The sequence below is a fragment of the Talpa europaea genome (assembly GCF_964194135.1).
Source record: "Talpa europaea genome assembly, chromosome: 15".
NCBI lineage: Eukaryota > Metazoa > Chordata > Mammalia > Eulipotyphla > Talpidae > Talpa > Talpa europaea.
This window is the reverse complement of record NC_140083.1, coordinates 1,957,371-2,094,230: the sequence shown is the minus strand read 5'-3', so window position 1 is coordinate 2,094,230 and position 136,860 is coordinate 1,957,371. Positions and strand designations below refer to the sequence as shown.

Below are 136,860 nucleotides of genomic sequence, written 5' to 3'. Positions count from 1 at the left end.
TTAGCAAGTTCAGATCCCTTGAGTACCAACAGCCGAGCGGCACTGTGTCCACTCTGAGCTGGCCCCTGAGGTCTTTTCCAGGCCTCTCGGCCATTTCTCGTCACGGAAGAGTTGCCCGTGGGAGCACTGCTGGACTGAAGACTTGCTCTGGGCCAGGGAGAACCACCTCTGGTATCGGCAAGGCCCAGAGCAAGAGTCTGGGCCTGAAGGTTCTCCCCGCCCTCCACGCTCTAGCCAGGGGAGTCCCGGGCAAGTGGGGCAAGTCACCGCCTGAGTCTAGGAGCCCGTGCGTCGGGTGAATGATTTCCAGGCTTTTCTGCCCTGCCATTAGGGGTGCCCTGCTTGATGGGGCACCTGCATTTTGTTACATTGCCATCTTCAGTTGTGTTGTTGACTCTTGCTGGCCCTGGCCCCAGGGTTTTATATCCGCCCAGAGAAGCAGAGAGAGGAGCGAGAAGGCCAGAGAAAAAGAGAGAAAGGGTAGAGTGAAGATTGCCCGGGCTGAGAGGCCTCCTGGCCCCCCGGTCCCCCCGCCTGCCGTGTGCCTGGTTGCTGCACTACATGGAAAAGCTCAATAAAAGCCCGAGAAAGCCACCGAGGCGCCAGGACTCTCCTTGACCCGTCTGCCCGGATCATAGGTTTCTGCTCTGTGCCCTCCTAGCACTGCTCCATGCAAGCTATTCTGAAATCTGAATTTGCTCATCGTTGCGAGCACAGTAGAGGCTCCTACTGGAACAACACAGTTTGCGATCCACCCTCCCACGCCCATCTTGTCCCGAGGTAGAGGTACCAAGTTTCACACCTGCAGCCGGAGAGCAGACATGCTCAGGAGCAACAGGAATGGCCAGGGTTGCAAACATGTCTCTCGGCTGTTGCCAGCAGGTCCCACGCTTAGGACCATCACTGAGCAGCGAGAAAGTGGACGCCTGAGCTTTCTGGACACGCCACGCCACCACGCCCCGCTGTGCCCTCCTTACTGTGATGAGCTGGCCCGTCTCCTCTCCGTGCCCAGCAGTGCCCGCTGCCCATCCTCCCCCCTCCTCACAGCGGTGTCTGGGTCTCTGTGAGCCGGGCACAGCCACGGAGCATTGCGCGGGGGGAGGCAGCACCTTCTCTTTTGAGGACCTGGGTCGGGAGATGCGGGGGAATGTTGCTCTGGGGCCCCAGCAGCTAGATGAAGGCAGGGGGTGACTACAGATGCAACAAAGGGTCCCAGCTGCAGGAAGGGGCTGGTGTGGGTGCAGGGGGGCGGGGAGATGCCGCAGGGGAGGGGTCCAGGTTTCAGGGGCCGCATGACTCGTCCCCTCCCAAATTCACATATAGAAGCTGCAGCGCCCAAGTCCTGGTATCGGGAGGTGGGGCCTCTGGGAGGTGAGCTGGTTAGGTGAGGCTGTGGAGGTGGTGGGATTCGTGTCCTGATGAGAAGAGGGAGAGCAGAGGCCTCGCTCTGGGAACGAGGAGACGCCCAGAACTAGTGGGAGTCGGGCTGGGAAAGTGCTGTTGCCCAGACGCTGTGTCATGGGGTCAGCACAAAGAGCTCACCTTCCCGTGTGGCCCCCCGCCCCGCGCTGATAGGGATGCTGAGGCTCTGAGGGGTTATGTGGCATCTTCCAGGTCTGACTAGTGATGGGAGAAGCCAGCAGGCTCACGTCATCTGTGGTGTCAAGGTCAAGGCCCCAGCCACAGTGCCCACCGGAGGGGCTGAGGAGTCGGACATGGGACCCCTGCCTAGTCCTGGCTCACTCTGCCGGGGAAGGGGGCGTCAGCTGCTGCCAACATGCAGCCTCAAGAAGGGCAGTCAGTGGGAGCTGGCCTACCCCCACCCCACCCCCAGAAAGCCCCACGGTCAGGGATGCACTGAGGGACCAGCCCCTTCCCTGATCTGGGCCTCTGTCTATGTGGCCATGGTTCCCCCAGCCACTCAACGCCTGGGATGCCAGTCCCTGGAGGGAAACCCCCGGGGGCCTGCCATCCCCCAGGCAGTCAACCTTCCCTGCTCCTCACCACTCAGCAGGTGTGGATGCCATGAACTTGAGAAGCCCCGCAGGTGGGGACACTGAGGCACGGAGAGGATGTGGCCTGATTCCAAAGTCCACCGCGCACCAGGAGGGCGGGCCGTGGGGCTCTGGGCAGACGCTTCACCTGGAGCGCAGCAGGGCGGGGGGGGGGGTGAGGAGGGGTGCGGGGGGAGCACACAGGTGTTAAGGGACCTTGGGCACCTCCTCAGAACACCAGGAGCCCCCCAATTCCCATCCTGAGCTGCCCCTCCACCGGGCACCTGTTAGAATTTTCAGTGGAGCTGGTCACCTGTTCCGTCATCCGGCGAAACATTCCTACCTTTGGCCGTGGATCGAAACATTCTATTCTATTTCGAGGCAGGCACCTGCTTAAAAATGCGCTGTCCCTGCATAAACACATTCCGAGAGCCTCAAAGAACATCGAGGACCTCGGCAGGGCGCCGCCCCCTTCCCCCTGGCTTGCGGGCGGAGAGGCGCGCAGGGGCGGCTTCTGGCCACTGCCCTTCGGAGTCACCGAAGCTTCTCCGTGCGCCCCGCGGCGCCCGACCCCTGCCCGCCTCGGGTGGCTGCCCGGGCCGAGTGGCCGGCGGGGCGGGGCTGGGCGCGCCGTCACCTGGCGGGGCGCGGCCGGGCGCGGCGGGGCGGGGCGGGGCGGGGCGGGGCGGCCTCACCTGGGCCTCGGCTGCGGCCCCTCCCCGGGCCCCGGGCGCGCAGCGGACAGACGGCGGCTCCCGACCTCGGGTCCCCGCGATCCTCAGGTTCCGAGCCCGGATCCAGCCCCGCCGGCCGCCGGGATGCTGGACCCCGAGCGCGGCTGGAGCCTGTCCTTCGCGGGCTGCGGCTTCCTGGCCATCTACTATTTGGGGGTGTCCCGCTGCCTGGCCGAGCACGCCCCCCACGTCCTTCGCGACGCGCGCATGATATTCGGATCCTCCTCGGGGTCGCTGTTGTGCGCCTTGTTACTCTCCGGGGTGTCCTTTGGTAGGTCGGGGAACCGCCAGGGCTCTGCGCGGAGAGGGGCGCCCCGGGAGCTATTGGGGACACAGGGACCCCGCGAGACACACCAGGGCCACTCCCCCAGGGGCCCTCTGCCCTACTCACGGAGCTGGGGAAGGACTCTGTGGGGCACGGGAAGGGTGTGCCTGGGGGGGCACCTCTTCTGACCCTGACCAGAGCACGTCCTCAGCACCCCCTCCCTCCCCTGGACCCCCTCAGCCCTAGGTCGGGCTCTGAGAGCTGGGAGGAGGGCGCCGTGGGGGGAGGCACCAGGGAGAGCTAGGAAAGCCGTCTGTGGAGGGGCTGATTTTCCTGGGGTGAGACCTGGGGGGGTGTACTGCCTCCCCCACGCCTTCTTGGTGCAGCCTAAGGATCCGGGGCGTTTTGGGGGGAGTATGTGTCTGTAGGAGGGGATGTGTGGGTGTGGGTGGTGGGGGTGGGAAAGCTGTCTCCTCTCCGACTTTCCAGTTTTTAGGACCCTTCCTGGGAACTGGAGTAGATCCTTGGACACCCCAAACCCTCCCCTCCCCCTCAACACCCTGCTCACCTCGTCCTAATTAAACATCTGCCCATGTGAGTGCCTGCAGAGGGGAGCATGTGGGTCCGTGCCAGTGGCCCTGAGGTAGGGCTCGGCCTCCTTGGGCACTGGCAGGGCCTGGAGGAAGTGGCAGCGTGTGAGCTGCCAAAGGACACAGAAGAGACGATGAGGAGCCTTATCAGCCTTCGCTCTACCAGGGCACTGCTGCCTTGAGCACCCCCCACAGGGAGTGACTCGGTGCTGGTGGCCAGGAATCCCCTGCCGGCAGGCACTGCCCAAGGGGCCGCTGGCTGGGATCCGCGAGCTCCCCCTGTGCTGATACAGAGGTGGCGGGAGGAGAGAGGCCGCCCGCTGCCGTCTCCATCGAGGGGGAAGGGGCAAAGGGCAGGAGATGTGACCAAGGGGGGACTAGACTGGCCGCCTATCTGGCCTGTACCCCTTGGGCTTTGGCCAGCCCTGGTATCCTGAGATGACGAGCAGACACCCATGTATTCAAGGCTTAATTCGACCAGATTCGAATGCACTGGCCCCAGGACCTTGGCGAACGCCGACTCCAGTCTAGAGGAGCCTCCAACCGCCAGAGGACAGGTGCAGCCTGAGCCTGCACCGTGCAGGATGGGGTGGGGAGGGTTCGGGGGCCACCAAGTTCTTGGAAAGCAGACCTGGAAGCTTTGGCGGGAGCTGCTCCCCGCATTCCAGGAGCCCCAAATCCCCACTTTAACCTCTGTCTCACTCGAGAGCCAGCGAGAAGCGTGGCCCAGGAGCTCGACTTGGGCAGAGCGCTTGTGAGTGCTTCTAAACCAGGGATGACTTGGCAGGAGAGACTGGCAGAGCCTCCTGCCGTGTGCAATGTTGACCCCTCTGCCGGGGCTCAGCAGGGACACATGGCAGGTTACAGGTGGGTCAAGACAAGATGCTGTGTGCTTGTCCCTCGGATCTTGGGCCGGGACTGCTGTTCTTACCTGCTAGGGCGATACGAGCCAGCCAGAGCGGGCCAGGCCAGAGAGTGAGGTCAGAAGTGATGGGAATGTGCCCCCTGCCGCCAGGCAGCCTCGGACCCTGCCTTTAGAGGCTTGCGGGAAACTTACCCGGCACCCCCTCTGGGTCAGGTACCTTCCAGATTGCGACCGCTGATCTTCCCTGTCTCTCAAGTTAAAACACACAGCCCGAATCCTAGAGAGGCGGCGGGGTGAGGTGGTGCTAACGCTGTGAGTGAGTGCTGGCCTCTGCCTCTTTTGGGGAGGAGGCGGTGAGGCCCAGCCCACCTGGGCCTCCGCAGCAGCCTTGTTCCTGTGGCCCCACTCAGAGCAGCCACGCCGGGCAGAACCCACACTCGCCGCAGCTGTCACCTGCATTTCCTAGTAACCACACTGAAAACAGAAACAAGAAAGCAAAGGACAGGAGGGCCATGGCTTTCCTGCCTCCCGGGAGCACCAGAATATTATCGTTTATCCGTCGAATCCCTAAAACATGACTCACGAGCTATTTTGTTTTACATTCTTCTTGGGTTACTGAGTCTCTGAGACCCTGTGCGGCTTTTACGCACCCCGGGTCAGCTCCTTTTCAAGGGCTCGGTGGTCACGTCTGGCCTCCCGGGGTCCATTTGGGCCAAGAGAAATGGAGTGTCCTCGCAGCTGGTTTTGATCTTGCCACGAAGCTGCCCCATCTCCAGGTGGCACATTCCTGTCTGTCTCCTTCCCCCGCCCCTCCCCACCCCTCAGACCAGTCAGTGCAAATCTTCATGGAATTTGCCCTGTGGGCCCAGAGCCGGAACCTCTGCATCTTCCGCCCGTCCAGCAACCTGATGGAGTACTTGCGCGCGACCCTGCGCCAGCACCTGCCCGACAACATCCATGAGCGCCTCTCCGGAAAAGTCTACCTCTCCCTCACCCGACTGGCCGACTGGAAAAACGTGCTGGTGTCCGAATTCCAGTCCAAAGAGGAAGTCATAGATGTAAGTAGTTTGCTAGGCCGAGTGCCGTCCAGTCAGACGGGCCGCGGCATCTCGCAAAAACATAGGGAGGGCTGTTGTGGGCCACCTCCAAGATGCAGAAAGGACCCGGCTGTCCCTGGCGCTGGTTTCCTTTCTGCCCCAGAGTGCCCGAAACCCGACGTGCACGTGGTGGTCTGGGCCTTGGCTGTTCCTGGCAGTTTCAACCTCGAATAACTCCTCCCCTGGGGCCAGACTCGGCTCCCGACACCCACCCCCGGGATCCTGTCCCACCAGTGTCTCTCCTCCCGGGGGGGGGGGGGTGTGTGCCCTGTGAAGTCCCAAAGGGTGGGGACAGGTCAGTTGCCTCTGTCCAGGGACCAACACAGAGGCCACCATTCACAATAGCAAAATACTGTTAAAATTGGCTGATGCCTTGTGCGAGAGTGAACTTGAACTCTGTGTCCTTAATGCAGATCTCTGCGAGAGCAGCCTGGTGAGTGTAACCCGCAACCTCTCAGTAGCCAGAATCATCCCCCAGCTCCCGTTTCCAGAAGCTTTTTCTAGACAGCCAGCCCCTGTGCATTCCCACCTGAATCCATTCTCTCAATGAACTGGTGTCGTCTCCTGCTTAATAGGCCCCCGTCCTCTGACCGGCTGCCCCCGGACCCTGGGCGGGCATGGTCTGTGGGTCAAGGGGATTTCCAGAAGATTCTGATGAACAGCAGCAGCATTTGGGTAGCCCTGGTTGGTCCCTTCCCACTCAGTCAGCGAGTCAGCACCTCCAGGTCCCGCCTGCCTTGGTCCCGGGGAATCTGGGGGGGACGGGACAGGAAGCTGAGAGTTTTGTTGGGGCCTGAAATCAAAGTGGGCAGGCTGGCTCCTTAGCTCATGCACTGAAGCACCACTGCGCAGAGAGCACTCCCGACATCTCGTCCTGCCCCTTTGGGGACGCCTAGAATCAAAGCGCCTGCATTTCCGTGGCCTGTGCTTTTTGCCCGCTTTTGTCTTGACAGGCCTTGCTGTGTTCCACCTTCATCCCGTTCTACTGCGGCTTCATCCCGCCCTCCTTCAGAGGCGTGGTGAGTCTGCTTTCTCGGTGTGTGGCACAGCCCTGCCCGTGAGCACCTGCGCTCGGGCGCCGGGATGCCCAAGTACAGAGCCTTTCGGAGGGAGGCTCAGGACCTGGCCCCCTTCTGGGCAGCCAGGCCCACCTGCTGCAGGATGAACACCCTGGCTCTCTGCAGGGTCAGCTGCTCGCTGAGTCCACATGGGCCAGGCGGTGCCCAGTGTCCTTGCCAAAGCTTAGAGGCCCAGACATTGGCTGCCGCTTTGCAGTGGAGCTTTCTCCTTTGAGACTGAAGGCTTCAGCCCCTGCCCTGGTCTCTCCTTGTCTGACACTGGCTTTGGGCAGACGCTGCCAACATTCCTCACGGGCTCGCTCCATTCACCAAACGTGTGTTTGGGCTGATTTCTGGACCCTTCCTGGGTGGGGAGGCAGATATCAAGGTGTGTGTTCTGCAGATTCTGGACTGGACACTGGGCTCTGCACAGCCCCTGAGGGCAGCCTGAGGGCCCGGAGATGGTGCTGCCCGCCCCCCACTCCCCCCACCCACCCCCCCACTCAGGACGAATGTCTGGAGATGCTTCAGGTGGTCATGGCTGTGGGTTTGCCCCTGACATTTACAGCGTAGGGCCTGGGGGTACTGCTTAGCCCCCCATCTTGTGCAGGACAACCCCGATGTCAGCGGTGCCAGTGGGAAACACTGGCCGGGGAGGGGAGAGGCGAGACCCCAGTGTCTCAGGGTAGGAGGCGCGTGAAAGCCCCCAGCTTCACACTGTCATGGGGACATCATGCCCCGCAGGCAAGGGGCAAAGGCTGGCCACCAGCGGCCTCACTGACACCCCAGCGCAACCCCTAGTTATAGGTGAGAAAATGGAGGCCTAGGGCAAATGCCATTTTCTGAGGGCCTTCGAGGTCCCAGATCCACTGACTCACTTTTGTTTCCAAAGGCTCTCGAGATGTTGGGTCTCTTTTTCAGGTGTGGAGAGAGAGAGACAGAGGCTGACAGGTTAAGCACAAGATTCCCCAGCAGCAAGGGGGAGGGGCTGGGATCGAGCCCGTGACCCTGAGTGTCCTCTGGAGCAGAGTCCATCCCGCTGCACCCAGTGGTCCATGCGAGCCCGCCACGGGCACCCGCTGGCTCACCACAAGCTTTATGGCCTCCAGCCTCCATCTGCCTCTTTACTTTGTGCTCAGCGCACACACCGCACAACAGTACAGAGCAGCCCTGGGGGCGAGCCCAGCCTGGCCTTTGTAGACGTGCTCAGTGAGGACTTGGTGACAGCCTGATTCTGCAGCCAGGTCCTCCGCCGCGCAGCGGTCACTAGGAGAAGCCTCTGCCCATAATTTGGGAAAAACCTAAAATGCTCTCTTCCATTTTTCCCCCTTAAAAGGACTATGTGGACGGGGGACTGAGCAACAACAGCCCCTTCATGGACAGCAGAACCACCATCACCGTGTCCCCCTTCTACGGGGAGAATGACATCGGCCCCAGAAACATTTCCATGAATTTGCTGGCTATAGACTTCAACTCCCTCCACATGCACGCCTGTGTGGAGAACATCTGTTTCATGATGTGGGCGCTGTGGCCCCCCAGTCACAAGGTGAGCTGGAGGGCAAGTTCTGGGGCCGCAGCTCCTCTGTGCCTCCCTATTTGCTGGGAGGTCTACGAGGCCCTCTCTGTAGGCAGACGGGCGGGCGGGTCCCGGAGCAGGCCTCACAGGGTGGCTAGTCCCAGAGGCTCAGGCTGGTCTCTGGCCATCAGGGCGCTTAAGCCCAGAGCCCACTTCCGGGAGGGGTGTGGGGCAAAGCAGTCTGGGAGCAGCCTGGGGAGGAGGGCTTGTTTCTGTCCCCCGCTGACTCTCGGGAGCAGGTTAAGGCGCACTCTGCACCCGGCAGTCTCATCCTTCCTTGATGACCACAGCAGCAGCCTCCCGGGAGAACGTGTGTGGGGCCCTCGGAACAGTTTTTGGGGAGAACAAAGCAGAACAATGCAACATACCCGCACACATGTGTCCCCGGAGAGGGAGGTTGTGCAGGACTGTGGAGACCCGCAGGCCAAGCTCCCAGGCGCAGGGCAGGCCAACCACAATGTGGCTTCCGGGCAGGCACGCTGGGGGGCCGCGGTGACCGTCCCGGGAGAATGAGCACAGGCTCCGGGGTTTGTAAGGGCCCCTCGCCCAGGGACCACGTTGCTCGGAGAAACCAGTGAGAGTGGAGGGGACGTCCCCGGAGCCCAGGGCAGCAGGGCAGCCGACCGCCGTCCCGAGGACACAGCCCTGCCCACCCTGCGTGGCCGGCCTCGGCTCACAGCGTGACGCAGAGCTGGGGGCCCGCGGGGGTCTGTGCCATCTCAGGGGGTGTTCAAAGGGACCCACTTGGTGAGGACCCTCACCCCCACCCCGCCCCACAGTGAACCTCTTCCTTTTGCTTGCAGGTCTTGTTGGAGTTCTGTGTTCAAGGGTATCTGGACACAGTCAGGTTCTTGGAAGAGAAAGGTAGGCACGGCCCTGGGCGGACTCGCTTTGGTTGTCGGGCTGGGCACAGGGAGGGTGGATGTGACAACACCAAGTGCTTGGCAAGAGGGGAAATCTTTGCCCCATTTTACGGATGGGGAAACCAAGGCTGGGAGGTGCATCGAGGCCCAGGCTCTGCTCACGGGGGGACAGGGCTGAGATGGGGACACATGTCAGGGGACAAAGCTCTCCCTGTCCACGGAGTCACCCTCCTGCACGCTGGAGCCCCTCTATTTGCTTACCTTTTCTTTTTTCTTTTTTTAAAGATTTATTTATTTATGTATACAAGAACCGGGGTACAGGCCAGATGTGTGGGGGGTGAGAGGATCCACTAGAGACAGAGCGGGGAGCAGACCAGGCAGACTGACGGAAATACACTGCTGAGGGGAGCAGCGGGCGAGACAGGACAGGTCTGCCGCTCCACGTGGGACACTTGCCGGCCGGCGAGGATTGAACCGGCGCTGCAGAGGCTGCAGACAGCTTCACAGCGCTGCGCTCAACCGCCTGCGCCACCAGGGAGGCCCTGTTTGCTTACCTTTTCTGTTTGACCGCTTGTAAACCTTAATGAGGGAGGAAGTTAAACGGGATGTCCGGGCCAGGACCCGCGAAAAGCAATCTGGATGGTGGGTCCAGCCAGGTGCAGGGCCTGCCCATTGGCCTAGGGCACTTCTGGGGCAAGGTCCTGCCCTTGAGCTCCCCAGGCTGTGGAACTTGACACTAGACCGTATGGAACCCAGCATGGGTGTGTTTGGAGCTGTGCCTTCCAGACTAGAGGCTGGATCTCGGGTTGCTGCTTTGAGTTCACCTTTGGCCAAGACTAAGGGACAGGGTGGTTCAAGCCTGCGACTTTGGTTGGACAAGTCAGCTCCCTCTCTGGGGTCTGTGTCTGCTTCTGTCACCAGGGGGGTTTGGGTTCAGTGATGCCCAGGGATGCTTAGTCCTCTGAAGCCTGAGTGTGTGCAGCCTTGGGCTCCTTCCTATTTCGGGAACTGAGCCAGCTTTGCAGAGCCACATGGGGCTGAGATGGGGCTTGTCCTCTGGGGCAGATTCTTTGAGACATAACGAGGGAAAGTGAAGTCGCAGGGTGTGTGAAGGGCAGGATGTCTTTTGGAGGCCCAGAAAGATCGACAGATACAGCATAAGGGTGGGGCATCCCTGGGGAGTAGGGTGCAGGCAGCCAGGAGCAGCCCTGCCCTTTTTAAACTGAGAGGGACTTTCAGGAACTACCTGCTCCACCCCCATCGAGAGGGCAGGAACCCCTCACTAGTGTCAGCCTCCAAGTCCAGCAGCAGGAACAGCACCTGCTCCAGTGCCCTCACCTAAAGCTGCTCTCACTGCTCTCTTTGACTTGGGATTGAATTTCTCTCTGCACTTACTGTCTGTGTGGCTTTGGATGACTTTCTTTCTTTTTCTTTTTTTTTTTTTTTTAAAGATTGATTTATCCAAGCACTGGGTACAGTCAGAAGCGCGGGAGGGTGAGAGGATTCACCAGAGCCAGAGCGGGGAGCAGAGCAGGCAGAAGGACCGAGGCACACTGCTGAGGGGAGCAGCGGGCGGCAGGAGAGGTCTGCGCGACATGTGGGACCCCCCTCCGGTGGCCGGGGAGCAGCTGAGGATGGAACTGGCGCTGCAGAGGCTGCGGGCAGCTTCGCAACCCAGCGCTCAACCGCTGCGCCACCGGGGAGGCCCTGGATGACTTTCTTAACCTCTCTGTGCTCTGCTTCCTCAGATGGCAAGTGGGGACGAGGAGACTGGTAGCAGTGGGGTGGCAGCTAAAAGGGGTTGATTTCCTAACTCAGGGCCTGCAACTCGAGCTTAACCTGTGGTTCCCTCATGATAACTCAGTGACTTACCTCAGTAGCTAAGATAAGGATAACTCAGATCCTTATCTTTCAATGCCTTGATCCCCACCTCCACCCCCCGGTGAGCGCCCCATTCTGTTCACAGCTGATACTGGGCCCTCTGTGGCCCCCTGGCCTGGTGGATAGGGGGTGAGAGGACCCGCTGCCCTGATCCGCCTGATGAGTTTGCTTCTGTAGGCATCTGTGACAGGCCCCAGCGGAGCCTGAGCGCACCCTCAGAAGAGCTGCAGGTCCTTGTGCCCCCCCAGCCACAAGGGGTGGCTGCCCCGGAGGAGAAGCCGGAAGACGAGCTGCTGGCCTACCTGCGATGCAGCATCCAGCAGTGGGACGAGAGCTTCCTACAGATCATGTCACCCACGTTCATCCTAGGTGCCCACCGCTGGGTCGGGGGGGAGTGGGGGGCATTTTTCCCGTGACTGTTGGGGACACTGAGTGCTCCCTCCGTGGGTTGTGGAGGAGGGTGATGCTGCCACGTGGGGGAGATGGGGTGCACCTGGAAACCCCCACCCCAGTTCAGGCCCCACCCCCAGCCCAGGGGCCTTGCTCAGTCTCTTTCCCACTGGATCAGCCGGCCTGTCCAGGGCTCGCCAGGCACACCCTCAGCTCCTGGGCTCTGGCGCCCTGCAAGGCCGACCCCCCGCTCCTCCCCCGGAGTCTCTCCCGGCCACAGCTTTGGACGGTTGACCAGTGTGTGTTTTGCTATGTCACTGAGTATTTGGTTGCTGGAGGAGCACACAAACCAGCTTCCTGCTCAGGAGTTGAGGGAGACATAGAGGCATAACACCACCCCGTGGCCCCAAGCCCTGACTCCCCAAGCTCGGCATGAACCGACTGGAGGCATCATGAGGTCATTGCAGAGGGGAGCTAGAAGGGGGGGGGTTCCAGGCAGAAGGACGTGGGGTCCAGTGGAAGACACCAGGAAATGCCCACCAAGCCAGCTCTTTAGACGTCTGGAAGCCCACGTGGCTTTGCGGGCATGGGAGCTGGGAGCCTCCCCGCAGCGGCCTCAGGTGGTTCAGGGCCACATGCCCTTGCACCCTGGGGTCCCTCTCTCCGTCTGAAAGGAGCAGCCCGCAGAGCCCAGCTCGCTGCTACTCTGTGAATACCTGTGACTCAGACCGCGGGGTGGCCCTGTCTCCCAGAAGTCCCAAGCAACAGCGGGTGAGCAGGTCAGGGTCTCGCGCCTGGACGTGAACCTCCAGATCCTCTTTTCCAGCTCTGCGCCACACAATGAAAGAGACAGACGGGTACCTTGGCAAGATCTGCAACCTCCTGCCCGTGAAGGTGCTGTCCTATGCCCTGCTGTCCTGCACGCTGCTCGTGGAGTTGGCCTTCTACGTGGTCCGGAGGTGGGCGGGGAGCTCAGGCTGTTCTGGGTGCAGCAGGGGCGCTTAGGGACCTTAGGGAGCGCCCCAGAGGTGCCTTGCTTTGACCCCCGCCTGCCACTTCTTTCCTCTTTGCGCTACCAGTTTGCTGCTTCCCGCAGGTCTGCACTTTTATACCGTCCCCCCAGGCCTGCGAGAGGGACCGGGCAGAGGGGGGGTGCCTGCCTTCAGATGTGCAGTTCACTCTCTTTACACTGAGTTAGTCCAGCAGGTCCTTAGTCCATTGTTGAAAGACCAGCCCGGCCGGCAGATGGAGGGCAGTTCTGCCCTTGGGGGCTTCCCAGACTGCCCACCTACCAGAGGCATCATCGGACCCCCAGGTGGGGCCTTTCCACAGCTGGGATGGGCCCCGCAGGTGGCAGCAGCCAGGCCTGCTCCTCCCCCTGCCAGCGGGATGTGGCCACCAGGGCGTGCCCCCAGCAAGCACAGTCCTAGAAGCCCGGCTCCTTTGACCTTCACTTAAATCCCCAGAACTTTCCTGAATCAAGAGTGACCTGGCTTGGCTTTAGGGCTTTTGTGCAGACTTGTGTTCGGTGTGATGTCCCACATCCACCTTCTGGGAAGCAGCCAGGTCAGGAGGAGAAGTTACCGGGATGAAGGGTGTGGTGTGACAACCTGCCTTCGGTGCCCTTTCTGGCTGGGCTTGTCTGCAGGCCGGTGGGATGTGAGTGTATCTCGCTTTGCTCCCGCAGATTGGTGCTGTGGGTTCCCAGGATTCGCGAGGACCTCCTGTGGCTGCAGGGGGTGGCCTCCCGCGCTTACTCTCTGCTGCTGATGCGCCAGTTCCACGGTGCCAGGTAGACAACTGGGCCGCGGGGGGTGGTCGAAGGGCAACCCTCTCATCCCATCAGGCCTGGCGGCCATTCTAGGAAGTTGGCTGAGGGCCTGCGAGGTGGCGAGGAGCTGGCCCTGTGCACAGGACCCTGTCCCAGGGAGGCAGCTCAGGGCATCCACGTGCCCACGGCCCCTCCCTGCACTGGGTGCTGTAAGGCCCAGTTACCAGTGCAGAGGAGGACAGAGCTGGATGGCAAAACTGGGGGGCAGGAGGGAGTCGGATAGCAATGTCTCTCTAGAACCCGGGGAGGGTGCAGGTGTGGAGAGGCAGGGCCAGGCAGCCCTTCTCTGTGCAACCAACCACGTGCCTATTCATGCAAATTCCCATCTGACTTCAGATTTGGGGTCCCCCCACGCAGAACCCTGCATCATTAATAGGACCTGGGGATGCTGCTACTTTTTAATTTTGAATCCAGAGCAGTGCAAGAAGGTTGTCCAACCCCAGGGCTGGCTCCTGCCCTGAACGTCGTGGGCCTCGGCCCTTTCCTGTTCCCCGGGGGTGAGCCTTACCCGCTCCCTATGTTTCCCTGAGGCTTTGGGGAGCCCCTTGCTCCGTACTGGACATGTGGTGGGCCTGCAGACAGCCTCATTTGAGACTGCTGGTAGCACATGTAGAAGGGCTGTAAGTAGGGGAGCAGGGGTCTTGGTTTGAATGAAATGACCGTGCTGGCCTTGGCGGCAGCAGGCTCACCATAAAGAGGCGGCTGCCCTGGTCCTGGCCAGGAAGGGAGGGTCTGGTCCCAGCACCTGGGGGACTGAGAGGTGTCCAAAGGGCCAATAACAGGTGCCAACTGTAAGCCCTAAGCAGCCAGTTAGGACGAGGAGACCTGGAGGTGGCGGGCTGTGACCGGGTGCGCTGGCCGGTGAGCTGGTAGGTGTGGAGGAAATATATGGGGTGGGGTTAACGTGCTGTGGGTTCAGGGGGAGGTGTCCAGCTGACTGGAAGGCCTCAGGCTCAGAGGTCCAGGAGGTGATGCTGCCTAGTGCTGAGGGGCAGAGGCAGCTGTGGCTCCGGGGGGGGGGGGAGTTCTGAGGTGCCTGAGCACACGTGGGCTGTAGCATCCACATGTCCCATCAGAGAGGGCAGCAGGCTGGCCGCTGAGTCCGCTGAGTCTGTGTTTGTTTCAGGCCCAAAGCCCTGGAGAGCAGCACAGAGCCTCCCCCACACGGACCAGAAGACAGCGGGCCCCTCTGGCCTGCACACCCCGATGCCCGCCCCGAGGACTGCCCTGTAGGGACCAAAGCCGGGTCTCCCCAGGCCTCCTTGTTGGGTAGCCAAGGCTCTACTGGGGCTGGGGGTGCCCCTCCTCCGCCCCTTCTCCAGTGAAGAGTTTCTGAGGCGGGGGGTGGGGGAGCTGAGGCCTCCTTTGCCTGGAGGGACTGGGCCTTTCTAGCTCTGCGCGGCCACTGTGTCTGTGACATACTGCCCGGCCCCAGGCTGAGCTTGCCGTGTGCTGACACCAAGGCGGTCAGACTGAGCTTTTCTGAAAAGTTGGGAAGCTACGTTGGGCCAGAGGTCCGGGGAATCTGACAGTGGAGTCTCTGGGTCCCTGGCGGGTTGTCTGGGAGCGGCAGCTGGCCTGCCACGCGGAGGGTCCCTCACCGGCTCTGGCTCATGCCCTTGGGTGTCCTGGACAGAATTCCTTGGAGGACCGTGTGGCCTTGGGGGTGCGCAGGAAGAGAAAGGCGTGATTCTCCCCCCATAGGAAGCATCACAGTTCGGGAGGGGGTGATTTCTCTGAGAACAGCCCCACCACCAGCTCTGGCCGGGGCCCCGGGAGATGGCATCATCCTGTTTACCTGCTGGGACACCCTTCGGACCCACCTAGCCTAAGTGTTGGGCAGTTTTGTAAAATCTATGGGAGCCTGATTATCTGTTGAATTACATACCATGTGAACCTGTGAGAACACATCTTACAGGGCCTCCCCGGTGGCGCAGCGGTTGAGCGCTGGGTTGCGAAGCTGCCCGCAGCCTCTGCAGCGCCGGTTCGATCCCCGGCTGCTCCCCGGCCGCCGGAGGAGGGTCCCACATGGCGCGCAGACCTCTCCTGCTGCCCGCTGCTCCCCTCAGCAGTGTACTTCGTCAGTCTGCCTGTTCTGCTCCCCGCTCTGGCTCTGGTGAATTCTCTCACCCTCCCGCGCTTCTGACTGTGCCCAGTGCTTGTATAAACAAAAATAAATAAATAAAAACAAACATGCCTCTATTTAAAAAAATTAAAAAAAAAAAGGCAAACACATCTTACAAAAAATCCAATGCCAGAGACAGTCCTCCGGGGCCTCCCCGCAGGAACTTGGCCCTCCGCACAACAGAAAGTTTGGCCTCCTTTCTGGGGTGCCTTATTTCCTCTGGTTTCTGGTCTGCCTTCCCCTTTTCTCATTGTCCCCCCTTCTCTCTGTCCTCTGCTCCCCCCAGCCCTAATGGAGCCCAGCGAGCAGCAGGCCCCTACCTCTCCCACACATGGGAAGTGGCGCAAGCAAATGCAGTTGGTATGGAGGTGAAGTGTGGGCGCCTGTCTCAAAGGGAATGTGGGTTTAGGGTCAACTCCACATGAGCCCGTTCTCTTGAGAGCCTGAACCCCTAGAAGGCGGGGCTACTCCTGAAATGTGAAATATGGGGCATTGTTAGGGAGAAATGATATCCCGAGCTAATCCCATACAGGCTTTGTGGACCCCACCCCCACTCCAGACTAAAGCCATCAAGACATTGGGAAAGACAAATCCCGTCACCACCAAAGGGAGGGTGGCTGGGACCTGAGGGTGGGGTTAAGCAGCCAGGTTGGTATAAAGCCAGACACGTGGGCCTTGGGGGGCTCGCTCTGTCACTCGCCTCCTGGCTTTGTAACAGGGTGGTCCCCAGGAAAGGGGGGAGGTTCCCTGCCCCACCCAAGGGAGGGTGGAGCTGAGCAGGAAGAGGAGAAGCTGCAGAAGAGACTGAGGAAGGAAGCAGGATGGAGCCAGGAGACCTGGAGGAGGCGCATGGAGCCTAGAGACACGTGAAGAAACTGCGCTTGTCTTTTGGTCGTGGACGGGGTGACACAGATGTGGGTGAGACCCGTGGGGAGGTGACCATGGCAGCTTTTATCTTGATGTTGATTTTGCTCTTTTCCTTCCGGGCTTGTCCGGTTGTTTGTGACCCTTTTCTGTGGGTCCCCACTGGAAGGTGCCTTAGACTTGTGGCAGGTTTTGGGGCCTTGCTCTGGGCCAATCCCATATGGATGGACTTTTACCCACGAGGGGACGGGTAACTTTGGGTGCTTCATTTAGAAACTAGACTCTTTGCCTTTCCTGTATTGTTTCCTAGTTTTATTAAAAATCCTTCCCATTAGTCTCATGTGTTTTGTGTTGATGCGGCGGATGGCAGAACCCATTTAGAATAGGCAGGTTTGCGGGGCTTGGGCTGCCCCTCTCCCTGTCCTATAACAGCTTCACAGCTCCTGGCTCGCGGCCAGCTCTCAGGTGCCATTTGGGATTCCAGATCGGCGGATCGGGTAGGACGCGTTTAAAACCTTGTCTCCCACTTTTCTCCCTGAGCTGTAGTTTCCTCATTTCCCCCTCCCTTGTGAAAAAACCTTTATTAACCTTCCGCGTGCGCCTTCAGCGGAGCTTTGATAAGTCCCTTTAAGCGCGCGGGTGAGGACCCCCAGTCAGGCACCCCGTTTTGTATCGGGGCTGCTCTACAACAGGGCCAGCCCCTGGCACAGGACCCCAGTGCCCGGCCCCTTGCTGGCTCCCATGTCTGGGCAGCGGGCACCGGGCTCCTGCCAGGTAGCACCGGCCCCGCAGCGACGAGCCAGGAGGGCGGCCTGCGGCGTGAGCGCGGGGCAAACCCCGCCTGCCAGGACCGCCAAGGGGGAGACCGAGGCCCGCCCGGGCGGCTGCCCCGGACCCCCGGCCTCGCCCGCGCCCGCCGGCGCCGCCCTCCAGCCGCCGTCTCCGCGTCGGCGGCCCGCGACGCTCTGCGCTTGCGCCCTCGCCGCGCGGCCCGGCTTCCCGGCGGCCCCGTGAACATCCGGGTCACGCCCTTCTGCGACCCAATGACCGGCGGCGCCGAGAGCCAGGGGGCGGGGCGGGGCGGGGCATCATGGCCGCCCCCAGTGCGCCGCGTCCGGGGGCTTGTGGGCGGTGCGCTGACGGGCAGCGCGGCCACCGCGGACCCGCCCTCGGCCCGCGCGGACGAGGCTCGGTCGGGCTGGACAGCGCTGCGAGCGGCGGCCGGAGAGGGAGCCATGGGCACGGTGCACGCCCGGGTAAGAGGCCCCGCGACCCCGGGCTGCGTGACCTCTGGGCGGGCGCCGCGGGGAGACGCTGTCGCGGCTGCGCCCCGGCTTCCCCGGCTGCGGGGCGCGGGGCCGGCGGGGCGCGGGGGCCGCCTGCTGTGTCCCCGCGCCGGGCGCCGCGGGCCGGGTCGGGGGAGGAGGCCGCGGAGACGCGGCCGCGGGTCTCGGGGCGGGAAAGCCACGCTCGGGCGCGACTCGCGCAAGGTCACTCGGCGCGGCGGCCCGGGGGGCGGCGCGAGCCTCCCGCGGCCCGGAGCAGAGCCAGGACTTCTCCAGGACCTGCCCCCTCAGCCCGCGGCCCTGCCGGGCGTCTTCTCTCCGTAGCCGCCACCGGCTCCCGGCCCCTCACCCCGCCTGCCATGGGCACGGCCGGCAGCTGGTATCCTTTGAAGGCTTCTCCCCCAGACACCCCTAGGCAGCTTGTTTCGCCTCCTGCAGCCAAAGGCCGAAGCTCTCTCTGCTTTACTCCCCCCCAAACTGGAGGAGGTAACAGCAGCTCCTCGCCCAGCGCCTGGAGAATCCCGGGACAGTGCACGTACATTTCGGGCCGGCTGCCTGGCACTCGGCGCTCCTTGCCCGACTGCTCTCCTCTCTCGTGATCTTAACCGAAGGCCAGAGGATGCGTGTCTATCCGAGGTCACACCGTGGAACTCCGGAATGTCCTAATGTTATAGGGCAGCCCCGATACAAAACGGGGTGCCTGACTGTGGGTCCTCACCCGCGCGCTTGAAAGGACTTATCAATGCTCCACTGCAGGGACACGCGAAAGGTTAATAAAAGGTTTATTCACAAGGGAAGGGGAAATGAGGAAATGTACAGCTCTGGGAGAAAAGTGGGAGACAAGGTTTTAAATGAGTCCTACCCGATCCGCTGATCTGGAATCCCAAATGGCGCTCTGCGAGCTGGCACGAGCCAGGAGCCGTGAAGCCAGGAGGGCAGCAATAGCCAGCCCCAGGCCCACCTATTTGGTTTTTATACCCAACCTGGCTGCTTAACTCCACCCTCAGGTCCCAGCCACCCTCCCTTTCGTGGTGATGGGATTTGTCTTTCCCAATGTCCTGATGGCTTTAGTCTGAAGTGGGGGTGGAGTCCACAAGCCTGTATGGGATTAGCTCAGGACAGCCTTTCCCCCTAACACTAAGAGTCAGACTTGCTGAGTCCCAGCCCTCGGCATGACATTTTACTGCAGCGCGGGGTGTTTTAACTCGCCCTGCCCAGCAGTTTTCAGGAGTTTGCCTTCAGCCTCCAAGAGAATGCAGCAGAGAGCACAGGCAGCCTAATGTCTGGAATTGGACTGGAGTGGCTTCGCAGATCTTTCTTTCAAATGAATTGTGTTGCTGGAGTTACTGCCTGCAACTCCCTCTCCCAGACCTCCACACCCAGTCTTACCTGTCAGAACATCCCCTCATCTTTGAGCTCCTTTCAGGTCCAACCCGAACCCTCATTGGATCGTCTACCAACTACCCCTCCTGCATGCTGTTTTAGCTCTGTTTGCACATTTGTCTTACCCTTTTAGGGCCAAATTTCTAGATGTTACAATGGGACCTGCTTCAAGACCTTGACTTGCATCCTTTGTGGTAACTTAAACTTGAACTTGTTTTTTGAACAGTACGGATTCACTGGTTTATTAACTGTTTCCCAGTACTGCCGTCTGTGTGCCTGGCACTGTTGTAGATGCTAAGGACAATGCAGAAGAAACAAGTCCTTGCTTTTATTGAGCCCTTTAATTAGAGTATTGGCAAAAATGTTCCCAGTTCTTTAAATTTTGCAGTGTGTAAACTTCAGTACACAAAGCATGTTCATGAAATGTGCCAATAAGAGTTGCTATTTATTGGATCATGGTTTTGAGAACTAGAGTAAATGATTCCGCTTTTAAAATAATATACAACAAAAATGAAAGGATAACAAACAAATGATACTTTTTAGCGACTGCAAACTGGGAAGAAGCCCTCCCAGCTCTCTGACCCTACCTGAAGCCCCAAATAAAATGAACAACTTGATCTCTCCCCAAAGAGAACACAAATTACATGTTCTTTGCCCCTTCATAAATATTCCTGCATAAATATTCCACTTCTACTACTATGAGGCTCGAGCACTGCTGCATACCTGCTTGCTCAGCACTCGCCATACAGCAGGAGGCAGTAGACACCTGTAAAATGAAAGGACAAGAGAGAAAAATCACTCATCCATCCATCGCACAGGAGTTGGCATGTCGCATGTCATGTAATTGTGCCAGGGCGGGGTAGAAATGTGGGGAGGGAGCATGTGCAAAGGTCATGCGAGCATGTGCAAAGGTCATGCGAGCATGTGCGAAGGTCACGTGCTTCTCTTGTCAGAGGTGTCTGTGGGGGAGGGACTGAGTGAGCCTGATGCCAGGGATACTCCCAGGGGAACTGACATTTAAGAGAGTTTTTGAGCTACTTGGGGGTATTATTCCAGGCAGACAGAGACAACAAGGAGTGTACACGAGTTGGGGGGGGGGAGTGGGGATGGAGACTGACAGGAGAAGCAGGTGTGGGCCTGGGGAGGTCCCGCTGTGCCCCGCTGCTGCGCCAGGTTGCACCACCCCCACCCTACCCCCACCTCCGCCCAGGCACCTATGAGCGCCTCCAGAGTCTGCTAGGGTCTTTACCTTTCCGGCAATCAGTGACAGCCATGGGCCGGCACCCACAGGAGGCTGTTGGCTCTTCCAGGGAAAAGGTGGCAGTGGCCCCAGAGTCCCCGACACCGCACATAATTCAAGTGCCAGATCTGTGAGCATGGGAAGTGCTTAGCTGCAGAGAACTGGCGCAGGAAGAAGTAGCCAAGTGCTGTCAGCAGATTCCCCAGACTTGCCCATTTGTAGGTCAGCTGGTGCCACAGGAGCCCCGCCTTCCCACTCTGTCTCCAGGGGTGTCCAGGGATCCCTGGGCCAGGCAGGCCTCTGTGCCTGTGTAACGTTATGCGCATGTTACTATGTCTCCTGGAAGAGCTAGACCAGGCACAGCCCGTGGCGTCCTTGCGCGGAAGATGCCTTAATGGCTTTGAGATGCTGATTGTTCCCATGGACGGAAATGTCGGCTCTGGCCTGTGAGCACGTGCCGTCGTGCTCAGTGTGTGAACAGGACTTTCTGGACCAGAACATGTAGATCAGCCTCCAGGAAAGTCTGATTTAGCAACTAGGTTTGTCAATGTAATCATCTTAGAAGGTGCCCAGTTTTGATTTTTACAATGAGGAGACTTTCTCCAATAACAGAAAAGCCAGTTTTTCTTTTTCTTCTCCCCCCGGTAAACGTCTTTGTGGTGTGCTTTGAATTGCCTTTGTCTTCAAAAGGGCCTCAAGTGTACAGACTAGGCCAGCTGTTGTTCTCAGTTCACGACGGTCACTATAGGCTTGTGCCTGCCACGCTTGTCTTACTAGTGATACGGGAGACACTCAGTGAACGCAGTGAAAGCCACGCAGGGCTTCTCCCTCACAGCTCAGGACTTACAGTCAACAGCTCACAGCTACCTTTGCCCCCACCACGCCCGCCCCTGCCCCACTCGCCAGAGGAAACCCCGGACAGAATTCTCTGGAGCCCCACCTAAAGAGGTTTGGTTTCCAACTGCTGCAAGTTCATTTTCTGCGCTTCCTCCCCCAGAGCTTGGAGCCACTTCCCCCTAGTGGGCCTGACTTTGGAGGATTAGGAGAAGAAGCTGAATTCATTGAAGTCGAACCTGAAGCTAAACAGGAGATTCTCGAGAACAAAGATGTGAGTGCTCTGCGGGAGGCCCTGGGCGCTGCCGAGGGCAGGGCTGGCCACCAGAGGAAAGGTCTTTCTGCTTCTGGAGAAGTAGTTCTTCCTTGGTGATGATTTGTGTGGGAAGCTTAAGCAGGCACATTTTTATACTTAAGTTATTAAAAAAAAACCCACAAGTATTTCAAGGGCAAATTCAAATGAAGCCTAAGTTTCTGCTCCGTTCCTGCTCCCGGAATAAAGCCCCGGGTCTCCAGTGGAACTTTTCCTTGACTTTGGCGCTATTGAAATGAAGCAGAGGTGGAGCGAGGAGGCAGGCGCTCATTCCTTCATCCAGGGCTCAGTGTTCTGACGCTTGTCGTGGTACTTGTCACTGCCCCCCGCTGTGTTCCCCGCTGCCCCCTGGGTGCTGCCTCGTTCTCAGCCTTTAGAGCAAAAGCCCCGTTGAGGCAGGAAGGGCAGTGCTCTGTCCCTGCGTCCCCGGGTGGGTGGACAGCGACTGGCTTCCAGGTGTCTTTTTACCTGCAGTCAGAGGCGTGCTGGGTCTCGAGCAGGGCACACGGGGTCTCGAGCAGGGCACACTTGGCTAGAAATCGGGGTCACCAACAGTGCCCCTGGCCAGTGCTTGGGGAGCAGGTCGGTTCTCTGGCTGTGGAGACCTTGTCAGGCTCTCCCAGGAAGTATGGACCTGGCAGAGGGGAAGTTCGAGTGACCCATTTTTTTGAAAGGGTGCATATAGCACACAGAACAAGGTCTGGCAAGTGTGGCTCGCTCAGCTTGCCGGTGTGGGGGTCCTTGAAGACCTGCCTGATGCCTCGTCCCCGTGCCGCGCTCCGCGGTCGCTGTCCCTGTCACGTAGGTGGTCGTGCAGCATGTCCACTTCGATGGGCTGGGCAGGACGAAGGACGACATCATCATGTACGAAATCGGAGACGTTTTCAAGGCTCGGAACCTGATCGAGGCAAGTGCTCTGCGTGGTCCTCTCCCTGCCCTCCTGTAGACCCCGTGAGCCTCGCCCTCCTGGGCCCCCGAGCGCCCCTTCTCCGCTCTCCTGCCCTGAAGGGAACGTCGGCGCCCCAGGCTGATCCCCTCAGTTCTCTGGATGCCCCCCAAAATGTGTCTCTCATCCTGGAGGAGGCCAGTCCGGCACTGTCACAGAAGCAGCACCCTGCTTTGTGCCCAAGGCCCCCTCGGGGGGAGTCTCCCCGGTGACCCCCTCCTGGGACCCTGGCTCCTCTCAGCGGCCGGCACCGTCTCCTCTCCTCTGTGCCTTCCTCTGTCCTTCTGTCCTTCTGCCCCTGGACCACACGCTCAGCCAGGCTTCCTCGGGGCTGGTCCTGCTGGCTCGTCACCGTCCTCCTGTTACTCCACCTCGTGGCCGCGTTCCGCCACGCTTTCAAAAATGATTATATCTTTAAAATACTAAGATACTAGCAGGGCCCGACCCTCACCCTGGGTCGCGCGTCGGCGGGTCGCGCGTTGGTAGAGCAGGGGACGGGCCCGCGGCGCGGCTGCTCCTGCGCTCTGGCGGTGCTCGCGCGCCCTCTCAGCGTCTGGTCTCAGCGGCCTCTCCTTGGCTGTCAGCCCCGGGGCCCGTCGTGACCGGGGTGCTGTAGCTGTCACCGAGGATTCCGGGTCTCAGACTCGCGGTTCCCCGCAGGTGATGCGGAAGTCCCACGAAGCCCGAGAAAAGCTGCTTCGTCTGGGGATATTTAGACAAGTGGATGTTTTGATCGACACGTGTCAAGGTATGCCCGGGGTGGGGTGTGACTGCCCCCTCATTGCCATCCGGGACACAGAGCCCCGACAGCAGTGTCACGGGAGGCGTCTCAGGAGGTGCCTGGGGCTGTGTCAGGCTGAGGGAGAGCACCGGTAGTGGCGACTCTTGGCCCCCGGCTGTGAGAGACCTGGCGCGGGTCTGGGGGCGGGGCGGGGGGGGGCGGCGTGTGAGGAGGCCACGCATGTGTGGGACCCGCTGCATCTCCAGCTCCATTTTTCTATGAACCCAAACTCGATCTAAACAACCAAGTCTTAATAATAAAAAAAAAAAAAAAAAAAAAACATGGTGTCGTGCTTACCCTGGACCAGAGTCCGAGTAATCCAGGGCCTGGTCCTGGGCCTCTGCAAGCTTAACTGACCCCCACTCTGCACTGCCATCCTGCCATCCCCCCTTGCTTGTGAGGAGGCCGGCCCTGCACCCCAGGCCCCAGGGCCCGTGGCAGGTGATAACATAGCTAACCACCCCACTGGCACCACCCCTGGCCTAAGGAAGGACAGAAGTCACCGCCTGCTATGTGTGTGTCCCACTGGCTGCTCCTCTGGGCTCACAAGAGTCCCCCGAGTCCTGTGAACTCCACGTTTCAGGGTCACTTCAGTTGAGACCCTAACCCTTTCGGGCACCTGTCCCCAGGGGAATGGCTGCCTTGAGCAGGTAATGGACACGTGAAACGTGCTGCTGCCGCTGCCTCCTCGGGGCAGTCCCCCCTGCAGGGAGGAGATGGGGCGCCTGGTGTCCAGGAGCCTCTCCAGGGAGTGTGGGGCGCTCCTCACTGAAAACAGGCGCTTGCTTTTCGAGGGAGATGGCCCCGTGACACAAGCCCTCGGGACGCGCTCTTTGCGGGGCCTGCCATGGCTCCATGCGCCTGCCTCGGGCTGTGATACTTCTTTTCTGCTCAGGTGATGATGCGCTTCCAAATGGGTTAGATGTGACCTTCGAGGTCACGGAGCTGCGGAGACTGACGGGCAGTTACAACACCATGGTCGGGAACAACGAGGGCAGCATGGTACGCACGGCCCACCCCGGGGGCCCTCTCCATTACGGGCTGTAAAGACTGACGGTGGTTTCTTGGCTCCCATCCCTCCATCTTTATATGTAAGGTGACCCGTGGTTGCTCGTTGATCTAGAATTATTTATCGGCTGTCTTGCTTGTTTGAAAGCAATTTTAGCATCTGTAGTTAACTAGGAATGACTTGGGGGCTGTGTGTATTCAGCTCAGCCAAACTCCACACCCACAGAGTTGATTCCCCGAGTGTCACGCGGAGCACGGTCAGCCCGTCCTGGACAGTCCAGGGCACGACATGCTCCCGTCATTCCCAGGAGGAGCCGTGGGGGCCTGGTCTGTGTTACAAGTCACGCTTCCTTCCTCTGAAGACACCTGTTTCTTTCCTCCCAGGTTCTTGGCCTCAAACTGCCCAATCTCTTGGGCCGGGCAGAAAAGGTGACTTTTCAGTTTTCCTATGGAACCAAAGAAACTTCATATGGCCTCTCCTTCTTCAAACCACAGCCTGGACACTTCGAAAGAAAGTAGGAAGCCAGACAGCCCGTTGAGTACAGTGGCCTGTTTAAAGTTAAAGTAGATGGCTTGTGTGTGGGAAGGAACTTTCCAGAATCAGCTGGCGCGCCTGCGGTGTTACAACTTGCCATAGCTCCTCGTGAAGATGAGCCCCAGAAGCATAGTTTAAACCTGTTGATTTAAATGTGTACACGTTGTAACCGCTGTCTCAGCTTTTAAAGCTCTGTCCCGTTGTCTCCTAGTTTCTCTGTAAACTTATATAAAGTTACTGGACAGTTCCCTTGGAGCTCTCTGCGCGAGACGGACAGAGGCGTGTCGGCCGAGTACAGCGTGAGTAGCATTCTGCTCCTTCCTTTGTGCAGACCCACCCGAGCTTGTTGACTGGAGAGATGGAAGAGGCTGGGCCAGGAGTGCACGGGCGTGTCGGGACGGGTGCCAGACCGGCCACATGGTGGCCGCTCCCCCTCTGTGCTCGGCCTCGCCTCCTGGCTGGGCCCTCCGCTGGCTGGGCACAGGCCGCAGGGCTGGAGAGCAGCTGACATGTACACGGGCCCCTCCTGTGACCTTTGGCCGGCTCTGCCCTGCCCTGCCCTGGACTTCCCACGACCCCTGTGGCCTTCCTCAGATGTGCTCGGTGCGTAGCTTGGGAGGCCGCCGCACCGCGCCGGCCTGGCCTTCAGAGTACTGACCACCGCGTGGCTCTGGCTCTGTGTACTGCCGGCAGGCTCCGGCTGACCCCAGCGAGCCAGTTCCTGGCTTTCTGATGCACCTGTTGTTTCATTTTCCTTCCTTTCTCTGCTTGCCCTTAGTCCTCCCGCCGTCTGGGCTGCAGTGAGTGAGGCAAGCCCTTGTGACGCGGTGCTGTTCCACCCCCAGCCTGCTCTCCAGGCGGGCGGCATTGGCCTCACCTGCGTGCACTTATTAGAGGTGCCAGTCCACAAGCCCACCTGCCCTGCCAGTCGGCATGGCCGTTGGCAGGTGCCCTGTCCCGCAAATCTGCCCGAGAGCCTGCAGGAGTCCCTGCTGGGCTGGGCTCCGCAGGGTGCCGGACACGCAAGGGGCGGCACCTGCAGCTGCAGTGTGGACGGGATCGCCCACAGCCTCTGCTCTCCCCATCCTCTCGCCCCCATGGCCACCTGTCCTGGTCCGAAGGGGTAGCCCTCTGACACCTTGCTGCCCTGCTGTGGTGTGCAGAAGGGCCCGGCAGGCCTGCTCCCTCCAGCAGGTCTCAGGCCGGCGTTTGGGAGCCTTCTCTTTCTCCCCTGTGCCCCACTGTCGCCTCTTTCTAAGCCTGTTCCCAGAGCAGATTCTTAGGCGAGTGGGGCCACCCTCTCTGACCACATGGAGCGGGGAGGCGAGGCCTCGGGGTGCGGGAATGGGGGGTTGGCTCTGCAGGGGGTAGGGAGGCAGGGGGCAGCCCTGGAGGTGAGAGCGGTGAGCCTCTGGGGACAGGACCGTGTCCACAATGTGTGTCCTCAGCGCCCACACAGGCCAAGGCTCCCTCTGAGTGGGCGCCGTCTGGCCACCGCCTCGTCCTCCTGTCAGTGAACCCAGAGACAGCAGCTGTGTCTCCCAGTGGCGGTGTTCCTCTTGTTAAAAGCTGCCTGGTGAGAAAGGAGGCGAGGACGTAGGTGAGCCCTCCGCCCCGCTGCCCTTTGGGAAGTGGCTGACCTCAGGAGGCCCCCGGCGCGGGGGTGGCGGGTGAGAGGACTGCCCTCCCGGCGCTGGCAGGGGCCTCGTGGTCGTTCGATAAGTAGTTGTGTTGAGGTGGGTGCCCCAAGTTCTCGTCCTACAAACTGGATGGGGCGTCTGGGCTGTCCCCCCACCCCCTGGTGACCTTTAGTTCTCCTGCAGGTCTAAGGCTCATTGGGGGCTGCGCTGGCTTCCCGTCAGGGTTATGTCCTCAGCCCCAAAGCTGCCAGGGCACAGGCTCCCTGTTGGAGCCCAGCACGGGTGTTTCCCAGAGCACCTCAGACGGCTGCCCGGCCTGGGGGAGGCGGGGCAGGCCCCAGTGCACGGGCGTTGGGCCCCTGGCGCGGGCCGGACTTGCTCATTCATGCGCCTCCGTCCCCTCCGCGGGCGAAGCCTGGGTCACCTGGCGAGGCTTCGGATGAGGGCTCAGAAGGACCGGTGGGGGTGTCTGGTCATCTCAGGGGTCGCCCTGCACAAAGGGAAGGGAGGAAATTTGTGATGACGAGGCCGTGTAGGCCGCCCAGACACTCGCTACCACGTGCTCTGTGTCCCCCGTACCCCCCGCCTCCCCCCATAGTGACGACACGAGGCCGGGGTCAGGCCTGAGCGGGCCCTCACCTCCCGTGTGCTTCGCAGTTCCCCATCTGGAAGACCAGCCACACCGTCAAGTGGGAGGGCGTGTGGCGAGAGCTGGGCTGCCTGGCGCGGACGGCGTCCTTCGCCGTCAGGAAGGAGAGCGGGCACTCCCTGAAGTCCTCTCTCTCGGTAAGGCGGGTGCGTGCGTGTTGGCTGGGCGCTCGGCCGCCTGTGCCCCTGAACCCTGGGGGACCGTCCCCCCCGTACTGGGCAGAGGGCCAAATCACAGGCGGGGCCCTGGCCACTGCGAATCTGTGGTCGTGGCCCTTGTCGATTTTTCCTGAGTACCAGCAGCGGAGATGGGAAATGGAAATGTGGAATTTTCGCTTCCAAAACCCCTGACGGAACTGGGCATCCAGCTCCTCGGGACCAGCCGGTGCGGGGTTGGACTCCTCCCAGGGGGCGGGCCGGTTCCTTCCACCAGTTAGGGCTGCCCCGCTGCCCTCCACGGGTGGAGGAGGGAGCGAGCCCACCCGGCTGGCATGGGGGTGGGCGGGGCGCGGTGGCGTCTGTCAACGAAACACATGGGAGCACCCGCCCCACCTCCCCCAGCACGCCATGGTCATCGACTCTCGGAACTCGTCCATCTTACCCAGAAGAGGCGCTTTGCTGAAGGTGAACCAGGTGGGTTCCTGATTTTCTTTTTTAAATACCTTATTTAAAATTTGGCCCCACCAAGCCCATCACCCCTGCGTGCTCCCGGGAACTGCTCTGCGGTCACTGTTCACGTGGTGACCCCGGGCCGCCCCAGGGCAGCGGGAACGCCGCCTCTGCCCAGTGGGCCCAGTGGTTTCTGCAACGCGGAGCTGCTGCCGCCGAGGTGGCTGCTGTGTGGGCGTGAGGCAGCGCTCGGCCGTCTGTTGTAATCATCTGAGGCTTCTCCCCCACCAGGAGCTGGCGGGCTACACTGGGGGTGACGTGAGCTTCCTAAAAGAGGACTTTGAACTTCAGGTGAACAAGCAACTCGTGCTGGATACGGTGAGTATCTAGCCAGTGCTGTCACCTGTATTTTAATCCCGCGCCGTTGGAACAGTTCTAGAAATCTCAGCTCACACGAAGCCTCCGTGCTGGTCCTGACATCGAGCCAGAACAGAGTTCACTCTGGGAGAAGGGCCGTAATTCCCTTTGGAGGGCACTGCTCCTCACTCCCCGTGGGCCCACAGAGGCCCCCCCAAACTTCAACCGTCATCTCGGGGAACAAGCGGCCGGCAGGAAATGTGGCTGGAGAACAGGGCGGCCTCTGTTCCTCCAAGGCCATGCCATGAGTTCTGAGTCTGCTTCGCTCGGCTGGGTGTGTGGGGCTCCGGCGCTGCCAGGAGTCTCCCTGAAATCCAATTCGGGTTTGTCCCCCCGATTCAGGGAGTAAGTGGTCGCAGGTGGCTTGGGACGGCCCTTTGTGCCCCACTATTGCCCTTCTCGGCTCCCTCGAGACTTGGGGGTGGAGCAAGTGCTGGCAAGACCCGATGCATCTGCCTCAGGCCAGGCAGATGTGGGGGCCAGCGTGGTGAGGGCCTAGTGGGTGAGGCCTGACCGCATCGTGGTTATGGCACATGGGTGGCCCGGCCTGCAGGTGGGAGGCTGGGAGCCCGGGTCTGCTTCTGCCCGGGGAGCGCTGCCATCCTCCTCCCTTCGGCCTGCAGCACCCTCTGCCCCGCCCTGTGTGTGCTGAGGCCAAGCCTGAGGGCCTGGGTGGATTCGATGGCCCTGGGCCCTTGGCCGCCCCCATCACCCTGGCTTGTCCTGATGGGCTGGGCTTCCCGGGAGGAGCGGGCACTGCCTCACCTCTGAACGAGCCATACCCGGCGTTTTGTGCTAGTGTCGGGTGCGGGGTGTGTCTGGACTTGAAGTTGCGGTGTCAGCGGCATCACGGGGCACTGGCGCTGAGGCAGGCTCGGGGCCGTGAGCAGGTGTGTCTCCGCAGGTGTTTTCAGCGTCTCTCTGGGGCGGGATGTTGGTGCCGGTCGGCGACAAGCCCTCGAGCATCGCGGACAGGTGAGTGCGGCGGCCACGTGGCCCTCTCCGTTGCTTCATTATCGGGGGGTTCAGAGACTGTATTTAAGAAGAGATTTCAAAGCACAGAAACTGTCGTTTTTGTGCTTAAGCTAATTTCAAAATACCCAGATGCTTGATGTTTCCTGCTTATTCGAGAAGGAGCAACAAGCTTACTTTATTACATTGAAGAATTTGCATTGTTTTCTTTTGATTTTGAAAAAGCACAGCCCATAGAGATGGCAGGAAAGTAACAATAGGGAAGCACTTGAGAAGGTAAAAAGAAAAATCCGCTCTGGACTCAGCGGTCAGCATCGGAGCCGTTGGCTGCGCCTGCGGCTGGGGGCGCGGGGCTCACTGCCTGCACCTGCCCTTGCTCATACGCCGCGTCTTCAGCGTGGATTTGTGTCCTCCCTGCTTTCTGAGGAGTTTAAAGACATTCGGAATGACCTTTGCCCACATCCCGGAGCCGTGGCGCGGGGCTTGTTACAGCGACGGGCTGCTGAGAGGGCGACTGCAGTCGTTTCCCGAGAGGCTCCTAAGTGTGGGGTCACGATCTCAACGGAATGTGAGGCTCAGTCAGGCTCCTAGAGGGCTGGGCTGGAGCCACATTACCCCGCGGCCCTGTGAAGCCGCTCTGTCTGCCTGTCGCTTTGAAGTGCTGGTTGTCCCCAAGGCCGGGGAGCCCCTTCCGTAACCGCGCGCCCTTGAGATGTTGCTTAGCGTGAACCCGCTCCGTCCCCTGGGAGGCGGCGAGTGAGTGCATCTTCAGTTTCTCAACTCTGAGCCTGACGGACGCCTGGAAGTGTGCAGAGGCCGTGGGCCAGGACGCCGGGATGGCAGCGGCACCCACAGCCGCCAGGCAGGCGGGCGCAGATGCCCACTGTGAAGAAGCCCCCCACCTTGTTAGAAAGAATGAGACGGATGAGCCTAGCGAGAACCACCTCCCGGAGCATTTAGTTGACGGGGCCCGGGTGTGCGTGTGTGGGGTGTCGCACCCCGGTCTGCAGAGTCAGACACCAAGGCTGTGGCTGGGCAGGGGCGAGGGCACATCTCCCTGTCCATGCTTCCTGGGCGTCTTTGCTCTTCCCCAAGAGGAAGTGTGCGGCGGGGTTTCAAAGGATAGTAAGCCGCGCTGCCGCCTGTTTCTGCAGCTGACACTGGTGGGGCCGCGGGAAGCCTTTGGCAAGAAACCCCGACGGATTCGCAGACTTCAGTCTCCAGGTCGGCTGAGCACTGGCGTGAAGGCTTCTGTGGTCCTGCCCTGTGCCTTCGTGCCACCTCAGGCTGGGGCCGCGCGGAGCAGGGAGAGGCGGCCCGAGCTCTGTGGCCCCAGCGGGGGCTGCTTCCTGGCCGCGACGGTGCAGACTGTCCCTGGCCTTCTCGGGCCCTACGCGGGGATTCCTGCCCGGAATTGCGCTCTCCTAAACTGTCCGAGTTCCCAGACCATGGCTAGGCCTGCTGAGTAATAGTTCACGCTTCTCTTTTTGTTCAGGTGGAGTCGAAAGGGGTGTGCTACCCCAGTCCATGAGGAACGTGAGAGGCGTTCACTTTTCCGGATTGTGATTCTTTCCTTTTTTCTAACTAAGAATCATTGCAGGAAACACCGGCGCGTTTGCGGGGCCGTGACTCCATTTTGGCCTGTCTCCAGGTTCCGCGTCCTCCCCTCTGTAACGTCAGGGCCGGTCCTACAGGATCCTCACTGTGAGGCTAGGAGGTGGTCTGGAAGGGCCACGTGGGAGACCTTAGATGGCAGGGACAGCCGCGGACGGGGCAGCCGCCCTCTTTCCTGAGGCTTGTGCTGGTGCCTGCCTCTCCCCTGCGTCCCCCGGAGTTTGAAGTGTTTGCTCAGACTGTGGTAAAATTCCCTGGCTCCGTGCGTCTCCTGACCCTTCAGCACTGCTCACGTGCGGACGCCCACAAGCCAGAGCTGACGGCGCCGGCTCCCGGCTGTGACCCTCTGTGGCTCCCCACTGACGTCTGCCCTTCTCTGCAGGTTTTACCTCGGGGGACCTACGAGCGTGCGGGGGTTCAGCATGCACAGTGTCGGGCCGCAGAGTGAAGGTAGGTCTCCCGCGACGCGCGGCCTCCGCTCTCGGCTCGGCTCACGCCTGCGCTGGGGTGCCAAGGAGTGAGCCCGCCAGGCCGGCACGCCCAGCAGAGAGCCGAGGGAGCTGTAGGAAAACGAGGGCACATGTGGAAGCCACAAGCCCATGCTGTGGTCGCCTCCCTCTCGGGGCGCACACCCCGAGGCAGCAGGGTCACAGCTAGATGGCGCGAGCCGCTGACCACCGCGACGTAGGCCGGGTATTTCTCAATGGCCCAAGTTAAAGGGCGTTTCCGGTTTCTTCTCCCGTCCTCTATTTAACCGATATGTTGCGGTGGGTAGAGAATACCTTTCTGATCAGAATGTAAGAGATGATTTAAGATAAGAGAGGGCCGGGTCTGTCTTGCCTGTTTCTCTAAAACTTTATTTAGTTAAAGGACGAGGAGACGCAGCCGCCTTGGGAGGAAGCAGCCCCTCGTCCCCTGAGGTTCACCTTGGAGGGGTTTTCTTTTTGGGGCCTGTCCTGGTTACGGGCACTAAGGCACTTGAGAAATGCCAGCACTTAGGACTGCTGCCGGACAGTGGAGTGGCGCCCTCAGGCCCTGCGGATGAGCACGCTCGGCCCTTAGTCTCGCGTTTTGGCAGAAGCCACCTGGGTCCACGGGGCAGCAGACCCAGTGGAGGTGGCCCGGGAAGGCGGCGTCTCCTCCTCAGTGCTGGGCTGGCATCTGTGGGGCTACCTGCTGGGGGCATAGGCCTGCAGGAGCCAGTGCCCGTCTGGTGTGGTCTGGATGTGGGGCGTCTCGCCTGCAGGGGAGGTGGGTCTCGTCCCCGAGCACATGGGGTTCATGAGCAGCCCTGGCCTCGTTCCAAGCGTTGCAGATACAGTCACTGAGTCGTTCTTGCTGACCTGCCCCTCCCACCCCCTCCACACCCCCCATTAAAGCAAGAACAGGACAGATGGGAGGAGAAGGGAGACTGAAACGAGCCCCTACCCCACCTCCGGGCCCAAGAGGCTTGCCCGGCTCCCTGTGGGCACAGCCAGGCCTGGGTCGAGCCGGGGCGCGTGAGGCTGCACCTGACAGCCTGTTCCCCTCCTTGACAGGAGACTACCTGGGCGGAGAGGCATACTGGGCCGGTGGCCTGCACCTGTACACCCCGCTGCCCTTCCGGCCAGGCCGGGGCGGCTTCGGAGAGCTCTTCAGGACCCACTTCTTCCTCAACGCGGGCAACCTCTGCAACCTCAACTACGGTGAGAGCAGCCCAGGGCCTTGGCGCAGCCACTTCGGGTGGAAAAGCTGAGCATGGAGCGGGCAGATGCAGACCAGCGTCTTAGAACGCCTGCAGCCCCGGAAGGGCCCGAGGGACGCTTATGGCTGGATGAGCGCAGGGCCATGAGACGGGCCCTCTGAGCCGTCACGCAGGCACGCGCTCTGGGCTGGGCCTCAGGGCCCACATTGCGTGGGGTTCAGGCCCCCCCCAGACCACTCGGGCCAGAGCAGACGCACGGCAGGCACCTGGGTGGGGCGTGAGAAGAGCCATCTTCACAGCAGGCGGGCCCCGGAGTGAGGGCTGCCTGGTGTCCGGGATGGGGTGCCCTGCGAGCAGAGCAGCCCCGGATGATTCGGGGACAGTGAGCGAGGCCCCAGGCCTGTGGACTCGCCGGGGCATTCTCCTTGAGTTCCGGACCTGGCCTTCAGCGTCCCCAGAGACCACGCGGCAGGAGGAGCAGGGCTTGTCTGAGGACCTTTGGTGGGTCCTTGGGAAAGGTCTGGTCATACCCCCTCTCCTCTTCTCAGGGGAGGGCCCCAAAGCTCATCTCCGCAAGCTGGCCGAGTGCATCCGCTGGTCTTACGGCGCCGGGATCGTCCTCAGGCTGGGCAACATCGCCAGGCTGGAGCTCAACTACTGCATCCCCATGGGCGTGCAGAGCGGCGACAGGTAGGCACAGCTCCCCCCCTCCAGCCCCCTCCCCATCGCGCTCTCCGGTGGGCACCTTGTTTTGAACACGCTCATGGTTTCATGTGGGGGATATTGACTGGCTGGCAAAAGGCTGAAAAGGAGGCACAGATTTCTCCATCTAGTCGGGAGGGGAAATGGGATGTTCTGCACCCACTGTTCGTGCCCGTGGCTGCCGCGTCCAGAGAGCCTCGCGGGGCAGGCCGGGCCCCAATGGGTGACCTTGCAGGCTGGGGGCTCGGGCCTGGGGGAGAGGCTGGCTCCCCACCGCAGAGCCTGGTCCCAGCGCCTTCCCGGTGCGGGCGTCCCCCACCTTGGCCCGTCGCCGCCAGTCGCTTTACTCAGCGAGAGTTGAGTGTTCCACGGGCGGGGGTGGCAGGCCAGCACGGCTGCAGAATCAGCTCCATTTCCTACGTTACGTGGTACACGTCGTGTAGACCTTAGAAACTGGAGGCGCTGCCCCGTGGCGTGTGCCAGTCGGTGCTGTGACTGGACACAGCTGGGGCATTGCTGCAGGTGCCTGGGGGCCGGGAAGGCTGAGGCCTTCGGGTCGGGGGCCTGGGGGCCGCCTTCCGGTTTGTTGGTGGCATGTTCTGTGCCTCACATGGTGGGGCAGGTTAGCCCTTGGGGTCTCCTCCCACAAGGACCTCACCCCTCGGGGGACCCCACCTGCATAGCTGTGCCTGGTGACCTCATCCAGCCCAGGACCCCCCAAAGGCCCCGCCTCCCAGCTGCGCAGGGGTGGGGGTAGGTCCACGACCGTTGCTGGGGAACAGCCACCTGCTACGACAGAGCTCGCTTCCCGTCCTGCTCGCGGCCGCGCCTGTGGGCTCAGCGCCCCGAGCTGTCGGTTTTCCTCTCCGGCGGTCTGGCTACACCCTGTTGCCATCAACGGTGGCTGAGTCATCGCCCAGTTTCCAGCGAGAACCTGTAGCTCGTCCTCGCTGAGGAAACACCGCCGCTCTCCTCCTACCCTCCCTGCACGTGCGGCCTGGTGCTCAAGTGCCGGCCGGCTCGCGCCTCTCGGGCCCGCCAGGCCTCCTGCTTTTCCCTCTGCAGCAAAACAGCCGTGGCACCCGCCCCCTCGGGAAAGGGATGAGGTCAGGGGCTCTTGGCACCCACTGGGCTGTCTTCTGGGGGGGTGTTAACTGCAAGGACAGAAGGTGTCTCCCCCTGCTTGGTCTCCTGGTGGGACAGCCCACGAAGTTTTAATCTTTGACTTCCCCGTCTAGAACGCACGGGCTGTTTCCGTGACGATCAGCGGGTGCGTGGTGCCCGTTCAATAGAAGCCCGGGCGGCACCAGCAAATACACTATAAATACTTCTCACCGCAGAGAAAAGCAGCAGCGCCCGTGGGCTTTAGCCGCTGTTGAGTGTCCCGGGAATAGCCCTCAGCAGCGAAGATGCCCTGCTGCCCCCGGCCGGCTGGCCCTGGCACCCCCTGCCAAGTCCGGCGGCCACCTGTTCCTCAGCCTGAAAGTGGGGCGCACTCACCCAGGCGCTGGCTGGAGGGCGGGTGGGTGCAGTGCCCGGGGTGGCCACTGGGCGTCAGTGCGCGCCGAGAATCGCAGGCTGCTGAGGGCGGCTAGTCACCTTCCAGCTCCCGGCCCCTGCTCCCCCCCCACCCCCCCACCCCCGCCGGGGTGAAATTTGAAAACCATGTTTCGGAGATTCATTTCTAACGTGGCTTCTGGAGGAAGGAAGACGCTGGCTGTGCTCATAATAGCCGAGCGCGGAACGGGGCAGCCCGGTGGCCGGTGGGCGTGGCAGACGGGAGGCCGCGGCCCTCGGGGAGCACCTCGAGCGAGGGGTCCTGCTGGCGCGCTGGGGGTACCGCGCAGACCGCTGGGTTCACATCTGCCTTTTTTCAGGATCTGCGATGGCGTCCAGTTTGGAGCCGGGATACGCTTCCTGTAGCCGACAGGCGCGGTGTCCTCTGCCCCTCGGGAGAAGCTCAGGGCTCGGCAGCAGCGAGTCCCACGGTGCCACACGCTTTCTCCAAGGCCTTGGAGGGCGTCCTGGTGGGAGCCTGGCAATAAATTTTAAAGACGGACGCCCGATGCTGTGTGGGTGTGATTGTGCCCGGCGGCTCCCCCTGGGGCCCATGGGGTGGCGCCCTCCACATCGCCGGTCCTGGCCCCACCACCCTCTTCCCCCCAGACCCTGGGTCTCCATGCTGGGGCCTGAGCCCAGACACCCCAGTCCGCAGTCATGGGAGGGTGCGCCCCAGGGGGTGTTGGCCACACGGGAGACGGGGCGGGGAGGTGCATGGGGAGGAGGACCCTGCGCCGGGGCACCGAGGCAGAGGGGGATGCGTGTTCTCGAGAGCAGGAGCAAGCAGCTTGGTAAGATGCGTGTGGCTGGGCCCCAAGTGACCCCTAAGCCCCGCGGATTAAAGCAACACAAGGTCCCTGCGGAGCCTCTGGGGGTCTGTTCCCGGCCTTTTCCAACTTTCAGAAGCACCTGTGGTCCTTGCCTGGAGCCCCTCCAGTTTCCCAGGCAGGCAGCCCGCCCTTCCCACGCTGCTGGGACCCTGGAGGCGGCGCCCCCTGGGCCGCACTGGCCGAGCCCCGCCTGAGCCCCGCCTGTTGCAGAGCGAGCTGGTGGGGTCGTCCACCCGCCACACCTCAACTGCGCCTCGGGAGCCGTCTTCAGCGTATCCTTCAGTGGAAAGCTTTTTTTTTAATTAAGCCTGAAATCCTCAGAAGGTGGCACCACGTGGACGTGTCCGGGGTCACAGCGGACACCCAGCCAGGCCTCAGCTAGCGGGCGAGCTGGTCACAGAACCAGCCAGAGGGCTTGGGCCGGCACAGCCTCAGGGGATACGGGCCAGCTCAGCCTCAGAGGGCTCAGGCTGGCCTGGCTCGGGGCTGCCCTCAGCTCTTGTGCTGGTCTCCGTGGAGCGCATCCCTGGGCTGGCCGCAGCTGGACACGTCCGAGGAGGGACAGGTTGAGGGGGACAGCTGTCAGCGGATGAGCCCTGGTCAGGAGCACCGTTCTCGGCCCTCCGGGGCCTGGTCGCTCCTTTCCCTGGGCCTCTGTCCTCACTCAAAGCAGAATGCTGGGAGCAGGGGGTTCCCAGACCCTGGGCGTGCCCCCGGGGGCTCCTGCAGCTTTCTGCCCATGGGGTAAATGCTGGCAGCCCCACAGGTGGTTCTGCTGTTTTTTACTGTGAGTGCAAGGAGAGGACAGGACTCGGTTCAGCTGGGACTCGCGTCCCCGCTCCGTCCTGACCAGGCGGCACTTAATGGCGCGGGTGTCACGTGCCCCCAGAATGTTCTGTCAGGCCAGCAAGCACCGTTTGCCAAATATTCATGTTGCCGATGATCTCACGTGGCCTCCCAGTGGGCAGCTTGTTTACCACGGCCAAATGTCTGAACCCCAGGAACAATAAACCTACGGATGCACGGAGAGATGGCTCGAGAGCCCTGCGCTGTCGCGGGATGGAGGGCCCCCCAAGAGCTCTGCTTCATGTGGGCTGATCCTGAAACATACTGGAAATCAAAGCTGAGAATTCTTAAAGTATATTATTTCAAAATAACAAACTCATACTTGTTAATATAAGGAACATTTTATGAAGTGTATACCCCCCCCCAAAAAATAAAACCAGAGAAAAGAATGGCACTGATTTGCAATTTGGCAAATCTTGTAAATATCCATCTTCAGAGACAGATGGCGCCTCACAGCTGCTTCTGCGTCTGACTGGCTGCCTTGGAGCTGATGGGCGTCTGTGCTGAAACCGCCCTCGCGGGCGTGTGGCTGGAAAGAGGGGAGTGTTTAATGGCATTCAGATAACTGGGGGCTGTTCTTGGGCACGTGTCCCCGGGGGTCCCTTGTGAAAGGCTATTGTGATTTGAATCTGAAACTGGCTGTTCCCACTTGGTGACGCTCGGGCCGACGGGTGCTGGGACAACCTCGCTCCGGCCACCTGTGCGGGGACAACCTCCTCTTGGGCCACCTGTGCCGGGACAACCTCCACTCGGGCGTGGTTCTGTGACCGAGGTGTGCTGATCTCTCCAGGACTGACAAGGCCGTGCGAAATCAAAGCGCGATGGATTCATCATCCCCGTCTCGCCATAACAGCTTTCCCGTGTGGGGACGTGATGGTTTTTTGTTCTCATAACAACGTGTTGAAGCCCCAGCTAAGCTTTCATTTACAAGCAAATATTTTCAGGGGGGAAGAAATCACAAGACAGTATTTTCAAATGTTACACCATCTACGTAGACTTCAACTTGCAGAATTTGCAAATTACCGTTTTGAGCAGACAGACGTCCTTCTGTGGGCTCTGGTCGACAGCACCTCAGAGCCCGCAGGCACCAGTGGGGCGTCTGCAGTCTGCGCAGGGCCAAGCGCGAGGGGGCGGCCACGGTTTCCCCAAATTCCAGTTTGCTCTTGAAAGCCCCCGTGTTGTCACAGGCCGTCGGGAGCTCCCCTCCCTCCAGGAACTGCCTGTCGGGTCCCCAGGTCGCAGAGCTGCGTCTGTGTGTCCTTCAGCCCAAGAAGCTGGCATCCAAAGCGGGGAGCGGCCGCGTGCTGGACTCAGCCGGACATCCTCAGAGCCGGGCGTCCTGCGCAGGCGGGCCGGGGCCGGGGTGTGCCGGCGTCCCCGTCACCGCTCCCCGCACACCTGCCACCGCCGGCCAGTTTGCATCCTGAACACAGGCCTCACCCCGGGAGCCAAGTCACTGACAAACACCTGTGGGTTGTGCCACAAATTGTTATGACCTCACTGACCCCCCTGCAAGTCTCAGGGATCTTTAGGGGTCCCTGCACCATCTGAAAGCAGCTTCAGGCTGCTTCAGGCAGGGGGTCCTCCCGCGTGTGTTCTGGCAGGGCACTCGAGGCTCTGACGGCCCTGAAAGGAGTGACAAGCTGGGCACGTGAACCCCCTTTTTGCTACCAAGAAAAGGTCTCCCCCACCCTCGCTACTCTTTTCCGTGAAATGGGGCGAGTGGGCCCAGGGGTAGAGGAATTGTCCGGAGAGCGCCTGGGGCCCGGCAGGATGGTCGCCCCGCTGGGATGGAGGAGGCGGATGGGCTCTCCCTGGAGGGTCAGGCCCATCGGGGAGCAGCATCCAGGGGCACCTGGGCCTCTGCACGGGCGTCGCTGCTGCTGCAGAGAGCCCAGGGGACGTGAGCCGTGCAGGGCCAGGCTGAGGGGGCGGGCGGGTGTCCGAACACCCCTTCGGGGGGCTGGCAGGAGTCATCCTGTGCCTCCTCCTGCCAGAGTGTGGCTACCTCTGGGGCACGTTTCTGACAAGGACAGGCCCTTGCGGAGGCATCAGGCCCCCTCGGGGAACAAAGTGTGACCGTCCGGGAGACGCGGTTGTCTTGCTCGGGGAAATGAACAGTCACCGCTGTTGAAAAGAAGGTGCAGGCTGGGGCCGCCCCGCTGCACACTCCCCGCTCCCGGCCGGTGCTGTTCCCTTTTTCAGTCGGTCTCTCGGGGGGAAGCGTCTCCTCACTTATCGCTGGAGAGTTGTGCGGCCAATTTAATATTCCGACTTTGCAGGGCTGAGATAGCGGCGAGTCTGGGCGTCCGTCACGGTGAGTAGAAGGTGACCTCCCTGGATTGAGCCGGCCCCCCCAGCCGCCCCCGTCTAATTACCGTGCCCAGAAGCCGCAGCTCATCTGCATGTGATGTCCCCGCGCTGCGAGCGAGTGGGCGGCGGGCGGCGGGGGGGCGCTGGAGCATGATGAAGACTCCGGTGCAGCCTTGACGTCGCACGGGGGGGGGGGGGGGGGGGCTGGAGGAGACGGAAACGGGCTGGGATGGGCTGTCGCGGCGCCGGTGAGGGCCAGGCAGGGTGGGCGCTGGAAGTGCGGGCAGAGCCGTGAGCCCAGGCGGGACACGTGCGCGTGCGGGCGGAGCCGCCTCCAGGCTGGCCCTTCCCATCCCCTGCTGGCCCTGGGCCGGGCCCAGGCGTTTCCTGTCTGAAGCCTCTTCCTCCCAGCGCTTCCGGAGGGACAGGAAGCTGTCTCAGAGGGGACGGCGTGTGCCTGGGCGGCAGGGCCGGCCTGGGCTGCGCCTCTTGTCCTTCGCCTGTGCGCTCACTCAGCGTGCAGGGCGCTGGCCTCTGGGCGCCCAGGCTCGGCTCGTTCCTCCCCTTCAGGCCCAGGCGGGCTGTGGCTATGCCTGTCCTGGTCTAGGTGCCAGGAGACGCTTCTCGGAAGAGGGCGCCTGAGCTGAGGCCCGAGCACCAAGTGGGAGTGAGCCGGCAGGGGAGGTTTCGGGAGCCGCGCTCCAAGGAGAGGCAACAGCAGACGCAACGGCTTAGGTGGAAAGAAGCTGGGCTTTTGCAGGAACTGAGAGACGGTTGCTATATTAGAAGTTTCCAGAAACAGAGCCCAGGGGAGGTTAGATATAGGTGTAGACACAGGCGGGATTCATCACAGGAACTGGCTTGTGCAGTTATGGAGGCTGAGAAGCCCCGACCTGCAGGCAGGAGGCCGGGAGGCTCGGGGAGCGGCTGGTAGAGGCCTGAGACCCCGGGAAGCTGCCACTGCGGAGCCCGGGGTGAGGGCAGGAGGCGTTAAGATGCCCCAGCTCAGCCGCAGGGCAGGAAAGGGCAACCCTGCCTCCCTCTTCGTTCTGCTCAGGCCTGAGTGGATTCAGGGGTGAGGCCCCTTTTTGGCCAAAGCAGTCTGGGGTGCAGTGAAGGAGCAGTGGGTGCAGCTGGCATTTAGTCTGCTTTGAGGGACGCAGAGGCCCCCATGGTGTGGGTGGGCTGCGTCTCATCAGTTGAAGGCCCGAATTGCAAACAGGGTTTTCTGAGGAGGAGGAATTCTGCTCCATCGTCACGCATGGGATGGGGTCCCCTAGTCTCCAGCCTGAGACTCCAGACTCAGCCCCCGCAGTCATGGGACCTTCAAATCCCTGGGCCTCCCTGTCTCTGCCTTCTGTCTCTGTATCTAGAGACGCGCACGTGTGTGTTATTATTTCTAGTTGGTTCCCCTTGGAGCCTGCAGCTCTTGCCTGGTCCTCGGGGTGTAAGGCCTGACTGGAAAGGGGCTCCCCCTTTGCATGTCACTCTTGTCAGAGACAATTTAGCCCCACCATTTCTGGGCTTGAGTTTCCCAAAGGGGGGAAAAGCCCACCGAACTGGAGGATCCCCCCGGGCCACGTCAGCCCCTCAGCAGCCCACCCAAGGGCCGGGCTGAGGAGACGCCGCTGGTGACCGGCACCCCCTGCTGGCCGGGTGCATGCGGGGTGCGGCTGCTGGAAGGCTGTGTGGAGCTGGGGTCCCTGCCTGAGGGGGCAGGGCAGTTCCATGGGGCTCCCCTGGGTTCCTCCCACGAAGCCAGGGCCAGCCACGGGGCAGTGCCTGAAATCCGTGAAGAGGGAAATTAGGAATGACTACAGGGTGAGTTAAAGATCAGGCTTTTTCCCGCCCCCCCCCCTGGCCGGGGGGGTGCAGGGCACACACACCTGTGATTGTGGACACCTGGGCCAGGGGGCGTGGGGGGCGCTGTGTAAGTGCTCACACCTGTGCCCTGAGGCGGGGCAACGGCAGCGGCGCAGGACGGCGAGGGGCCCACTCCACGCCAGAGACAGAGCGCAGATTCGCGGGGCGCTGGGGGGCTCGGTTGCCTGCCCCCTTTAACCCCCCCAGGCCTGCTTCCCTGCCCGTGCACCTGGGTCCCTGAGGGCAGTAAAGCCTGAAAAACCCCCCGAGGGCTCCGGGACTCTGCCCAAATCGGCAGTGAGCCCGCCCTGCGCCCGCACTGGAAGCCCTGACCCAAGAGTCTAAGATACGTGATTGCTCTGGAAGGATTCCTGGGTGCTGCTTCCTCACAGCGGCCCCCCACATGACCCCCTTGGCAGGCTTGAAAACTCAAAGTGGGGCCTCCCTGGTGGCACAGGGGTTAAGTGTCAGCGCTATGAGGCTGTCCGCAGCTACTGCAGCGCTAGTTCGATGCCCAGCCAGGGAGCTGCCCACATACATGGCGCAGCAGACCCCTCCTGTCTCCCCGCGGTGCCCCTCAGCAGTGGATTTTGGTCGTCGGCCTGTTTTGCTCCCCGCTCCGGTGAATCCTCTCACCCCCCGCATCTCTGGCCTGTACCCCAGGTCCTATATGCATAAATAAACCTTCAAAGTATTTTGCAGCAAACTTGGGGGGTGAAGACAAAAGGCTCTTTACAAACCAGTGATCATGTTTTTAAAATCAACTTTCCATGCTGATAGTTTTAGACTTACAGGGAAAAAGGGAAGAGCAGACGGTGCCCACACGCCCACTCCAGGTCCCCTCCCTCGGCTTCCTCCGCTCGAGCCCTGGGTCCGGTCAGTGGGCTGCCCGGCTGCTTGTCTCAGGGGAGGCCTTGTTCCATGTAGTTCCCTCAGTGCTGGCCTCGGGCCCTGTCCCAGGACCCTGGACTGTCCCCACGTCTCCCGGGCCCCTCCCAGCTGTGAGGTCCCCCACCCCCCTCAGTCCTGAAGACCTGCGGGGACTGGCTGGGATCTTGTCCCCCGCTGGCCTGTCTGCCAGTTCTGGTGGCCAGGCTGGGACTGCGGGCCCGGGAGGCAGCCCCGAGCGAGGAGTGTCGCTTGGGGTCCCTGCTGGTTCTGACCTTGAGCGCCAGGCTGAGGTTAGCAATTTTGCTGGCAATTTTCACCAAAAATATTGCTTCCGAAGCAAAGCTTGGGTGGTGAGGGGTGTGTATCCAGCCACGTCCGCAGGGTGGGATTGGGCCAGATACTGGACGCGGACAGCTTGCCCGCTGGCGTGCAATGGGATCGCGAGCTGGAGTCCAGTGGCCAAGGTCCGTGGGGAATTGGGGGCCTCCAGGCCTGACTGCGTCCCAGCAGCTGCTGGTGCCTGTCGGAGCTGGATGGTTCTGGAAGCCAGCGTGGCAGGAGCTGGCGGCAGCTGTTTTCTTACAAGTGCCCGGCTGCTTCCTGGGAGATGCATCATGTAATTTCCCTGAAACAAATAAGGTGCAACTAGACACACCTGCGAGGGACTCAGGGTGAAGAGCACCCCGGGATGGAGCAGTTTAAATTCCAGCAGGGCTTGGAGCTGCTCTAAGTTTAAACTCCTGCTTCGAACACTGTCCTCTGGAATATTCTGGGTCAACATTTCCAAACAAGTGGTGGGGTGACTACCGTGTGAGTCAGCTGTTTCCACTTCTCCCAGAAAAACGACTCCTGTGAGCATCCGCGACAGGGACCCGAGGCCGAGAGTTGCCAGGAAGCTTTTATTGGTGTTTTTTAACTATTTAAAAAAGGGGAAAACCAAGGCCTCCCTGGTGGCACAAGGCATAAGCACAGCACTGTGAAGCGGGCCGCAGCCTCTACAGCATGAGTTGGATCCCTGGCCAGGGAGCTGCCCACACGGTGCAGCAGACCTCTCCTGTCTCCCCGCTGCTTCCCCCAGCGGTGGGTTTCAGTGGATCTGCCTGTTCTGCTCCCCGCTCTGTCTCTGGTCAATCCTCTCACCCCCCACATCTCTGGCCCGTACCCCAGTTCACGTATGCATAAATAAATCTTTAAAAAAATAAAATAAAAAAGGGAAAAGCCATCCCCGCAGGCCCCACCCGGCAGGCAGCCCCAGCGGGAGGGCAGAGCGGGGAGTCACTTCCCTCCAGTTCAGGCTCTTGGGGAGGACAAGGCTTGAATACAGACAGGTCGCCAGGAGGAAAGCACACTCAGTTACACCCCGTATGTGCTGGGGTCCAAAACTGTGATCCCCGAGACAGGTGAGTAGGGCTTGATGCCGTCCTGGGCTGGGGGAGGGGGCTGGGCCCAAAGGGCCGGAGGCCCCTCCGGGGCAGATGGGAAGCAAGTATTTCCTGGGGTGAGCCCAGGACACCCGGAAGAGGGCCCTGGAGAGAGGGGTCGGGGCACTGGCCTGCCAAGGCCCCCCCACCTCAACACCCCCTTTGTGCGCCGTTGTCTCTGCAGCAGCCCCTGTAGGGAACACGGGGCCTCATGCTCTCCTGCTTCCCAGGCTGCCACCTGCAGCTGGTCCCCTCCGGGCCTCATTCCCTGCACCTGATGCCCGGTTCCTGCAAAAGACGCTTAGAAGCGTGAGCACGCATGCCCTGCTGGGGAGCTCGGGCGCGTGGGCTGGTGAGTACGGACGCCCGGGCGCCAGAACCTGAAGGTCACTAAGAGGTGGAGAAACAGCCAGAGAGAGGGCGGGGGGGTTCTCAGGGGCCGGGGGTGCCTCCACCCCGTCTGCCTGTGTATCTGGTCCCTGCTTCAGCATTAAAGGGTCGCCAGATCCATTGAGGGCTCCAAGACGCCTTTTCCGTTCGCTGAAGCAACCATGGAGCTGCCTGCCCCGCGCCTGGTTGTCCCTGCAGCCCCTCCCACCCGCCCCCCCGGACAGGCCCCAGCTAAACCCCCCCAGGTAGCCGGGAAGAGGGGCCAAGAGGAGCGACCTGAGCCTGCGGTTTCTTAGAAACAACCAGCCGGACTGGCAGGGTCCCGGTCCCGAGGCTGCCGGATCCCGGATCTAGGCTAGAGGTGGCTTGCAGTGCTGGGGGGGCGGACAGGGACCCCAGGGACCCCACCCACCGGCAAGCTCAGCTCCAGGAGGCCAGGACAGCCGAGGGAAAGCGAAAACAGGCTCAAGTGATTCTGATGTCAAAGAAGCCTGGGGTGGGCGGAGATGTGAGTCCCCGACAGGGCGCGTGCGGGGAGGCTCAGCTGGGCGGCACCGTTGGGCTCGGAGGGCCTTGGGCGCCTGTGAGCTCCTGGGAGAGCCGTGGCGGGGGGTCCTGGGGAGACCCAGCCTGGAGGGGTGGGCAAGCTGCGGCCCGGGGAGGCCAGGGGTCAGGGCCTGAACAAAGCACCCGAGCCAGCGGCCCAAGGGACCTGTGGACTCGGGGGCGGGGCGCCCCTGCCTTCCAGAAGCCCTTGGCGCCTGTGGGCTTGGAGACGCCCCATCCTTTCCGCCTCACGTCCACGTGGACCCCGTGGCTCAGCCCGATCACATCTGCGAACACCCCATTTCCGAGTATGCTCGTTTGCAGGTGCGGGGTGCCGGAGGCTAGAGCTTCCACACTGTATTTGGGGAAACTATGCCACCCTGAACAGCTGGGTTCAGTTCAACCCACCACTGACGCCCGGGAAGGAGAGCGTGCTGGGGGGCGGGGGAGCAGGGCGGGGCGGGGGGTGCCCGGAGCTCAGCATCATCGCTCTGGGGGGAAGGGTGGGGAGCAGAGGACAGAACATTTCCTCAAGAAAGTCTCCGGAAAGAAAGGGGAAAGGCGAGGCCCCACATGGGGGTCAAGATGGGAGACCCCCCATCCTTCAGGGCCTCATCCCTGTGACAATGGCCCCTTCACTGAGCAGGGAGCTGGCCTCCCGAGGGAGACGGCTGCCCTCACAAAGGCCCCTCTGTGTCCCTCCCCCACAGCGGCCCTCAGCACCCCCACCCCACCCCACGGGGTCGCCCCCTCCCTGGACCATGCTGGGCCCTGTCAGCTGGGAGGAGGGGACCCCCCGCCCAGCACAGTTTTCAGTAAATAACAAGCTGGCAGATAAAAAATGTGCCGCAGGGGCCTCCCCGGTGGCGCAGCGGTTGAGCGCTGGGTTGCGAAGCTGCCCGTGGCCTCTGCAGCGCCGGTTCGATCCCCGGCTGCTCCCCGGCCACCGGAGGAGGGTCCCACATGGCGCGCAGACCTCTCCTGCCGCCCGCTGCTCCCCTCAGCAGCGTCCTTCGGTCCTTCTGCCTGCTCTGCTCCCCGCTCTGGCTCTGGTGAATCCTCTCACCCTCCCGTGCTTCTGACTGTGCCCAGTGCTTGTATAAATAATCTTTGGGGAAAAAAAAAATGTGCTGCAAACGCTTGTTTATTCAGTCAGCAAATATCAGGGTGCAAGCCTCTGTTTGGGGGAACAAAGGCCGGTTGGGGCGACACGTTGCCCGTCTTCTGGGTCGCACAGGCAAATCAACAGGGAGAAGGCCGTGATGGAACTGGGAGGACCGCGGGGGGTCAGGGCAGGCATGGGCTGTGGCCCCTCACCCTGGGTCCCCTCCTGCCGGCCCGGGGCCCCTGGAGTAGAGGTTGGGGGACCCCTGAGATGCCCCTCCAGGTCTCTCTCAAGGGCTGCTCTGCACCGACCCCATTTAGCTAAGTTAACCCTTAACCAATCTTCCCTGCTCTTCCCTCCCGCCAGCAGCTTGCCCGTCTGGCTTGTCCCCCGTGGGGGTCTCAACGCCCTCCTGCACCCCGCCCCGGGGAGCATTCCCAGTTTATTCAATGGCCTGTAAAGTCAGGGGTCTGATTATTTGGGTCTGAGACACGGCCTTCGTTTTCCTTGGACAGCAGGGCCGAGAGGCGTGAGGCGGGCACACGCGCCTGTCATCCCAGACACCCGGGCCCAGAGGCCGCGGGCAGGGGCGTGTCCCGAGGACGGGCGCCGGGCTGGGGAGCACCACCGGGTCATGAGGAGAGGTCAAGGGACAGAAGAAACGCCGGAGCGGAGATGGAGGCGGGAAGGGGCCGCCAGCGCCTGGCACCCCTGCCTCCCTCATGCCGGCCTCCCGGCCTGCCCACTGGCCTGCCCGTACCTGGTCCCCGCTCCGGCGTTAAAGGCCTGTCGCAGCCGTCGTGCTCCGGGACTCTTCATCCCTGGGCCCAGATCAGCCACGAACCTGCCCTGCCGGGAACCACAGCTCAGTGGGGCATTATTGTGGCTTCTGCGTCACCCCCGTCCCTTTCCAGAAACCCGCATCTTCCTACCCCAACAGAAGCTCCGTCCCCATCAGACGGCTCCCCCAGCCCCTAGCCGCCCCCTTCCACCTTCTGTCTCTGTGACTTGGCACCTGTAAGGCTTCACCTGAGTGGGCCCGCATGGGGACCGCCCCCCGGGGTCCTGCGCAGGACGCCCTCAGGCCCACCGTGCTGGGGCAGAATCCCGGGCTGTCTGTCTGCTTAGCCCACATTTTGTTTATCCATCCATCTGTCCTTGGACGTTTGGGTTGTTGCTACTGCTGGAACCTTTCACGACTCGGCACATGTTTACTGAGAGTCTCATGCGCGGGGCCTCATGCTTCCAGGGACGACTCACTCTGCATTCTTCTTTTAGCCTTCCAAATGACATTTCCTCGGAGCCAAGTGTCTCTAGTTGCAATCTGCTTGGACGGCTCTCCTGACACCCAGCGTGCCTCGCACAGACAGCCGCTGCGTGGCGCCCCCCGGCCGGCCGTGCTGCTGTCTGGGGCTTGGGCAGAGCTGGGGTTGTCTCCCAATAGTTCCCAACAATAAATATGTAAATTGAGCCGGTGATTGAATAGTCTCTTCACGCCTTGCATTTTGCTGATTTCCTGGCAAATTTGAAATTTTGACACTTCTGAGATCATTTCCCACACAGTTGAGCCTCCCATGTTAATGCTCTCCTGATTCCAGAGCGTAATTTGCTCATAGCTGCTTAGCTTTCTGATCTCTTAGGACCGGGCGACAGTGGAGGTGGAGCCCGCGTATCACGGAGCCTGTTTTCATACCGGACCGGGAGACCTGAAGGGGTGTAAGCGCGTATCACAGGGACTGGCTTTCACATGAGGATCACGCACTGCCCGTCGGAGTCTCTGCTCCATCAAAATGTATCCTAATTGGTTCTGAAATCAGTTCCTTTTGGTCTGCACAAACATTCTTTGTTATTTCTTTGTACTGACAGAGAAAGGGTGAGTTCAATCAGCTGTTGCCCCTTGATAAATCATTTGAAGATGATAAGTTGGTTTTGGTTAATATGCATGTGAAAGAAATTCAGACTAAGGTGTGAACGTCTGATAGGCTCCCTGAGAAGTACAGGTATTTTTCAAGCAACTCCTTCTCTAAAAGCTAGGGGCAAATCTTCCTAAAACCTTTTAGGGGGCTTCACTGAGTCTTCCCAAGGAGAGATGAGGAATCAATACCCTGGTGCCGACTGGTGATCATTCTTCATATAAAATATTTACAGGAACGAGGTGCATATGTAGTTTGAGTCTCCTGCTACGAACAAAGACTCAGAGGTCACCAATAAATGAAAATCTGACCTCTTGTCTCAGAGTTTGCTGATGTTTCCAGAATCTCAGCGCTGAAGGCTGTGGATCTCCGGTGGCTCGCGCTGGCCCCGGCGGTGTGGGGAGGGGCCGTCCTCAGCAGTCTGAAGGTTCCTGGCCTGTCTGGCCATCTCGTCACACCAAGCGCTGACAGTGAAGCCACAGGTCACTCTCCACCCAGATCACTGAATTGGTAAACGGATGAAGTAACACCGGTTAAAAAGTGAGCGAGGTGCAGGCTGGAAGCTACTTCCCCAAAGGGTAGTAACATTGCATGTGAAGTGGAAGCTGGGGGACATAAAGCTTTCCTCCATCACTGAATCAATTAAGTATCCCCGTCACTTCTCTCCGCACCACTCACGCACCGAAAATGCTGAGAATTTTGAAAACGAGCAACATAAGAAAATATTTCACAGCTGGTCCCCCCTCCAGCAAGTTCCCTGCCTCTCTGAGAGCGAAAGGCTGCCTTTCGCTGAGCGCAAGCGGAGGCTTCTGTCTAGCTGGGGGAGAGGAACATGCTGGAAAGCCAGCCCAGCCGCGGATAAAATGCTCTTTAAGCCCTGAGGGCCTGGGGCTGCCCGCTGGACCTGTAGCCAGGGGGTGAAACTCAAAGGCAGGCTTGGGAAGACCTGCCTGGGGGGATGACCCTGCCTGGGGGTCTCCTTTTGTTTACTGCTCCCCAAGACTCTTGGAGGGTGTGTTTGATATGCAGCAAACACAGACAACCAGCTGCAGGGGATCACCCGATGTGACCGCTCTGGACCAAGGCGCAGACCACTCAGCACCCAGAGCCTCCCGGTGCCCACACACGGGACACCACGCCCGCCCCACCGCACGCCAAGGGACTCCCTGGACCTGGGCAGAGGCTCCTGTTCCTGGACGCCAGGTCAGCGTATTCTGCACGAGGGCCGGGTCTGGCTTCTTGTCTCCACGGAACGGTGCTGACACTGGTCCGTGCTGCTGTGGCTTTGGGCCGCTCAGGAGCGCACCGACGGGTCTCCTGTCTCTTTACTCTCCAGGCTGTTGTTGGGTTTGCGCAGCTGAGGTGTCCTGACGACAGGCGCCCCCCGCCGCAGCTGGCCCCTGGATGCTCTGCTCTTCGCCCTTCATCATGCCTCAGGGAGCTGGCCCCTGTGGAAGCCACAGTTCAAAAGCAAACGGATGGTTTGCTTCGGCCCGGGCAGCTGTGTGTAATCTCATGTTCATAATTATTCTCCGGTGCGAGGCGTGTGGGGCACAGGCGCGAGCTGTACGCGGGGCGCGTGCCGAGCGGGGGAAGAGGAGCCGGGAGCTAAGACTGCGCTTCTGCTCCTCGTGACAGCCCCTTCTCTTTTTAAAATTAAATGTCGACGCTTTCCAACGTTCAGATGAATATGTGCCGCCTGTAGAGCAATGTGGACGGACGCCCCCGGCCCAGGCCTGGAGGAGGCCCCCCTTCCTCCCGGCCTGGGGAAACAGTCCTGGGCCTCCCCTTACCACTTACACGCTGGTCCACAAAATCCCGCGGCTGCGGCTAGTGTGCGCTCGCCTCGCTCCCCAGCCCCGGGGCAAACTGAGGAGGCCACAGCAGCAACACCCTCTCCCCGCCCCGGGGAAGGAAGTGTCGTTCTGCCGCGGGCCACTTCTTCGTTGGCATGCGGCCTGCTTCCATCCCAGCGCCCTCGATGAAGTCCCAGGACCCCTCCTGTCAGGCGAGGCCGGGTCAGTGCTGCCTCCGCACAGGCCCCTGGTGGGAGCTGAGGGTTCTGCTGGGGAAGGGCTGTCAGGGCCGATGCCTTCTAGAGAAATGCTCTAGAGAGAATCACGTTTTTCAAAGTAGGATGGACCTGCCTCGGCAGTGTTCAAGCCAGTAGGCGCCAAAGGAAGGTGCCAGATGGTGAGCCTCCCTTGGGAGCCCCAGTCGCTGCCGTGCAGGGTAAATAGGTAAAAAAAACCCGGCTCCCTACGCCTCCTGCCATGAGCCCCCGCAACCGGCACCTGCGGCCTTGCACGGCTCCCGCAACTGTGACACCTGGGCTCAGAGAGCCGGGGTGCTTGTGGGGAGAAGGGGAGACCTGCGGAGGGGCCAGGGGATACAGGGCAGGTCCCTCTGGATCTCTGGATGCTGGTGGGGGTAGGGCAGGGCGGGGCGGGGCAAAGGAAGGAGCCAGCCAGGGAGGTGCGGGGGTTGGGGGAAGCCGGTCACCCCTGATTCAGCAGCAGAGGCTGCAGAGAGCTACCAGAAGGCTCCCCGGTTATCTCTCCTGTGAGAACTGACACTGAACCCGCCGGCCTGGGGTGGCTGCAAACAGATGAAATAAAAAAGAGCCGAACCCGGGCTGGCTCCCGGCGCTCCTGCCCCAGGGCAGCTTCTCCATTTTTCTCCCCCAAATTTTCTTTTCCTTTTCCTGTTTCTGTGGGCCAGAGGTGCTCCCAGGGCCCGCAGCCCACTGGGGTCGCACGTCTTTCTGCATCTTCTCCCCATTGGTTAGTGACGCCCCCGTTCGGGTCACGTGTGTTAACGCCGCTGAGCCCTCCCAGACACCTGTAGGGTAAATGAAGTGATCGGGCTTTTTCCCGCCCTCCCACCACTAGGCCCGGCCCACTGTCTGCTCTACGGACGCCGGGGCCGAGGGCCGTGGGCGCGCTGCAGGCATGCTTTTCACTGTGGACACCTGGGCCGGGAGGCGGGCTCAAGGTGGTGGGGGCAGCCTGGCGAGGGGCCCACGCTGAACACCGGCTCGAGGCCAGAGAGCGCGCATGGGGGCTCATGTGCCTTCCAGGCCCCTGCCCGCCGCGCCCGCCTCCCAGCACGCCAGCCGCCCCGCCTGGGCACCTGGGGCCCTGCCCCGACATTAAAGGCCTGTGAAACCTGCCAAGGGCTCCAGGAATGCTTTCCGCCTGCCCCAAGCGACAGGAGCCTGCCCCGGGCTCGCACACAACCCCGCTGCCCCTAAGCAGCCTCCAGTTATTGTCCAGCGAGGCTTCCAGCTCCGAAAGCCCTTATTTGCCTCTTCCCGCTGTCACCGCCTCTGTCCTCCTGTCCTCGGCCCCTGCCGGCTGGCGGGTTCAGGCCTTTCCAAATCGGCCTCTGGCTGTGGGTTTTGCCTCAGTGGGTCCTCTGCGTGGGGCCGATGTGTCCCGCGCTGTCGGACCCCTTCAGTGGCTCAGGGCGAGGGTCCCGGCCTCCTCCCTTTCTCCCAAACACATGGTCCGTGCCAGCCAGTCTGCTGGGCCCGGCGAGTCCCGGTCACGTGCCCCGGGAGCCTGCCTGGCCTCAGCATCCGCTCCGACTCCCTGGCCTCTGCTGTCTCTTCCAGCCTCATGGCAGGAGGCTGCCTCAGCCTGTCTCCCCCAAGCCCTCTCCTAAGGCACCCTCTCCTCTCCCCTCTGCCCCCCGCGCTCCCGTAGGGTAAGGAAGAAGTATCAGGCTTTTCTGCCCTCCCGCCATTAGGGTTGATGATGGATCCCTGCGGTCCTGAATGATTCCTGAGGGCGCAGCTGGAGCAGGGTGGGGGGGGGGGTGTGCATAAGTGGATTCACCTGGGCTAAGGCTGCGCTTATAAGGCGGCGTCACGGGGACGCCAGCGGAAGAGCAGAGAAGCAGAGAGAAGGCGAGCGGAAGAGAAGCAGAGACCACCAGAGGAGGCCGGAGAGCCCGAAGTAAGACTTGCTGGGGGCTGGGAGCCTGCCAGCTTCCCGGCGCCCCAGCACCCCTGCCTGCCGTGTACCCGGTAAATCCCAAGAAAAGCCTGAAAAGCCAGCAAGGGCCCCAGGCCTCTCCTTACCCCGTCTGCTCGGGTCAGAGAGAACCTGCCCTGTCCCTTCCTGCCCTTACAGCTCCTGAGGCCTGTGTCCCCGGCAAGTTCTACGTTACAAACTCCCGGAGGCAGAGTGCTGTGGCCTGTGCACCCCGGGAGCGTGGTCCAGCCCCCGCGGGCCCACAGGCGTGTTTGCTGAAGGCAGCAGGAGGAGGGACGGGAGCCCCTGAGCGCCCAGGGAGTGGAAACCCACCTCACCCCGCTCTCCACCCAGACTCTGACTTTCCGTCCAGCGGGAGCCCCTCTCTGGTAGGGGGAACCCCCCCCTTAATCCCTGACCAGCGGGATAATGGTCCACACCCCGAGTCTGAGGTTCCTCCCACCCACTGTCACAGAGGCCCCTGAAATCTGCTCACCGCCCCCTGGGGAAGCAGCATCCTCACCGCCCCCTCCCTGTCCTCAGAGCTTTTGGCCCAGGTCAGTGCAGGGGACGCTCACCTGGAACCTCTCCCTCAGCTCCTAGTGAGGCCTGCCGGCCCTGAGTCCCTGCGGAGCCTGCTCCGCCATCGCTGGACCTTTCCCCTGAGTTCCCTGAACAGGAGCCGCCCCCCCAGCTCAGAGGGTCCCCAGCATTGCCTCAAACTGGAAGCCTCACAAGGGCAGGGGGTGCTTCATAGGGGCGTCCCCCCCAGGCGGGGGTCTGGGTGGACTCTCAGCCAGTGAAAGTGATGTCATTTTGGAGTTGTTGGGTTCGGGGTGCAGGGTCTAAGGACTAAGGTTTCCCCAGAGCTCCCCTTTCACCGGCACCCCGAGTTCCCAGGCGAGTTTCTCCAGGACACCTGGGCCTTCGTCGGACCCAAAAGGGCAGGTTTGTTACAAGAGGGAGAGAAGAGCGAGGGACACTTGCGTGGACACACACGGGCGGAGCGGCCGCCCTGTGGGGACAGGCGAGCGGAGGGGCCGCGCAGTTGCGGGCGGGCGGCCTTGAGGGGAGCTGCCTCTGGCGAGGGGCTCAGGGCAGAGGAGCCCGGCGGGGTCCAGCGCACGAGAGAGCTGGGGATGAGCAGCACCTGCAGGGGCACGGCTGGGCAGGGCTGCTCTCCGGGGCAGGGGTGGCCCTGTGGGGTCTCCGCGTCCAGGGAGCGGCGGCCTGTGTGTCGTTGCCTTGGCGACACCGTGTAGCTGTGGAAGGGGCCGGCTTTCCAGGCGGCCCCCCCAGGCTCCTCACCCAGGGCGGCTCCTGACCCTCCCCGCGGCCTCGGCCGCCCGCGGGTCTGTGCCGGGGCGGGCGTTGGCGCCCGCGGGTCTCGGTTCCGCAGCGGGTCGGGCCGCGCTCCACCCCCCTGGAGCGCGGGCGGGGCGAGCCGGTGTCGGGCGCGCTGCCCCCTCCCGTGTCCCGTCCTCGGCTCCCCGCGCAGGACCCGCCTGGGCGCCGGCCCCGCCCCGCCCCGCCCCGCCCCGCCGGCCCGCGGGCGCCGAGCGCAGCAGCCAGGGCTGGGCCGGGCCGGGCCGGGGCCGGCGCCTCCGCTGCCCAGAGCGCGCGGGCCGCGACCGGAGCGCGCAGGGCGCGGCCGACACTCCCGGCGGGGCCCGCGCTCCCCGCCATGTCCGCCGCGCCGCTGCGCTCGCCCCCGCGGGCCCCGGGCGCGAAGAAGGACGAGTCCCTCCTGGGCAGGCTGGGCGGCACGCTGGCGAGGAAGAAGAAGGCCCGGGAGGGTGAGTGCGCGCCCCGCGCCCCCCAGGGCTGGAGCCGCCCTGGCCCCGGGTCGCCGCGACCTTCGCGCAGGCCTGGACCTGCCGCCTCCCTGCGGCTCGCGGAGCCCGGGGGTGCCCGGACACCCAGCCGGTCGTGGCGGCGGGACTTCAAGGGCGTGTCCGAGGAGCCCCGGGCCCCCGCCGGGTCGCCAAGTGCCTAGCACAGCCGGCGCAGGTGGGGGACCCCTCGGGGAAGGCGGGGTGGGGGGGTGGGGGGGCGCGGCACCCCGGGAGCTGGGCCCTGGCAGTGCCCTGGCAGTGCCCTGGCAGTGCCCTCCAGCTCCCGCGCCTGGAGCCCTGCGCACCGAGCGGTGAAAGTTTCTGAAGTTCCTTCAAGTCCCTTCGCGCCAGCGCCGGGTTTCTGGTGGCTCGTGCGTGTTGTCGTCGTGACACTGTCCCGGGAGGAGGCGGCTGGGCTGCGTTCCAGACTTTTCCCGCGTTTGGGTCTGGGGAGAGGGAGCTGGATCTCCCAAGGGCAGGTGGAACCCCAGAATCCCCAGGTCTGGCTTGGGGGCTCCAGCTCCTTGGAAAAGGAAGATGCTTCAGGGTTTGCAGCGACTTCCTTAAGCCACAAGCCTGACTCAGCCCCAGAAAGCCCCCTGTACCCTCCAGGCTTCCTGTGCCCCCCAACGTGTGGGCCTGAGGACGAGGTTGCTTGCCCGGCCCTATTTCTCCCCAGACGTGCTGTTCCCAGGAGTGCGGGGGGCCCGGCTGCTGCAGGGCGTCTGTCCTCTCGGCACCCTGACGGGAGGGGTGCTTCTCCCAAGTGCAACGGCTCCTCGGGCCCCTCACCTTCCCGAGTCTCCCAGCAGAGGGGCCTTCCACGGAAGCAGCCACACGGCCTTGTGCTCAAGGCAGTTCAGGCCCACCTGCTAGGTGCGATGACAAGGGACAGTCCCCCGTGTGGTCCTCCCCGAGGGTCACTGCCTCACAGCCCCCGGACGCAGAGGACCAGTCACAGCCACTCCACATGTGGCCTGAGGAGCCTGTGGGGGACCCTGGGAAGAAAAGGCAGACGGGCTATTACTTTCGGGCGAGAACCTCAGTCGTGATGCATGGACAGACCGGCACCTTGAAGCAGGGGCGCAGGGGCGCCAAGGTGCTGGGGTTTGGGCTGAGGCCAGAAGGATCCAGAAAGGACGATTTCCCAGAGCAGCCAGTGAGTAGGATGCTCGCCCGCACAGTGTTTCGTGGGTGACAGGCCGGGGAACACCTGGAACTCGTGCCTCAAGGAGTAAGCGCCCCAAGTTCCTGGGCCAGGAGCCCCCCGTGGTTGCTGTCGGGACAGGCGTGCACTGGGAAGCTGAGAGCCAGCCTGGCTGCATGGTGGTGCCCAAGCATCCCGTGGCCAGGGCCCTGGAGGACCAGACAGGCAGGCAGACAGCGGGGCCGGGGGCATGGCTGTTGTTGCTCTTGTGAGCCTACCGGGTGCCGGGTTCTCGAGGTTGGGGTGCCTGGTCCACTTGGGAGTTCCCCATCCAGCAAGAAGACCTCAGACACCAAGTGGGCACAAGTGCAGAAACTGGGGAAGGGGACTCTTGGGTTGGAAGTTGGGAGGCTGAGCTGGGGACTGCTAATGAGGCCCAGCATAATTGTGAGGTGCCAGTGTCCTGCCACCTGTTGCCTTGGCAACTTGCCCTCCACGCTGTTCATGTCGTACTTCAGCCGATCGGGGCCTGGCCCAGGCTGCAGGGCTGACACCCCTGTGGTCCGGCCCTCATTTGCCTGCCACCAAGCCTCACTGCCTCCGCCAGCTGCACGGAGTTTCGCTTCCTTTGTTGGAAAGTCGAGGGTGAATTCTGGGACGTGACTGGAGGAGAGGCCCCTGGAGGTGCCAGGACAGAGGGTAGCGTTTGGGGGAGCCAGTGGGCATGTGACCGCCCAGCTTGGCAGAGCGCCCGGTTGTGACTGGTCACGGGGCGTGTGGGTGACTCCTGTCTTCCAGGGGACAAGTTTTAGGAAGTGGGCGGCCGGCGCAGTGGCTGTCTGGACCCGTGGACAGCCCCCACCCCATCAGCTGGTTTCCCTATACGTCCAGCTATGACAGTTGGTCAGTCAGGCACAGCAAGAGACTCTTCCTAGTCACCGATAAGTAGGGCGGCTGTAACAACATGCTGGCGCCCAAGCTAAGTGACCGGTCGCACAGAACATCTTGCACGTAGTATTTTTGGACTGTGGTTGACTGTGGATAACTGAGACGGTACAGGTCGGGGTAAGGGGGGGCATCGGGGGTGGAAGGGGATTTGTAGAGTGTGTCTTTACATACTTGGGGAGAAGCTGGGCCTTTGTGTTGCTGTCACTCTGCTCACGCGATGGCCTTGATGCTACAGAAGAACCTTAGAAAGTCAACCACAGAGTGTATTGGGGTTTATGGGACCCCTAACCTGGGAGAGAGGAGAGGGGCTAGTAGGAAAGGCCAGGATGGTAGAGGGTGAGGGTCTGGGTCTCATCCACGGTAGATTCTAGATTTATCTATGGGAAGAGCGGTCAGTGGAGGCTGGGTTTGAGTGTGCTGGGCCGCATGGTTCTCCACAAATCCTGCCAGTGGAGACAATTCCATGCCCCTTTCACCCAGGGGACTCTGGGCAGGCCCCCAGCCCTGGGTTTGTGACTTTGTCTAGCTCTTGGGCTGCACATAGGCCCCAGGGAGGGGCAGTGGAAATCACTGGAAATCTCTGTTCTGTTTTCCTCTCCCTGGCTGGGAGGAAGTGGCTTTCAAGGGGGGTTTGGTGTGGCCTCGCAGTTTCCTTTGGCTATTATTCTGGTCATGATCTTAGCGCATTTCCCTTGTTTGTTCCATCCCGGCGGGGTGCAGGGTGGGGTGCTTGAGAGGGCAGGTCTGTGGTCTCTGGGAAACCCCTGGGAAACAGGCCTTGGGCCGAGAAGGGACGGGCGACACCAGCCAGCCCGGCTTCCCTCTGCTGAGGCCGCGACTTCAGCCTTGCCCGCTCCCGGGGCTCTGGGAACAGCGTGCTCACGCCCCCCCTCACGGCCCCCTCCCTCCCTTTCCTGTCCCCTCCATTCCCAAAGAGCCGAGTGGCCCTGGCAACCCCACTCATTAAGGGAGGCAGATTTCAATTCTTGTCTTAGCTCCGTAGAATTAACATTTATTGCACATCCCAAGTTGCTCCCTTGTCCCGTTGTCATCGGAGTAATTAAAGGCGTTGATGAGACGCTAGTGGGGGCATCCGCCAAGTGGGTTTGAGCAGGTGCTGGGCCCTCTGCCGTGGCACCTCCTGATATTAGAGCCACACGTCCGGTTTGTGGCTCGGATGAGAGGTGGGGTGCCCTCCTGGAGCGCAGCTCTGTCCTGTGTTACACTCACTACAGAAGGAGCAGGGGATACTCCCGCTGAGAGTGGGGTGGGTGTGTCAGCTGTTATCATTTAGGAACTTGATTACTCGGGGTCTAGGACCCGCTGGCTGTTCTTTGGTCTCTCTAGGCACTCGGGGCAGCCTTCTACTCACAAAGGCCAGCTCGAACTGAGAGCGGGTCTAGCCTTCTGGTCGATCTTGACCCACTCTAGGCACGTGTGTCCAGGCTTCTGGTCGACCCCAGCCACCTGCATGTTGACTGAGTTGGGCCTTCTGGCCAACTGCAAACCCCGGCACGCTCAGTGGATCTGGCATTCTGGTCAATCCCAGGACCCTCCAGGCAGAGTGGGTCTACCCTTCTGGTCAACCCAGCCACTTGCAGGCTGACGGTGTCTGGCTTTCTGGTCAACTGCAAAGCCCTGCACACTGAGTCCGGCCTGCCAGTGGACCTCAGCCCCCCACAGGCAGACTAGGTCCGGGCTGCTGATCGACCCTAGCCACCTCCAGGCAGAGTGGGTCCAGTTTACCGGTCAACCCCAGCCGCTGCATGCTGACCAGGTCAGGCCTTCTGGTTGACAGCAAAGCCCTGCATGCTGAGTGGTTCTGGAATTCTGGTCGACCCCAGCCCCCTCCAGGCTGACCAGGTCTTGCCTTCTGGTCGATCTCAGCCCCCTCCAGGCAGAGTGGGTCCGGCCATCTGGTTGAATCCAGCCTCCTGCAGGCTAATCGGGTAAGGTCTTATGGTCGACCACAAACCCCTGCACACTGATTGGGTCTGGCCTTTTGGTTGACCCCAGCCTATCCAGGGTACCAGGTCTGTCCTTCCTGTAGACCTCAGCATCCTCCAGGCGTTATTGGTCCAACCTTCCGGTTGACCCTAGCCACCTGCAGGCTGACCTGGTCTGGTCTTCTGGTCGACCACAAACCCCTGCATGCTGACTGAGTCCAGCCTTCTGGTCGACCCCAGCCCTTGCAGGCTGGCTGGGTCTGGGCTGCTGATTGACCCCAGCCCCCTCCAGGCTGACCAGGTGTGGCCTTCTGGTCGACCTCAGCCCCCTCCAGGCTGACTGAGTCCTGCAGCAGGTCGACCCCAGCCCCTTGCAGGTTGACTGGTTCTGGGCTGTTGATTAACACCAGTCCCCTCCATGCTGTCCAGGTCTGGTATTCTGGTCGACCTCAGCCCCCTCCAGGCAGAGTGGATCTAGCCTTCTGGTTGATCCCAGCCGCCTGCAGGCTGACCAAGTCAGGCCTTCTGGTGGAGGGCAAACCCCTGTACGCTCAGTGGATCTGTCCTTCTGTTCGACCCCAGCCCTGTCCAGGCTGACTGGGTCTGCCTGCCTTTCAACCCAGCCATCTCCAGGCTGACTTAGTCCGACCTGCCGGTGGACCTCAGCCCCCCACAGGCTGATTGGGTCCTGGCTGTGTTGGAACCCTGCCCCCTGCAGGGTTACTGTGACTGGTTTCCAGTTCTACCCCAACCCCTGCAGGCTGACTGGGTCTGGACTGCTCATTGAACCAGCCCCCTCCAGGCTGACTGGATCGGGCCTACTTGTGGAACCCAGCCCCTGCAGGCTTACTGGGACTGGTCTCCAGGTTGACTCCAGCCACCTGCAGGCTGACTGGGACTGTGCTGCCGGTCAACCCTAGGCCCCTGCATGCTAACTAGGTCCGGCATGCCATTTGACCCCATATCCCTCAGGGTTGACTAATTCCAGCCTGCCATTTGACCGCAGCTCCCTGCAGCCTCTTGGGTCTGGCCTTCCAGTCAACCCCAGGCTTTTGCAGGCTGACTGTGTCTGGCCTGCTGGTCCACCCCAACCTCCTTCAGCTGAGTGGGTCTGACCTTTTGGTCTTCCTAGCCACCTTCCGCCTGACTGGGTCTGACCTACTGTTCTACCTCAGTCCCCTTCAGGCTCACTGGGACTTGCCTGCCAGTCAACCTCTACCCTCTGTAGGCTCACTAGGACCAGCCTCAGCCCCCTTTATGTTTAGACTTGGTCTGCCCTTCTGTTGACCTCAGCACACTTCATGCTTCTACTCGGTCCCGCCTTTTGGTAACCTCAGCACCCCCAGGCTGAGCCTGCAGTGTCCTACTGTTCTATCTCATATGCCTCCTACCTCGACCTGGACAATCTCCTGGCTGTGATTAGGTCCGGTCTTCTGGTCAATCTCTGCCTTCTCCAGACTGATACTTGGTCAGGTCCTCTCCTCACCTCAGCAGCCTCCAGTCTCATAGGGTACTGCCTTCATTTCTACCTAGGCAGCCCCTACTTAAGCCCAGGTCCAGCCTGCTGGTCAACTTCAGCTGCCTCCAGGCTGAGACTAGGCCTTTTGCAGATGGATGTAGGCAGCCTCAAAGTTGAATCCAGGGACTCCTTTCTGGTGGACTTTCACAGTCTCTAGCATGATCTCTCAGGCAACCAACTTGTTGAGCTCCCGGCTTTCATATTTAGTTGGGTCTGTCCGTTGTTAACACCAGGAGCTTCTAGTTGAATTTGTGTCTAGACCTGCCAGCTGCTCACTTTTGAACCCTCCATGCTACCTAGGGGTCAGGCTTCTGGTTGTAATTGGCAGCCTCCTAGTTTAGACTGATTTCGACCTTCTGGTCTACCTGAGCCTCCTCTAGCCTGAGACTGGGTCCGGCCTTCTGGTCGATCTCAGCCCTCCATGCTCAGACAGCATCTGGCCTTTTCTTTGCTCTTAGCAGCTTCCATGCTGGCTGGGCCTGGCCTGCTCTCTTCCTTGGCAGCCTTCAGGATTAGCCTGTGGCTGGCCTTCTGCTTGATCTTGGAGGTGTCTAGCCTATGCTCGGTCCGGTTGCTTGTCAACCTTGACAGCCTCTAGGCAGAGACTGGGTTCTTACCTTTTTGTCTACCTCAGTCCCCTGCAGGCTGATTTGGGATAGGACTTCTGGTTGACCTCAGCCTTTTAAGTCTAAGGCTTGGTCCTGCTTCTGGTCGACCTCAGCATTCTTCAGCCTGAGACTGCCCGCCTTGTAGGTCGACCTAGGCAGCCTTCATCCTGAGAGTGCTCCGGGTTTGCAGGTGGACCTAGGCAGACTCCAGGCTGAATCCAGGTCTGTTCTGCTGGTCAGATTTTCCTGGGGGTATTCAGATTGTTGAACTTTTTGAGATTGAGCCTGTTTGTCCTGCTTTAAAATTTAGGACCTTCCAGTTGAGTTAGTGTGAGTTTTGGGCCCTCTAGGCTACTCTGGAGCCAGGCTTCTGTTAACCATTGGCATTCTCTGGGTTGTGACTGGGGCCGCCCTTCTGGTTGACCTCAGCGCCCTTAGGGCCTGTCCTGCTGGTCAACCTCAAAAAATCTTGCTGATACCTGGTCCAGCATTCTGGTCAACCTCAGGATCCTCCTCCTCCTCCTCCTCCTCCTCCTCCTCCTCCTCCTCCTCCTCCTCCTCCTCCTCCTCCTCCTCCTCCTCCTCCTCCTCCTCCTCCTCCCCCCCCCTCCTCCTCCTCCTCCCCCTCCCCCTCCCCCCTCCCCCCTCCTCTTCCCTCTCCCCCTCCTCCCCCCTCCCCCTCCCCCCTCCCCCTCCCCCTTCCCCCCTCCTCCCTCCTCCTTCCTCCCCCTGTCCTGCTGGTCTGTCTCAGCAACCTACAGTCTTCAGTTGGGGCCCACACTGGTGACCTCAGTAGTCCCCTTGTTTGTCCTGCTTTTAGCCTGGTGGCTTAGCCACCCTTCACAGTTTCCTGGTTGAGCTCCTGGCAACCAGCTTGTTGAGCTCCTGGTCTCTTGATTGAGCTTAAGCCGTCCTGCTGTTACATTTTAGGAACTTCTAGTTCATTTAGGTTCTAGCAACTGCTGTCTGTTTAATTTCAGGTCCTCCAGGCTAGCCGGGGGCCAGCCTTCTGGTCACCAGTGGCTTCCTGTGTGCTGAGACTGGGTCCGGCCTCCTAGTTGAACTCAGCAGCCTCCAGGCTGACTGGTCCTGGCTTTCTCACCTACCTTGGCTAACTTCAGGCTGACCCTGGGGCCGGCCTGCTTTACCTCATCACACTCAGCCTTAGGTTGGAATAGATAGCTGGTTGACCTTGGTAGCCTCCAGCCTTAGGCTGGGGCTGGTTGCACATCGTCCTTGGCAGCCTCCAGGCTGAGCCCTGGAATAGCCTGCTGGTTGACCTCATCAGCCTCCGGTATAGGCTGGGGCTGGTTGCTGTTGGACTGTGGCAACCTCCAGGCTGACCTGGGGTTGGCTTCCTGGTGACCTTCCCAGTCCCCAGGCTAAACATGGGGGCATTCAGCTTGTGGAGCTCCTGGTTTTGAGTTTTATCAGGGTCCATCCTACTATTCAACTCAAGGAAGTTTTAGTTGAGTTAGGGTCTAGTACCCACAGGCTGTTCAATTTAGGGCCACTTGTGCCAGCCCTCTGGTCACCACGGGCAGCCTCTCTGCTGAGCCCAGTGTTGGCCAACTGCCAACCTCATCAGCCTCTAGCCTCAGGCTGGTGCAAGTTGCTGGTCAACTTCGGAAGCGTCCAGGGACAGGCCTTCTGTTAGACCTCAGCAGCTTCCTGTTAATGCAGGTGTCTGGGCTATTGATGGTCCTAGGCAGTCTTCAGGCTGAGTCCAGGTTTGGCCTGGAGGCAGCCAAGGTCTATGAGTAGAATGGCTCTGACTCAGCTTGGAGGCTGCTTATTTTGACCTGTGGCCTGACTCGGGTTCAGCCTGGATGCCGCCTAGGTTGAATAGTAGCCTAGCATGGGACATTGACTGCCGGCTGCTTTCATCAACCAGCAGCCTGTCCCCAGGTCTCCCTGAAGGCTCCCATATTAAATGCTGCTCAATCTCATCCTGCATCTGGGTATATCCTTGAGGCTCCCCAGGCTGAAATGATGCCTGAATCGGGCCCCAGTATTGAGGATCCAAAATTCAGAATGCCTGCCCACCTGAAACCGTATCTGAACACAGACCTAGCCGGGAGGCTCCCAAATGGAACAGCAGGTCAGACCTGGGCTCAGGGTGGAGCTGAGTGAGGGCCCAACCCCCTTTTTGCAGTTGGATTGACTTTGCTAAATAAAGCCTGGCCAATGAGTCAGAGGCAGGGTTAGGACAGCAGGAGGGGTCGGGCTCCTGGCCAGGGTGCAGAGCTAAGTGCTTTCCATCATCCATCACGCTGCCACATCTGTGTTGGCCATTGTGCTCATTAGTGTCACATCCTCATGTTAGCACCACTGCTGCCACTCCCCACATCAGATTCAGGCGATACAGATACCGGAGAACTGCAGGAGAGGAGAGCAGGGACTGGTGCTAAATGGACAGAAACAATAAGCTAGAATGAGGCCATTAAGACTTGGAGAGTTGTTCACATCTCAGAAAACTTTATAGCTGAGACTCCCATGAAGGCTGGGAGTGTGGGAGCACAGAGTTCGTTCCTAAGGTCACGGTGTTTTCTACTTTTCTCCTGGGCAGGTCTGGCCCAGGAGCCTCTGCAGAGCTGGAATGAGAGCCACGTGATTCCAGAGCTGCCAGCATTGTCCAGCATCCTGCTGCCCCCGAGAACGTCTGCACTTTGTGCGGGAAAGAGTGTTTTAGTAACGTCTGTCTAGAAAACATATTATTAGTGTAATGAGATTTTAATGATTGGAAATTTTGTGGGAGCAGCACACGTAGTTTCAATCTTGTGTGCAGCTGGGCTTTGCTTTTATTTTTTAATTTTTTGCTTGGGCTTCATTGTAAGGACATTCTTCATCAATTATTATTTAGTTTTCTTTCTTAGAGTCCTGCTTGTGTGGAAAAGAAAAAGAATATCCTTTTTGTGATCACTTAGCTGGCGTGATGAAGCAGCATGTGAGTGAGGATGGAGACGTGAGTGCTTGCGGCAGACACTAGTTCTCTCTGGTTATATTTGTAGCTACCACGAAGCGGAAACAACCCAATGTCCATCCACAGATGAACGAAGCACACTCTGTGGCTTGTCCACTTCCACCATCTCGTGTGTCACTTCCATTGGTTTTTGTCTGAAAGTTCTGCTGAGGTCAGCGTGCGGTGGAATCTTAGGTGGACGGTCTGGTCTCAAACTCATTCTGTTGGGCCATGCTGTTGCTTCCCTCGTTTCCCATGGCGCTCACGACTCACAGGCCCATCCCCATTGTAAAACCCATCACTGCCCCAGCACCCAGTGGCCTAAGGCGCCAGAGATTAGCTAAACTAGAGATGAGCTGACAGCAAGAAAGGACCCTTGCCGCTGGCAGTAAATTCCAGCGCACCCCTCCAGCAGAACAGACTCAGGCAGTATCCTGACCCTATTAACATGCTCCCCCATTTTGGGGTGTGACTCTTGGCCTGCAGAGAGTCATCACCTCCCGGACTATCAGTATGTTATAGAGCAACCCTGATATTAAACGGGTTCCTGGCTGTGGGTCCTCACCCGCGCGCTTTAAAGGGGCTTATGAATACTCCACCACAGACACACGCAAAAGGGTTAATAAAAGGTTTATTTACAAGAGAAAAAGAAATAAGGAAAATGTACAACTCAGGGAGAAAATAGGGAAATAAAGTCTTTCATGCGTCCTACCCGATCCTACGACCTGGAAACCCAAAGTCACCCTCAGAGCTGGCCGGACCGCTGTGAGCTGGCGGGGAGCCAAAATGGAGAGCGCCCCAAAGCCCACGTGTCTGCCTTTTTGTATCCACCTGGCTGCTTCACCCCACCCTCAGGTCCCAGCCACCTTCCCTTTGGTGGTGATGGGATTTGGAGTTCCCAGTGTCTTTGGCTTTGACCTGGGGTGGGGGTGGAGTCCACAAAGCCTATATGGAATTTGCTTTGGAACAGCCTTTTCCCCCTAACAATTTCCTAACAAGTAAAACCCACTTTTGTCTGATAATTTTGGCTTCCTTTCTTTTCTAACAAGCTCCATATTTGCCCTGTTAATTTATAATACCCCGTTAGTGTTTCTTTGGTGTGTGATTGGTGTTGATAAATTTTTGGTTTTTGCTTTTTAGTGAATCTCCTTCCCCTTCAGTCTTGAATGCTAATCTTGCAGGGTAAATGATCATAGTTTTTTCTTTGAGTACTTTAAAGTCACCAGGGAGGCCTCTGCTCTTTTGTCATTTACTCTCAACAGCCTTGTTAGTTTGTGTCTCGGAGCGTGTCTGTGTGGTAGTATTTGTTTGGAACTCTGAGTGCCTTGGATGAGGAAATCTGGTGGTTTCTCTGTTCACATGGTAGATACCTTTTGGCTGTTAAAAAAACAAAAACAAAAACAAAACCAAGTCGCCACTCATGCTCCAGCATAGGTCAGCCCAAGCTGCTCCGTGAAAGGAGGGAGGCCCAAGCGCGGACAGCGTGTGTCCCTGCTGGTGTGCAACGCACGGATAGGATTTGCGCGGTGCGTGAGGATGGCCGTGGGTAGTGACATGTTCATGGTTCTCTCTTCCATGCCGCCAGCACAGATGATTTCTAGTTTTAATTATTTCTTGCTAAATATCCTTTGGCACTGTCCGGCAGCTTTTGGTGGACAGTCTCACCCGCCCTGGTGGTCTGCGGAGAGGAGTGTCTAGTTCCTGCACAGCACGCTCCCTCTGCTGCCTGCTTCCTGCCATTTATCCTGGCGGGCGTCTCTCCTCTGGCTGGAAGTCACTCACCTCTGAGGCTGGGTGGGGGAGAGGGGTGGAGGCCAGGGCTGACTGCAGGAGGGGGATGGGCTCCTGGCCAGGAGGTGGAGGAGAGCTCCCTCCACTGGCCACCCCGGCCTGTCTGACGGAGCCCGGGTGCAGGGATGGAAGCTGTGAGCCCCCAGGGCCCGGCTGCTTGTTATCTCCTGTGCCAGCCCTTCCTGGCCATTCCTGATAGAGGAGGCAAGAGGGCGCGTCTTCTGGAGCAGGAGCATGTGCTGACCCTGGAACGTTCCACAGAATCCAGCCAGGACCACCCGCCGTGTTTGCACCGGCTTATTGGCTGCGCTTGCTCAGCAAGGGAGAGCATGAGTCCAGGGCCCTTATCACTGAGGGCCGGCAGCCACCTGACGTGCCACGGCTTTGAGGATTAAGCAGATTTGCCAAACGGTTGGCGGGCCAGGGGTGAGGGGAGGTGGAGGCTCAGGGGTGTGGAGCTGGGGTCTGTTCTTGAGTGTCTCCTCTACGTCAGCGCCCTTTGACATTAGGGCTGCAGCCTTAGACCTCACAGGGCTGGTGGGTGCTGCTGTGACCCCAATTCACAGATAGCCTCAAGGGTATAGGCCTGGGTCTTTTACGCTGGCAGACTGCGGGGGGCAGAGCGTGGCCCCAGTCCCAGGCAGCGTCTCCCCACTCTTGGGCCCTGTGCACCTGAAAGATGCGTGTGAGCAGCTGCTGCCCAGAACCCCACACACAGCAGCAAATGAAACCCCAAACCAAGGCACTCAGCAGGCCCCGAGGAGGTGCCTTTAATGGGGTGAGACTGTAAAGTCACCCTCCTCACTCCCACATTGAGGGCCAGTCTCAGCTGGGAGTGGGGGTGCTTTCAGCCTTGTGTCGGTGATGGCGCGGAGGGGTGTCCTTGGGGAGCAGGCCTGAGAGAGGACGCAGCGGGGCTGGCCGGGCACCTGCAAGGGCACTGGACGTGGGTGTGCCCTGCCCTGCTGCTGCAGCTCATTCCCTGGGGAGATGGATGGAGGGGCGTCCTGCCCTGTCCTGGGGGCACCGTGTTGTGTTCGGCTACTCCCTCAGAACCAGTGGTTGGAAGAGGGGGCTGCTCCGCAGTGGGGGTGGGGTCCCGGGACACAGCCCAGAGGCAGAGTCGCATGTGGAGGGCGTGGGGGCTGGGCGCTGCCCATGTCAAGGCTGAGGCCCTGCAGTGCTTGCTTCGCTCCTTGACAGCTCCAGGCTGTACCCGGGGAGAGCCAGTGACCCTGGGGGGGACCCTCTAGTTCCTGTTGCAGGCACGGAGCTGGACTTGGCTCCTTCCCAGCGCAGGGCCAGGGGCTCAGCCGGCCACTCCTGGGGACAGGAAACCTGATCTCACCGCAGGCGGGAAACTGAGGCCCCGAGGGGGTGGGGCCCGGCGCCTACTGAGGGGTCCGCGCCTACTGAGGGCTGCCTAGGCGTGGCCCGTGGGCGCTGGGCTAGGCTGTCAGCCCGGAGCCCCGTTCTTTCCCGTCTCCTCTCAGGCCGGACAGGAGCGGGAGGGTCTCCGCTCGGGGTCGCGGGGCGAGTGGGTGCGGGCGCCGCTCCGCGCTCTGGCAGGTGTGAAGAGGAAACCGCGCCGCCAAGAGTGAGCGCGGCCGCCCGAGTGCAGGCCGCGTCCCGGATTCGAGGAGCTTCTCCAGTCGTAAAGGGCCCTTGGAGGCGGCCTCCACGCGTTGGGTTTTCTCTTCCTCGGGGCTGGAGCGCCCAGCTTTTGAGGCGTGATTTCTGAGCCCTTGCCGGGAAGCTCCGCGACGGTGGTGGCCCCCAGGGCCGCGCGGGACGTGCTGCCAATTGTCTCATTTCTGTTGAAGGGGCCGGGACGAGGGCGCAGCCACCCCACTGGAGTCGGTGGCCTCAGGCTCGGCCTCTGCTGGTCTCTGGGGGGGCCGGACCCCAGTCGGCGCCAGCTTTGGGCACTCAGGCCTTGAAGGGGCTGAGTCTGACCCGCCCAGATTCCTCTGCTTTCAGCCCTTCTATGGCAGGGGTCAGCGAACTGTTACTGTCAAGGGCCAGAGTGACTGTTTCAGTCTTTCTGTCAACTGCTGAAGCCCGGCTTGTGCGGCACAGGCAGCCCTAGGAGATGCCAGCCCGGGGGCAGGGCCATGGCTGCTCCCCCAGCGCCGGCACAGGCTCAGTTCCCACACGGAGCTTCCAAACCCCGTCTCTGGCATAGATTCTGCTTCCCAATTTGGGGTATGTTTTAAATCCCTCAGTCTCCTTAAACTGTTGTTAACAGGAAATCCCGACAGTCCCCGCAACCCCACGCTCTGCCCTTGTCCAGACTCCGCCGGCAGCACTGGGCGGGGAGACCCGACCTGCGTACTTGTCCCCTTTTGACTCACTGGCTTGAGGGCTCAGTCCTGTCCCTTCTGGGGCAGCATGGTTGGCGATGCCTCCCCACCTACCCCGGGAGTGTTTGCAGAACTGCACACCACACCTGTTGGAACGGCCTCGGGCGCCCAGGGGCATCCTCAGCATAGGCACGGGCCCCAGAGGTGATGGGAAACTGCAGAGAAGTGACCACGAGCCGAGACCGGCCCAGTGGATTTGTTTGTTTGTTTCTTTTAAAAGATTTATTTATGCATTCAAGAACTGGGGTGCAGGCCAGAGGTGTGGGAGGAGAGAGAAGTCACCAGAGACAGAGCAGGGAGCAGAACAGGCAGATCCACTGAAATCCACTGCTGAGGGGAGCAGCGGGGAGACAGGAGAGGTCTGCTGCGCCCTGTGGGTAGCTCCCTGGCCGGGGATGGAACTCTTGCTGCAGTGGCTGCAGACAGCTTCAAAGGTTGCATCTTAACCCCTTGAGCCACCAGGGAGGCCCTGGCCCAGCGTTTATCCCCACCCAGGGTGTGCACCCCTTTTGGGCCGGGGTGCCTGCCTGTGTCATAAAGCCCCTGCTGTTGCCTTGGCCGCTGCCTGCAAACTGGGTCTGCACGCTGCAGCAGCTGGGAGGAAGCACAGTTCTGCGAGGCTTCAGCAGTCAGCCCAGCGCCTGCCTGCCAGCTAGTGGAAAGGTCTCTCCTGGCAGGTGTCCTGTAATCAGAGACTCAAGCTTGGCTGCTGCAAATTCTCTGCTGCAAACTCTGGAGGATTCTTGTAGAGTAGGAGGGAGGCCAGCGCTGTCCCTCGCTCAGCTGTTCATAGGCAGGGGGCGGGGAGGGGTGAATAGGACCTGGGGAAGGTTAGTGTCCCGTGACTCCGCCCAGGTAACGAGGAAGCCGGAGGCCCTGGATGGGGCCAGGTGAGCGGCTCTGGCCTCAGGTTACCCAGGGGGTAAGACGATGCAAGTGTGCAGCCAGCCACCACGGGCCAGGAAAGGGCCAGGAAGCCCCACAGCCGCCTGCCCCGCTCTAGACGGAGGGAGCCCCTGGCTTTGTCAGCGCCGTGGGCACGATGAACGTGCCCCGGAGCGCTGGCTTCCGTCAATACTGCACATCCGCGCACGGAGCGGTCTCGAAGCCGGGGAAGGTCTCTGTTGCAGATTGAATTGTGTCTACCCCGAAGGTGCCTCAGCTCTTTCCGTCCCAGCTGCCGCAGTGAGAGGCCACTGGGCCCCCCTGCTGCCGTGGCTAGTGCGTGGACCTGCCACAGCCTCCCCAGGAGAGGAATGGCAGACACACCGGATTGGCTTGCTCGTCTCCGTCCTTGTCACAAGGCCTCCCGCTCCATCGGGCCGATTCACCGCGAGACTGTGGGCGTGGAGCAGGCAAAGCTGAGGTGGTCTTGAAGCAGAGGTCTCAAGAGTGGCCACCTCCTCCGTGCAGTCCACCTTCAACAAGAGCCCCAGGCCACCCTCAGCTGCATCCAGCCTCTGCTCTGTAAGAGCAGCCACGGGACGGTGGAGGCAGACCTGATGCCCCCCGGTGCCTGGTGAGGACGGGTCAGCTGGTGCCCCCGCCCACGAGACAGAAGCTGTGTAGGTCTCAGTCCCAGGCCATTGACTGTGACTTATTTGGAAATGGGACCCTGGCGGATGTGACTACGATGTACATGAAGATGAGGCGTAGGGTGAGTTATCAGGCTTTCTCCTGCCTCTAGCCACTGACGGCCTCCTGCGGTCTTGCCTCCTCCTGGGCTGCGCACAGAGGCCCGGGGCCGAGGGGATGTCCGGGAACAGACATCCGGTTCTCCCTCCCCCCACAGTGGCTTGGGTCTGATCACTATATGGGGCCCACAGCCCACAGCTCAGGACTGCTGCGTCAGTCCCGGCCACGTGGGCTTCCTCTGCCGACCTTCCGCTCTGACGCCCCGGTGCCCCCAGCCAGCTGATGGCGAGGCCACTGGGCGTGCCTGGATGGGCCCTGGGTGCCTGGGAGGCTGCGCTCACAGCCCCTTCCCGCTGGGGAGGACCAGGGAGCCGGCGGGGCCCTGCTGGGTGAGCCTGCTGTAGGCAGAACCCCCCCCTTTTTTTTTGGCTGCATCTCTCAACTGAGCAAAAATGCTCAGCTTGTGAACTTGGAGTTCCATTTGTGAGAAAATTAAACACATTTAAGAGTAAATTGTATTAGGGGGTTTGTGATCATTAGCTAAGTAAATGATTTTTGAAAAATGTAACGCAGCGAGCGGGATGGCACGCTCAATAAATATCTGCTAGAACAAAGGGTAATTTTATGAGCCGATCAAATCATATATAATGGGATTATTTGGTTCTACAACGAATGGGTGACTGGAGCAGTAACAGCTGCTAAAAATAATCTGTGTGCGTGTGAAAAACCCAAAGGCCAGAGAAGAGGCTGTGCGGGGTGTCAGCCTGAGCCCGGGAGAGCTGCTGCTGGCTGCAGGGGCTCCAGATGTTTTGACGCGGTCACAAAGGACTGGTCTCTCGGATGAGCATTAACAAGTCTGTCCCATATTTCTGGCAATTTCCCCCTTGCTTGACAGGTTTGTCTTCTTGCGCCCCAAGGAGAAGGGAGCTACAGCAGTTGTTGAAAAAAGCAGGCAGGCGCCACCCGTCTCCTCGCCGACCCCTTCCCCCGCCTTTTTCCCCTTGGATGGACACCGCTGCCCTCTGCCAAAGAGCAGGACGGTGGTCTTCCAGACACGAGTGCTGCCTCCCATTTGTCGACAAATTAAACCACTTTCCTTTTCCTCAGACGCTTTCCTTTCGTTGGCCGAGGGAAACTGAGGCTGGCATTCGGTAACATGGTGGCCGGGCGGGGCGGGGAGACGGGGAAGCTGGAGTCCGCTCGTCTCGATGGTGGGTCTCAGCTCTGAGTAACCGGGCTGGGGGGGCCGGCGCGTCCTTCACTTCCCTGCGTCCTGGTGGTTCCTTCAGGCTCGTTGTCCTTGGCTCGTGGGCACATCCGTGCTCCTGCCGTCACGTGGCCGCCCCACCGCCCCAAGTATGTGTGTCCAGTTTTCCCTCGTTCCTAGGAGCCAGGGAGACACCCTGTCGCTCAGGTAGCGGCGGGACGGGTGCAGAGCTTGTCCTTGTGATCAGGGCAGACGGGTGAAGGAGTCCTGGAGCCCTCGTGGCTTTTCAGGTTTGTAGTGGGAGTTGCCGGGTACGCGGCAGGCCTCCCAGCCCCCGAGAGTCTTCCCTCTCCTGCGCTCTCCGGCGTCCTCCCGTGGCCCTGCTGCTCTGCTCCCTACGCTCTGCGATTCCATTCTTTTCGCTCTTTTGCTCTCAGCCCAGGTGAATCCCATCTACACACGCCCACGCCCCCCTCCGGGTGCCGCCATCGGGCACGCATTCAGGGCCGCAGGGTTCCCTCCTCTATCCTGATGGCAGGAGGGCGGAAAATGCCTGGTGCTTTACTTACCCCACGCTCGGCCACCGCGTCTTCACTTGGCCCCGTCTGCAGAGGCCCTGCCTCCAGTGAGGACGCATGGACAGGCTCCTGGTAGCGGAGAGGGTGATGTCGTTTTGGAGTTGTTGGGTTTGGGTTCGGGTTTCCCCAGAGCTCCCCTTTCACCAGCACCCCGAGTTCCCAGGCGAGTTTCTCCAGGACACCGGGGCCTTCGTTGGACCCAAAAGGGCAGGTTTGTTACAAGAGGGAGAGAAGAGCGAGGGACACTTGCAGGGACACACACGGGCGGAGCGGGCCGCCCCCGCAGGGACAGGAGTGCAGAGAGGCCCGCGCAGTCGCGGGCGGGCGGCCTTGAGGGGAGCTGCCTCTGGCGAGGGGCTCAGTGCAGAGAAGGCCCGGCGGGGTCCAGCGCACGAGAGAGCTGGGGATGAGCAGCACCTGCAGGGGCACCGGTGGGCAGGGCTGCTGCGGCCGGGGCAGGGAACGTGGCTCGCACGTCCAGGGAGCGGCCTGTCTGCCGTTGACTTTGACTACACCGTGTAGAATGTGGAAGGGGCCGGGTTTCCACAGTGGCCCCACTTCAGGATCCTCACTTCAGGGCCGCGCTCCTGACCCTCCCTGCAGCCTCTGACGCCTGCGGGGTCTGTGCTCGGGACCCAGGGCATTGGTGCCCGAGGATCTCGGTTCCCACAGCGGGTCGGGGCTGTGCTACCCCCTCCCCACGTCGGGCACGAGCGAGGTGAGCCAGGTGTCGGGGTTCGCGCTGCCCCCTCTCCCGTGTTCCCGTCCTCACGCTCCATCAGCCAGTGCCCGAGCCCCACCGGTGACGATTCCTCCAGCACTGTTATTTTCGGAAGTCCAGGCGTGGTGGGCATCAACCGCCAATGCAGGTCGTCTTGTTTTATCTTGGTATCTCGCGTTCCACGTCATCGTGAAGGCTGCTGGCTTTGTGGTGACAGGATCACCCCCTTTGCCCAGTTTTCCCGCCAGCTTCCCCTTCTGGCCTGTCACTGCTGTTTTTAAAACAAAGACAAGCAGAATAGCAATTGGGCGTAACAGTGAACCAGCCACTTAGAACGGCGGCTCGGGCCCTTTTGTTTCTGCGTTTCTTTGTACTCAGGAGATCACTGGTGGGTCACACAGGACACCCAAGGGCGTCGTCCGCCGTTGGGTGCAGAGCTGCCAGGGCGAGGCCTCTCTGGGCACCGCTCGCCCGTGTCTTCCCGCTCGCCGGCTCCAGGGCTCTGCTCTAGGCTGGGCGGGGAGTGGGCAGGGCCCGGCTCTCCTGTTTTCATCTGCCCAAGCCCCCGCCTGGGTTTGCCGGGGCCCGCGGCTTGCAAACTGATTGGCCCTTTCAGATGAACGTCTGCGTTGTTATTTGACTCTAGGCAACTTCCCCACCATAAGATAAACAGCTTTTTCCTGACGCGCACGCCTTTAAAATAAAAACCGCTCACCCTCAGTTTGAGGCAATGCGTGCCCTGGCACCACGTCCAGCCTCTTGTTCTGGGGTGGGGCGCGAGGGCCACCGTGTGGCCTGGGGTGCGGGTTCTGGGTGTCCCCGCTGGGTGTCGATCTAGTCGCAGCAGAAACACGCGCCTCTTCCCTTTGAAAGTCTCACTTAGCTTGTTTGACAGGTACAGAGACGTGTCATTAAACAGATGCAGAGACTGCTGTCATCTGGTTTTAAATAGCACTTGTCAGTCTCCCAGTGGCATCTGCTCAGATTAACGGAGGGTGGCTGTGACACCCCAGGGTGGCCCCCTCCCTGCTGTGTGCTCTGCTTGTCATCAGAGGAATCTTCTGGCTCCTATTCTGACAAGGTGGGGGGACATCGGCGGTGGAAGGGCTTCTTGCCCTGGGACTTGGTGGCTGCTTGTCACAGGGCGTCTTGAGCTGTGACATCCGGGGTGAGAGGATGAGACAGTTGAGCAGGATTCACGGGCTGAGCCTGCAGGTGAGGATGGAGCCGGAAGCCAAGAGCTGGGGCTGGAAGCCCGTGTTCCAGGGTGCGTGTGACGGAGCCAGGGCAGAGCAGGAGGGGCCCCATCTCCAAATCCACTGCGGGGGATGTTGTGCCTCCACCAGAGTGGGGGCCACCTGGGCTCTATGCCCACAGCCCACGGACAGGTCTGACGTCGCTAAGGAGTGAGTGGGGCGGGAGCCGCGGGGTGGGGGCTGGGGTCCCCTGATTGCTTCTGCCATGGGTCTGGCCCTCCTCTTGTCCACCTTCTTGTGTTCGAGGAGGTCCCCTGGGCTGAGCCCCGCTCCCGGGAGATGTTCCTCCAAGCCCCCAGCCCAGCATCCACCCCCCAGGCAACACACGACGTGTTTGCTGTGTGTCAGCTTGAGACGCCTTATTCCACAGATACTGTCCACTCGCGGGCACTGAAGACCTGGCCCCCTCTCTCCTCTGACCTCACACCCCCAGCCTCTTGCAGCCCAGACGCCGTTCTCGGCTGTGCCGGGCATTGCCAGCACTGACATCAACTAAAAGCCCAGAGACACGGGCAACGTGGCACTGGACACTCTCCTGCTTGGCTGACCTGGGATATGCAGGTCAACCACGCAGCAGCCTGGGGGTGATTATGAACAAGAGTGGGGCCCTGCACACCCATGGGCAGCCCCACGAGGCTGGTGGCCACTGTCCACCGACCGTGCATACAAGGATGCCAGCGCAGGTCACCCGGCCAGAGGTGACCGGTGGACCCTGGGACTAGGCGGCGTGTCCAGGCCGCTGGGGCGGGGCTCGGGGTCCAGGAGGCCGGGGGTCTCCTTCCACTGCCCTGCCTGGCTCCCCAGCGCCATCTCCCACAGCCGCCCGCGCCCACCCTCCGCGGTCCGGGAGGCCTCCTGCGCGCTTCTGTTTTCTGGTATTTGATTCCCGTTGTCGTGGAAACGGGGCGAACCGTGTTCCTCCTCGGTGCCCGTCCTGATGTCCTGGGAAACCACAGGTGCTGCAGGGGGACGAGCCCGGGTCCTGTGCCAGGAGCCCCCGCTGAGCCTCACCCCCCTCGGCGCCGGGCGCCGTGCTCCCGGCCCCTGCGATGCTGGAGGCTGCCGGCAGCCCCACACGCTTCCCGCTGGGCCGACAGAGGTGCCTCAGCCACGGCGGGCCCCACACCCTCTCCCAGGTTGTGGCTGCCTTGTGGGGAGCGGCTGCTTGCCCGCGAGCCGTTGCCCGCGAGCCAGGAATCCCCTTTGTGGTTACAGGCGCTATCGTTTCCGAACAGCCCCGTCCGCTCGCGCGCTGCATCCCGTGGCCCTCCCCGGGCTCCCGCAGGGCCCTCACCGGGACTGCAAGTCACGGTGGCCCCCGCCCCGTCGTATATGAAGCCCGTGTCCCCCACGCCCCGTCCCTCGCTGCTCCGTCCGCCTGCCTCTGAGGCCTCCGCCGGGGCGCCCTGTCCAGTGAGTGCCGCCGCCTCCGATCCCTCCCGCAGAAGCCAAGCGGGGCCGGGGGCTCTTCTCTGCTTGGGGAGAACGTTGTCTGGGGAGGGGACCTGGGCTGGCGTTTCTGGGGAGGTTAGTCGTGGCAGGACAATGGGGGAGGCCCCCGGGGGCCTGGAAGGGACGTGCCGAGGAGCTCCCCTCACTCTGGTGGGGGTCGCGGGGCGCTGGCCTGGAAGAACGGCGTTTGGAGTGTTTTCAGGGACAAGTTGCAGCGAAGTGTTTGGGGGGGGCCTGCTGGGACGGGCGTCTTGGAGAGGATTGAGTCCATCCTTCCCTCCCGCTGCCCGTTCTTGATCAGAGAGCTCTTGTCCACTCCAGGCGAGAGGCCTGATCTGCCTTTTTCTGGGAGGCAGGAGCTTTGTGCTGGGCGCTGTGGTGAGCCCTGCTGGGGCCTGGGCAGCTGGCATTGTGCTCTGACCCTGGCTTCCTGCCTGTGCGGTGGGCAGCGACCAGCCGATGGGTGCTGAGCCTTCTGGGCCCCAGGGACACTCCCAGCCCCGCTGAGCTTCCTCTTGTGCGGCTCCACAGCAGCTTTATTTTGCAGTTTAGGAAACGGAAGCCCAGAGAGGTTATCTCACCCGCCCCGGGCCACACAGCAAACGGGAGTTAGCTGCCCCGCTCATCCCGGGCGTGAGGGCATCACCGGGCCTGCTGGGGCCTCACGCTAGGGAGGGGCGCGCACGCATCCTCCGTCGGCCCCTGTGACGGTTCGTGCTCTTTGCTTCAGGGCCCCGAGCCCCGGCAAGCGTCCTCTTCCCTAGCAGGAAAAGGGCTGTGCCTGCGTGCCCTGGTCCCTGGGTCCGCAGCTTGATCCGGGGAGGGCCTGCGGAGGGGCTGGAGGCCCCGAGTACCCCTCCCCTGGAGCGTGTCCAGCTGCGTGAGCTGGGGTGGAAAGAGCGGACATGCAGGTGGGCTGGGGACTCTGACTTGGTTTGGGGCTCCTGGTTGCTCCTTGAAGGTCTTCCCTCCTAGGGTCCTGCCCGGGGAACCCAGGGGGCATGGCTGTGGGTCTCCAAGACCTTGTTGGCAAGTCTCACATCTCTTTAGGGTTCCGGGGGTGGTCCCAGCCCTGGTGGGCCAGCTGGAAGGCCCTGCTGCCCCCCGCAGCCTGGTGGGGACGAGCCACCAGCTGCAGTCACGTCTGCCAGACCCCTGTGGGGTCACAGGTTCTGGGACGAGGACGCACCAAGCCCCCCCACGCCAGTGCCTTGGAGCGGGGTCTGCCCGGCGCGTGGTGGGTTCTGGCTGGGCGGCTCTGCAGGGTGCGCGGCGGCGAGGGGCCGCTAGAGGGCGACGTCCTTCCGGCGTTTTCCGCTCCTCGGCGGGGCCTCCCCTCTGGAGGTCGGTGCACACAAGGCAGGTTTTTTAAGTGACTTAATGATTTAATCTTCCTGCTTTCTCAGCAGCCGCACCCCGGGCGTCCCTGGACGGGGACATCAGCCCCTGGATGGATGCATGTGGGTCCGGCAGCACGAGGCGGCTGCGCTCGCAGCTCGGGCCCCTCCGTCCCAGGCCGCCCCGTCTGCTCTGTGTTAAGCACAAGTCCCTCCTGCCGCGCTGGGCTGGGGCTCCCGAGTGCTGGGTCCGGGCAGGCACCGTGGCGGTTCCCCCTCCCCGCCCGTGGGACATCCCACATCGTGCCCCGGGACCCTGGCTGGCCACAGAAATGGGGGGCTACTTTGTGTGCTCTTGGTTTAATTCTGAATTTTGGGGGGCTTCACCCCAGCCTCACCTCTGCTGCTTCTAGCCCGTCCCCCCTTGTCATTGCCCAGCGACAGGTTTCTGTGGCCACTGAGGAACCACCAAGGCCAGCTTCCTTGCTGGTGGACACGGCAACCGCGCCGTCTCGGATCCGGTCACTCACACCCGGACACTTGCCTTCAGATTGGGAGGGACTCGGTCAGGAGGCACTTGAGCTGGGCCCTTGATCTGGGGGGGCCGGAGGTGAACCCTTCTGGGGGCGTGGGAGAGCGACCGCAGCTGTCCATCAGAGGGCCGGGGGACCGGGCAGCGAGTGGCGGCCAGCCCTCTTGCCCCCGCCTGGCCCGGCCCTTTGTCGGCGTCCAGCACACACGCGCGGCGGCAGCCTGGCCTCACAAGTCACGGCAGTCTCCCCGCCTCCGCAGGCTCCCGGCCCCTGCGGTCCTGGCCGGCCTCAGCTGGCCATTGTGGACTTTGGGGTGCTTGGCACTGCTCAGGAGCGGGCGGGGCTGGGCTGTGTGGCCGACACGGCCTGAGTGGAATCGTGCGGCCTGTTAGCGTCCGCGGTCAGTGCTCCGCAGCGGGGCCAGGTGCGCCGGTCCAGCCGAGAACCCAGCGTCTCAGATGGCACCTTGTTTCTGGCAACGCAGCCGCTTCAAGGTCTGGATTCCTTGGGACCCCCTGGTGGGCGTCCGCGACCCTGGCATCATCACAGCCACCCCTTCCGTGCCCCCGGCTGTTGGGGTTCAGTTGCGTCCCGGTCTGTTCAGGTGGGCACAGCTTGGTGGGGGCTCCTGGGTGTGCCTGGCCCACCTCCAGGGCCGAGGGCGATGGGGCTCCACCCCGGCCTTCTCGGAGCCCGAGCCTGGCAGGAGGCCCCCCCACCCCAACCCAGCTGTGGGGGTCTGCAGAGGCCGCGTCTGCGGTTCTCCACGGCCTGCGCCGCCTGGACTTGTTGGGCGACGACACTCGTGACTCCGCCCGTGCTCCCTGCCGGTCACCACGGCTTCTCCCCGCGCGCGGCCTCGTGTTCAGTTAGTGCCGCGCCGCGCCGGCCCTAGCGCCAGGGCGGGCCCTTCCCGCTGCGTGCAGAGAGGCCGCCTCTGGGAGGGGTCGGGCGCTGCAGGCCTCTGCCCTCCTCGCCTCCCTCCCCGTGGCACTGCCAGGCTTGGGGCTTGGCAGAGGGAAGCGCCCTTTGAGCCCGGCGGCCGCAGCCGGGCAGAGGGGGTGTCTGCAGCGGGCCTGGGAGTGCGGCGCTGCCGCTGGGCCCCTGTGCTCCTGGCGGTGGTCCCGGAGGCGTGACCCGCCTGGCCCTGGGCTCCCCAGTGGGGCCCAGTGCCAGGGGGAGGGGCCTGGGCTGTGTTTGGGGGGCAGTGGGGGACAGAGGGGAGACCTGGTGGGCCTGTGTTCTAGGGCAGTCTTGGGCCCCTGGTGGGGGTGGGTGGGAAGAGGGGAAAGAGGGGGGCCCGCAGCGGCCAGCACGGACGCCCCGACTTCAGCAGGCGCCCCGCTCGCCCCCAAGGACTCTTCTCATGCCTTCGGGCAGGCGGCTCGAATCCACTGACCCACTTGCTTTCCTCTGGAAGAACCGACCCGACGGGCTCTTGTCCCGGAAGGACCGGGCGTCCTTTAGGAAGCAGAGCGGCCCCTCCCTGTCCTGGTTTCCGCAGCCCCTCGCGGCCTGTGCTAAGCCTGACATTCACGGTGGCCGAGGAGCCCCTCGGCCTGTTCTCCCGCGGACAGCTGGCTTCCTGCCGTTCTCACGTAGTTCCCACCTGGGGGCAAAGGATCGGGAGGGCATGAGCTTTGTGGCGCCGGCCTCTGCGCTCCAGCTTCTATGACGCGCCTTCATGCTCAGCGGCGTGGGGCTCAGAAGCCCCCGCCGGACCCGCGCCCAGGACCCGCTCCGGGGTCTGCGGCAGGTGCTGGTGTAGACGTGCCCACGGCAGGGGGCTGGGGGATGTTGCTCTGGGGGCAGCTTGTCCCAGTAAGGCCCTAATTGCAGCACAAAAGCCTTCCTCTGAGTCCTCACCCCCCACGCGGCCTCTCGCGGTAATTGGGTTCTTGGTGACCCGCGACTGGGGCTAATGTAAGCCTTAATGGAAACTCTCTCTTCCTCCCAATTAAGTGTCTGGAGGTGGGGTGTTCTGCAAGAACAGTCTGTTCCCAGTCCTTCTGACTGCGTGTCTCCTGCCGAAATCCTCTACCCAGCTCCGCTTTGCCCTGCAACATCCTGGTCGTCTCGTCTGTGGGTGTTTATGGGGTGCTCGTCCGGGACCAGGTACGGGCAGGGCCTGGTCCCCTGGCAGTCTTTTGGGGGTCAGGGAGACGGGCGCCCCCACAGCTGCGGGAGAGGGATGAGGGTTTATGACTGTCTCGTGTGCTGGGGGCTCTGGGGAGCCCTAAATCGCCTGGGAGGTGGGGGTGCAGAGGAGTCTGGGGGTGGATAGGGTGAGGTTAGCCAGACAGCGAAGGCCATTTGGGGTGGGTGGTCGGGAAATGGGGTGGTGTGGGGCAGACACGAGTAGTTTGGGCTGGCCCTCTTGGTAGGTGAGCGGGAGCTGCAGCTGCCTGGTGCTCGGAGCCTTGCAGCCCCACCTTGGGCAACCTGCCCCCAGGCTGTGCCTCCTTCCCTCTCTGGTCTCCTTCCTGCTGCCCCTGCCAGGGGCCCCGGGGACACACCCCGTCATTCCATCCGTCCATGCTCTAACTTAGTTTCCACGGCAACATGTGAACGTCTTCAAAGGTCTGCTCCATGCCCCCGCCACCCCTCCAGGGGTGAGGCTGGTCTGGTCGTTTTGGAGCGCATCCTTTCCCTCCTTTCTCTGTGAGTTTGACTGTGCACACAAGTAGCTTTGAGTTTTCTGTACAAAAATGTCTTGCTGAATTTGTCCAAACCTGCTTTTGAAACTCAAAACTGATGCACATTTTGCACCTCTCTGTGCCAGAGGCTGCGCTGGCTGTGGGGACCTCCCCCCAACCTGCTGCCTGCACCAGACTCTCCTCAGCGTGAGGGCAGGCCCTGGGGTCTCGGTCACCTGCCCCTTAGTGCCCAGCCCCTCTCCCCTGACGTTTGCTGGACGAGTGGGCTGCACAGCCCAGGTGGCCGCTGCTGCCCAGGACCCATCCTGGGCGGTGAGCGCTTGACTCGGGTCAGCACCCTCACTGGATGTTGCCTTATTGAAATGCTTACACGTTTAGTTTGGCCTCTAAACTGACTTTCATGTTGAGAAATGAGATGGAGCCTTGTGCCCCAGCAGAGCAAACCCCATAAAACACACGTTCAGCTGAGCGAGCCTGACCGTTTGGGCCACGCTCAGGCTGCTTCCACTTCCCGCCGGCTTGTCAGCAGCTCAGAAACCCGTCCTCCCGAACACCGCAGCGGGGTAGAGGGACATAGAGTACCAGCTCATCACGAGGGCCCGATGTCCCCCCTACAAGGCCAGGGTCCACACTTCAGCAGCAACTAGCCAGACCAACCTCTTTAAAGGTGAGGACGGCCTCGTGGCGGCCACTCCGATGGCCACGCCACTCCTGCCCGATGGGGTCGGGAGGACACCACCTTCCCGCCGCGGGCTCTGGGAGCCCCCAGCAGGGCTCACCACCTCCAGGAAGGACCGGGCCTTGGGTTCAAGATCTTTACAACTGGATACGCCGCAGATAACGCACCCTTTTGATTTGGGGTCACCGCTCTGTCTGATCACCTTATCCTTGGGCATCAGACCGACGGCCCCCCACTCCCGGCACGCCCGCCCCCCGCCGTGTGGAGTCTGCATTGCTCTTGGTAGATCTCATTCGGGCCTTATTTTAGCTCCTGGAGCTGTGAGAGCTTCACATGAAATAGTTTGATTTATTTTTAGAAGAATGCTCCGTTCAGAAGCGCCTTGTGGCCGATGATCCGATTATGTAATTATCCTGATAAATTATAGCTTCTGCAGAGAGACCCTCCCTGACGACCCCCCTGAGGTGGAAGCCAGGGGAGAAATTTGTAGAGAGTCTCACTCCCCCCGGCGCCCCCGCCCCAGCCTCATAGGCAGAGACTTGCTAGGGGTCCCCCTTAAGCGGGCCGAGGGGTCCGCCCGGCCTGCACAGGCACTCGCTGTCCTCTTGCTGGTGACGCTGAACCTGTTCAGGGACCGAGGTGGATCGGCTGAGCCGGACGCGGGTCTGTCTGGAAAGGGGCTGGTTAAGTGTCCGCCCGTTGCCAGCCTCCTTCAGACGTAGAGCCAGGAAGGAGCCGCCGTTGGGGTTTTCTCTTTGATCCTGGTTCAGATGGGGTTGCGGGAGGACGCTAAAAATGTTCTCCGGTCTTTTGTTCCCCCTGAAAACCAGGGCGCGTCTATAGGATGTCAAAAGGCACCTCAGGTGGCCGGCGGCTCGGCTGTGTTGAAATGAGACGCTTGGAGAAATGTCAGGAAGTAAATGCAGGGGTCGCCCTGCAGCTCCAGGCTGGCCACTCGCTCAGCCCCGTGGGGGCCCTTTTATCCTCCCTGACCCCCTCCCGTGAGCCCCTGCACCCCATCTTTGCAGGGGTGGCTGAGGGGAGCGGGAGCCTTTGTGCTGTGGGGTTTGTGCCTTCCCTCTGCCGCCCGGCTCTCTGCGCCAGCCACTTCCAAACTTGTGTTTTTCTAATGTCAAAGAGAAAAAAGCCGCCTAAGAGCCTTTTTTGGAAAGAGCCTGGATATAAATAAATAAATGAAAACCATACAAAGAAGATTTTTTTAAAAAAATCAAAGGAGGAACCTTTGCGTTTGGCCCGAGGTGTAAATGGCGGGCTCCTGGGGGGACGCTTTCAAGTGGCCAGCTTTTCCTTGTCAGGCCCCCCTCCGTCCCCCGCGCAGTGATTCCAGCAGGAGAGGGTTTTGTTTCAAACCTGGCAAGTCCCTGGCTGGAGGGATGGGAAGAGCATGGCCGTGGAAGCGCCCCCGCGCGCTTGCTCACCCGAGCGCGCCCCCATTTCCTCTTCCTGACCTTGGGGAGGGCGGCCGCATGGCCCAGGTCATCTGTGGCTGAGCTGGAATCTGCAACCAGCAAACGGACTCGGGGGTTCTAAGCCCTTCACGGTTCTGCCCCTCAAATAGACTTAAACACCTACTGTGTGCAAGGAGCTAGTTAGCACTGATGTGGGCACAAAACCCAGGAAAGGTAGTTCCAGGGCTGTGTGGCCTAAGCTGGGCAGAGAGCAGTGTGGGCAGGGAGGGGAACACCCAGAGGGCTTCCTGGAGGAGGTGGCCTTTAAGCTGTGACTTGAAGGTGGGTCAGACTTCGCCGGGCACAGTGACCTGCAAGAGCAGATGGCACCAGAGTCTGTCCTGACTCCGAGCCCCACTGGGGATACGTGCCAGGTGCTTCCCATCTACCAGATGCTGACCCATCCGGACCCACCCTCCCTCGACTTGCTGGGAGATGAGCTGAGTGGGCATCATGGAGGGTAGCAGGCACATAGTAGGTGCTACAGTCCCTTCCCACAGGCAGGAGCATGAGTCGGACATTTACTGTGAACTGCAATGGCTGAGGTTCCACATAAGCCCAGCTCCTCTGAGAGCTCCTGAAACCTGTGGTTGCACCCACCCTCTGCACCCCCGGCTGAGGGAGGAGCAGCGTCCCCAGGGGGCTCTCGTCCCAGCCAGCGCCCCATCACGCTCCCTCTACCCTCCGTGCACAGCCGAGTCCCGCGCCCTCGGGCTGACCCTGGGGTGGGCGACCTCGGTGCGGTGGGATGAGCTGGCCTCAACCCCGTGATCGGCGTTGGGTTTCGTGTGGACCAGGGCGTGGCTCTCAGCAAGGGCACACGCGCAGGAAAACTAGCCCCAGACCTTGTGATTCGCACCCAGGCCCTTTGAACACCGTCCTGCGCCCGACGCCCCGCCCCGCGCCGACTGCTCCGGTGACTCAAGGGGCCGGCATCTCCGTCTCTGAAGAGCTTGATTTTCTGGCACAGGAACCAGCCCCTTAAACCACAGCATTCCCGGGATGAGTGGAAACACTCAGCTGCAGGGAGGGGCCCCTCCACAACGGCAGACAGACCTTCAGATGATGGTCATCGGGCCTGGCCCGGGCTCCTCAGCTGAGGGCCCCTGGGAGGACACTCCCAGGCTGTGAAGAGGGGCATCCAGCTGGACACGTCACCAGGCTTCTGGAATCCCGACTCTGACCTGTCACCCAAATGCTGGGCAGAGTCCAGAGCCCCTTCTCTTGAAAGATGGATTCTTGCCATCTTTCAAGGCTTTCCGTTGCTGCCTCCTCCAGGGAGCCTCCCACGGTTCTGCTGGGACGAGGGGCTGCCCGTTCTTCATCACTCCCTTCTCTGCCCCTCTGCGGAGCCTGTGTCCTGAGCCGGGAGCTCAGGGCTCTGCTCCTCTGTGAGCCTCCCGGGGAGGTGGTGCTCGCCCGGCCGCCCCCAGGGACAGGCGGAGAAACGGAGGTTGAGCAGGGAAGGGACTTGCCCCAGCTGCACACCAGCACGTGACAAAGTGGGGTTCGCACCGGGACTCTGGGGCGCAGTGCTGGCCACCACCGGCCGTGGTTTCCTGCCGCGCGCCCGCCCGCCTGCCTCGGGGCCTGTGTCCCTCGGTTGCGCGCTCGCCAGGCCCTGCGGAACGAGCGCTTGGCCCAGGGCCGGTGTTCTGTGAGCACACTGCGCATTCATTAAGGTCGTGAGATTCCCGGCCGTGCTCAGGGCTGTCTTTGATGTGCACGGGTGATGTGGAAATGCTTGATTTCATGTGACCCAGTTTCCGTGCTTTGAAAATGTGCTTCCCTTTCACCCCCACCCCCGGCCCGCGATGTGGAGCTCAGGCATCAGGCCCTTCTGGAAGCCTTGCCCCCCGCAGGCCCGTCTGTCTGAGTGAGGGGATGACCCTGGGCGGGGCCGGGGTGGGGGGCGCGGGGGCGCTTGATGCAGGCTTTGCTCGCTCACCACCCGCCTCACCTGCACCCTGAGGCCCCCCACCCCAGGCACCTCTCTGCTTGTCTGAAACCAGGGTCTTTGTTCCTCTGGGACCACCAGAGCCGCCAGCACCGATGACTGTGACCGGGCCCCGCCCCTCTGACCCTCCCCGAGCCGTCAGCGGCGCTGGCCAGGGCACCGTGCTCGAGACGGCTCTTACGCAGTCACCCCTTGCCCCCCTGCTGCTCTGGAAGGCTCTTAGCTGGTTGAAGTCCTCTGTGCAGCCCCATATGAGTGAAAACAACCCCTGGACCTTGTGTTCTCTGCTTTCTCCACTGGCCTGGGTGGCCCGTGGGGCGGGATGGGGCCTCAGCGCAGCGGCGGTGGCTGCAAGGGGCGGCCGGCTCCATGTTGGCCACACGCGTGGACAGCCGGGGCCGGCTCAGGAAGGCACAGCCTCGTGCGGGCACAGAAAGGGCGGCAGAAGCAGCTCGGGGAGGAGCCGAGACCTCCGCCCGCGGGGGACTGAGACCCACGGGGCGGCCCTGTGCCCCAGGCGGGGCGGCCTCAAAGCCGCTGAACATCTGGGCGCCTGCCAGGACATCTGTGCCATCTATAGGTAGAGCGAAGCAGCGCTGGAGCCTCTTGTGTATTTAAGGATGTACTTTTGTTCGGAAAACAAAGAGACGTCAGTGCGTGGGGTCTGTTCTCAGGACGGCCCCGCCCCCGTGGGCTGGGTTCAGGGGCGCCCACCCCAGGCTGCCTTCCAGCCTGGGGTGCTGTCGGGGGAGGATCCTGCTTTTTCTTTTTTGTTGTGGTAAAATGCAGTTAACACAAAAGTTGCCATTTTAGCCCTTGCTGGGCACAGTTCGCTGGTGACAAGAACTCCCCGCCACGGCAGCTCCCGCCCCGCCCCCGGCACGCTCCAGGCCCAGCTCTCTTCAGCCCCGGGCCTGGCCCTGTCTGTTCTGAATCAGCTCCTCCGGGGAACGCTCGTAAGTGGCGTCAGTCCTTGTCCTTTTGTGTCTGGTTTATTGCCGTGAGCGTGTGGGCCTCAAGGTCCACCGTGGCGCGGCAGCTGCTGGGATTTCCTGCCTTTTCCGGGGTGCGAGATGCTCCACGCCTCCCTTAGTGGCCCTGGGTTGCTTCCCCCTGGCCGGAACCTTGCTGCTCTAGAACATGGGGGCACCCAAGAGCCCCCTTTTCTAAACGTCTCATATCTGGGTTTTCCCTGATCGTAGCAGTTGGTATTTGGGGGCCCCACTGCTGTCATCCTTGCCAGGGTTGGAGGGTAGGTCCCCAAAGCTGGATCAGTCTGGATTGTCCACCACGTGTGGGCTTGGGCTGGAGGGGTGACAGTCATTGCTTCATTTAGTCCTTCTAGGAACCCCGACATTTTGGGGAAACAGGCTCAGAAAGGGGACTTGCCTGGGGTCTCTGTGCCAGCGGCGGGGGACCACGCTGGCCTGCCTGCTGCAAAGCCAGCTGGCCGCGTCCCCTGGGGGCTTACCACCTCTCCGCCAGGGTTGGAGGGGCTAAAGCTGCCAGCAGCGCGAGCATTGGAAGGAGGTTTTCACCTTGAAAACCGTCTCACTGGAGAGGGGACGGCGTGGCCCACCGCTGGTGGGAGGACACCGGGCCGCCGGCGTTGCTCTGGTCCTGCAGAGGTGCCCCAAGGACTCGAGGCGTTTCCTCTGGGGTCTCTGCACTGCGGGGTCCATGTCGCCCCCTGTCCCGCTGTCTCTGGCCCTGTGGCCTTGGTCCTCCCCGTCCCCCGTCTACACAGCAGGCCTTCCAGGCGGAAGCCTCTGGACCCGCACTGCTGGGGCCTGCTGTGTGTTCTGTTGTCCTGGCCCTGCTTCCTGAGAACCTGGCCATCAGCGGTGGCAGCGTCTAGCTCCAGACTCGCCTTTAGTCCTTCACGGGACGGGCCCCGCTGGGGCACCCCGATTTCTCTAGCCTCGTCACCATCGCCCCGGCTCCGTGGGTCTCAGCAGCTGTGGGCAGATCTAGAAGCATCCAGAAGCTGCCGTGTCTTGCTCCTGTGTCCCAGAGCTGTGACGGGGAGGCCGGGCTCTCCAGGGACGGGTCTGCCTTGGGGGAGAACTCAGGGTACGTTTCCCCGACGCAGCCTGAGCCGCAGCCCCCGAGGAGTGTCTGTTTGCTGCTTCAAGGACAGGAGTGATTTCTGGGCCCACGGCCCGCGTGTGCGGCCACGGCCTCCGTTCCCCCTGACCTGCTCTCTCCCCCCGCAGTGACTGACCTGCAGGAAGAAGGCAAAAATGCCATCAACTCGCCACTGTTCCCTGCGCTGGTGGACATTCACCCTGAGGACACCCTGCTCGGTACGGGCCCCGCGGGGCGGGGGCTGACGCGTGACGGCCACGGCCTCTGGAACAGACATCCCGCGGCCGCCGCTCGGGAGTCTGGGCCGTAAGACACACTCAGACTTGTCCAGAGAGTCTGGGCGGAGCAAGTCGCTGTGCTGTCCCGTTCAAATGTGCCTCCTGTTGTTCTGGCTGGTGAGGCCAGCAGGTCCGGAGGGGACAGTCTGGTCACACTCCCGGTGTCCCCAGAGCCAGGCGGGTGCCGGCAGGCCGCTGGGAATCACCTGGGGCGGAGGGAGGGAGGGAGGGAGATGGGGCCAGAGCCTTCTGGTGGTTTTCAGGGGACGGGGTGGGAGGGGCGAGGAGAGTGGGGCTTTGGCGCCCCTGGATTCGGTCCGTGGGCTGCTCCAGACAGGGTCCGGCCGGGTTGTCTGTGCCAGGCGGGGTGGGGGCGTGAGGCCGGGGGTGTGGAGTGGTGGAGCCTGTGGTGGGCAGCCTGTGGGCCCACCCCCCGGAAACGCAGGCCCTGCCCCACACCTGTGCCTGCAGCAGCCGTTGCTGGTGCTCACGCTGACCCCGGCTCCCCCGTCCCCCACAGAGGAGAACGAGGAACGGACGATGATCGACCCCACTTCCAAGGAAAACCCCAAATTCAAGGAGCTGATCAAGGTAAGGCGGGGTGTGTTGGCTGGTCTCCCCGACAGGGCACCGCTTTGGGGCTCAGGCTTTGTGGACAAAAGGAGGGACTGAATGTTGCGTTAGGTCAGGGGGCAGCAGGACGCGCAGGTCAGGGCACTGAATGGGGCTCTAGGGGGCCAGGACCAGGGCCCCTCCAGGCCCCCCACACGGGCTTTGTGAAGATGTGGGAGGGGCAGCTGGGCCTTGCAAGTTGGCTTGAAACTCTCCAGCCTGGTTGGGGTGCGGAAGGGACTCTGAGACCAGGTCCTGGAGCCCCTCTGGCCCGTCCTGCTGAGGAGCCCCCAGGGCCAGCCACCTGCCCCGGCCACCCCCCTTTCCGTGGAAGCCACGTGCCCGCTCGCTGGTGGGGGGGCTGGCCCCCGCAGCAGGGCAGAGGCCAAGAGCCGGGGCTGCAGCCTCTGCTGTCCATCCCCGTGGCCCTGCCAGCCCCAGCAAGCGCGAGGCTTTATCTGCAGCTTTTGTCCAAGGGGGTGGCAGTCTCGGTTGCTCTACCCTCAGCTGCCATCAGACTTCACACGGGGGCCCCCAGCCGGGCTGGTGCTGGGTGCTGACAGCAGCCTCGCCCCTTCAGCCCGGACGTCGTCAGGTCAGGCAGCCATGAATGACACACGGGGGGCCGGGGGCGCCCGGAAGACTGTGCCTGGCTGTGTGGGTGACAACGGCCTCTTAGGATCCCCCCTCGGGTCCCCTTCCAGTTGGGAATTTATCAAACGTAAACCCCAAAACTATGAAAAGAAATGGCAGAAACCAATCTTACAACACTAGCCCCCGCAGTGGGGACCACCTAAGCGCTTTGGGGTAGAAACGTGTCCTTTGGGGTCCAAGTCCGGCTGCCAGGTGCCTATAGGGCGAGCACCCCCCAGATCACAGGCCCCGGGACCCCTGGGCACTGGGCCTGCCCCACCTCAGCCCTACCTGCTCAAGCATGAGCCCCATACGTAGCTCCTTTCTGGGGTGTGCTGGGGTGGGGTGACACCTGCCACGGGCATCTGTTGGGGCAAGTGGGGGCCGTGAGGCCGGGGTGCACGTCCTCCGCCCACCCTTGTGTTGGTCCTCAAGGCTCTGGGCGTTCACTGCCCCCAGGCACTGGCCAGAGCATGCTGGACGCCCTCACTGGGGTGGCCCTTTCGGCTCCCCGCAGGTCCCACGCTCCCTGCACTCAGCGCTGCTGCTGACCGCTGACCTTTACGAGGGCCGGCTCCGGCCCAGCCAGACCTTTGCAGAACTAGAGGTTTCTAAGAACTAACGTCGAAGATGTCAACTTTGGGGCCCACCCCCAAATGCTGATTCTTGACTTCGGTGACCTCGTTTATCTTAAGATTTCTTTTCCCGAAGCCCACTTTGGTGTTCTGAATAGAAGTTGCAAGGGGCCCGGCCTCTCAGCCGCCAGATTGTGAGCCACGGGGCACAGTTAAGCGGCAGAAGCAGGAGGCACCGATTAGTCAGGGCTCTCCAGAGACAGACGACAGGCCGTTTATAAATACCCAGAGGAGTGCGTGACAGGCGGCCCACGTGACTGCGGAGGCTGACGCGTCCCCGGCTCTGCCGTCTGCAGCTGGAGACCCCGGGGAGCCGGGGTGCAGGTGGGGCCCAGGAGGCCTCCCTCCCCCGGTCAGCTCAGGCCCTCAGTGGTCCCGTGTGCCTGCCCACACCATGGGGGGCCATCTGTCCACCACGTCCACGCCAGTGTCTCCCGGAAACAGACACACGGGAGAGGTCACTTAGTCCGATGACCCGGCCCCCGCGGCCCCGCCAGACCAAGATTGACGTTCACCCCGGCCTCCTGCACCTCAGGCGGGAGCGAAGCGCACAGCATCACCCACTTGGTGCAGCTGCGAGGAGCTGCTGGTCACCCCAGCTTCTGCGTGCGGTGGCCCCACAGGAGCCAGCCAAGTGCCCACAGGTCAGGGACAAGTGTGGGGGCTACGCCAGGATGAGTCGCTGTCTCTCCTGCTCCTCCCGGTCCCGCCACCTCGGCTTGAGCCCCGAGGAGGGGCCTGGTCAGCTGAGTGTCCTTTGTTCGCCCACCAGGAGGGCCCCCACAGCCTCCGGCTGCTCCTGTGGGTTCAGGTGAAGGGCCACCTCACAGGGCATGGGGTGTTTGGGCTGATGGGGCTGTGGGTTTGGGGGTGTTAATGCCCCTTGAAGCAGAGAAGGGCTGCGGACAGGCAGGGCCGGTGAAGGAGGCCTCTGCCCTGCTTCCCCAGAGACAGGCTGGAGCTGCGCCTACCCTGGTGCCCGCCTGGCTCTACAGTCCCCTCATTCTTACCAGTTTGGGGGGTGCCCTCCCTTATAGCAGTGCCCTGGGCACTCCTGGGAGCCAGGTGGGATGGGCTGAACCTGTGCCCCAAAGGTGTCACACCCTCGCCCCTAGAGCTTGCGAATGTCGCCTCGCTCTGTGCGATGTTGCAGACCTGAGCCCGGGGACTGCGTCGGGAGATGCTCCGGGAGGCCCCGGCGGGCCCCCAGTGAGCTCGTGAGGGTGGGGGAGGGAGGCTGGCTGCGGCCTGTGGCCGGGCCCGGGGCCAGGATGCCCAAGACCAGCCCCTTGACATCAGACCCTGAGACACGTCCTCGGGGCAGGGAGAGGAAGCTCCGGCCCTGTGGGCGGGAGCAGCAGCCACAGGAAGCGACGGCGCCAGGTTGACTGAGCCCCTTCGCTCTCTGCTGCCTCCTGTGCCGCCGCCGTCCACGGGCGGGCCAGTCTCCTAGGCCAGCTGCCGTCCTCCAGCATGTGTGTCCCGAGTGGAGAAATTCTGGAAGGTTCCGCCTGCTCACATGCAGGTCGCGTCACAAGGCAGGCCGGGAGTGTCTTTTTCACTTTACGGAGCATTTTCCAAATAAGCATAAACACGTGGTGGGAGAGACGGTGGCACGGCCGGCGTGGCGGCTGCGGGGCGGTGCGCTCCAGCGAGGCTCTGAACAGCGGCGTGTGGGTGGCGAGGGGAGGCAGAGCGCCGGCGGCTGGTTCTTCCTCCTCTGCCAGGTGTGTGGGGCCTCAGCATGAGGCTCTGGCATGGCTTGCAGTCGGGGTTCGCTGACATCAGCAGACTGTCAGCCCCTCCTTTCCTGGGGTGGGAAGGAGCTGGTGCCAAGGCCAGAGCGGTGAGGGGTCAGCTGGGCCGGCACCTTGGTCCGCAGCCTCTTCCTCACCGGCTGTGCTTCTGCCCCAGCACCCTGTTCTTCCCCGACCAGTGGGGTGAGGCCCATGGGGCCAGGAAGAGCGTGTCCTGGGGGCCCCGGAGCCAGACAGACTCACCGGGGTGGTGTTTCCAGCGCCCTCCAGAAAGTGCTGGAAAGGCCTTAGGGGCAGCAGCGTGTTCGGTTCCGGTGGAGGGCGGCTTCACCACAGAAACTTCTGACAGCCCCAGATCCAAGTCTGCTTCCGGACAGGCCCCCCCTGACCCGCAGGTGGCCGCCTCCGGCCGTGTCATCTGCATGCGGCCGTGCCTGGTGTCACTTCTGTAAGCTCTTGTTGATGCGACGTGGCTTCCGGCCCGTCCTGGCTTCCAGGCACGCCGTCTTCTAGGGCAGCCTTTCCTGGAGTCCAGTCTCCACCCGCCGCCATGGGCCCCGGGACCGACTTGCCCGCCCCCCAAACGGCATTTGCTTAATGATCCTGGCAAGGAGAATGACCGGCCGGAGAAAGGTCCTCTGTGAGTGCAGATTCATGTCTCGTTTCCTGGCGACTGGAAAGACCCTTCCTGGTGGTAGGTTCCGTTTCCTTCCTGGCCTCTTCTCGCGCAAGAAAATCAATGGCGTAAAAATGATCCTGGGCTGGAAGCCGGCCGGCCCCGGCAGCGCCCGAGCCCCGACGTCCTGGGTGTCTCAGGCCACGCGAGGCTGCACAGGCGGTTGGCTCGGCACCGCGCTGGCCTCGGGGGACAGGCTGCAGGTCCTGGGGATCAGGAGGAACTGACGGCAAAGTAATTTTTAATTCTGGCTAAAGTCAGCTCCTAAATTATGCGCGCAAAACGCATCATTTATTTACATCCCATACATTTGTCTGCAGGATTCAGGGCTTGCAAATGAGCCCACCCTAAAATAATGACCGCTGCTATCTTTAAACTGTCTTGCGAAGCAGGATTAAGACGCACGGCCTGGAAGAACAGCGGCAGGTGACTCGTGGTGGGGCGGCCGCGGGTCGTGGCGGGTGGGGGCTGTGCTTGCAGAGTGGCAGTATTTTTATTTGCGTCCCTTGAGGTTTTCCTCTGGTGCATTTATGTGGGGTCAGTCGAGAGTCAGTAAGTGTCCGGGGCACGCTTACGTTAGCACCACGGGGAGCGCCAGCCCTGACGTTGCTGGGTCACACGGGGGCAGGAACTGACCTGTCCTCCTTGCTAATGAAACTGAGGCACCAGAGGCCGCGTGCCCGGCTCAAGGTCGCACAGTCAGCCCGGTGGAGCTCGGTCTCCGCGGCGCCTCCATGTGCCTTGTCCATGCTGTTCCCACACGAGGCTTACGCTTGGGCTACGATGGCAGAGGCCGTCCCTGGTGGTCTCCACTGCTGTGTCGTGATGACTGTTCTGTGGCTCAGCCACGTCTGGTTATTGGCTCCCGGTCTGTGGCTGGGAGGCCGGCGCGTGTGGCTGGGGCCCGGGACCAAGTGGAAGGCAAGAGCGTCACCCGGCCCCAGTCAGCCCTGCAAAGGCCCTGACAGAAGGACAGCAGCAACCCCCGGCAGGTCTGGAGTGGAGGGGCAGAGGGTCAGGCTGCAGGGTGAGGGGTCCAGGAGGTCTCTGTGGCCTGGAGCCTGTCGTGGCTGCTGTGTCACAGGGCCAGTGGGGGCGTCTCTGCCTGGCCCCAGGCTGCTCCGGGCTTCCCTCCTCCTGTCCCCTCACGGCTCCCCGTTTTCCTTCCATGGCGCGTCCATCATGCTGTGACCATCGTGGGCTGCGCCACCGCCTCCCCATCCCCAACAGGCTGGACCCCACCCTGTGCACATCCCCGAGACTCGCAGGGGCTGGGGCTGGCATGGCCTGTGTTCGCCTGAGAGCAGCCGGGAGCTGCCATTTCCAGGCCTTTCTGGCCAGGTCTGTGGCAGTGGCTTGGGCAGCCCTGGCCAAGTGGAACCCGCCCCCAGGGCCCTCCCTCGGAGGGTGTTTCCTCTGCACATCCTGGTCCGTGGCTCGGCTGTGTCTGACACACCCACTCACCCTGGGTGACCGCTCGTGCCCCCCATGGGCGTCCAGGAGCCCTCCGGCCCGCAGCCTGAGGCCACCCGCTCTCCCGCAGGTGCTCATCGACTGGGTCAACGACGTGCTGGTGGAGGAGCGCATCATCGTGAAGCAGCTGGAGGAGGACCTGTACGACGGGCAGGTGCTGCAGAAGCTCCTGGGTGAGCCCCGCCGCAGACGGCCGCCGCGGGGGCGCCCATACCCCGACCCCGCCGTTCTCCAGCTGCCGACCTGGTCACACGGCCGAGCGGACTCTAGGTCGCAGCCCTGAACCCTGGCTCCCGGTGGCGTCCCCGGCCCCGCCCGCGGCCCACTGTCCAGCCCTCAGCCATGGGCTGCAGGCAGCTCACCCATGGCTTCCCGAAGTGTCCACTACATCTGTGCACTGAAACCGAGGGGGCAGAGCTGTGACCCCCTGACGGCAAGGATGGGGCTCCTTCTGCAGGAAATGTCGGGGAGCTGTGGATAGTATTTGTCTGAATCGGGGGGCCCCCAGCGCCATGTGGGGATTCGCTGATGTCAGAAGGAACAGGGGGATCCAGGGGTGACAGGGGAGGGACCCCTCAAACCCCTGCACATGTTCTGATTTGACCTCACACACAATAGATGCTTCGAAGGGGCCAGGCCAAGGGGAACGGCACGGGGCTGGCGAGGGGCAGGGGCTGGGGTGGCTGCGAAGCCCCAGGGGCAGCGTCCAGGCAGCGTCAGGGGAGGCTGTGTGAGGGCGGGAGTGGGGGAGAGGGAGGAGCTGGCGGGATGGAGCGGGGAGGGGCCGGGCCTGCACCAGGGCGGTCACGTCCAGCCTGGTAGACAGAGGCTTGTATTCCGAGGGACAGGAAGCCACGGGAGGTTTTGCGCGGGGCTGTGACATGATCTGTGTCAGCCTTTGAAGGTCACTGGGCGCCCGGGTGCAGAGAGCAGGGGAGGAGGGTCCGCTCGCCACCAGGAGAAGCGACTCGGGCAGGATGTACCTGAAAAACTAAGACTGGAAATGCCGCCGACCTGCCCCCGCAGGCCCGCTCCCCGGCCAGCACTCCGCACTCGCCACGGTCGGGACGGCAGCAGCCGAGGGGCCGCCCGCAGCCGGCTGGCCCGGGGTGTGGTCGGGATGGGCTGGGCTGTCCGCTGGCAGCAGCCCCGCCCCTCAGCGTCTGCCCAAAGCGCTCGTTCAGAGAGAGACGAGAGTCCCCAGGGCCACCGCGGCCGCTTCTATGCACCGAGTCTCGGACACAGCCCGGGGCCTGGGGCCTGGGGAGGGTCAGGAAACTGTGTCCGCGCACGCGCACTCCCGCCATAGCCGCACTCGCGTGGAGCGGCGCAGCCGATGCTCAGGGAATAAGTCAGAAGGGAGAGACGCACGGGAGGCCTCGCCTGAGGGGCACAAGGAACCGGACAAAGGGTCGGGCAAAGCTGAGTCAATAATAAGCTGTAACATCTCCCCGCACAACTGAAGCACTGGGAGGGGCCCTGGAAGGGGGGCCCAGTGGGACGTGGAGGACCGTCGGGGTGCTGGGGGGTGGGGTGGAAGCACGCCCAGATCTGAGAGCGCGGTCCTGTCCCTCTGCAGCCGGCAGCCCCCCCTGAGACCGCCCGCCCCACCCAGGGCCAGGAGAAGGGGGCTGGGAGGGTCCCGAGGGGCTGCACCCCCTGACGCACTGCCCTTGCCCTTGGCCTCTCCACAGAAAAGCTGGGGGGCTGCAAGCTGAATGTGGCCGAGGTGACGCAGTCTGAGGTAGGGCAGAAGCAGAAGCTGCAGACCGTGCTGGAGGCCGTGCGGGACCTGCTGCGCTCCCACAGCTGGGCGCCCCAGTGGACCGTGGACTGTGAGTGGCCGCCGGGAGAGCAGGACGCCGGTGACCCCCTCCCTGGAGCTGGCTCCTGGGACCAGGCCTGCCTGCCTGGCTGTGCCCCTCACCAGAGCAGAGAGGCACGGCTTCCGGCTGGGTAGATCGGGGGGGGGGGGGGGCCTCTGGAGGCAGGATGGGGAGAAGCTCTTGGGGCTCTTGGAAGGGGCCCCGCCCAAACCCAGGGACACGAAGGCCATTGCCGTTTTACTGCCGGCCCAGCAGAGCAGGTCGTCAAGCCCCGGGCGAGTCCGAGCCCGCTGGCATCAGGACCGCGACATCTCGGCAGCCCGGCCAGGGCCGGGAAGGTGCACGGGAACCCACGCGCGGCCTTGCTGCCCTCCCCAACCCCTCCATGCGGGCGGGTCCACAAGCTGGTCCATGGGCTGGTAGACTCGGGGATGGCACGGGAGGCCCAGGCGGTGGGGGCATCCTGCACGCCCCTCCCCCAGCCGCCCTCCAGGAGACCAGCAGGTCGACTGCCTGGCGGGGCTGCCGCTGAGCACCCAGTACTGTGACGGCCGTGGCTGTCCTGGTCTCGCCCTGTCTGTGTGCTCATTCCACCCTCCCGCCCCGTCCTGCTCCCTATCACTGCCCCCTTCAGCCCTTTCCAAAACATTGTGCTCTTTTTTTTAAAGATTTATTATTTATACAAGCACTGGGCACAGTCAGAAGTGCAGGAGGGCGAGAGAATTCACCAGAGCCAGAGCGGGGAGCAGAGCAGGCAGACTGACGAAGTACACTGCTGAGGGGAGCAGCGGGCGGCAGGAGAGGTCTGCGCCCCATGTGGGACCCTCCTCTGGTGGCCGGGGAGCAGCTGGGGATCGAACCAGCGATGCAGAGGCTGCGGGCAGCTTCGCAGCCCAGCGCTCAACCGCTGCGCCACCTTGGAGGCCCCAAAACATCATGCTCTTAAAGTCAGCTCAGGCCAGCAAGACAGTAGACACCAGAACCCCGATGGACTCTGAGGGACCCCTCTCCTGACTTTCCCGCCCTGGGGGTTTTCCTGAGGTTTTAAGTCGACGCAGCCCTTGCTGGCTTTTGGACGGGGCCGGGGTTCCTCTCCAACCCGCTGAGAGCCGCCCCTTCTCTCCTCCCCCAAAGCGATCCACGCGAAGAACCTGGTGGCCATCCTGCACCTGCTGGTGGCGCTGGCCACGCACTTCCGGGCCCCCATCCGCCTGCCCGAGCACGTGTCCGTGCAGGTGGTGGTCGTGCGGGTGAGTACTGGCACCGGCCGCTTGCCACCTCTGCGGCTCCCCTGGTTTCTCCTCCGCTCCCCCCGCGAGGCCACCTTCCACGTCTCCCTCCTGACGGAACGTGGATCCGCTGGCTCCGAGATAAGTAGCCGCGGCCGGGACAACGGACTGATTTGCAGAGAGGCAGATCCAAAGGCATGAGGGTGTTGAGGTTTCATTTTCCATATTTTTGAAAAGAACGTTTCTCTCCAAAGCCAATAAGTAGGAAGCCGCCCCCCTAGAATGTGCCATTGCTCGCTGCAGAGGCTCAGACAGGGGTGAAGTGGACGCCCAGGTAGAGCTGCCCACCGCCGCGTCCCTCCCCAGGGTCCTTCTCCCGGCCTGGAAGGCGGCTCCGGCCTTTGTGCCGGTGCCAAAGCTCCTTCCTGCCCCTCCCCTGTTCCAGGGCGCGGGCTCTGCCCTGGCTCTGTGATTGCAGTTTTGTCTGTACAGTGCATGTGTATTCGGCACCTACTGTATACCTGGCACTCGGCACTGGCTGTCAGGGACACCCACCGAGGAAAACGCACCGGGCACGAAGGCTCCTGCTGTGTGGAGGTTGTCCTGGAAACCTGGGTGGACCGTCTCGGGCTGTGTCGGGCTTGCCAAGCCTCCGCCCCTGGTGGCTGCGGTCTGCCAGGCGCTGGCTGCTGTGGGCTTTTCCAAAGCTGCATGCCCCGACGCCTGCACCCCCAGTGGGCTCTCTGGGGTGGGGACCCTGGTGGCTGGTGATTCTTTATTCCCAAGAACCAGTGGGGGGTTTCCTGGCTCAGGAAAGGTGGGAGCTGGGGTCTCGAGAAGTGTCCTCAGTGGTGGTCACACGGAAGGGAGAACCCTGTGCCTCTAGGGCTTCAAGTAGAGGCTCCCGGGTGGCGGGAAGAGCTGGCCTCTCTGTGGCTGGCTTTCCATGTCCCTGGAGGTCAGCGGTCACCCTGGGCTTCGGCCCCCATCATTGTGGCCCCATCTTCAGGCTCCCTCCCCCGCACGGAGGCCCTGGTCCCAAATAAGGTCACCTTCTGAGTTTCTGGGTGGACATGACTTCTGGGGGCTCTGCTGAACCCCATGCATACCCACTATCTCAGTGGGTGCCGCCCTGCTATTGTGATGCTCCCTCGTGCTCCTGGCCTCTTCCAGCTGCAGGCCTTGGGTGCCTCTGGGAGCTGGAGCCCTTCTCCCAAGAACCCCACCACTGCCAGTTCCAAGACTGGTGTGTCAAGTGGAGGCTGGTTAGGGGGCTCCAACCCCCAGCACTGGACAGGCCACCCCCTGGTCAGCTGCTGTCTGCCCTCCCGAGCTTGGCTTGGAGCTGGGCACAGCCCTCAAGTCTCCGGCAGCCTCCCAGCCAGGCTGTCTCCTCACGGCTGGGCCTGCCTGTGCCGCTCCGGCTGCCCAGGGTGGGTTGATTGGTTCCTGTTGGGTTTCAGAAGCGGGAAGGCCTGCTGCATTCCAGCCACGTCACGGAGGAGCTGACCACCACCACCGAGTAAGTGGGCCGGCTCTGGCCACGCTGGGTGCCGGCCCCCTCCCAGCCCGTGTCCCTGCTCCTCAGGGGGCGTCACACAGCCCCGTGCACTCCCTTCAGGCTGTTGACGTTAGAACTGGTATTTGCTGAACCTTCCGACTTTCCATGCCTTGTTTTAGAAGGGGAGCCTTAGGAAGGCGGGGGCTGTCAGGGTTCCCCGGCACCCCAGCTCCTCTGTCCAGCCACACGGACCCCAAGGAGGGAGGGAGGAGCCACACATCCTCTCTAGAGCTTTCCTCCGACAGCAGCCGCTGAGCTACCTGTCGTCTCTCAGTGTAAGTGGAGCCAGTTTTAAGTCTGCGAGGCCTCAAGTCTCAGGAGCCCTTGGGACACCCCGACCGGGGTCTTCCGAGCCCACCACAGCTGTGCCTCTTGCTGAGGCGGTTTCAGGTGAAACAGCATTTGAACGCCGAGTGTGTCAGCACCGCCGTCCCCAGCCCAGCTGAGCGCGTGGCGTGACTAATCACTGTGCCGTGACTCATCTCTGAGCTCTCAGAACCGGCGCGGGTGAGGGGCCGCTCCCGCGGGGAGCTGTCGGGTAGCAGGAGGGACGGGACAGCCTGATGTGCCTTCACATCTGCTCCAGCCTGAAGGGCGGGAGGGCCTGGGCCTGGTGGGGCCTCCGCAGTGGGCGGCCAGTCGGGGCAGGCAGCTTGCCCGGCGTGAGGAGTGGGGAGCAGCTTCGTGTCCGCTGCGCAGCGAGCCCCTGGGTGGGAGGCTCCAGCGGCCACATCACTGTGGGCAGTTCAGTGGGTCAGCAGCTGGGTGGGCTTCCCTGAGGGGAAGCCCAGTGGGGTCTTGGGCTGGTCAGGGCACAGGTGCCTCTGGTGGCTCAGCTGAGACTGGGTGGCACAGGGTGGCCTCTCCCACGTCTGTCCCCCCGGTGGCCCCCTGGTGTGTCTCTGATCCTGCTGGACTGGGCCATCTCCTGGGGGCCTCTCGGGGTTCTGTGGGGATGAACGGGCAGCTGCAGGCCGCTGGGACCCCCCAGGCTGTGTCCTTGCCTTGTGTGGCCCAGAGCACGTCACAAGGCCACCCCAGAGCAGAGAGTGGGGGACAGCAGGGGATCACACCCCTGCTGGCAGGAACAGCCAGGTGGGCATGGACTGGGAAGAAGCTGTGTCTGTTTGGGGCGAGAGGGCAGGGTGGGAGGGAGGGACTCTGTGACCAGAGCAAGAAGCCTCATTAATTCACAGCGACCAGAGGGCCTACTGTGCGTGATGCTCGCAGGGAGGGGGTCCTAGAGTTGGCACCTCTCCCAGAGGGGTGGTGCTTTTAGCCGGTGAGAAAAGTGTGTCCCTAGGAAGTGACCTCCAGTCCTGGGAGCTTGAGGCAGGTGCCATGCAGCCACGAGGAGGAGGGGGGAGCAGGGCCTAGCACAGGCCAGCTAGTCCCCTGGCTTAGAGTTTCCTCTCTCCCACCCCAATGTGGCAGGGGCCTGATGGAACAACCAGATGATCTGCCGAAACCACCAAGGCCTGGTCGCCTGCCTTCGGCCACATCTGGCTTCAGGCCTCTGGACACTCAGCCTCCTGGATGCGGGATCCGCCTCAGAGGCATCTTGCCCAGCCCGAGGCAGTGCTGAGGTCACCTCCAGGAAGCCCTCCCTCATCATAAGCAGGAGAGGCTGCCTTCCTTGTCATTCGGGTTGCACCTCCTATCTGTCCCACGTTGGGTGCTCATCACGGCTGTCAGGATGTTGGCCATGAGCCTCTCGCCATGCGTGTCACGGGCAGGACCACAGGGTGCTGGTGGCCGAGGGGTGCCTGTTTCTGCATCTCCACGCCTGCACGTTGCAGGTGCTCGAGGCACCTTACTAAGCAAGGACTTGTATCTAGAGGAATCCGGGAGGTGGGTGCAGGAGGCCCCGTGCTCTGGGTGGACTGTGGAGGAGGCCGGCCGGGCCCTGCCCGCGAGCCCGAAGGCGAGTGGCCTGTGGCCCCTCGGATCTGTTAGCTTCGTGACTCCCTGAAAGAGCATCTCTTCACCCCCAAAACTTGGCCCTGGGGTCACTTGCACTCTTTTATTTGAATGTCTATGGGTCAAGGCCTGATGGGGGACCTTCTGTACCCCCCGACTGAAGTGTCTCTGGAGTATGAAAGGGGGATTTAGGGGTTTAGGTAAAGACATGCTGCTGTGCCCCAGCAAGTGCTCAGCAGTCCTTGGGGCCCCACTTTGCAGCCAGAGGGGAACTTGGGCTCCTAGAACAGCCCCCCTTCCACAGCCGTGACCTCTGTACAGCAGCCCCTGACCTCTCTCTTCTTTTTTGTAGGATGATGGTGGGTCGGTTTGGTAAGTAACCAGGTGGGGTGCTTGGGCATGGGGTAATAGAGGTCACTGGTGTCTCCGGGGCTGCCTCGGAGTCCAGGTGCTCTGGGGCGGGGTGGGGGGAGTCATACAGGGAGGGCTTGTGGCAGGACCCTGTGAGGGTTTCTCTGCTCCTGAAGCTCTGGAGTCTTCAGGAAAGTGTGTCGCCCCCGACTCCCCGCCCCCCCAGGGGCATCGCGGTCAGGTGGTGGGGGGCTGGTGTGGGGTGTGGCAGGGGTGTGCCTGGACGTGGCCCGGGCTGGGGTGCCAGGACAAGAGGTGGGCTTCTTCCTGGGAAGTGCTGTCCCGAGTCTGCGCCACATCCAGGTGTCCCCTGGCGGGCAGCCCGGCCCTTCACCCTGCTGCTCCACCTGTAAAGAGGATGGATCTCCGTGGGGCAGAAGGCTTTCTGGGGGCGGTGAGGCTGGCGCCGACCCACCTGCCACGGGGCTGGTTATTGCTGTCAGTGTTCATGAGGCTTCCCAAAGAGGAGGGGGTCACACACAGCCACCTGTGACCCCAGGTCCATCCGGACACTGGACGCCAGACGGGAGCCGCAGGCTGGAAGCCCCGGCCGTGGCCAGCAGCCGTGGAGCCAGGCTCCCTGCTCTGGGGAATGTCTCCAAGCAGAACGCGCCCCGCCCGGCGCCTGGGCCCCTGGTGACGGCCGCTGTTAGGAGAAACGGAAGTTTCCCTGCCTGGCCCGGAGCGGTCCCCTGGCTGTGGGGTGAGCGCCCACCCTAGTCCTGCAGGGGCCTGGCCGGCTGGCTCTGTGACCTCAGGGTGTTGCGGGACCTGGCTTGTGTGTGGCAGGGCATGTGGCTCTTCATTTCCAGACCGTCTGGAACGTGAGAAAATGCAGCAATTATGCCCTTAAGCTTTAACTAGGCCCCAAGCCGTGTGGGGGAAATTCACAGTCTTCACCATTTGTTTCCTTTTTAAGTAGCAATTCAGTTCTTTTTAATGTCTTTATTATTGAAAAACAAAACACAAAGAAACAGGCAGAAAAGGAAACCTCCTGCACTGGTTGCTGCGCTGTGGGAGCAGCTGAGGGCCAGGTGTCCGCGGGGCAGGCGCCCAGCCCAGTCCTCTGTGGGACACCCCAGGGGCCAGTGTCCAGGCCAGGTGGGCCCTGCCCTGGGTCTGCGTGGAGGCCCTATGGGCCACACCACACCCTGCTGTCGCCTCCTTGTCGCTCCTGTGAGGCTGAGGCCACGTGGGACTGCAGAGGCACGGAGGGGACACGGCATGGCCGGCGTTGTCCGTTTCCTGTGGAGTTCACTGCCGTGCTTGGGGTGGGCGTGTGGAGCTGTGAGGGTGGTCAGCTCAGTGGGGGGCTGTGGAACACGGGGTGGCTGAGAGAGCAGAGCCGGGAGGACCTGGCCCCAGGGAGAGCCGGGGGTGGCGTGACTCGGGGGTTCGGCCAGAGCTGGTCCACGGAACGCCGGGCACACCGTCCTCAGGGGTGCCCGCCCTGGACGTCGCCAGTGGGGGGCTCTGGCCTGAGTTCTGCACGTGAGCACGCTGAGCTTGGGCGGGAGGGTCCACGCTGCGCCAGGACGCCCCCTCCTGAGCCGCCTCCCCCCACCCCCTCCCCGCTGAGCTGGGATGGACCGCCTGTCTCTGCCCAGGGGAGCTGGGCACCTGAGCCTCATCTCCATGGCAACGGCTGGCTGGCTGCCTCTCCGCAGGGGACCCTCCTGTCAGAGCCCCTTCTGGGGAGTTTTCTTTTTTCTCTCCTGGCCTCTCTCCTACCCCTTCCCCTTCTGCCAATGAGCTTGTTGGGGACACTCCGCTGGGTCCCCCCCATGCCCCATCCCTGTCATCACCCTCACCCTGACGCAGCCCCCTCAGCCTCTCTAGAGCGCCGCTGTCTGGAACCCGCTCTGGGGCTCCCGGCCTCCTGGGCATGCTGCTCCCCCAGCTGGGCTGCCCGTCTGCCTCTTCCTGCCCCAGCAGACGCCAAGGCGCTGCCATAAAGCCTGTCTCGGCTCCCCAGCCCTCGGTCCCTGGGCCCCCTCGGTGTCGGTGTCGCAGGGACAGGCGGAGAGCATGAGGGGAGCGGCTGGAACGTAAAATGACACCGAAGCTCCGCCTGCCTCTGAGTTGGGTGTCAGTGGGGAGTGGTGGGGCCCGCGGCAGATGGGAGAACCTACACCCCTGTTTCCTTGTCAGCTCAGGAGACCAGGTGGGAGCGTGGGCTCACTGCCCCGGGGCCGCCGGAGCTGCGATTGCACCCAGGGCCTGGGCGCAGTCTTCCAGCTCCAGAGTGTGGGGTTGACCAAATGAACAGCTTTATTTGGACCAAGCTGCCCTCTCTGAAGGCTGCACCAGTGCAGCCCTGCCGTGGCCCTGCCACGATGCCCTTGAGTCAGCCCTTTCTGCAGCCTTCTCTGGCCTCTGGGGGAGCCTGTCAGCCTGTCCTCTCTTTGCCGCCTCAGTTTACCCCCCTCAGTTTACCCCCCTGCCTCCCCCAGCCTGTGCCTCTCCACAGGCAGGGATGCCCTCTGCCCCAGAGCTTGTGGGGAGCGAGGGGGAAGGCTGGGGTGGCTGGTGAGCCAAGTGCCCGCAGCCAGGCCCGGCGCGTGGCCCTGGTTACCCTCTCTTCCCTCACACCACGGCCGCGGGAGCCAGGGTCTATTTTTACGCCCGCCTCACAGGAGAGGGAGCAGGTTCAGGAAGAGAAGCCACTTGCTCAAGGTCACGGCAGCCAGGATTTGAACCCAGGCCTATTTTGGTTCCAGGCCGGGCCCAGGGCAGGTGCCAGGACATGACTTTGCTCCGTCCCGCCTCCGGGGCGCGTAGCCGGGCCCGGGCAGCGACCTCCAGGCCCTCGGCCGCCTCCCGCGCCCGAGTGTGCAGCCCAGCGGTGGCCCCGCTAAATATACCCGCTGACGTCAGCGCCTCTGCTCCTCGCGCTGCAGCCAGAGTTTGTGTTTTGCTTTGTAAAGATTTCGCTTTGTTTCCTCCCCTTAGCTGACTCTTATTGAGTCTAGTCTGACTTAGATGATTATAAATATAATTTACAGCTGCTGCCGCAGAAAAGCGGGGGAGGGCAGCCCTCTGGACGGGGCCTGCTGGTGCTCTGGGCTTTGGGGAGACAGACCTGGCTGCACCGCCCCCCCCGGGGGTGCACACGTGTGCCTGCGCAGACCGCATCCTACGTGTCATGCACGCGCACACCCCTTCTCTCCCCGCACCCCCAGACCGGGAGGCGGCTCCCAAGGCCGGGCTGGGGCTGAGACCTTCCTGCGGGCCAGGCTGGGGGACGAGGGCTGGGACACTTTGCCAGGGACCTGGCTCCCCTTCGGGGTAACCACCCAGGACCTGACCTGCCTTCTCCTTCCCCCGTCCTCTCGGGTGATGCTAGGCAGCCCCTGTGCCAGCTCCAGTCTGGCTCCTGGTCACCCCAGGCTGCGGGAGGAGGACCTTCCTCTCCCACCCCTTGTGTTTGGGCCCGAGCGCCTCTGCTGGGGGCGCCTCTGCTGGAAGCACCTCTGCGCAGTGACCGCCCCAGGAGCCCTGGCAACTGGGCCTCCCAGATGCCCTCCTCCTCCTCTCCCCTTGCCCTGGCAGCGCCTCCCAGAGCTCTGTGTCCACTGTGGAGACCTTGGCCCACCTGCTTGGGGTCTGGCCTGCCTCCACATGCCCCCACCCCCAGCGGTGTCAGGCTGGCCCCCAGCCCCGTCCCTCCCTGTTGCTGATTCTAAGCCCTGGTGTTGGGGGCCTCAGAGAGGGAAGGTTGGCACTGGGTGAGTTCCAAGGGCGCGCTGGCCTCTAGGGCAGGTGAGCGCTCACCTGGCAGGAGCCTGAATGGGTGGGCATGTGGACTGGCCCACCCAGGGAGAAGGCAGACGTGGGGCACACAGAAGGAATCGCTGCAGAGATCTTGGAGCGGGGTCTCTGCCCATGCCTTTGTGCTGAGCACAGCTGTGGCCTGTCCGGTTCAGGGAGCTGGGCGCTGCGGGGAGCAGTGGGCTCGCAGACCCAGCCCGGGGACTGGCAGTTGACCAGGTAATATGCAGCAGACAAAAATGAAATGCACTAGTAGTGATTCGTGCCGTGACCAGGTGCTCTGGGGTAAGAGGACAGCTTAGGGACCAGGGTGTTCTAGGTGGGGCCTCAGAGCCAGGGCGAACAACCAGGAGGAAGTAAGGCAGGCGACGGCAGGTGCAAAGGCCCCACGGCCAGCGCGTGGGGGAGGGTGGTGGTGAGTCTGGGTGGTGGTGAGGCTGGGTGGTGGAGCCCCCTGGGTCATGGGATTTTAAGAGTGATGAGAAGCTGTTGGCGCGCTTCAGTGGGTCGGGGAGGAAGGGGAGGAAATGACCCAGTTTGCGCTGCACCCGGGAGGGTGGGTGGAGGAGCCGGGAGTGGCAGGGGGTGGAGGAGGCTGATGTTTGGAGGCCGTGGCTGTCCGGGGTGAGGGGCTGGGGCTGGTCGGGGGCAGCAGGGACAAAGAGGAGGGGAGGTGGGCCCTGCCGGCAGGACCTTCTGGCAGACAGGCGGGGGCACCGGAGCGAGGGGGGTCGGCGCGAGTCCTGGGTGGTGGGGGGCGGACGTCCATGTATTTCACGTGAGAAGACAGAAGCTGGGTTGGGAGCCTCGGGCCTCTCTCCCTGGATTCCGCGCCTCGCTGCGCCCGCCCGTCGCTCCCAGCTGGGACACAGGATTCCCGGGGAGAACAAGTCCAGGCTGAGCCCGGAGGAATCGGGAGCTGCCTCACCCGGGCGGGCGGGCGGGGGGCTCAGCGCAGCCGGCGGGAGCGTCTCCCCTCGTCCCTGTCCCCTGTGCACGCAGAGCGGGACGCCTTCGACACCCTCTTCGACCACGCCCCGGACAAGCTCAGCGTGGTGAAGAAGGTGAGCGCCCCGCCGCGTCCCTCCCTGCCCGGGCCCTTTTGCAGTGTGAGCTCCATGCTGGGAAGAAGGTGGGAGAATCTTGGAAATCCCCGAAATGCCTGCTGTGGGCCCGGCAGCGTAACTGCAGCCCGGCGCGGAGGCTGGGCACGGTGTCTGCTCTGGGGCGCCTGTCTCCAGACGGGAGCTCAGGGGCGGCCCTTGAGCCTCGCCCAGGCGCCTGCTGGGTGGGGAGAATCCCGTGAACTCCAGCTCAGAGTGGGGGGGGTGGCGGGGAGGGGCAGGACGACCCCTTAACCCCGGGTTGCTGTGTGAGCATCTCCTGGATGGGCCTGCCGCTCAGCCCGCACAGGTCAGGAAGCCTCACAGCCCTGCGGCCGGGCCGGGCGTGCCACCCTGGAGCCAGGGCCCGTCATGCAGGTGCCTGTGCCCTTTGCCTTGACAGTCTCTCATCACCTTTGTGAACAAGCACCTGAACAAGCTGAATTTGGAGGTGACAGAACTGGAGGCCCAGGTGAGCAGTGTCCTGAAGTGCAGGCTCCTTTCTCCTGGCGGTTTCAACCGGCTCTGGTCCGTGTGGCTGGAGCAGCTCCGGGCTCCGCCACGCTGGCATCCCCAGGCCGCTGCCTGAGTTTCCGGGGCACTGGACCCCACGGGCTGGAGTCAGCTGCAGAAGCATGTCCTGCTTCCTGGAGGCACCCTGCGTGGAGGGGTGCCTGCTGCCGGTCTACTGGTGGGGGCTCCGGCGGCCCTGAGGCTCCTGACCTCCCGACCCCTGCCTGCACCCTCCCCCAACACTGGTGTGTCCATGTCCCCTTTGTAAACCCGCCATGTCTGGCAAGGCTCCTCTCTGACCACACGCCGGCTTGGTTGTCCAGAGAGCCTGTTCACCAGCACTCGCGCCAGGACGCCACACACTGCGGGGGGGAGGTCAGCCTCAGGTGCCCACCCCACCTCGGCAAGTGCAGGCTCTCTGTCCAGATGTCCTCGCGTGTCCGCCTCTGCCCCGCTCTCCACGCGGCCTCCCCCAGCACCGTGGCCAAGTGGCTGATGTGCACCCTAAGACGCGCCCCCGCCCGCCCCCACAGCTCAGGCAGCCCCAGGGGCGCGGGCGCGCGGTGAGCATTAGAGACAAACTGTCATTTCTCGGGATTAGCTGGGCGCTGGGGTTTGGCGTCTTAGTCCCCGGCACAGATTTCGCAGCACACGCCTGATCCTCCTTAAACCCCCGGGCGGCGGCGTTCATGGCCTGCTTGCTTCGCTTCCCTCATTTGCCTTTCTAATTAAAAAAGTAATTCAGGTTCGTTGTAGAAATGTCTGAAAATGCAGATCAGCCCAGCAAGTACAGATCCTGCGTCCCGCACCCGGAGCTCTCTGCTGCACGGTGCCCGCGGGGCCCGGTCTCCGTGTGGGCAGCGGGCGCGCGGGGGCCGGGCTGGGCAGTCACAGCGCCCCTGCGACGTGTCGCTTTATCTGTATCGTTTGCAAACGCGTTTAGTTTTGCTGGGATGTTTCCTGACGGTGCGCGTGGCCGTGTCTGCCGCTGTGTTAGCGGCCCAGGAGCTGCTCCTCGCAAAGGAAAGTCCTCTTCCCTCCCCACAGCCTTCCCCTCGGCCTCTCCAGGGAAGCCCGACCCGGTAAGAGGCTGAGGTGTGTTTTCTGGCTGTGTCAGGTGCACACACCTGTCCCTTACCCGGTGGGGGGTCCCGTGGCACGGCGGCTCCGAGATGTGGTGCCCTGAGTGTGTGTGGGTGCCTCTGCGCGGGGGCGCCCCGTCTAGCCCTCTCTGCTGTAGGGCTGCCCCCACCTGCCACAGCTGCCTTCCGAGGCTGCACTGCCCTTGGTGAAGCCAGTCTCGGGGTGCTCGTTCCCTGCTCCTGGGGACTCTGCCCAGCCGGCAGGTCTCGCCCGTCACCCACAGGCGCCGCAGCCTGCCCCGAGCGCCATCCGCGATGGCCTCCGCCCGCGCTCTAGGGCCCTGTCCCGTCGCACGCTGTGGTCGTGTCTGAGAAGCACTTTAACCTCTGCCCCACCAGGAACACCCCAGGCCACAGAAATGCAGAAACTTTGCTTTCTGTTGTTACAAAGGAAGGAATCGGGGTATTTTTTCAACTATGTTCATCACTGAAGTCAGAGGCGCGCGCGCGCATCTCTGTGTGTTTTCCCTCCTGTTTGAATCTGCTTTTGTATTCTGGGCACCTTCTCTGCTGTGTGACCTTGAGCCAGTCACTCAACCCCGCTGACTGGAGACAGGGGGTGCTGTGAGCACAATGCAGATCAAGCACAATGCAGATCAAGTGTTGATGATGGACAGCGACGCTGGCATCACAGGCCTCCTCGGGGCCTCTGGGGGACGCAGATGCACAGGGTCTGTCTCGGGACCCCTGTTCCTGCATGAGAGAAATGGCGGGGACCCCTCTTCTGCTGCCATGCCACTCCACACCCCCTCTCAGCCCAGCCCCCACCTTCTGGCACCCGTCCCTCCCTGTGCCTTCCTTTCTGCGGGGGGCTGCCCCCGCCTGCCTGAGCCTGCCTGCAGGTGTGCCCTCCGCCTGCAGCCTGTACTTGGGCAGGTGAGGTGAGTGGGGCCTTAGGGGCAACTTTGGGGGCTTTGGCCACGGGTCAGTGGAGGCCAGAGAGCCATTTTGTTTGGGTGTGCTGGCTCCTCCTGGGGGGTTCTGCCAGGGATCCCTGCCCCCCCAGCTGGCTAGATGTTGTCGGCTGAAACCAGTGCACCCGGCGCACTTGGCTGCAGAGATGCCCCTGGCCTCCAAAGGTGCTGAGAAAGTGTTTTCTTCAGTGTCGAGGCATAGGTGTTGTCCGGGCCAGCCGGGCAAATCAACGGGGTACCCGGGGGAGGAAGCAGGGGCTTGGTATGGGACAGGGGTACACGAGGAGTGGAGACAAAGCCAGGATCATCGCCAGTCTCATTTATTCAGGAATGTGTACAATGTTATATAGGGTTCAGAGGAGGAGGTCTCTCGTTATCTCTAGCAAGGAGAGACCACCAATGCAAACAAGCCACAGTAGCAAGCAGGGGGAAAGGATCAGTCGTCACAATAGGAAACTTGAAACCTTCACTCGAGCTAACATTCAGTACCTGCTTCAGGCAAGAACCCGGATGTTCAGGTCTGGGCCTCAGGTCTGGGCCCCGACAGATGTGACGTGCAGGTTAAAGGTCACGCTAAGTGGGGGCCTGGCAGCCGCCTGGGGAGGCCCCGGGGAGACGTGGCCATGCTCCTCTGCTCCCCTCTGTTCCTGGCTTCGTTCCTCAGCTCCCCCTCCGTCCCCTTCCAGGACAGGGCTTTGCCATGCTGGACACTTGTGCTTTAGACTTTCCATCCTGAAGTCGGGGCCTCAGTGGCCAACGGGGAGCTGCTGTTTTTAATGAAAATGTCCCCTTCCTGCAAGCTCTCTCTTCGCCACCCGGGCCTCTGTGTCAGGGAGCTGGAGAACCCCTGGGGTTCAGCCCTCACTTGGTCCGTTTGTTGGCTATGACAATCTTCTGGGCCGGAGCTGAGCCAAAGAACTTTCTGGAACGGTGGAAGTGGTCTGTCTCTGCACCGTGTGAGCCCCTAGCCACCGGCAAATGTGGCCAGTGTGATGGGGGCTGAGTTTTGTATTTTAATGTTTAAAACATCTAGGCGCTCCGGAGAGCCTGTGCTTGTGCTTAACCTGCGTCAACTGCGCACTTGAAAATGGTTGAAACAGTTGGTTTCATTTGTATGTGATGGAGCCACAGGAAAGACTCAGTCAGGGACAGCCAAGACCGGTGTTTAAAACAATAACTAAATAGGGACCGTGGCCAGTGGCGGCACTGGGCAGTGCAGCTCCGGACCCCAGGGCCGGTCCCCACAACCCTCTGCTGCAGGGCCCCGAGCCAGGGTGTCCTCCCCGGGCACCACCTAGGGGCCTCCGCACCTTGTTCTCCTCCCCTCAGCCAGTCACGCTGCCCGCCGCGCCCCAGGGTCTGGTCTGCAGAAGAGCTGTTTCCTCTGCTGGTTCTGGCTCCTCCTGGGGGCGGGTTGGTGCTGGGTATGGGAGGGGTGCGCTACAAGCTGTAGCCTGCAGGGCTTTCCCCATGGACACCCCATCCCTGGAGGGGGATGCTCAGAGTGCGGCACCCACAGAGCCTCATGCCAAGCGGGGGAACCTGGCGGGTCTCATCCACCCTCTGCGAGCACGGCCGGTGACCAGGTCAAGGAGCAGAACCCACACCAGAGCAGGGGCAGCCTGCAGGGGCTCGGGCCCCCGTGTGCAGGGTGTTCCCCACCCTCCCTGCAGATGGGGCCGGTGTTCTCCCCATGTCAGCAGTGGGGGGACCGGACCATGGCCGGGCTGCGTGGTTCCAGAGCTGCCGACTGTCCAGCAGCCTCCCTCCAGCTCCAGCCATGTACACGTCCCCCTGTGTGGCACTGAGGACCCCGCCCCCCGCCGGCTCTCCCGTGAATGCAGGGTGGACAGCTCCCCAATTGCCCCCTCTGGGGCGGGCGAGCCCACTCCCCAACTCCGGCGTCTCTGTGTCTCCAGTTTGCAGATGGCGTGTACCTGGTCCTGCTCATGGGCCTCCTGGAAGACTATTTCGTCCCGCTGCATAACTTCTACCTGACCCCTGACAGCTTCGACCAGAAGGTGCGTGTGCGGCTGCGCCCCACAGGGCCCGGGTGCTGGGTGACGTGCTGCGGGGACTGTCTCCGACAGCTCGTTCTGGGGTCTAAGTGCGTCTTTCAGAAACTGAAACCACCCACCAAATGGCACTGCAGTTAGAGTGACCCCCAGGAAAGCAAGGAGCCACCGCGGCGCCGTGTTCCCGTGGGGTCCGCAATGGGCACGTGTGCGTGGCCGGCAGAGAGCCGTGGGGACGCCCTGTGGTGGACTGACGGCTTTGGCGTTGGGGCGAACGCGCTCTCCGAACCTGTCTCCGCCTTGCTCCCCGTCCTGGCCAGGCTGTGTGTCCCCCTCTGGGTCAGCCCCAGCCTGTCGTGCGAAGTGGACGGTCAGGCTGGTGGCAGTGGGAGGAGGCGCAGGTGCTGCTGGGGGAAAGGCCGGGTCATGACCCGATGCACTGGGCACACCTGCCCCATCCCTCCGCCCTCTGCCCCTGGCGCCCGGCCCCTGGACAGTGGTCATGGCCCTGCAGAGGCTCGTCTTCCCATGCCTGCCTGCCTACCCCTTCGGGAGGAACCCAGGGCCACCACAGGGGACCGGGCGGCGCCAACTCCTGCTTCCTCGGCAGGTCCACAACGTGTCCTTCGCCTTCGAGCTGATGCTGGACGGGGGCCTCAAGAAACCCAAGGCTCGCCCCGAAGGTAATGCCCTGACCCGGGTGCGGGAGAGTCGGGGCACGGAGGGGCTAAGACCGGGCTTCGCAGGCTGGGGGAATTCTGGAAGGAGCCCCCATCATCCTCCACACCACATCCTGGGGGACATCAGTAGATTCACCCCCATGGGAACTCTTGCTCGGTCCCTCCCAGTGGGCTGGGTGTCCCTCTGGTCACCTGGACCTGCCCTTGGCACTGAACTCCCAGTTGACCGCTGGGCTCTCCAGGGCAGGGTCGTGACCTACATGGTCTCAGCCCCTCCGCCCCCCAGGCCAGGGAGCCGGGGGCAGCCCCTCCACCGGCCCCTCCCAGACCTGCTGAGCACAGAGGCCCTAAAGCCTGCTTTCCCTCCGGCTGGGGGCACCGGCCTCCCTCCCCGCTGCCTCCAGATCTGCTGCCCAGAGTTCAGGTTCTGATTTTACCCCCGAGGGCAAACTGGGGGCGAACCACTTCTCTCCGGGGAGCCTGGGACGTCTCCTTTGCAAAATGGGAATGAAGGAGGGGGCTGGGCCGCTGTCCTCCTCTCGGACTGGGAAAGACTGGAGTGGGGGCCTCTGGGGCCGGCGTGGAGGCTCCTTGCTCATCCTCCCTCCGCGCAGCCACTCCCCAGCAGGCGCCTCCTCCGCGGTGCTAGTGGCGTGTGAGGGCCCGGGGTCTCCCCATGTCCTGGGCCGCGGGGTCGGAGCACGAAGGCTTTGGCGGCCTCTGGCTGCTCCAAGGCCCGTTTCCCAGAGCAGGGAGCTCACTTTCTGAGGTCCCAGGGCAAACTGGAGAACCAGGTGCCCCAGTCCCAGGAGGACAGGACCCTCCCGCCCAACACGGTGGCCAGACTGACTGGGCCTCCTTAGTATTCTGCATGGCAGCACCAGGATGCCAGTGCCCAGCCTGAGGTGGGAGGCTGACCTGTCGGTGTTTGGCCGCTGGTAAATGACCCCCCCCCACCCGGGCCTGTCCAGTGTAGATGCTAGACGTGATGGAGGGGTCTCCCTGTCCCGGCCGCCCGGGGCTCGTCCCTGCAAGGTCAGCCTGCGTCTGGGACCGCACTGTCTGGGGGTCCTGGATGAAGTGGCCGCGGGCTTGGCCCAGAAGCGCTGGCTGTGTCCCCGCAGATGTCCCGGGCGCCCTGTGCCGGGCAGGGCTGGGTAAGCTCTTGGCGCCGTCAACAGCTTCTCTGCTTCCTTCCGCAGACGTGGTGAACCTCGACCTCAAATCCACCCTGCGGGTTCTCTACAACCTGTTCACCAAATACAAGAACATGGAGTGACCAGGAGCCGCCGGGGAACCGGCACTCTGGCGGGCGTGACTGCACCTGAGCCCAGGGAGGTGCTGCTCCCCGCCGAGCCCACCCCGCCGGCCCCACCCTCCCCTCTTGTCTGGCTGTTGCTCTGCACCTCCTCTCTGTGCAGTTCGGGGGTGGGTGGGGTCTCGGGAACGCAGGCTCTGGCCCTGGCGCTGTGGGAGGCTGACGGGGGTCAGCGCCAGCTGCGCCTTGGGAGGGCCTGGTGGGGCCTGGCCGGCACCTGCCTCCCCAGCCTCCCTCCCCAGCTGCTCCGCCCTGGCGGGGTGTCCTGGGAAATGAGGTCTTTTAAATAAAGTGTTTTGCAGTTTTGACAACTTCACTGTAATGTCCCGGAAGCTTCCCGGTGGGGAGGGGTGTCCGCCCACGCTCCCCTTCTGCCCAGCTGCTCGGAGCTGCTTCCACTTAGCCGCGGCGCAAACATCTGAGCCCCGGGGCAGCCCAGCGGCCTCAGCCGGCGGGAGGAAGGATTTGCTGACCAGGGCTCTTCTCGGCGAGGGCCGAGCGGCCTGTTACAGGGCAGAGGGGCGCCCCCGGACCCGGGGCCTCCCTGTGAGTGGGGTCTGCCGTCTGCCACATCAAGACAGAGACTCTAGTGTGCACGACCCCCAATAGGAAGTAACACAGCTAGTGTGCAGGGAGAGAAGAGAAAGAATAGAGTTAAAATAGTTTCCAATTAAACACCCGAAGTCTCCCGTCCCCTCGTGGGTAAATGTCCGGCCAGACGGGCCCAGAGCAGCGTCCCCCAGGCCCGAAAGCTGCCCCACGTCTAAGGCACCTTCTGGTGGGGCCCAGGGCAGGGCAGGGAGGCCGGGCGAGTCTGGGGGAAAAGGAGCAAAAGCGGCATCCAAGGTAAAGGCACCATGGCCGCCTCCCCCGGGTCTCTCACCCTGGGTCTCCTCCGAGTGTCCCCCCTTGTCCCCGGGGCCCTGGGGCCAATCCAGGCCCAAGACGCCAGCGTGGCTTCTTCCCCCGCCTCTGCGCCGCGTGTCCCCTCCAGGTCTCCTCCCCGTCTCCAGCTTCTCCCTGCCCCACTGTGCCCCTCCTTGGGCGGGGCAGGGACCCTGGACCTCCCCTCCTCGGGGACCCCCGTTACAGTCTGGGCCCGGAGCTGGCCCTGGTGGGGCTCGGGGCTCTGCTCCAGAGGGACGTGCCTCCGGGGCCTCTAGCCAGGCGGGTGCGCTTTGCTCTGGCCGTGCTGCCGCTGGGCCTGCCCCGCAGACCCGCCCCGTCCCGGTTCCCGAGGCCGAGCCCCAGGCCGAGGTGCGGAGACAGTCTGGCCTCTCCTGGGTGCAACAGCTGCGCCGCGCCCACCCAGGGTCTGCGGGTGGGCGGCCGTCCCTCTGGGCATGTCTGTGGCCCCTCCTCTCACAAGGACAGCAGCCCCACCCCCCAGAGACCCGCGCTCCACATGCAGTGACGGGGGAGGGGCTGTGCACGGGACCTCGGCGTCTGGGGTGGGGGACAGTCCAGCTGCAGCGGCGGGGGAGGGGCGTGCTCCTCTCTCCTCCCGGGCCCGGCGTGTCCGGGTCGGGGCCCCATGAGGCGGGGCTGGTCACCGGTTCATGAGCCACTTTGGCTCAGGAGACGAAGGAGGATCCCCGCGCCTGGGTCCTCCGGGCTGACTCCGGGACCCAGCGGTCCTGCCCCTGACACGGGCTGCCCCACCCCTGCTGCTGCGCGGGGGCTCCGGACTCGCGGACCCCCATCTGCCCTTGCCTCCCCAGGGCGCCCGCCCCCAGCAGGCCCACCCTTCCGTCGCCGGGATTCTCCCCCCGCTGCCGCCGTCAGAGTCAGAGCTGCGGCCCGTGGCTCCTGTTAGCCGGAGCGCCAGCGCCCAAGTTCTGGAAAACAGTTTAATATTCATTCTCCACGCGCTGCGCGCAGACGGGGACGGGCTCGCAGTAGCCGCCTGATGGAGGTGGTTTCCCGGCGGGGAGAGAAGTAATTAAAACGGCATTACGGAGGCTCCTGCGGGAGGCAGTGACATTAAGAGGCGCCGCGACAAAACAGCCAGGGCGGGGACATCACAGCAGCCCCCGGTACGGCGCCACCGCAGCCACCTGCCGCCGCGAGGCCCGTCCACCTGCCTGGCCGCGGGGGGTGGGGGGCGCCGCTCCCAGGGGCCGGGGGCGCGGGAGGGAGTGACCCAGGCGGGGGTGAGGAGAGCAGAGCCTCAGCTCCGTCCCCAGTGGGCAGCCCTGGCCCGCCACGATGTGCAGGGGAGGGGGGCAGAGCCCACATTGAGCCCCCCGATTTCAGGTAGAATTTGCTGAATGCTGAGGAGTCACAGGCAAGGCCTACTGTTAGTGGGCAGACTGAGGAGCACCCCGGGACCCCCCAACTTGCGTACTCTGGAGAGGTCTAGTAGGTGTGAAGACCCAGAGCAGGGACGTGGCACCAGGTGGGGAGGGCGGGCATGGAGCCCGGAGGAGGGTCCCACACCGGGAGGGTCCCGCACCAGACACAGGGCGGCTGGGATGTCTGCATTCGATTCTGTGAGCTGTCAGCACCTTGGGGGGCTTCAACGGAGCTGGGGTGTGAAGAGGGCCCCCTGGTTCTTGTGGAGAGCAATTCAGGGTGCAGTGTGAGCCGAGCTGGCAGCGGGGGTCCAGCTAGGAGGCGCCTGTGAGACCGCGGGGCTGGGGAGGATCTGGCTTGCTCTGGAGGGGATGGGGAGAAGAAATACTCAGCTCGAGTTGCCCGCAGGACACCTGGGGTCGGGGGGTGTGGCTGGCGGTCGGCTCCGGCGGCTGGTGGTCCTCGTGTCCCAGTCACCGGGCCCTGGCCCCGGGGACGCCGCCTGCAGACACAGCCCAGAGGCCCTGCCGAAGCCGCAGGCCCAGAGGAAGTGAGCAGCCTGGGGCCTGCCACCCCTGGCGGGCGAGGGAACCGGAACCGCTCTCGCTGGGGCCCGCGCTTGCCGTTTGCCTCCGTCCCATCCCCTGCGTGGAGGAAGGCGCCGGTGAGTCCTCTGCATCCCGGCCCCCGGGAGCCTGGCTCGGGGCGGCTGTACCCCTGGGAGGGGAGTTTACGGGGCGAGCCCTGGGGCGCAGGGAGACCGAGCCCCCAGGGAGCAGGGCGTGGGCTGAAGAGCCGCCTGCACCCTGTGCACCATCTTAGAGGCGGCCCTTCCTCCCCAGGGCCCCAGACAGCCCCGGACCCCTCACTTGGAGACAGGTGAGCCCTCACCGCTCCACCGGCTACTCCCCGAGCTCCTCCGAGGCCCCCATCATAAGGTGAACATGCAGAGGCCCCCGGGAGGGAAGGCAGGGCAGGGGCTCCCTGGGGCTGCTGAGGGCGGCAGGGAGGGCAGCTCCGACTTGCGAAGAAGCATCGACCAGAGAGGGCAGGGCTCGCTGGAGGCGCACAGCGGGAACAGGGAGGGGCCCAGAGCTGCTAACCGCAGGGCCCGGCTTTCCTGCCTGTGGCCACAGCTCCCAGACAGCCCGAATCCTGGGGTCACAAAGGGGACTTGGAACCCGGGCGTTCTGTCTGCACCCGTGTCCTCCCCACCACCCTCTTCAGGGTGTGAAGGAGGCCCAGGTGGCACCGGGGGGCCCCCAGCCTGGCTGCCACTGAGATGGGCGATGGGGAGGCTCCAGCCCCCCACTCCCCCCAGCTGCAGGCCTCCCTGGGGGGATGACCCCAGGGGGACAGCCCCACCGGCCTCCCCGGGGTCCATTTGGGAAGGCAAGGGGCTGGAGAGAAGGTGGGGTTGGGGGGGCCAGGCTGCCAGCGGGCAGGACGGAAGTGAGTGTGGGGAACAGGAAGGAGGCCCAGGCCGGGCGAGCAGCCTCCTGCCCAGAATGAGGACAGGGAAGTGTCCATTCTGCAAAGGCTGCCCCGCCCTGGCCGGCAGGGCTGTGAGAACCCCCGAGGCCCCCAGAGTCCCGCTCGTAGTTGGGGGCCAAGACCCCCTCAGAGCCAGGCCTGTGCCGCGTGGGACGGGTCCTGGGGATGTTGCCCCGCAGGTGCCGGTCGGGGCCAGCCTGTCTCCGGCTCAGGGGCCCGGAGGGGGCGGCCCTGGCACCACCCCACAGGAACTCACGGTCTGTAGATGTCCATCCGTGTGCCCCCAGCCACCAGGCGCCTCACAGGCTCACCCTGACCCCCTTGAGCCCCGCCAGGGGTTTCCTGGATCCGACCCCGTTGAGCAGCGGACCCCTCTCTGCCCTGACGGCCCCAGGGCCGACCCCTCTGCACCCATCAACCCTGCGTCCTGGCCGTGCCCGGAGACTGACCCGCCCCCCGCAAGGACCAGCTTCTCATGGGCCCCTGCCCGGCGGGTGACACGTCCACCTTGGCTGCCGCGCTGCCTCCTGGTCCGGAGACCCACACGCAGAGTGAGCCGGGGCGGCTGGGACGGCGATGCCCTCTGACCTTCTGTCCTGCCCCCAGGGCCGGCGGGAGACCATGGAGCCGGAGTCCCTCTACAACCTGCTGCAGCTCCCGAAGGAGGCAGGCCGCCCGGCCGAGCTCCCGCAAGGTGCCACAACCGGGGCGGGGGCCGGGGGTCAGGGCGGGGGCGACGCAGGGACCGCGTGGGCCGCACCGGCACTGCAGTGCTGTCCAAGCTGGACGGGGTTCTGTGCCGCCCCGCCGGGGCCTCCTGCGTACACCCCCTGCCCACTCTGGAATCTTCTGCCGTCATGGCCATACCCTCCCACCCACCATCTCCAGGCCGAGGGTGGGGCTCTGGGCGCCGACAATGGCGCAGTGCTGAGCCCTTCCTGCGGGCAGTGGGCGTCACGGCTCCTTTATGCCAGGGAGGAAACTGAGGCAGAGTCGCAGGTGCCTGCTGGGAAGGGGCGGTGCTGGAATCCCAGGGAGCCCAGGTCCCCGCCGTCGAGCAGGCGGGAGGGGTGTCCGTCCCTCTGCCCCCTGCGGCGGGCGAGTCTTTTTAAAAATGGGGAGTCTTGGATCAGAGCCACCCCGTGAGCGTGGCCCTTCAGCAGCCTCTGTCTTCTGGGCTCGGGGGCCTGTGCCCACCGCCCCGAAGTCTCCGAGGTGATGGAAGGAGGGGCAGCGGCCGCAGAGCGCTGGCGGCAGCCCGCAGCCCGTCGGCCAGGGCCACGCCACCGCCCCGGGACGTGGGCAAGGTGGGAACGTGAACGCGGTGACGGAGAGGACGTGAGCAAGACCAAGTGTGCGCAGAGTGCGCGTCCCTCCAGCTGCGTGAACGCGGCCTTGGCCTTGCGAAGTCGGCGCCAAGGCTGAAGCCCCCTGGGGCGGGGTGGAGGGCGAGGGGCCGGGAGCGTCAGGGAGGCAGCCCCGGAAGGCGGGGGCCTGCATGGCCGTGTCCCTTAGTCCTACTTCATTCACTCCGGCCGGCGGGGGCCCGCCCGCACCCCTCCCGCTCAGGGAGCTGCTCTGCGTGCCGTGGGCCTGTGGTGGCTCCGGGTCCCATGGCCTCTGGGCCCGGGCAATTCTGCAGGCCCTTCTCGTGGGGGCCCCATGAGTCTAACCCACGGGGGGCTCTCGCCAGGGGCCCGGGGCTGGGAGCCAGGCTCGGGGAGCCGGCCAGCCGGCCTTGGGGGTGTCTGCCCCCCAGGAGCCACAGACGCGGTGCCCTCCTGGCCCAGCCCGGGCAGCACAGAGACCGGGCGCGGCTGAGCCCGGCCAGCCCGTCAGTGGCCGCGTTGCCACGTGAGACGAGGCCGCCAGTTAAACGGGACTTTCACAGACACGAGATACGATGTTTGAGTTCCGCGCGTCCCCAGAGTCAGAGGCAGCGTCTGAGGATGAGCTGGTCTCAGGAGGGGCGTGAGGGAAGGCGTGAGGATGCGGCGGAACAGCCTGGGCGAACGGAAGGAGGTGGGGAGGAGGTGCCCGGAAACCGGTCATCCTGGACGTTTGGTGCTCAGGGTGTGTGCGTGCACGTGTGTGTGCAGGTGTGCATGCATGTGCAGGCGTGTGTCAGCGTGCCCATGTGTGTGATGGGGCTGCAGGACCAAACTCCCCTGGCGGTTGAGGTGCCGGCTCTGTGGGCGACCTGCAGGGCCCTCACACGTGTGTCACACTCACCCCTGCTTCCAGGAGAAAGGAGGAAATGCCTGCCGCGCACCTCCCGTGAGGACCCCAAGTTCAAAGAGCTGCAGAAGGTGAGGCAGCCTCCTCTGACCGCTCTGGCTTCCTGGGGGGACAGCGGCAGCCGCTCCTCCCTCACCCCAGGCAGGAGCGGTGACTCTCAAGGCCCCTGGAGGCCTGTCGAGGGGCTGCATGAAGGAGCAATTGCTGAGCACCTACTGTGTGCCTTTATGCACACGAGCCCGTCAAATCCCCGGGCAGCTCAGGGGGTTCTGTTGTCACCTGTTTCCCGGGGGGCCGATGGCGAGGCTCAGAGAGGTGACCTGGCCTGCGGGGGGCATCTGGCTGGCCAGCAACAGAGCTGGGCTTTGACCTCAGCCGTGGGCCCCAGTGCAGTGCCCCTCCTCCCCCTCTGCTACCCCGGGTGACGGCGGGCGCCCACTTCCCTCATCTCCATGTGGGCGTTCTGTTGCCTCCTCCAGGGAGACTTCCCGGCCTGCAGCACTTTCCACGTCCAGAGGTTCTGTGGCCGTTTTCTGCTCCTCCCTTTCTCCTTCCCCTTCCTTTCTCCCCCCACCCCATTTCCACCATGGCGCCTGGGACAGCAGAACCAGCACAGCCCCCCAGGAGGCCCAGCAGGGTGCTGACTCACCTCCGTATTTGGGGTCCTCCGAGCTGAGCCTGAGACAAGGATGTGGGCGCATCTAGCTGAGTTGGGAGGTGATGGCAGTGGGTGGGGAGCAGGAGCTACCCAGGCGGGTGACGGAGTGGGTGTCAGTGGCGGCACCTCCCGCCCGCTGGGCGCTGCTAGACACCCCCTCCTGTGCAGAACGGGCTCACCCCCTCCTGTGCTGCCCCTTGGGGCACCGCTCCTCATCCACTCTGGCCAGCTGAGCAGTCGGGCGGGACTGGCCTCCGGGGACAGCCCTCAGGCAGACCTGCTGGGGGAGGGAGGCAGCCAGTGTGCCCGCAGCAGTAAAGTCTGGGGCTGGGGGGCACCGGACTCTCTGGCTCTGAAACGTCACATGGGACAAACAGCCCACGGTGTTGCCCCCTGTGGTGGATAAAGCAGAGGGTCTTCGGGAGCCCAGAGCAGGCACCTAACTCTGGGAGATCAGGGAGGGCCTGGGAGATCAGGGAGGGCCTCCTGGAGGAGGTGATTTTTGACCTGGCCTTGAAGAATGGGCAGGAGTTGGCCGGTGGGGGAGGGCGTTCCAAGCTGAGGGCAGAGCCAAAGCCAAGGGCAAGCCGGGCGAGAAGTAACCCCAGGGTCTGCTCTTGGGGCCTGCAGGTGCTGATGGGGTGGATCAACAGCCAGCTCCACCCCGAGCACATCGTGGTCCGCAGCCTGGAGGAGGACATGTTTGACGGGCTCATCCTGCAACACCTTTACCGTAAGGAGCTGCTCCTGGGGCTGCCGCTGCCTCGGCCGCCCCCACCTGTTCCCTCCACCGCCTTGCTCCCCTCATCCCAGCCCTGCTGAGCTCCGGGCACGGTCCTCTTGCCTGGACGCCCACCTCCACAGGCCTCGGGGCATTTCCGGAGGCTCTGCGGTTAGCAGGCTGCTGGAGAGAATCAAAAAACGGCGTTTTCCTCGGACTGCTGGGAGCAAAGAGGCCATGCTGTGGGGGGTGGCCAGGCAGCTGGACGAGGGTCCCCAATCTCATCTGGAAACCCCACGTCAGGGGGCTCCCCCTCGGGGCTGCTGCAGGCGTCCTCGGGGCCACGGCTGGTATTGTCAGCCCCAGACAGCCCTGCCGACCGTCAGGCCCTGCCATACAGAAGGGGCGACAGCGGCTCCGAGAGGCCGGCAGTGGGCCAGGGGTCACGGTGGGGCAAGTGGGCAGGCAGCGCTCAGGGCTGGGCGCCGGGGCTTGGGCCACTGGGCCGCGCTGGCCTGCACAAGTGACGTGTGGGGACTCGGGGAGCTCCAGGCCCGAGGCGGGCGCGCAGCAGCTGGGCTCCGGTCCGCGGCCTGTGTGCCTGCTTACTGCCGAGGTGCGGTGGGTGCCTGCAGGGAGGGGAGCACGGGGTGGGCTCTGTTGCTCTCCATCCTCTCATGGCCTCCTCCGCCCCTTCACCTCTCTCCTCTGCCCCTCCCGCCCCAGAGAAGCTGGCGGGGTGCAAGCTGGAGGTGGAGGCTATCGCCCTGACCGCCGGGAGCCAGAGGCGCAAGCTGGAGCAGGTGCTGACGGCCATCAACGGGAGTCTGGGGGTGGAGGAGCAGAAGGCCCGGTGGAGCATGGAGGGTGCGTGGGCCACTCTGGGATGTCGGGGGGACGCCAAGACCCCATGGGGGCATTCTTAGACTCCACGTCTGTGCCCGGGGGTGTCCTGCAGCCAACAGTGCAGGGGCAGGGCGTGTCCCGCCTGTCCATGGGCGCTGACTGTGCCACCTCAGTATTTATCTAGGTGGGCTCAGCCGACAAAACCCAGGAGACCCCAGCCCACCCGCAGCGTCGGCTGTGAGTCCCCCCACTCTAGTCTCCCCATCTCCGAGGAGAGAGCGGGGGCTGCAGGAGGGAAGCAGCCCCCGGCGGGTGGGACAGGGGCCGTGGGGTCTGTCGCTCCGGTCACCACTGCCTAGTCTCACGCTGAGCAGCGATGTTTGGGTGACTTGCCCCGAGTGAAGCTGCGTTCAGCCAGCCCCCCTGGGCGGGCAGTCATCCCCGCATGGCGAGACCGTCTGCTGTCTAAGCCCTGCCCGCCCGGCTTGCGCCTGGGGCTGCGGTGGCAGAAACGGGATGACGGCAGCAGAGGGCTGCTGCTTCAGGCTCTGGAAACGGGCCCCAGACCTCTGCTCAGCAGAGCGTGCAGCTGCACACACATCCTCCTCGGTCTCACCACGGCCGCAGATTTGGGGGCACCTCGCCTCTGACCCTGCGCCCCTCTCCCCAGCCATCTTCAACAAGGACCTGCTGGCCACCCTGCACCTCCTCGTGGCCCTGGCCACGCACTTCCAGCCCGACCTGGCCCTCCCGGCCAACGTGCAGGTGGAGGTGATCACCATGGAGGTGAGGCCGGGGCAGGGGTGGCACGTGCTGAGCGTGTGGGGTCTGCTCTGGTGCTCTGGATTGGGGGTGCTCGTGGGTCATGGTTGAACCAGGGTATGTTCTAGGGAGCGGCTGGAAACATCAGAGAGCAGCAGGGCAGCAGTGGGTGCTGCACGAGAGTGGGGCGGGGTGCGGTGGAGCGTCGAGGAGGCGGGGGGCTCACCAGTGCCACTAACTCAGCGGGTGGCCTCTTAATCAGAGGTGACTTCACTCCTTCACTCATCGATCCACCCTCCATCCGGCCGCCCACCCACACACCCATCTTTACTCAGACCCACACTTCCCCTTTGGCCCCGTGAGCCGGGCACCGGGTGGGGGTGTCTGGGGAATAGGGCAGATCCAGTCCCTGTCCCCTTGGGCCTCAGCGTCCATGGGATGCCGCCGCACCGAGGCTGTCCCGAGGCGGGTGAGCTGGGTGAACTGTCCTTCGAGCCTCTGGGCCTGCGGTCTGGTCTTCCAGCGGAGGCTCCGGCCCCCTGGGCTTGCTCAACTTCTTCCCTCTGCCTCTCAGAGCACCAAGGGTGGCCTCAAGACAGAGAAGTCGGCGGAGCAACTGACCGCACGCGGGTGAGGCGGGCGGGCGGCTGTGGCTTGCAGCGTGGGCGGGGCCTGATCCGGGCACCCTGCGACTTGGGCGGGAGGGGCCCCCCACTCTGCTGCCCCCTCAGCACCCCCTCAGCAGCCGAGACCCTTCCTCCCCCTCACAAGAAAGGGCTCCAGCTTAACCCAACCAAACAGGCAGAACTGGGGGCGCCTGGGGTGAGGCGGTGGGGCTCAGAGTTCTGTGAGTGTAAGAGAGGACCCCGCCCTAAGCATGTGAGCTGAGCCTGGCGAAGGGGATCCTGCTGGCCCTCCCACAGGTCACCCCAGAGGAAGCTCGGTCCCCTCTGGGCTCAGGCTAGGTGGCCCCGGCCCCCAGCCGCTGAGCACCTCGGAGCTGGCTCCACAGATGCTGAAGCTTCAGGGTCTGAGAATGAGTTTGGGGACCTTGAGCAGTGGGTGCTGTCGGGGCTCACGGGCCCCCCTTCTCTGCCCCTCCACGAGGTCAGCACCCCATGTGCCTCACCTGGCGGGAGCCTGGGCTGCACAGGCACCCCGAGCCTCTACCCTGAGCCCGGGGCTCTCCCACCCAGCTAGCTTGACAGAGGCCTCGGTCAGAGGGTCTGCTCCCCAAAGACCTGAGCCCCTTTGGGCCCAGAACCTCGTGTCTAGGGGGCAGCGCTGGGGCAGAGAATTTAGCAAAATTTGGAGAGAAAAAATGGGAGAAAGAAGTGCGGCCCCAGAGTCGGTGTGGGAGCCCGCGTGCGCCCCCCGGGCCCCCGAGCCGTGACGCCAGGGGACCCAACAGTCAAGTTCAGGGGTGTTCAAGGGGCGTGCCCTCCGTGCAGGAGGGTTCTGCGCCTTGCCTGTTGGGGGTGGTGACCCCGCGGGGTGGAGATTGGAAAGCGCACGCGCTGTCAGTTTGGGATTTGAGCGTTTTATGGTGAGGCCTGGAGCCGTCCCCTCCCCACGAACAGCACAAAAACAGCCCCCAGACTTTTCTAGGTGTGGGGGCCTCAGGGGCCGGTCTGAGCCTCCTCTGCCCTTGGCTTGGTGGGGGGCAGGGGGCAGCCTGCGTGCAAAGCTGCCAGGAGAACAGGAGCAGCCGCTCTCAGCCCCGGCCAGGGCGGCCCTGGCAGCGGGGAGCAGCGTCCGAAGCTACTTTTTAACCTCCCGGTCGCCCTTCCCCGCGCAGCCCGCCCTTCAGCTCAGAAAAGGCCCAGCCTTCAGGTGAGTGTGTTCCCAACCAAGCGAATCTGTGTTGGGCTCGCGTGGCGGTCACGGTGGGGTCACCGGGGCTGTCCCGACGCAGCTCTGGGGCCGCGCAGCTGGGGAGGGGGCGGACCCGGCGCTGTCTTCACGCCAAAGCTTGGCCAGAAACGGCAGCTCCCTCGGGGCTGCCCACCCTGTTTGTGAACCAGGCCTCCTCCTCGTCCATCTGTCCGTCCTGTCTGTCCGTGCGCGGGCGCGGCCGTTGGCCTCCGACGCGGCTCGAGTGGGCAGGGGATCCCGACCCGCGGCCACACTGAGCTGCGGGTGGCCGGGGTTCTTCGGGGCCGGCCAGGGAGCGGGCTCGGCGGGGAAGCTCTGGACTCGCCTTTCTGAGCGCCGGGGCGTCCAGAGGCAGCGCTGGCAGCGCAGTGGACACAGCTGCAGCGCACACTGTAGAAAGGGCAGCGCTTACAGGAGCCCTACTGTGCGCCCAGCCCCTGGCCTAGCGTGTTATCTGACCCCACCCAGGGGGCACCATCTGCCTCTGGAAGAGGAGACCAGGCCCCAGAGGGGGCAGCTGCTCTGGGGCCCCGGGCAGGGGAGGGGGACCCACCGGCCCTGCTTTCACTCCAAAGCAGGGCGAGAAATAGCAGCGCCCTCAGGGCTGCTTACCCTGAGAAGCTTCTGCGGGATCCAAGCCCCTGTCTGGCACAGAGATAATAGCGTGGTAACGAGGTGTTTGTCGGCTCTGTCTGCAGAGGACCCCTTTGATGGATTATTTACGCTGGCTCCAGAGAAAGTGAGCGCCTTGAAAGAGGTAGGAGGATCCATGCAAGCCCCAGAGACTCTCCAGACCCCACTACCTACCACCCAGCCCCACCCCCCCACCCCCACCTTCCACCCTCTCGCCCCCCACCCCTGCCACCTCACCCTCCAGCCCCTCCCCCAGCCCCACCTCCCACCCCTGTACCCCCCTCCTACAGGCATTGTATCTTGGGGGACAAAGAGGCAGAAAGTGGGCCCTTCTCCAGACCTGCTCTTTGCGGGGTGCTGTGCAAGGGCCTTTCTGTCACCCCAGCAAGGAGCCCCCAACCCAACCGGCCGGGCTCCTTGTTTCCCTCGGACAGGCCATCATCGACTTCGTGAACCAGAAGCTGGACCGCCTGGGCCTGTCCGTGCAGGATCTGGAGAGCCAGGTGCGGGCTCAGGTGCTGGGCTCCCCGCAGGGCACGGTCGGGGTGTGGGTGGGTCTCGCCCGGGCCCTGGGGTCCTCCCCATCACCGCCTCACCACCCAGGCCACCCAGGATGGGGGGAACCACGGGAGCACCTGGCCAAGGGCTCATGGACGCTGAGGTCCTGCCTTCTTGTAAAGCAGCACTTGTCTGCCGGGTTTCAGGTTGACCGTAGACGCTCAGCTCCCAACACTGAGGGCCCGGACGTGCCCCGCGTGGCCGTGCGCCAGGCCTGGCTCGGGCCAGGTCATCGCTGGGCTGGCATTGCGTGTGCGGCAGTGGGCAGTGGCCATAGCCTTCCGAGGGACACTACGGTGTGTGCCCTCAACAGGGAACAGGGGCGCTGAGAGCCTAGTGCCCCCAGGGCTCGGCAGCGGTGGAGCCTGCGGATGTGGGGGTGTGGGCATCTGGCAGCTGGGCGCTGCTCACACAGAGGGTGGTCGACATGCAGAGGTCTGGTCCCGTCCCAGGTGGCCCGGCTGGTTTATGGCCTTTTAGTCGGGCTTGGACTGCCCTCCAGCCCTCCATGGACATCAGCATCGAGGGGCAGGGCAGGCAAAGACCGTGCCTGGGAGCTAATACCAACAAAGCCCTGACTGTGCGCCAGGCCTACAACTGGCTTTGCCTACACGAGCTCACTGACGCCTCCTGGAGGTGGGCACGGGCACTGCCCTCTTGTACAGAGGAGGCTGTGGAGGCACAGAGAGGTTCATTAACCTGTCCAAGGTCACACAGCGATCTGGACCCAGGCAGCTGGGACCAGTGTTGTGCTTGTCACCCTCATACTGTGGCCACAGGGGGAGCCTGTGTGACTTCGGGGTGGGGGTGACACGCAGATGGCAAGACCCCCAAAGCCACAGGGACACGTGTTACTCCAAGAACATCCACATCAGCCGGGTGACCTGGGGCCGGGGCTCCCCGAGCCCCAGCCCCCTCTTGTTCTATTCCGGGCCAGATGCCAACCCTGCAGGAGTGTGGGCAATAAACACCCAGGGAGCCCCTGGGGCCTAGTGTGTTACTTTCCACGCTGCGAAACACAGTCAGCGATAGATTTGTGGTTTTAAAATCTACTTTATGGGGATATAAACAGGATGGTTTCTGAGGTTTACGTTCAATGTCTTCCATCTTTATCTCCCCATAAAATAATGGCGTTTGGAGGCTGATGGGGTGCGCGGGCCGGTATTTAGAGACTGGGATCAAAGGGGATATTGATGTCCCCGGTATTTTGGTGCCATTACCGGGGACTGTCCGCGCAGAACGCTCCGGGCCACACTAGCCACGCCGAGGACCCCCGAGAGGAGGGAATTCCAGGAAGGGCTTCGAGCAATGGTTTTTCTGCCAAGACCCGATCGATCTGGTGTTTGTGTCTGTGAAGAGCCTGAATAGGACTACATTAGCATGCGGGGTGCCGGTGCAGCCGCAGGACGCCTCACCCCTGAACACACAGGAGCACAGACGGCAGTGTCCCTGCGGCCGCGGCCGACCCGGCCGCTCCGCTCCTTGCCGGGGGAACACACTGCACCGTGCTCCGTGCGCGGCGCTCGCCATGGCGGGAGGAGGCTATTCCACGGGAAACTTAGAAATAGCTGGTTTCATTGAGGATGCAGGCCATGCCAGGCAGCCCGTGGCCGCCTCCTCTCTGCGCCACCCATGTTCCCAGCCTTACAAAGCGGGGGGTGCTCCCCAAACCTCAAAAAGGCACCAGAGTCTCAGAGAGGGGGATGTGACTTCCCAGGGGCCCCCAAGCTGCCCGGCCCCAGCCCCCGCTGTGTAGTTTGCAGACGGAGTCATCCTCCTCCTGCTGATCGGGCAGCTGGAAGGCTTCTTCCTGCACTTGAAGGAATTCCACCTCACGCCCAGCTCCCCTGCGGAAAAGGTGAGTTCTCCACGAAGGTTTACATCTGAGTGCACGGGTGGGTGGAGCTGGCGAGACCAGCCTTATTCATTTCAGATGAAGCGACAGGGAGGGGAGGTTGCTTTGTTGTCTGTGAGTCTGTCAACCCCCCCAGCATCGCTCTGCACACTGGCTTTCCCACCCACCCATCACCAGCACGCCCACCCACCCACCTGCGTGCCCGCCCATGCAGCCATCCACACCCGTCCATCCACCCAGCCACCCCCGTGCATCCAGCCAGCCACCCACACCTATCTGCCATCCACCTGCTTGTCCAGCCACCACCCATCCATCTACCCACCTGCCCACACATCCCCTCACCTGCCCATCCTCCCCTCTGACCCCCCATCCCCTCACCCCCCCATCCTCTTGCCCCCGTAGTCCCCTATTTCCTGAGGTCTTGCTTGGTGTCAGGCCCGCTGGTCTCACCCCTGCCCGCAGTGGCCTGTGGTCTGGCAGGGCGCAGGTGGTTGCTCTGTGACATGGGTGTGGGGGCCGGCCCCTGCCCCGCCGGGCGGCCTCATGGGCATCAGCCTGCTGGGGGAGCCAGGACCAGGAGCAGAGGTCATCTTGCAGAGTGGGCACCACACCCAGGGAGGGGTACTCTTGCCCTGAAGACTGCGCCAGGCTCCAGCCCCCGGGCTGAGGCCTGTATCTGCGGCAGTGGGGTGGGAGCTGTGGCCACACAGTGGGCTCTTCTGCCAGCTGTTGCCACAGAAATGCCAAGTAGCAAACCTCCCAAACCACTGTGGCTTCACCCCACACCGATTATTCCAAGGCTGCCCCCCTGGACTGGCCGGTCCCCGCGGCATCCTGGGCCCCCCAGGGCTGGCCTGAGCCACTTGCAGGTTCCACAGGGGCGAGGCGGCCGCGGCCCAGCGGTGCTCCCGGAGGCGGGCGCCGCCTCGTTCGTGGCGGAGAGGCCTCTGGAAATTGGGTTTCTCATTATCAGGGCTCCTGGCCGGCCGCGCCCACCCGAGGGGAGTGGGGCCCGAGGGGCAGAGCCGCGCGCCGGAGCCAGGGGCCTCTTTTCCTTCCACACTCAATTATTTCTGCCCGAGGACCTGGACGCAGCCCCCCCACCCTCACCCCCCCACCCTCACCCCCACCCCCCCACGGCCGTGGCCCTCCCTGGCTCGGCGCCGGGGCTTCTCCTTCACCGTGGCGCTCTGGGGCGAGCCTGCTGGGCGAGCTGGGGGCCGGCGCTCCTCCTGCATGGGGAAGCCCGCCCAGGGCAGGGGGAGGAGTAGACGCGGGCGCGGTCACTTCTTCAGCGCCCACAGCGGCTGACCCCGAGGCTCACCCCCCCAGGCGGGGGCGGCCCACGCGGAGTAGCTGTGCTGTAAATACGATTTAGTAAGCGTTTCCCACACGCTGGCCCAGGAAGCGCCCTGTGCCGAGTGCATGGGTCACTCTGGGAGGCCTGCGTGGCGGTGGCAGCGCGGGGATGCTGGCCAGGCGCAAGGCTCTGAAAGCCCTGCAGCCCGGGCCCTGGCACTCTGTCCATGAGCGGTTGGGTCGCAGACCCTCGTGCCCGTCACACCCGATCCCACTTGGGCTTTGGGGGCTGGTGGCTTTGCGGCGCGTGGGAGTCGAGCCGCTGGCGGGAGCGTGGGCGAGGAGTCCGTCTCGGGGTCGTGTTCCTGCTGCCCGTTGTTCCCTGTGAGCCCGCGACCGGTGCCCCTGGCGTGAAGCGGACAGCAGTGGCCACAGCAGCCCTGCTTTCCTGGAGCATCTGGTGGGGGAGACCTGGGGACTCGGTGGCTAGAACAGCGGCGAGCTCCCTCCCGCGCGCTCCCCGGTCCGCCGTCCCGAGGTCTGGCCCCGGAGCACCCGCCCTGGAGCCCTGGGCCGTGCCGCCTCTCCCGCTCTCTCCCGACTCTGGGCCAACGCCAGCTCAGCGACCGCGTTTGACGCGCCTGCGTGGCAAAGGACCCTGGGGTGGGGGGGACTGCCGCGGCGGGGCTTGCCGGGAGGGGCGGCCCGTGTTCCTGGCGTCTCACAGAACCTTGTTCCGCAGCTGCACAACGTCTCGCTGGCTCTGGAGCTGCTGAAGGACCAAGGCCTGCTCAGCCACCCCGTCAGCCCCGAAGGTGAGTGTGCGGCGGGCCTGGGCGCGATCCAGTCCCCAGGTAGCCAGCCTCGGGTGACCCGCAGAGTGGGCTGCGGGGCCTGGGGTCCCACGTGCCGGGGCAGGCCCCTGGCACAGACTGGGTGGGTGTGGAGCACCAACCACGGCTCCCTGTGGAGCGTGGGTGCTGTGCCCTCGGCTGCCACCCGCCTGCAGCGGGGTTGCCCGGAGTGGCAGGGCGCAAGGAGGACTGGGTGGGCAGGCCTGGGCTGGGCAGTGGTCCTGGCGGCCCTGGATGGCTGCTCACGCCCGCGCTGGCGTGTCTACCCACAGACATCGTGAACAAGGACGCCAGGAGCACGCTGGGGGTGCTCTACAGCCTGTTTTGCAAGCACAAGCTGAAGGAAAACGCGGCCAGGAAACTCCCAGCATCCCCAAATTGACCATCACTGCCCCCCAGATCTGCTTCGCTAGCCAGCGCCCAAGCTACAGAGGGTCCCCCACATCCAGCCAGCCCTGGGCCTCTGTTTTCCCGCCTGCCGACCCCCCTGCTCTCTCTGGTCTGAATATCTTTGAGCCCACGGGGAATGGACCCCTCTGGAGCAACCTCTGGCCTCGCCCATTTATTTAACAAGTGTGTTGGGGGGGGAGGGGGCTGGGGCACTTGCTAGAGTCCTGGGGGGGGCGTAAATTGGCGTAAATGAGTCCCCCTTTCCCCCAGGCCGGGTGTGGATGGTGCCCTCGCCTCCCCTCTGAGGATCCCCGCAGCCCAGAATGCTGACCTTTACTTGGGCCTGGTTTTGGGGAGCAGAAGGGGCTCTCGAGGGTTAGGGCTGGTGGCCAGAGGCCCAGGCCTCCCCACACTTAGCTGCTCCCCACCTGCCTCTCGGGGCGATGGGCCCCAGGATCTCCCTCCAGGGCAGGAACCCCATGTGGCTCCAAAGCCAAGTTCATGGTCACACGGGGGCATGGGGGTCAGTGTATTGAGTGACCCAGGTCCCCCTGCAGCTTTGGTGAGCTCTGGGGTTGATTTGGGGCTCAGCGCATCCCCTGCTCTGCCTCTGGAGGCTCTGCCACCCTCTCCAGTGAGGCACACCCTTCCTGCACACGTTTCTCAGCGTCCTTATGGTGGGATGAGCATGGTGCTTCCAGGAGCTGAATTCCAAGGGGACCCAGCCAGGGGGAGGCACACGGGCAGGGGTCCACGGGGTGAGGGTCGGCAGGGGAGGCCTGAGGTGGACACCCAGGGCTGGTACTGGGCTCCTCCCCTGCTCTCCCAGCTCCAAGCCCCCAGGGAGGAGAGATCTGCTGGGTCTGTGCCTGTCACAGGTTCACAGCCTTGGATTCGGGGAGGGCTTTGGGGCAGGTGGCCGGCGTGCGGTAGGGCAGACCAGGGTGGGGGACGGAGGGTCGTCCTGTGGGGAGTGGCATGGGTGACCCTTGGAGCTGGCATCTGAGAGTCTTACCCCCATCCTCACCTGCCCCCACCCCCAGCTCTACACCAGGGAGCTAAGTGTAGATGAGTCACAAGGGTGGGGCCCATGATGGGATTAGTGTCCACAAAGGGAAAGGAGAGAGACCAGGGTGCTCCCTCCGCCCTGTGTGGACTCAGCAAGAAGGCAACCGTCTGTGTGCCTGGAAGCGTGTCCTCACCAGGAGCCAGATGGGCCAACACCTTGAACGTGGACATCCAGCCTGCAGAACTGTGAGAATAAATGTCTGTTATTGAAAGCCCCAGTTTGGTATTTTATTATAGCAGCCTGAGTTGACTAAGACATTAGTCCATAGGGAAAGAAAATTAACACGAGGTCCCCCTGCACACCCTTCAAAATGGCTCAAATTGAAAGACTGACAACACCAAGTGTTGGCAAGGACGTGGAACAACTGAGGTCTCACCCGTTAGGAACGCAGACCCCGTACACCTGCGGTGGCTGTTACTTATAAAGTAAAATGTACCGTATGACCAGACACTTTAGGGCTGGGCTTTTACCCCCGAGAAGGAAAACACGTCCATCAAAGGCTTACTCCTGAACAGCGGCGCCATTCACAACGTCTCCAAACTGCGAAGAACCCAACATCTTTGCTGGTGAAGGCACTGACGCGTCAGGGGCCCCTGTAACGGGGTTCTGCTTAGCCACAAAGAGGAAAGGGGTGTTGATAAAAACCATCGTGGATGGTGGCGATGGCCCGAGGCTGAGGAAAACATGAGACCTGACGTGTGATACGGTTTGTGAGAAATCTCAGAGAAGGCAGAACTGTGGAGAGCAGACGGGTGGCCGGGGCCAGAGAAGGGGCCCTCGGGGTGACAGAAGGGCTCTGCACCCCCGTCCCGGTGGCCTGGTCACGCGGCTGCACACGCCTGTCAGAACATACCAAGCCGCACACCTGAAACGGGAAATTGACCATTTGTGATTTCTTCCTCAATGAAGCTACAGAAATTAATTGGAAAAATGTCGGCTGGGTGAGTGAGGACGGGGACGGAGAAAAGACCCAGGAGGGGCCTTGATGTCACAATTCCCAGAGAGGGAGAGCAGAAAAGGGGGTGCCTAGCTGTGGGTGCCCCCAGGAAGCTTCCAGAGGGAGCTTTTTAAGCCAGGGGAGGGGGTGCTTCTTGAGCAGGTGGAAGGAGCAGGCGGGGCAGGGGGAGGAGACCAGGGGCCAGGGAAGGGGCTGCCAAGGGGCTGGACAGAGAGGGGAGTGTCTGCAGGGCGCGCTCACCCGGGTCCCCCAAAGTGCAAGCTCACCGCTTCCTCGAGGCCCCTGACGTCCTCGTCACCCCGTGTAAGTCTCTTGCTCTGAAATTTGCTTTAATGTGAACCCGGCAGGAGCTGGCGAAGGGGCGTCTCTGCGCCCTGGTAAACCCGTCTCGCCCCTCACGCGGCCTCCCGTGGCTGCAGGGCTGCGTCCTGTGACCCGACCCGCCTCTTGCTTGTTGTTGGCCCATTCACACTTTTGGATGGTGGTAAAATCTACATCACGCGGAGATTTGCCCTTTTGGCCAGTTTTCAGGGTCCCTGAAGGACCTTGCTTGGCTGGATGTTGTTTTGTCATAACGTTGATGCGGAGAAACGGCCGCAACCCCAGATGAGGACGCGGGGACTCGGGCGTTTGCTTCATTAGCGTCACTCTCGGCACCTGCAGGCCTCGGCGGGCTCGGTGCGCCCCGGGCCCGGGCCTGTCCCGCTCCAGGACGTTCTCCCTGCACCCCGAACGGAAACTGCCCCACTAGCCCTCAGCTCCTGCTTCTCCCTCGGCAGCCCCGACTGTCTCCCTTCTGACCCCGGTCCAGGGAACTTTTGTCCCTTCAAGTGGCCGTGGTGTGGGGAAGCGAAAGATCAGGTTTTCCTGCCTGGGCCGGGGCCGCGGGGCACACACACCCGTGACCGGGGACACCTGCCCGGGGGGCGCAGGGTGCCCCGTAAGTGCTCACACCTGTGCCCGGAGGCCGGCTCAAGGCATCAGGGCAGCCCGAGAGGCCACTCGGAGGCCAGACCACGGGGCGGTGGGAGCCTGAGGACGCCAGAGAGAGGCCAGGGAAAGCGGAGGCTCGAGGGCTGGGAGCTCGGTTGCCTGCCCCCCGCACCCCGCCCGGCCCATGCCTGCCCCCCGCCTGGTGTGCCTGAGCACCTGGGCCCGGAGGCTGTGAAAGCCTGAAGAAGCCCCGAGGGCTCCGGGCGCCCCGACCGCCTGCCCGGATCGGCCGCGAGCCGCCCTGGGCTGCCGGCAGAGAGGCTGCCTGCGTGGCTGACGCTGCTGCCCCATTTTCCACCCCCCTCAATTTCCTTTCTGTTTAATTTTGGGGGGTGGGGGATTTTATGACTCATGGTCTCTGTCACCGGCTGCCGGCCTCGCTTCTGGGACCCCTGCCATCACCCCGGGAGCCCGGGGCGCTCTTGCTCCTTCCTGCGCTTCTTTCCCTGGAACAACAGCCGTGAAAGTTGCCTCAAAGACGTGGCTGGAGACTCGGGGGACCCTCTGCTACTCGGCCCCCGAATGAAAGTGGCGTGGGCTCCCCACAATCTGAATTCAGCCTCCGAGCTGCGCGGCAGGAGGGACGCGCCCGGGTGGGCGGTGGCGGGGCCCAGCGGGCTCCCGGGGCCGGGCCAGAGCCCGAGGTCACTTGGCAGGAAGGTGAAGCGAGCCCCGCTGCCCCGCGGCGACAACCCCCAGCTCCGGCGGGATGAGCCATGGGGCCTCGCAGGCAGCGCCCACCCAGGCATCGCCTGGGGCTCCGGCTTCTCCCCGCTCGCTCGGGTGTTCGGGGCTCCTTCCTCTGCTTCCTGGCAGGTGCTGGCAGCCGCGGTGTGCCATCTCGGAGCCGCGCACGCCTCTCTTCCCGGTGATCCGTCTGTGCCGGCAGCGCCATCTCAGCTCCGAGCCTTCTCCCCAGCCTGCCTGCCGCGCAGCCCCCGGCTCCAGGCCCGCCAGTTCCTTCCTTCCGTCCCGCCCGCGCTTCCTGGCTTTTCCTCGAGCAGCTCACACACTCCTCGGCGCCCCGTCGGGGGCAGGGAGCACCCGAGCTCTCCGTTCCCTCACCCCCGGCACCCCCTGCTCTTCCCCACCAGACCCACATGTCCAACTGCTCTGGGCACAGCTCCCCTTGGGGTGCGCACCCCAAACTACCCCATCCAAGTCAGATGTGTCCCTTTGCCTGTCCTCCCTCCAGCCTCCAGGCCCCCAGGCCCGACACGGCCTCACGCCCGCCCTTCCTCCTTCCCCTCCTGGGCACCAAGTCCTGCCCTTCCCGCCCTGGGCTCGCCTCCGCCCCCTGTGCCCGCCTCTCCCCCCCCCCCGCTCCCCGAGGTCCAGGCCCTTGCCAGCTGTTAGGGGGGATGTGGTCACTCCCCAGCGGGACTCCCTGCCTCTGTCCTCGCCGGCCGCAGCCAGAACAGAAACTTGGGGTTTTCTGTTCTGGGAACGTGGTCAGATGTCCTGCTCTAAACCTCCCCCAGCCTCCACCCCGGCCCTCCGGCACCGTGGGCTGTGTGGTCTTCTTGGGGGACCATGTCCTGCCTCCTGCCCACCCCCAGCTTTCCAAGCTGCTTTCAGCCAGTTCCCCGGAGCCCTGTGTTCTTTCCAGCTCATCCCGACGCTGTCACCCCTGCCCGAGACGCCCTCATCCCCCCAACTCAGGGGCTTGTCACAGGAGGAGTGGGGGTATCCTGGAGGAGGGTGCAGAGGAGGGGTGAGTCCCGGGGCAGATGGGGGTGCAGTGCTGGGAGGTGGGTGAGAGACACGCCTCCCAAGAGGAGACTGAGAAGAGGGGCAGGGGAGCCGGCCTCCTGCTCGGCCCCCCATCCATCGCCCCCCCTCCCCGGCCCTCGCCCCCCTCCCCCCGGGATCTGAGCCCCATTGAAGTCGCAGCCGAAGCTGGCGCGCTAATTAGAGTGGGCCGGCTGGAAGCCGTCCAGGGCCTGGGAAGGAGCTGCCAGTCTTGGGCTCGGTGTGCAAACAGCTTCAGAGTGACGGGAAATGCCTCGAAGGCCGGGGTGCCTCGCGTCGAGCCGCTTCCCAAAATAACCCAGGGGCAGCTGTCTCTGCTTCTGAAACTGGGTCTGGCTGCCCGAGCGGCAGGAAGCCCCGGGCCCCACACCAGCCCTGCTCTGGGAACAGATGGCGCGAGGAATACTTTTTTCTTTTCCCAAAGTCAGCTGGTGAGCGAACAGCTTGTCTGGAGAAGTGTGTCCCCCTCTCTCTTTTGGCAACAGATCAAAGCTGCCACCCCCACCCGGTGCCTGCCCCCCACGGCCTTCTTTCCTTGTGGGGGAGCCCCCTCCCCTTCCCTGACCTCCCGGTGGAGGGGCCGCGCCCTTCCTCCCCTGGGCTCCGGGGTCCTCTCCACTGGGCTTACACCTTGCAGCAGCCGGGGCCCCCAGAGAGGTCTGGACTGAGCGGGCGACAGACTCTGGGAGGCCTGCGTAGTGGAAAATGACAATGTGGGTGTCCCAGAAGTGGGGTGTTCTTCCAGGAAGAGCCAGCTGGTTGACCTGAGTCAAGAAACAATTTCGTGGACGCCTCCATTTATCCAAGAGCACTTCCAGTCAATCAGCGCCTACTGCCTGAGACAGGGCACCCCCACAGGCGCTGACACCCCCAAATCACCACACACGCTACCCCCAGCAGCCCTGCCCGAGCACCTGCCCGCACAGGCTGCACCCCGAGCCGGGAGAGAGCACTCAGGCCGGGCTCCCCAGGGGCCTCAGCCCAGGAGGATGCGGCAGGGAGCACGCTGGAGAGAGGGAGGCCTGATGCCCGCCCCTGCCGCGAGGCTGCGGATCACGTCCCTTCGCGTCTCAGCTTCCTCGGCTGTCAGAGGCCGTAACGGGAATCTCCGTAGCCTCTGTGGGGTTATTAGGAAAGTGAGAGAGAATCCAGCTGAAAGGCTTGAGACATGGCCGGGCATGTGGCATCCAGTCATGCCAGTGACGTCACCACCCCCGTCACACCACCGTGTCTGCCATCTTCACCCTCCCCATCACCACCGTCACTACGCCCGGAGAAGCCGAACCGAAAGCCCCTTCCCGTGGGTCTGGCGTGGGTGCCGTGGTGTGAGGTCGGGGCCTGCTCGCCGTTGGAGCTGGGGACTGAGTACTGACGAGTCACATCATCGGGCGAAACCTCCCTGGCCCTGGCACATCCCCCCGCCAGGCCTGTCTGTGGGCGCCACACTGCCCAGCACAGGAGGCACGGGGGGGCCTTGGCTGGCCGACCTGCCGACCGTGCCCTCTTGCCCCTCCCAGGCTGCGGCAGATCCAGACCTGCCTGGTGGACTTGAGTGGGCCTGGCCGGCGCCGTCCCCAGGAGACAGCAGCGTCAGAGCTGAACCCGACTCTGGCGTCCCTGCTCCCACCCCCGGCTGCTTCCCCTGGTCCTGGGCCAGGCTGCCGGCTCGTCTCGCGCAGCTAACACGGAGGCCAAAGAGGGCCCGTGGGGTGAGAGGGGCCTCCCGGGCCTCTGCGAACTGCGAGTCTTGCACCAGTCGCTGTCTTCTCGGAACCAGCTCCCTCGTCTGTAAAGTGGGGTGATTTTCCTGTTCAGTTTAACCCCAGGGTGGGAGTCCTGGGAACTGCCTGAGTGACGACGGGCAGGGCGGCGGACGCGTCCCCTCACCGTGCTTCAGCCGCGATGCTCAGACACCCTGGCCGCCCCCCGCGCCCACTTGCTCCCCTGCGGAGCGCGACCCTGGGCCCCTTCCGGGCCGGCCTTGCAGCTTGACGTGCCGGCCACTGAGCCCCGGGCGGCCGGGCTGATGGTGGTGAGCCCGGGAGCCTTGTGCTGACGGCGTCCGGTGGCACCGGTCGCCCGGGAGGGGGGCTGCCTATGAGCGTGGGGTCTCTGCTCCCGCCTTTCGGGGTTACAGCAGCTTGCCGGCCAGCTGCCCCCACCCTGCTGCTGCCTCGCCCACCTCACTCCAATTTTTTCATTTCTAGAAGTTTTATCTAGAAATCTCTTGGCGATTTCACAGCCTCTTGTCCTCATTCACGCTTCCATCCCTCTGTTCATTCTCCCCAGGCGGCCAGCGCGGTCACCCGGGCTCTGCGGCGGCCCCGGTCTGCTGCCTGCCGGGCTTGTCCAGGGCGGCCTTCCCCTGGGTCTGTGAGCTGAGCCACGGTCGCTTCTGCTGGCCATCCCGTGGGGTCTGCGCGGACACGGGCGCCTCCGGAGGGAGGTCAGACCTGCTGCAGGAGCGAGGGCCCTCGGCTGAGCTCCTGCAAATCATTATTATTATTATTATTATTTTGAACATGTAGCCTTGATCCCTGTCAACAGCCTTGCACGGCGAGTGTCACACCGGAACCTCCGCGCACACTGCCAGGCCGTCTCGGCCCACGTGCACCCCCGGGTCCCTCGTCACACGCTCAAGGCATCGTCGAAAAGCCAAGACTGGGAGCCTCTGTCCCCTCTGGCTCCTCCTGCTGGGCTCCCCTCGTTCTCTCTGCTTCCCACCACTTTTCCCAACACCCCTCTGCTGCTGCCCTGCCCCCCACCCCAGCCCCTTTTAAATTAGTCCACGAGGTGGGTGTCAAGCCCTCGTGGGGCTGCTTCTGGTGATGACTTTGGGAGCGATTTCCCCACTTTCCATCTTCAGGTTTGTCCCCCAACTTACTCCAGTGCTGAAAGCCCTGGGGAGTCAGCTCCACGGGCTCCCCACCAGACTCGCGTGCTGATTGGGCCCAGGCCCCCACCCAGAGCTGCGGGGGCGTCACAGCACAGGAAGATGAGGGACCCCACTTGGCAGACGTCCCCGGGCCAGCTTGGTGACTGCTGGCTCTGGAGAGTCCCACCGGCGAGGGCATCCTGGGCTCCTGCCCGCTCCGCCTACACCGCGTGGCTCTCGGGACAATGGGTGTGCAGAGCACGCTCCCGCCTGAGCTCTGTGGACTGTTAATAAGGAGCAAAGTGCCTTGAAACTTCTCTTTCCATCTCTGCTTCTCCCAGTCTGCATGTGGAGGTGGGGAGCTGCCCCCATCCCTTCCCCTCCACCCTTTACTCCTTGTCAGAGCCCCCCAACACCCAGACCTATGTGCCAGACTGGTCCCTGCTCCAGCCAGGTCGTGGGGGGGCAGCACCCCCAGGACAGCCCTCCCTGGCATCAGCACCTGCCACCACCAGGAGACTGCCTGGTGACAGTCAGCGAGGGCTGCTGGGGGGGGGAGTCTTGATGGCCAGCTGGTCCCAGCAGTGCCGGAGGGCAGGACCTGCCCGGGGGTGGGGGGCGGGGTCCCAGCCAGCAGAGGCACAGACAGGTGTGGAGGTGCCTACATTCCACAGGGACAGCGGCCACCCATGCTCACCTGTGGGAGGCAGAGGCCACAGGGGTCCCTGTGGCATCGGGCAGAACGTTCTAGCAGAAGGGCCGTGCGGGTGGCACAGCCGCCGTAGAGATTGGCGAGTGGAGGGAGCACACCCAGCTGCAGGGATTCTGCCTGCGGTCCCAGCACCCCTGGGCCAGGCACCCTGCTCAGCCCGCCCGGGGCCAGCAACATCTGGGCCGTCGTGGGCGGGGGCCGGGGGAGCCCACCTGCCGCCCTCCGTCTAGAATGCAGACCCGGCTCCTTCTCCACCCAGGTCTGAGCTTGTCGGCCACAGCTCCTGGCCCCGCCCGGCCTCTGCGCGTGTCACTGTGTCACCCCCCTGTGTGCTGCGCGTGTGTGAGCTCCAGCTCCCCCGTCTCTCCCCCGGGGCAGCAGCCCTGCAGGTCTTGGTCCCGGCCCCCCACGGTGCCCCATGCTCAGCCATCGCGGGGCCAAGCGGGGGGCAGCGGATGGGCCGTTGGGTGGGTGCGCCCGGCCCTGGTGGTATGTGGGCACTGGGGGCAGCTGCCGGGTGTGCTGGCGGGACAGAGAGCGGCGGGGGTGGGGGGGCTCCCCGCGGAGGGCGGCCATGGCCCTCCTCCAGGGGCTCTCACCGACCTGCTCCCCACCTGCGTGATCCCCGCGCCTTCCCTCCCTGGGCCCGGCTGCGCAGAGAACGCCATGGGGGCCGCATCTATTCAGCCGAACCGCCCAGATGGAAAAGCCTGCAGAAGGGAAGACCAATATTTATTCATTACCATATTCAGAAATTAGACTGGGGAGCCACAAATAGACGCTTCTGCAGCACGTCTGGCCCTGCCTCCCGCTCCCGCAGATTCCTCGTTCGCGGCACGTCCCGCGCCTCCCGCTCCGGGTTTGGCTTGAACGCTTGCCAGCCCCTCTGAGCGATTGGCGGGAAGGTGGGGCGTCCATCCAGCGGCGCCAGGATGTTCTTTTAAAAGGATGCCGCCGTTCCCGCAATGGCTGAGCACGGAGCAGTTTTGGGGGTGACTTGTTCCACAGCAATGGCCTGAACAGCCGTCCAGCGGAGACCGGGTGTGAAAATGCGCTTGGCCGACATACGTGCGTGTGGTGGGCACCGAGGCCAGGCCGCCCTGCTTTGCTTGGCTCCCTCTACTCCTCCCTCCACGGTACACCCTGTGACCCCAAATCGTGTTGCCTCAATTGTCTGTATTCACGCACACAGACCCACAGAGAGAGAGAGGCTTGCTGGGGGTGGGGGAGTCATGATGTTACAAAAATGTGATCAATATTTTACTCTCGTCTGTATTTTGCTTTCTGATTCAACAATTCTGTGTGAAAATCCCTCCCAATACCCTGTAGAGATCCGATTTATTCTTTTAAATGGTTGCATAAAATCCCGTGGCCCACCCCTCGTTAGTCACCAGTTCCCCGGGGGCTGGCATCAGCGCGCTGGCTCGTGAGAGCCTATTGTTAACTTTTCAGGAAATTTGTGAGCCAGTTATTAAAGGCAGCCAGTAAAAAAATTAAATTCTATAAGCTTATAATTAAACACATTATATTTAAAAGTAATAAATGCTCAAAACAAATCACTTCCTCATTATTTCGCCATCTTGATGCGTTTGAATTTATTTCTGTCCTTTGTAAATACTCTAATGGTTTGCTGCTGTGCGTCTCTCCCCAAGTCAATCCTCAGGCACATGTTACAAATCAGGGCTTGACTTAGTGCTTCAGTGGATGTTTAGGCTTAAGAAACACTGTGTTGGGGTGGTTTTTTTTTTTTTTTTTTCTTTTCCAAACATGATTTCAACACAACGTGCTTCCAGAAATACACTCTTACCGGCTAATGGAAGTGCAATTCACACCCAAAACTGGGTGCCTGGTTTAAGCTTTTCAAAAACAAGGATCTGCAGTCTGGTTTATTTCACATGTATTACAAATGTTTAGAAAAGACCCTCGTCAAATGCTGCGAAGGCAGGCGGCGGCAGCCGTGAGGTCAGCCTTCCACGCGACTCTGAAAAATAACACCTTTGGCCTTGGAAGCGTTTCTAAAATTGGTGCAAGGAAACATTGCTGGGATGTTTCAATGCCAGTCTATGAAGTTCAGTACCTGAGGACGGTGGGCAGTGAGTGCCCCAGGGCTTCTGTGAAGCCATCGCAGCTGCTGATCTGGTTAACTCGGGGTGGAGAGCCCACATCTGCACCCCACGATTGCGGCCGTTCCTTGAATTTGGATTAACCTTTACCAGCTCCGTTCACCCGCCCGGTCAGCAAGGAAACGTAACGCAACAGACTGTTTTTCTCATTTGTGCGAAGAAGAAAAATGTCTTCCTAGCGTTTCAATCTAGAACTGATCTCGTCCCCGGGCAGGCGAAGCGCCCTTGTCCATGCCCCAGGTGACGCCGACAAGGTCACCTTGGCTTTTAACAAGCAGCAGCGCTCGCCTGCGAATCGCCCCTGGAGCTGAGGGCCGCCTGGCTTTAGAAGGGACTCTAAAAAAATCCAAGATAAAATGGCCCTCCGTGGAGTAGAAAAACAGCCAGGCGTGGTTATAAGAAGGCCAATTAAAGATTTGTGGGTCCCTTGTTAACTGTACCTCAAAAAACAAACAAATAAACCAACGAAAAACCCAAGGGAGCGTTTCTGAAAAGAGGAAAAAATATATTTTAAAATATCGTGAAAACCAAAGTGAATATAGGTTCAAAGATAATTAAAAAAAAAGAGAGATACATTTCCCCATGGGACATGGTGGGGGATTCGGGTCCAAAGATGTGACCCTGCTTCACCTCAACAAACATCATTTGGGGAAAAGGAGCTGCACTGTCCTAAGACCGCCTAGGACGAGGGTTAGGATACAGCCCAGTGTTTCAAGTTCACCTCCGGTTACTGCACATCCATTGACAAATGACATTCATTTTTCTCCTTTTATTTTTTCGTTTATTTTTACATTTTCAGGTCCTATTTTTTATTTTTTAATTTTATTTACTTTTAAAATTCCTGAGGTAGCATCGGTTTACAGCGCTGCCTATTGATTCCGGGGCATCCTTTGTATTCTTTTACCCAAAGACAAAATCCTAACTTCAATTCTGTCCACTGGAGAAAACAGAAAACAGGAAGAGTCAGTTTCATGCAAATACCACATTTTTTAAATGAAAGAACTGCCGCCCAGACCAGAAGTTTGTGTGACTGACATGCTTAAGAAACGCTCCCATTAACAACGTGAATTCAATGGAGCTGCTGATGGCAAATTGCACAGCCCACCCCACCCCACCCCACCCCACCCCACCCCACTCCACCGCCAGCATCTGAGCTCTGCCCCCATCCTGAGTGCCGGCTGCTGGGAGGGGGTGGGCCCTGGCGGCCATCTTGGGAGCTTTTAATAGGGGCGTCATGCACATGGGCTTAAGATTTCTTTCTTCGCGAGGGCTGCGTAGCTGACAACCATCCATCAGTTTGGCATGTACTCTTCCATGTTTGCTTGAGTTTATTTTTTGGATATAAAAACAATCATTTGTTTCTACTAAAGTTATGCAAGGGTAAGGAGGGTCCCCAAATTTAGCAGACACCCTGCTTACTCCTGTAGCGGCAACTCCACTCCCCATCATTCGTGGGTAACCGGACCTTCTCCCTCTCGCCTTTAACAGCCCCCGCGTTCGCTGCAGCAAAGTCTCTTTTGTTTGCATTTGTGGAGGCTGTTGGCCAGACCCAGAACCCACGAGAAAGGTTCTGACCTGGCCACAGTTTTTTAGACCCTTTGCCTGGCAACACATTGAGGAGCTGCCCTTTGTAGGGCCTGGTCAGGCCAGCCAAGAGGACATGCAGGCGAACAAGCGTCAGCGGTCATCGCCTGGGTCTCACTCGCTCTTCAGCAAAAAGGAGACCACCAGCGAACACCCGCGCCGGGCAGCACGGCTCGCCCGCTGCTACAGGTAGGCTGAGCGTTTGGCAGAAGCCCACGTAAGCCTGCTGGGAGAATAGGTTGACTATGTAAAATTTAGAATAAAAAGTATTCTATCTTCTACGGTTATTAGTGACCTTGGGCACACACCTTTATTTTAATACATTTTAAAATCCACGTAGCCGTGCACATCTCTGCGTGCGTGTCTTCCCGGGGAGCGGCGTGGCCATTTGTCAGCCGGCCGCCGCGCCCGTGCCCCTGTCCACAAGTGTCACTTTGTGTCCATTCTGTCCACGCCGGGTCCAAGGGTAGATGCGTTTTGGAACGTTAATGGATGTTTTCAGGTTGCTCTCAGCAGAGGTTGTGATAATGAGTGCGCCCTTTCCGCACGCAGCTGCTAAGTCTAAATGGATAGATTTATCGATGGGCAGCCTGATAGCTGTAAAGTGGCATCTCATTAGCTCACTTGGCGCCCCTCCCCCACGCAGTGGCGGGAAGGCCTTTTCCTAGGCTTTGATGCCATTTGGATTCACTGTTAAATGCCTCTTAATGTCCCTTTATTTTTTTTATACTGGGTTGCTTATTCCCTTTCTATGAGCTGGC

General features: G+C 62.7%; 4 protein-coding genes across 4 annotated transcripts; all 4 read left to right on the top strand.

Moving 5' to 3' along the window:
• Positions 1-2,812: 2,812 nt before the first annotated feature.
• Positions 2,813-16,634, top strand: PNPLA3 (patatin like domain 3, 1-acylglycerol-3-phosphate O-acyltransferase; the record flags this gene model as incomplete). The annotated part of the gene is made up of 10 exons (XM_084254874.1): positions 2,813-2,999; positions 5,274-5,506; positions 6,499-6,564; positions 7,940-8,149; positions 8,983-9,043; positions 11,101-11,292; positions 12,140-12,272; positions 13,001-13,105; positions 13,178-13,293; positions 16,618-16,634. 10 exons carry the CDS (start codon positions 2,813-2,815, stop codon positions 16,632-16,634), a joined length of 1,320 nt encoding a protein of 439 aa, XP_084111000.1.
• Positions 16,635-17,368: 734 nt separating this feature from the next.
• SAMM50 (SAMM50 sorting and assembly machinery component) lies at positions 17,369-34,804 on the top strand (the record flags this gene model as incomplete). The annotated part of the gene is made up of 15 exons (XM_084255330.1): positions 17,369-17,389; positions 21,040-21,150; positions 21,995-22,096; positions 22,796-22,883; positions 23,812-23,918; positions 24,309-24,439; positions 24,671-24,758; positions 26,757-26,885; positions 27,309-27,380; positions 27,648-27,734; positions 28,678-28,748; positions 30,742-30,809; positions 31,898-32,044; positions 32,592-32,733; positions 34,623-34,804. 15 exons carry the CDS (start codon positions 17,369-17,371, stop codon positions 34,666-34,668), a joined length of 1,410 nt encoding a protein of 469 aa, XP_084111456.1. The 3' UTR covers positions 34,669-34,804.
• A 17,280-nt stretch (positions 34,805-52,084) lies between these two features.
• Positions 52,085-107,860, top strand: PARVB (parvin beta; the record flags this gene model as incomplete). The annotated part of the gene is made up of 13 exons (XM_084255329.1): positions 52,085-52,196; positions 83,217-83,306; positions 83,887-83,957; positions 89,223-89,325; positions 90,847-90,987; positions 92,113-92,228; positions 93,671-93,729; positions 96,041-96,060; positions 100,873-100,934; positions 101,377-101,445; positions 105,462-105,563; positions 106,168-106,240; positions 107,440-107,860. 13 exons carry the CDS (start codon positions 52,085-52,087, stop codon positions 107,514-107,516), a joined length of 1,095 nt encoding a protein of 364 aa, XP_084111455.1. The 3' UTR covers positions 107,517-107,860.
• A 4,105-nt stretch (positions 107,861-111,965) lies between these two features.
• On the top strand, positions 111,966-124,204 carry PARVG (parvin gamma; the record flags this gene model as incomplete). Its single annotated transcript, XM_084254873.1, has 12 exons — positions 111,966-112,038; positions 113,589-113,653; positions 114,871-114,973; positions 115,688-115,828; positions 116,478-116,593; positions 117,144-117,199; positions 118,368-118,402; positions 119,143-119,201; positions 119,512-119,580; positions 121,392-121,493; positions 123,532-123,604; positions 123,916-124,204. 12 exons carry the CDS (start codon positions 111,966-111,968, stop codon positions 124,023-124,025), a joined length of 1,002 nt encoding a protein of 333 aa, XP_084110999.1. The 3' UTR covers positions 124,026-124,204.
• Between the last annotated feature and the right edge of the window lie 12,656 nt (positions 124,205-136,860).